Source organism: Henckelia pumila, chromosome 2 (assembly GCF_033568475.1).
Source record: "Henckelia pumila isolate YLH828 chromosome 2, ASM3356847v2, whole genome shotgun sequence".
NCBI lineage: Eukaryota > Viridiplantae > Streptophyta > Magnoliopsida > Lamiales > Gesneriaceae > Henckelia > Henckelia pumila.
Window position 1 is genome coordinate 133,563,967 of NC_133121.1, and position 144,179 is coordinate 133,708,145.

The 144,179-nt window shown below is 33.6% G+C and overlaps 5 protein-coding genes and 1 long non-coding RNA gene across 8 annotated transcripts; 4 read left to right on the top strand and 2 right to left on the bottom strand.

Moving 5' to 3' along the window:
- Positions 1-18,592: 18,592 nt before the first annotated feature.
- LOC140884383 (PLASMODESMATA CALLOSE-BINDING PROTEIN 2-like) lies at positions 18,593-21,476 on the top strand. The gene is made up of 4 exons (XM_073291124.1): positions 18,593-18,798; positions 19,072-19,311; positions 19,637-19,673; positions 20,963-21,476. The coding sequence occupies exons 1-4, from the start codon at positions 18,735-18,737 to the stop codon at positions 21,192-21,194; spliced, it is 573 nt and encodes a 190-aa protein (XP_073147225.1). The 5' UTR covers positions 18,593-18,734; the 3' UTR covers positions 21,195-21,476.
- Positions 21,477-34,223: 12,747 nt separating this feature from the next.
- On the top strand, positions 34,224-72,936 carry LOC140881907 (DExH-box ATP-dependent RNA helicase DExH14). Its single transcript, XM_073287580.1, has 49 exons — positions 34,224-34,504; positions 34,600-34,661; positions 34,973-35,147; positions 36,546-36,990; positions 37,101-37,166; positions 37,478-37,582; positions 38,201-38,500; positions 39,082-39,198; positions 39,288-39,347; positions 40,828-40,899; positions 40,997-41,113; positions 41,247-41,408; positions 41,918-41,983; positions 42,114-42,266; positions 42,347-42,430; positions 51,012-51,086; positions 51,173-51,304; positions 51,384-51,449; positions 52,648-52,713; positions 52,791-52,913; positions 53,487-53,636; positions 53,975-54,187; positions 55,905-56,057; positions 56,157-56,381; positions 56,468-56,569; positions 56,659-56,739; positions 56,840-56,920; positions 59,235-59,438; positions 59,528-59,644; positions 59,760-59,882; positions 61,138-61,227; positions 61,315-61,440; positions 61,765-61,827; positions 62,677-62,765; positions 64,463-64,553; positions 65,406-65,555; positions 65,631-65,822; positions 65,944-66,009; positions 67,534-67,689; positions 67,797-67,940; positions 68,742-68,809; positions 68,898-69,063; positions 69,150-69,212; positions 69,510-69,605; positions 69,772-69,939; positions 70,505-70,675; positions 71,667-71,813; positions 71,878-72,009; positions 72,644-72,936. Exons 1-49 carry the CDS (start codon positions 34,398-34,400, stop codon positions 72,716-72,718), a joined length of 6,255 nt encoding a protein of 2,084 aa, XP_073143681.1. The 5' UTR covers positions 34,224-34,397; the 3' UTR covers positions 72,719-72,936.
- A 3,493-nt stretch (positions 72,937-76,429) lies between these two features.
- LOC140882267 (uncharacterized) lies at positions 76,430-78,267 on the top strand. Its single transcript, XM_073288176.1, has 2 exons — positions 76,430-77,217; positions 77,340-78,267. Exons 1-2 carry the CDS (start codon positions 76,486-76,488, stop codon positions 77,493-77,495), a joined length of 888 nt encoding a protein of 295 aa, XP_073144277.1. The 5' UTR covers positions 76,430-76,485; the 3' UTR covers positions 77,496-78,267.
- Positions 77,446-82,005, top strand: LOC140882268 (transcription factor BHLH094-like). Its single transcript, XM_073288177.1, has 6 exons — positions 77,446-77,518; positions 80,096-80,284; positions 80,399-80,464; positions 80,615-80,683; positions 80,776-80,847; positions 81,599-82,005. Exons 2-6 carry the CDS (start codon positions 80,117-80,119, stop codon positions 81,728-81,730), a joined length of 507 nt encoding a protein of 168 aa, XP_073144278.1. The 5' UTR covers positions 77,446-77,518; positions 80,096-80,116; the 3' UTR covers positions 81,731-82,005.
- Positions 82,006-90,708: 8,703 nt separating this feature from the next.
- LOC140877508 (uncharacterized) lies at positions 90,709-101,746 on the bottom strand. Of its 3 annotated transcripts, XR_012149280.1 has the most exons (5): positions 101,674-101,746; positions 100,471-100,549; positions 100,346-100,387; positions 98,877-98,955; positions 98,716-98,793 (listed from the first exon to the last, which is right to left on the bottom strand). It is a non-coding gene; the product is annotated as an uncharacterized lncRNA (long non-coding RNA). The 3 variants fall into 3 exon arrangements; XR_012149279.1 differs by lacking the exons at positions 98,716-98,793; positions 98,877-98,955 and adding an exon at positions 90,709-90,762; XR_012149281.1 differs by lacking the exons at positions 98,716-98,793; positions 98,877-98,955 and adding an exon at positions 100,169-100,258.
- A 23,693-nt stretch (positions 101,747-125,439) lies between these two features.
- LOC140878452 (zinc finger BED domain-containing protein RICESLEEPER 2-like) lies at positions 125,440-125,918 on the bottom strand. Its single transcript, XM_073282054.1, has 2 exons — positions 125,591-125,918; positions 125,440-125,492 (listed from the first exon to the last, which is right to left on the bottom strand). Exons 1-2 carry the CDS (start codon positions 125,916-125,918, stop codon positions 125,440-125,442), a joined length of 381 nt encoding a protein of 126 aa, XP_073138155.1.
- Between the last annotated feature and the right edge of the window lie 18,261 nt (positions 125,919-144,179).

A 144,179-nucleotide genomic window follows, 5' to 3' on the forward strand; every position in this document is an offset into this window, starting at 1 on the left:
GTATTTCCCTTTCTAGAACTAGAAGTATGTTCTAGATTTACGATTTTGATTTGAAGATCCTTTATAGTTACAAGAATTTATTTTTGTTTCTTAAGGATTTTTCCAATCTGTCGAGGTATTTCGTACAGCTGATTACTGTAATATTGTACCGTCTTTTGAATTTCTCTAAGATCTCCGGAGAGTTTAGAGGAATCTTGTGTGATCTCTAGAAATTGAGAATTAGAAATCATATTTTTTAATCTCTTCAGAGAGTATATAAGACCTAAGTCTCTTTAAGTTTTGTAAAGAATCTATTTTAAATAGATTCACTTGTTGTTGGGATTTCATATAAATGAAATCCTTCTGGTTCAAACTCTTGTTTGAAACCATGGTTTGTTGAAAATCTCTTCCTCAACAAAGAAAAGTATAATTTAATGAATAATATAAAGTCTGAATAAAATTACCTAGGCTCTGATATCATTTTCAGCCATTGGGAAATAAACAGCCATTGGGAAATATTTATACAAAATATTAATATAAGGGTAGTATAGGAAATTTTTAGTTTGGAGGACATATCAGGGAAACTTTTTATAAAAAAAAGGGACGTAATTGGCCCCGAAAAAAGTGTTAGTATATTTTTGGGAAAGTTAGGAAACTTTAGGGACATAATCATTAATTATCCCATAAAAATCATATCATATCGTTATTCATATTTTAGAGATATAACAGAACATTGTATGGATCTATTTGCCTCATACATTAAAATTCTACATGGACTGAGACTCTCTTCATATAAATAAGAGGTCTCTAATCCTTAGTAAGGGGTTTTGTCTATGCTTCACTCGGGCACTGCCCGAATGAGGATCCAACAGCCCATTTTGTTTTGTATTTCAGATGTTCACATGAACATCTCAAATGCAAAAAAAAAAATGGACCGTTGGATGCAGCAAATGAGCCCTAGACTTTCCCTTATTAAGGTACATCTTTTACGCACTTTATCCGTTTTTACACGCTTTACCCGCTTTTACACGCCTTTTACCCACTTTGATACGCTCATTAAACTTTTTCTACACATTTGTCATATGCATGTATGTCATATGTTTTTACAGGCTTATATTTTCCTTCTATACGCGTTTACATGCTTTTACACGCTCTTTTATACACTTATATGTGCTTTCATGTGTCTTATATACAATCTCATATCTTTTTTCTATACAATTTTCATACATTTTCTATTGAATTTTGACTTGAGCGTCGAAGTGGCTTCGCCTTCGGGCGACGTCATCTCACATGTTTTATTTGATACACATAAATATTTCGATATCATTCAACTAGGTTTATTGAAGAAATTGGTTCGTTGATTATCGATTCGAGGTAATGATTTGATGCGAAATTTTTGAACGCATCAATTGACGTCGTCTATGGAAACGTAAACTAATCCCATGATTACTTTTTACGGTGGACTCAAGAACGGAAAAATGAGGAAAATATAGAGAGAAAAGAGAAGGAAGAATTTTCGTACTTTAGCATAGTCCTACACATCATCCAATGTGCGAAAATGACTGAGACTATTTGAACCGTTGGATAGAGTTCAAATTTGGTATAAACGTCTGCAGTTGTGTGATCTAAATTCTGGATGGTCAAGATCGTGATTGGTTGCTTGTAGGACCAGATTCTGACCGTTTAACACAAACTGCACATCTAGCATGGTTTCTACGCGTTTTGGTTGCACAAGCACTTACGGAAAATCTAATTGTTAGAATTATGCAAAATTTACACCGTATATTTGAAACATCATGTAGCAACTTCTGAATGGTGGGGATCTTTATTGATTGCTCGAAGACGTAGATATTTATTGTCAAACAAAATCTGTTGTTCTTCTCACATGATTTCTGTGCGGTTTTTTTTTAAAAATCGGTTGCGGAAAATATAACCGTTGGATTGATATATAAATTTGAATCAACATGACGTAAATTATGAGCGTTGAAGATCTATATTGGAATCTTCTAGACTCGGATATACACGGCCGAACATAATCTATTGTTCTTCTCGCATGATTACTGTGCAGGATTTTGAAAAGGCGATTACGGAAAATTAACCGTTGGATTGATTCGAAATTTATACCGTATGTTCATGATATCAGGGCTCTCACACTAAACGGTAGATATTGTGACAGATAACTGTTTTAACTTGTTTCTTTGGTAAAAGAACAAAATATGATAATTTGCCATATATCCACAGTTATGCATCGACAAAATGAGATATAAGTATTTCAATTACTCTTATCTTGACATTAAATTATCAAAATTTTTATTTTTAAAATTTATTATCTTTTCTAAAACCTCTCGTTGTATCAAAGTTCTACGTTTGTTTTCTTGTGGTTTGATTTGTTGGACTTCAATTGTTTTGTATTTTTGTTTGAGTTATTTTACAGATATCGGGTTTGCAATCTTGTAATAACACTCAATTCTATTATATCGGGCGTGCGATCTCGCTGTAAAGCCCTTTTTTACGTCATCGGGCGTGCGATCTCACTGTAAGATCATTTTTTTAACATCATTGGGCGTGCAATCTCGCAGTAAAGCTCTATGCTACTATATCGGAAATGCAATCTCGCAGTAAGGCTCTATTGTGCCACAACGGGCGTGCAATCTCACAGTAAGGTCATATTTTATTATATCATACATGCAATCTAGCAATAAGGCTCAATCTACGACTTGACACTTTATAATCCCAACACAGCTTGGAAAATTACAAAAGCCTAACTAGCTCGGCACCATATATGATATGAATCTTATGTATGAAAGGCAACACGACTACAACGAATCGCACCTCAATTCTATAACAAAAGAATTCAAAGATTTTGTCCCGACTAGTTGAACCTGTAACTAGCAACAGAGAATTCACGATGGAAACAATCAAAGATTCAATTAGACCTTCAAAGAAACATGTCTTTGACAACCCAATAGAAAATTGATTGACAAACGCCACAAAGCTATGAAACTTTGATAAGTTTGATTTTTGGGCAAATCAAAAGCTTTGATAAAATTCTAGAGAGAATTTTGTATTGAATAATCAATAATCACAAATCTTAATTCTATCTCAATAATGAATGTTTTTGTTGTATTTATAATACAAATACAAATAATAAAAGATATCGCGAAATAACTTAAAAATATATCTAAAGATATGATAATATCTTCCTAAAAGTTTCCTAGTAGGAATAAAAGACTCAAAATAAGAAAAATAATGCCAAAAATATCAAAAGTCTCGTACACACACAAACATGCCGAACTGTGTGTAAAAACACGAGGCGCGGGCGCAAAAGGACTATGCGCGGGCGCGCATAGCTCTCTGTCCGTCTGGCGCGGGCGCACGTCAGGAGGCGCGGCGCGCATGGGCTTCTGTCCGTCTGGCGCGGGCGCGCATGGGCTTCTGTCCATCCTCTTCAAAACTCACACAGATGCGCACGGGCGCGCATGTCTCTCGGGTCCTGTCACCTATTTTTGTGTTTTCTTTAATATTTTCTCCACTCTCTTGACTTCCTTGGACTTCAATAAGATTGTAACATTCCCCAAAGTATTCTTCAGACATTCCAATGCTTTCTTGACAATTCATCATCAACGATTGAAGTGCTTCCTTGAACTTCTTAACTCGACCTCTCGTAATTGGTCCTCGAGGCATCTCCATCGGGTCCTTAACCATGTGATCAACATGCGAGCTATCCGTAATCGCATCATCCTCCCCTTCTTGAAAAAGATTTGTCCTCAAATCTCGATCATCACCTACATCAAACAACGACAAGTCAGAAACATTAAAAGTAGTACTTACATTATACTCACCTGACAAGTCTAATTTATAGGCATTATCATTGATCCGCTCCAAGACTTGGAAAGGTCCATCGCCTCTAGGTAACAACTTAGAACACCGCTTCTCTGGAAAATGCTCTTTCCGCAAATGCAACCAACCCAATCACCCGGTTCAAATACAACCTTCTTTTTACCTTTATTTGCTTGCTTCGTGTATTGCAAATTCTTTTTCTCAATGTTTGTCTTTACCCTTTCATGCAAATTTCTCACAAAGTCCGCCTTTTTCTTACCATCCATGTTAACTCTTTCACTCATAGGCAAAGACATCAAATCCAATGGGGTTAAAGGATTAAAACCATACACAATTTCAAATGGTGAAAAATTTGTAGTAGAATGCACACTACGATTATATGCAAACTCAACAAATGGCAAACATTCTTCCCAACTCTTCAAATTCTTTTTAATGATAGCACGCAACAAAGTTCCTAACGTTCTATTAACAACTTCAGTTTGACCATCCGTTTGAGGATGACATGTAGTCGAAAACAGTAGTTTAGTACCAAGTTTGCACCATAATGTTTTTCAAAAGTAGCTCAAGAAACGAGTATCTCTATCAGACAGAATACTCCTAGGCATGCCATGCAATCTAACAACTTCATTAAAGAACAATTCAGCAATATGAGTAGCATCATCAGATTTATGACACGCAATGAAATGAGCCATCTTAGAAAATCTATCAACCACAACAAAAATTGAATTCCTCCCCTTCTTAGACCTCGGTAGTCCTAAAACAAAATCTAGGAACGGGAAGTGGAGTATACAAACCATGTGGATGTTGTCTAGACTTTGCTTTCTTACAAGTCACATATCTTTCACAAATTTTCTCAACATCATGCTTCATATGTGGCCAATAAAAATGTTCATGCAAAGTTTCATAAGTTTTAGTCACACCAAAATGTCCCATTAAGCCACCCCCATGTGATTCCCTAACAAGTAATTCACGAATAGACGACTTAGGAATACACAACTTATCCTCCTTAAACAAATACCCATCATGCTTGAAGAATTTATCTTTTGAACCATGCAAACATGACGCATATATCTCACCAAAATCAAGATCACTAGTATATAACTCTTTCACATACTCAAATCCTATGAATTTAGAATCTAGAGTAGATAAAAGTACATACCTTCGTGATAGAGCATCTGCTACCACATTTTCCTTCCCTTGCTTGTATTTGATAACGTAGGAAAAAGTTTCCACAAATGCCACCCACTTAGCATGCCTCTTGTTTAGCTTTTGTTGTCTTTTGAGATGCTTCAATGATTCATGATCCGTATGAATCACAAATTCCTTTGGCCTCAAATAGTGTTGCCATGTCTCAAGTACCCTTACCAACGCATAAAACTCCTTGTCGTAGGTAGGATAATTCAAGGATGCCCCACTAAGCTTCTCACTGAAGTATGCAATCGGTCGCCCCTCTTGCATCAAGACACCTCCAATTTCTACACCTGATGCATCACATTCAATTTCAAAAGTGTTAGTAAAATCAGGTAATACAAGTAAATGAGCATTAATTAATTTATTCTTGACAATATTAAAAGACTTCTCTTGCTCCTCGCCCCAATGGAATGGAACGTTCTTCTTGATTACTGCAGTCATAGGTGCCGCCAAAGTACTGAAATATTTCACAAATCTCCTATAGAAACTTGCAAGACCATGAAAACTCCGAACTTGACCAATAGAAGTAGGCGTTGGCCAATCTCGAATTGCACTTAACTTGTCCTCATCAACTTTGATACCTTGAGCACTCACAACAAAACAAAAAAAACACAAGTTCTTTTGTACAAAACACACACTTTTTCAAATTAGCATACAATTGTTCAACTTTTAGTGTGATTAGCACAATCCTCAAGTGTTCAACATGCTCATTCAAGTTCTTACTATACACCAAAATATCATCAAAATACACCACAACAAATTTTCCAATATAAGCACGCAAAACATGATTCATCAACCTCATAAAAGTACTCGGTGCATTAGTTAACCCAAATGGCATAACCAACCACTCATACAATCCGTACTTAGTTTTAAAAGCAGTTTTCCATTCATCGCCTTTTCTCATCCGAATTTGATGGTAACCACTCTTAAGATCAATTTTACTAAATATTCTAGAACCATGCAATTCATCCAACATATCATCTAGTCTAGGAATAGGATGCCTATACTTGATGGTAATATTGTTAATGACTCTACAATCCACACACATTCTCCATGAACCGTCTTTCTTAGGAACTAACAAAACAGGCACAGCACACGGTGACATGGACTCACGCACAAAACCTTTATCTAAAAGTTCACTTACCTATCTTTGCATCTCTTTTGTTTCCTCCGGGTTGCTCCTATACGCTGGACGGTTTGGCAACGCACTTCCGGGCACAAAATCAATTTAATGTTCAATCCCCCTCAAATGTGGTAATCCTTGAGGCAAATTCTCCGGAAATAAATCTTCAAATTCCTGCAAAAGAGAAACAACATTGCTCGGAAGATTTCCGGCTATATCACTTGTGTTAAGGAGAATCTCTTTATAAAAAATCAACACAAGTGAAGTATGCACGTGTAAAATCTCTCGCAACTCACTCTTTTGGGCAATAAATATTTTTTTTATCGGCCTCTTTCCTCCCAATTTATTTTTCATCTTTTTTTTTCAATCTTTTTTTCTAAGGCCATCTCACTTTTTTTTTCACTCTTTTTTTCGGCCTCCTCTTTCTTTTTCTTTTTCAAATGGTCCTCCAACACTTTCCTTGGAGTAATAGGTAACAATACAATAGGCTTCTTTTTCAAGGTAAAAGAATAACGATTTTTAAAACCGTCATGTATCACCTTTCTGTCAAATTGTCACGGCCTACCCAACAGAATATGACAAGCTTGCATAGGCACCACATCACACAACACTTCATCTACATACTTACCAATGGAAAATGGTACCACCACCTGCTTATGCACTCTCACCTCCGAACTATCATTAAACCAGTGCAATTTATAGGGTTGAGGATGCTTTATAACAGGCAAACTCAACTTTTCCATCAACTCATAACTCGCTACATTAGTGCAACTCCCACTATCAATAATAACACTACATACTTTGTTATTCACAAAGCATCTAGTATGGAATAAATTTTTCCTTTGAGTTTCTTCCTCCTCCTTTTGTTGTGCATTCAACACTCTCCTAGTCACTAACAATTCTCCAACCACCGCATCATATCCCTCTTCATCGGGATCCTCCAACGCAGGCATAACATCATAATTCTCCTCCTCACTCTCAGACTCAATATCACCACCAGCATTCATAATCATAATTTTTTTATTAGGACACTGACTAGCAATATGACCAAGTCCTTGACATCTAAAACATTTAATATCTCTAGAGCGAGTATTAGTAGTTTCAGGTGTACCTTTACCCACTTGTTTTGGTGCCTCCAATTTGGTGTCAAATTTTGGCTTGGATACCGACTTGTTGTCCTCCCGTTTTGCAACGTTTGGACGTCAAGGAGTCAACGATCCTTCACCGGTAGGAAGTCGACCAGCTCCTCTCCTCTTGAGCTGCTGCTCCACCTTCATGGTCGTCTGCACCATCTCATCCAAATCAAAACAGTGGTGAAGCTCCACTTGATCTTGGATTTCTCTATTCAAACCGCACAAAAATCTGGTCATTGTAGCTTCATTATCCTCCTCAATGTTGGCCCGGATCATCGTGGTTTCCAACTCCTTGTAGTAATCCTCCACGCTTCTTGGACCTTGCTTCAGAGTTTGTAATCGCCTGTACATGTCACGATAATAATAGTTAGGCACAAACCGCTTCTTCATGACACACTTCATCTCCTCCCATGTCTCAATGAGCGGCTCTCCACACCTCCTTCTAGTGGTCACTAATTGATCTCACCAGATTAACGCATAGTCTACAAACTCAACCACTACCAACCTCACTTTATTAAGGTCAGAATAGTGATGACAATCAAACACAAACTCCACACGCTTCTCCCATTCCAAATACGCCTCCGGATCAGACTTCCCATGAAACGCTGGAATTTTCATCTTAATACTACTAATATTTCCATCCTCCTTACTGCCCTCCGTATGTTTTCCTCGTACCGCTTCTCGCCTATGTCTACCCCCATGTACTCTTCTCTCTCCATCCCAATTCTCATCAAAACTCTCCTCATCTCCTTCAAAATACTCATCCGCTCATGAAGAGGTTCCAACTCCGACCTCATCACCCTAGTAAGTTGCCCCATCAATGCCTCCATTTGAACCTTGGAAATTCCTTGGTTCACACTTTCACTAGAATCTTTATTAGGATTCATGGTACCTGCAATAAAAATGTTAGTAGTAAAATTCCTCACACAAGTTCTCACAGTTCACTCCAAACGAATAACTCCAACACTCGTTTTCTTTTCACTCAATTTATGTAGGCTTTTGCTTTGTGTAAAAAAAAAAAAAGTGAATCAAACTCTCAAGTTCACAACTTTTAGACGCTTGAAGATCGACTCTCGAAGATTGACAAAAAAAAACAAGAAGAAGAAATTTATGGATGCTCGAATTTTGACTTGCACCCAAGGATGAACAAGAACGAAAATTGTCCACAAGTTATCTTGCTTCTTCTATATATATATATTATATTATTTTTGAAGCTTTTTCGGTCTCTATTTTTTTTTTTGACCGATTTCAAATCTCCTTTTTTTTTTTTTTTTTTTAGATAACTTGCAGCACACGACACAAACGAGAAATAGACTTAGACGAAGAATTAGAAGAAGGACGAAGAACGCGAAGAACACGAAGAATAGATAGTCACAAAGATGTGAAAACTTACTTGTTTCAAACCTTTGCTTTGATACCAACTGATATAAATCTTATTTATGAAAGGCAACACGACTACAATGAATCGCACCTCAATTCTATAACAAAAGAATTCAAAAATTTTGTCCCGACTTTGAAACAAGTAACAGATTTTGGAATATCCACCTCTAGTTGAACCTATAACTAGCAACAGAGAATTCACGATGGAAACAATCAAAGATTCAATTAGACCTTCAAAGGAACCTGTCTTTGACAACCCAATTGAAAATCGATTGACAAACGCCACTAAGCTATGAAACTTTGATAAGTTTGATTTTTGGGTAAAGCAAAAGCTTTGATAAAATTCTAGAGAGAATTTTGTATTGAATAATCAATAATCAGAAATCTTAATTCTATCTCAATAATGAATATTTTTGTTGTATTTATAATACAACTACAAATAATAAAAGATATCGCGAAATAACTTAAAAATATATCTAAAGATATGATAATATCTTCCTAAAAGTTTCCTAGTAGGAATAAAGACTCAAAATAAGAAAAATAATGCCAAGAATATCAAAAGTCTCGTACATACACAAACACGCCGAACTGTGTGTAAAAACACGAGGCGCGGGCACGCAAGGACTACGTGCGGGCGCGAATAGCTCTCTGTTCGTCTGGTGCGGGCGCACGTCAGGAGGCGCGGGCACGCATGGGCTTCTGTCCGTCTGGCGCGGGCGCACGTCAGGAAGGTGCGGGCGCGCATGGGCTTCTGTCCATCCTCTTCAAAACTCACACAGATGTGCGCGGGCGCGCATGCCTCTCGGGTCCTGTCACCTATTTTTGTGTTTTCTTTGATATTTTCTCCACTCTCTTGACTTCCTTGGAATTCAATAAGATTGTAACGTTCCCCAAAGTATTCTTCAGACATTCCAATGCTTTCTTGACAATTCATCATCAACGATTGAAGTTCTTCCTTGAACTTCTTAGCTCAACCTATCGTAATTGGTCCTCGAGGCATCTCCATCGGGTCCTTAACCATGTGATCAACATGCGAGCTATCCGTAATCGCATCAATATAAAACCACGCAAACGTGGCAGTCATATAAAAAAGCTCGACCATCTCGGCATTATGTAAGCCCATGCCAACGTGACAGTCATTCAAAATCCCGACCAGCTCGACACTATATAATTCCTTGATCACTCATGGCCACTCTAAAATCCCGTCAAGCTTGTCACAATGTAAGCCGACGCCACTCGTGGTGACACTAAAAGTCCGACCCGCTCGGCACTCTAAGCCCATTAACTTGGCATTCTCAAAAGTCAAACCAGCTCGGCACCTAAAGTCCATTAACTTGGCACATATATAAGATCAACCACACGCTCAACAATAACAATTATTATCTACAGCTCTTCATTTGAGCGCGGTTTCATCATATTATCGTCAATTGCTCTTTATTTGAGCTCGGTTCTAACCAGATCTTCATCTACATATATTTATTTGAGATAGGATTTCAAACAGTTCGGATCATCATTATATCAAACTATATTTCAGTTTGGATTGTTATTATAGATCTCTATGGACTTCTTGCGGCGATCAATATTTAATTGGACTTCGTCTTATGCTCAGTCTTATGTTGGTTTCGTTATTTTGGCCTTCTTATTTAGCCCTACATCATTTGACACATCTCAATAAGCTCACTCTTTCATGAACGCTCAAAGAAAATTGCAAACAACCAGAATATTGTCTTATATGCTCTAAAATATAAATTCAACTACTTCAAGGTTCCTCCATCATTTCACTCGTCGTCGCTTCTTTCCAGGAGGCAGTATTGACGATATGATAAAAATCATATCACATCTTTATTTATATTTTAGAAATATATCAGAATATTACATGAACGTGCATGGATCTAATTGCCTTATATATTAAAATTCTACATAGACTGAGACTATCTTTCTATAAATAAGAGACCTCTAACTCTTATTAAGGCACAACTTTTACCCGTTTTTACATGCTTTTACCCGCTTTTACCCGCCTTTTACCCACTTTGATACGCTCATAAGACTTTTTCTACACGTTTTGCATATGTTTTTACACGCTTATATTTTCCTTTTATACGCGTTTACACGCATTTTTATACACTTCTATGCGCTTTCATGCATCTCATATACAATCTCATATGTTTTTTCTATACGATTTTCATACATTTTATATTTAATTAATAATCCTATGCTGACTTGAGCGTCGGAGTGGCTTCACTTTCGGGCGACGTCATGTCACATGTTTTCTTTGATACACATAAATATTTCGAGATCATTCGGCTCGATTTATTGAAGAAATTGGTTCATTGATTATCGGTTCAAGATAATTTATTTGACGCAAAATTTTTGAACGCATTAAAATATAAATTTTAATATGTTGCACACAGTGTGTCCACCATTGAGGTGTCATTCAATATAAATTTTAATATGTTGCACACAAACTGTACCCACCATCGGGTGTCATTCAACTATATATATCTTCTCCTATATATAAAGAATCTACCCATTAGATACCATCTTTTTGTTTTCCAAAATTATCCTTATGTGATATATATATTACATTATTTTTTTCTTTTTAAAAAATAAAAATAAATTCGACATTTCAGATTGCAGTAGTTTAGTCCCTCGATAATTTAACAACTATGATATTACTCTTATTTGAATATAAATCAAATTAATTATAAAAATATTATACAAACACGCAACGCGTGCATCAATACACTAGTATATATAAAGAATATGTCTATTAGATAAAAGAGAACACCATTTTTTTTGCCAAAATTGTCCTTATATTATATAGATATTACACTTTTGTTTTTTTTTTATTTCTAAATTTCAAAATTGTATTTTAGTCTTTCGATAATTTTACAACTATGATATTACTCATATTTGAATATAAAAAAATTAATTAAAAAATTTATACAAGCACGCAACGCATGTACCGATACACTATTATTATATATATAAAGAATTTGTCTATTTGACAAAAGCAGACACCATATTTTTTTTGGGTTATTACGTTTACCCCCTTGAGATTTATCACAATTACAAAAAAACCCAAATAAATGTGAAAATTACAACTACTCCCTTAACATTTTTACATATCTTACTATTACCTCCTCTGTTAAAAAAATTAATAAAAAAGAGTTTTCTATTCCAGATATCTTTACAACATTCCAAATTTAACCTTTAATTAATATTACTTATACAAATTGTAATTTTTAATGTTTTTATGATTATTTTGTTGAAAAATTTCATATTTTAATATTCAAACAAATTTGATTCACTAAAAATATATATTTGGATTAATGATTCAGAGTTGGATAACATACACTTTCATTAATATTACTTATACATATAGTATTTTTTTATGATTTCAAATTTATTTTTTGAGAAGTATCAACCTCGATTATTTTTATCATTATAACATTTTTCTTTAGTATAAAATATGAAAATTTATTGGTTTTGTTATTAATTTTATTTTATTACTTGTATAATTTGATCATAATTATTTAGATAAATAAATTTTTTTATATTAGACAAATTTGATTTAAAATTATTATCAAATTTAAATTCATCTAAATGAATTTTATTTTATTAATTAATATTTTTAATTTTATTTTAAAATTTGAATTTTTTTATTATTTAATTTGATTATATATGATTTGATTAACACTATTGTCACCGAATAAAAATAATTAAGATGTAATGAAATTTGATAGTAATTTGAAATCAAATGTGTCGAATATTAATTAGAATTTATATTTAATCTAAAAAATTATGAAAAATTATTAAGAAAATAATAATGAAAACATTAAAAATACTAGTTTGTAGAAATAACATTGATAAAGGGTAGATTTGAAAGTTGTAAAGATTTTATTAATTTTTTAGCTGAGGGGGCCATGTGTTAGATATATAAAAATGTTAAGGGGATAATTGTTATTTTCACATTTAGTTGGGGTTTTTTGTGATTGTGATAAGCATCAAGGGAGGTAAACGTAATTAGCCTTTTTTTGGGTCAAAATTTCTTTTATATAATATAGATATTATACTTTTGTTATTTATTTATTTTAATCAATGTTCTAAAAAGCGCTAGACGGTAGGCGGGCGGCGACTCATCGCCTAGCCGCCTAGGCGGTTTTTTTTTTAACCTAAAAAATTAAAATCTCGGAATATTTATGAGTTATACTATGAAAAATTATTTTTATATCTTATGTTTTTTCAGTTTTTTGTATAAAATTCTTTTCAACTTTTAATAATATAGTAAAATATATATACTAATATAGTCAATACTCAATAGTTGGGGAAACCGCAATAAGGTTGGAGATTGAAGACAAGTTCACGGCGGTTTTTCTCTATTTTCTTCTACTTTTTTTTGTTTGGATTTGTTTCTTCTCTCTCTTAATTGTGGGTTTGTGGTCATTTCTCTTCTTTTTAAGTTTGCTTTATTATTTTAAAAAACTAAAAGTTTTTTTATTATTATTAATGGGTAAACCGTCTAGGCAGCAGGGGCCTAGGCGGCTGAGGCGCCGCCTAGGCGGCCATTTAATCGGGCGACGCCCCAGCTACTAATCGAGGCGGAGGGGGCTGCCCACCGCCTAGGCGCCGCCTAGACGGAGATTTTTAGAACACTGCTTTTAATTAATTTCAACATTTCAAATTTCAGTATAGTAACTCAATAATTTTTACAAATTATGATATTACTCATATTTAAATATAAATTAAATTAATTAAAAGAACATTATATAAGCGTTCACCAATAGTATATATAAATGTTGAGAACTTAGTAGTCTTACCTGTTTACCCAAATTATTTTTACAAAAATACCTCTATCCTTTTACAATAATATATTTTTAATAAATTTTTTTAGTAAATTTATTTTTTTAATTTTAAAATGAAATTTATTAATTTTTGAAACTGAAATTAAAATTTAGAAAAATAAATTTAAATAAAATTGGCATATATAATTATAGGGGTAGAGAGTATTTAGGAATTTTTTAAAAATTCATTACCATACAAAAGTTAATCAGTAAATATTGTTTAATTTTAATAAATAGTATAGATGCACACATAGCATTCAACTGATATTATAAAAATATTTTTACAAAATGCTTTTGGTTGAGAAAAGATATTCGATTTTTCAAATCATAGAAAGATGTAATATTTCAGATGTATTTTAAATGATATTCAATTTATCCTTTAAATATTAAATGATGTATCGCACATATATGAATTAAGAAACGAGAAAATCGTATTTCTACTTTTGGTAGGAAGGGATGAATTCCATGTCCGTGAATTCAATATATGAATTAAGAAACGAGAAAATCGTATTTCTACTTCTGGTAGGAAGAGATGAATTCCATGTCCGTGAATTCAATTTCTAGCCATTTATTTCAAACGCAAGCAAATCTAAAAATTAATTCAACAAGCTTTGAACAAACAAATCAAGGATCACATGATTGAAACGAACACGTCCGTGTGTGTATATATAAATATATATATATATATTAGGCGTGGTATATCATATTGTATCGTACCTCGTACCAAAAACCGAATATATAACGTATATCGTATCGAAAATTATGGTATAAGAAAATTTTATATTGATATAGTACCAAAACTTTCGACATACCGATTTTCGGTATATCAAATTTTTTAGTACATATAATTAGTATAACGATTATACTGAAATTTTACGGTATACCGAGATTTAGGTACGACGTCGGTTATATTTTATGAACCAAAAAAACCTTATATTTTTTTAAATTTATAAATGTATTGTTTAAAAAGTATTATATATTTTTAAATTTTTATATATTGTTTCAGTATTTCGGTATATACTAAAATTTTTGATATACCGACAATTCGGTAAATTCAATATTTTTTTTGGTACATTATGCTCGATATAACGGAAATTAGGTTTTTGTTCTTACCACTGAGATTAAATATATCTTTATGTTTTAATTAAAATTAAAATTTCATAATAACAACGAGATTTAGGTAGTGGTTGCAACCTTTAAAAATAAATGATTATGAATTTTTTCTTAACAAATTTGTGAAAAAAAAATTCATACTCACATATATTTAGAGATTACAAACACTATCTTATTATGAAATTTATATATGATTAAATTGATCAAAATGCTATGTAATCTCATTACATAGAAATACACACAGGCCAGGATATCGCTACATCAGGTTTTGATTCACACTAAAATTTTCTTAAAGTATAAATTAATGGCCACATATTTATTAATAAAAAAACCATACGCATCTCTTTTATTATATTAAGTGTGAGGCCACACCAAGTTGTTGGCTGGCCTCTTTGTTTTTAATTTTTTTTACAAATTCTTTTCAATGATTTAATATATTTTTATTTTCTAAAATTATTTAGTAAAAAAACGGACTGTACATGAACACAAACATGTACGTAAAAATACACTGTACGCAAACATGCATGCACATAAAAACGCACTGTATAAACACGCAACGCATGCAATTTGATACTAGTGTTAATAAATTGTTATCGTGTGTGTATATATATATATATAGTTTTATTATGCTCAGGGGCGGATGTATTATATGGGCAAAACCGGGCAATTGCCCGGCAGATTTTGCCCAAAATTTCTAATACCCATTGACCATTAGTTTAGACACCTTCTGTCTTTGAATTTGTTCTAATTTTTTGTATTAGTTGAGTTGACCGTGCAATTAGTTACAAGAAAATTTTTCATTTTTCATTAAATTTAATAACACAAAAATAAATGCAAATACAAATTAGAATTAAGTCGCAGCATTCGTGACATTTGAATTCAGTTGGGAAATAAATCGAGACAAAAGTTAAAAATTAATAATATATTGATAATATATACCAGATTAATACCAGTTACAACATATATTTTTTATGGATTAAAAAAACATACATTTTTTTATTTATTGCTAAACGTAAAGACAAACGAGTTTCAATAAATAATTAATTTAAAATTAAATTATAATTTTCTTCGTCCACTGTTTGTGTATTGGTATGAATAATTTTATTTATGATAATATAAATTTCACTTGTGATAAGATAGTTGTTTTTGGGTTTTTGTCAAACAAGTTCTTTTCGGAGTATTTAATATGAAAATTTTCTGTGTATGACATGTTGCTTTATATTTTTATCAAAATCTCAATCTAATAATTTTTCATCAACATCCTTGATAATTAATCTTTATTTACATATATATATATATATATATATATTTATATTTCGAAACAATTTTTTTGCCCATCAGATTAAACATTTCTGGCTCCGCCCCTGATTATGCTGCACAACAACCATGTCCAACTTCGTGCCCGCCATGTACAATAAGTGAATTGACTTGTATGTGGTGGACACGGAGTTGACCATAGTTATTGGGTAATCTAACAAAACTCATATATATATATATATATATATATATATATTGTGAGGCCAATGAAATTAAAAACGTATTTTTACGTTGTCGACAATGAAATTAAACTTATCATTACAGAGCCGAACCTATTGTGAGGCCAACGAGGCCATGGCCTCAGAGCCCGGCTCAATAAGGGGCCCAAAATTTTTTAAATGATATATATATATTTATTTGGTTGTTGGCTTAATTAAAAAATTTTATTAAAATAATTAAAGTAATCGGCTGCTTTTCAATTTTTTTGTTTGGTGAATTACAATATATTAGCAGTAAGAGTTTTTGTTTTCTGCTTTGGATTTTTTTTTCCTGCTTTTTTGATCTTTTAATGAATTACAATATATTTAGATAATTAAAGAGTGAATCTTTTAAATAGCTTGATGAAATCTTATATAGAGCTTCAACAATTTTGAGTTACGATGGACGTTCAGACATTAGTGATGATGAGTTTTGTTCAGAGCTGATGGTCGTGAGATGTTATTTAACAAATGAAAAAGAAAAATTGATATAATTCAGGTTTTGGCGAAACTGCATAGTTTATTCCCAAATAATATTTTCTATAAGATTTTGTTAACCATATCAGTAATAGTTGCATCTGCAAAAAAAATCTTCTCGAAGTTGAAGTTAATCAAAAATTATCTTTGATCAAGAATGTCACAGGACAAATTGAATGGGCTAGCTATGCTGTCAATTGAGAAAAAATGGTCCGACAATTGGATTATACAGATTTGATAAATATTTTAACCTCTAAACAGTTGACGAGCAGTATTTATGTAGTTATTCGAATATTTTTTGACTTTTCATTAATGTAATATATTGTTTATGGTATATTTATATATTGTTTAGTGTGTATGTCATTTGCGAATTAAATTTTACGGTTATTCGCCGCAACAAGAGGGCCCATTTTTTATATATCGCCTCAGTCCCGGTTGATCATAGGTACGGCTCTGCTTATCAAGGAGATTCGTTCTTCAACAAATTTTGACTTGTCCACAAATATTTAATTATCTGAATTACTCTATATATAGTAGTTTTTAATTAGACTAATGTCAGGATTTTGGCTTGTTGAATTTACGATACTCATCGGGAAAAAAAGGAAAAATAATAATAACTAGAAACTAGTAATTAACACGAACACAACACATATAAAAATTAAAATTAAAATTAAAACCATAATAATAATAATTTAAATAATCATTTCCGAAATTTTTATTCAAATTATTATTTAAGGATGTAAAATTTATAAGTAAATCTGTGGAGTAAAAATGTATTTCTCATCAAACTTATCATCATGTATTAATTAGTTTATAAAATATCGGGAAAATTGCATTTTTAGTCCTGTAAGAATTGCATTTTTAGTCCTGTAAGTTGGTTCGGTTTTGGTTTTAGTTATATAGTTTTTCAAATTTTGGTTTTAGTCCAATAACTAGGATTTTTGTTTGAATTTTGGTCATTTTTTCATCGAAAGTCACTAAATCAATCGAATATTACTTGTTTGACTTCGATGTTCTCCTATAAGACTCGTGTGATTTGAATTAAGTTTATATTACACATATTAAAAAATACCTAATAAAAAATAAACAAAATGACAAGTTTTTTCCCGATTTGTAAATATTGAGTGTCGTTTTTTCTTTTTTTTTCCCTTAATTTTGCGTAATAGATTTTAATTTGTGTACATAACATATGGTTAATTCTTGTCAAATGAGTCATATAGAAGAGTATCGATGTCAAATAAGTAATATTCAATTGATTTAGTGATTTTCAATGAAAAATGACCAAAACCTAAACAAAAATCCAAGTTATTGGACTAAAATCAAACTTTGAAAAGTTATTGGCTAAAACCAAAATCAGATCAATTTGCATGACTAAAATTACAATTTTTTTCTAAAATATCAAAGTGGAAATTATGACTTGGCATTATAATTCATGAATCAGACTACGAGGCTCCAATTAGAAAATATAATATTAAAATGAATTTCAATCACTTATACAATACTTATATAATCAAATAATTGAGATTAGATGCCCACAGGGGCATAGGCGAGTTGGTAAGGCCTGAGGTGACGTGGGAAGAAATTCCCTAGCGTTGCGGGTTCAATCCTCGTGTGGAGCATATTCTTCATTGAAATATTTGGGGGTATGCTCTGGGGGTTGGACCATGTTGTTTCCTCCCTCAGGCCCCTGCCTACTCGTGCACATCCCTCGATTTAACCCTCGCATAAGCCAATGAGCCTCTGACTCATGTGGGATGGAGTCCCCTTCGGGGTCAATCCTTTTTTAAAAAAAAATAATAATTGAGACTAGATGACATACAAAATAAAAATGCCTGAAAATTAGTGTGCTTTTGGCCTTGGGTACTACAGAGACGAGTATAGTGCACGTACACCTCCAAGCAACCATGCTATATTTATTTTAAATTTTAAATAAATAATTATATATGATGGTGGAACTGTGGAAGTAGTTCAAATTGCTAAGTTACTTTTCAACAAGTTTATATGTGTGAGAAAAAGAACCCTGATCACTGCTATCTGCTTACGTATAGTACTCAGCATTGGTACTTAATAATTTGGGGAGTAGCCTACTTGCTTGCTTTCTTCAAATAATCCCACAACCATTTGTTGTTCCTTTTTTCCCATGGCAGCAGCAGCAGCTCTGGTGTTTATAATTGCGCTCCTCTTCGGCATGGCTCACCATTCAAGTAAGCTCTTTCACCATCCCAAAACCAAAAAACTTTAAAATCTCTGATTGTATATATATATATTGTTAATTCATTTAAAAGTTCTTAATTTCCACCAGAGAAGAAAGATTTTTTATTTTATTTTTAAATTTCCCCACACAAATTACAAGATCTGTTTTTTAAGATTTGAGCTAAATGTACTGGGCGATCTCGATTATATATCAAGGCATGGCCTTTTTTGGGCTCGTACGATCGACCTTTTTCTTCACAGTACGTAGTTTGTGTGTTTTGTAGGTGCCATTTGGTGCGTTTGCAAGGAGGGGATGAGTGACACAGAGTTGCAAAAGACACTGGACTACGCATGCGGATCCGGGGCAGACTGCAACCCGACCCACCAAAACGGACCCTGCTTCAACCCGAATACCGTCAAAGCTCACTGCAGCTATGCTGTCAACAGTTACTTCCAGAAGAATCGGCAGTCCCCCGCCGCCTGTAATTTCACCGGAACCGCCACCGTCGTTTCTTCGGACCCTAGTCAGTATATATATCTTCTTCAAATGCTCGCACGCCATGTTTTCATATTTTTTTGCAGTAAAAATATTTCAGAAGAATGCCGTATGTATGTTTCGAGAAAATAAATTAATTAGCAATAATATGTTTTTTTAAGGACAAAAAAATTTGCGGTTTGTTTGGTCTTAATTATACGGGCTTTATTATTATTATTATTATTATTATTATTATTATTATTATTATTATTATTAATTTATTTATTTTTGGTTTAGGCTTGAGCAAAATAATTTGCGTTCATTCAAATATATGATATAATAATTGAAATTTCAAATTTTTGGTGGAGTTACAGGTGCAGCCGGTGGATGTGCTTATCCTGCTACTGCTAGGTATGTTTTTATTTATTTGTTTGACTGGATTTATTTTTTTATTATTGCTTATATATAGACTCATAGACATAAATACAAAATTTTTTAACCGTTAAACTGTGAAAGTGTTGGTGGCATCTTGTGAATAGGACACACTTGAGTAATCTTCACTTTTTGTTTCTTTTTCTTTGTCACGGATTTGAACGGTCAAGATCACCCTCATGCGATTCAAAATCGTTCATACCATTCTGCGGCAGCTTTTCAAAATATTTTGAAATAAAAAAAAATATTTTTTAAAAATATCTTTATTTATTTATTTTGCGAAAATGGTTCTGTAATCTGTATATGCTACACTGTACCCTCCAATGAGATGCATATCTCAATTATCCTCAAAGAATAATAATAATAACATCCGTATTTCAATAAAATTAAGCATAAATTAACCAAGAATCTAGATTTAAAAACATATAAAATTGATTTTTAAAACTATAAACCAAACATCACCCTTTAAATTAGTGGTTTCAAATTAACATTCTTTGGTTTCGTTAAAATGACTTGATTCACACGGACAAAAAAGTGAAGATATTAAAATAAATTCACTATAAATTAAAAGGAGTTTGCTTTCCCCAAAACAAAAGCTAGCTTTGGGTTTTAACACATTCAAAGTTTGTATAAAGAAATTATATGTCTTTACTCAAACCAAAAAAAAAAAAGAGAAGAAATTATGACTATATTTATAAAACCACAAGTCCTTAGTTCCTTTTGAAAAAAAATTGTGATGGCATGACATAATGTAAGATATTACAAAACCCTTTTTACACTTTCTATAAAGGTGCCAATCCATTTTTATTCCTTTTGCCACTTTATTTTCTTCCTTTTTTGCTTTAGGGTCAAAAAAAATTTCGGTGGATATTTCAACGTTCAAACGCCATTAATAATTGCACTTGTCCTCGTGACCGTATAATTGTGAAGTGGTTTATTTATTTATTTATTTTTTAATGTCCGCCTTTTTTTCTCGATTAAGTAGGTGAATATGATTTTTAAATGCAATAAATTTCTCGAGACTTGATCAATCATATATCTTTAAATTAGCAAAAATGGTTTAGAATGCTAATTAAATCATATTGGTCTAGCCCGTGCTGAACTTGCCTCGAGACTTGACTAGATAGATAAGCTATATGTGTCGAAGATGCAGAAATCTTGCATTTTGTTAATTTGAGGCATTTCTTATTTTCATTTATGATATGATGATGCTTATTGTGCTAAACCAATATGATCTTGTGATTCACTTCTTTTGTTGTTTTTTTTAGTTCCAGCTCTACCACCCCGGTGACGACGGTAAGCGGCACGCCAAGCACCACCAACACAAATGGCGGCTCCCCGCTCGTCACGACTCCTACTGGGGTATTAGGAGGGCCAAACAATGGATTAGGGCCGTCCGGAATCAACACCGACGTGAGCGGGGCAGAAATTCGACTACCACGAAGATTCATGTTTTGGTTCTCTGTTTTGCTCGTATTTGCGGGACTTCTTTTGGAGTAATTTTTGGAAATCATGCATGGTTGATTAATTTTTCAGGATATCAAATTATGATCAGATATTAACGATGGATTTTGCATGTGCGCTTTTCGGACTTTCAGAAGATAAGGCTTTTGTTTTGTCCTTAATTCCGTTTTACAATTCTACATATAGACGATAGTGTAAGCGTTGTGGCTTCTGTTTTCAGATATTAGACTTGGCAACTAAATTAGGGTATTTTTTCAACCAATTTTGATCTAGATATATCTTACTATCTAACTAATTAAGAGGTCCTCGTATTAGTTAACTTCTAATTGATCGATGAAAAATTATTTACAATAATAATCATATATTCATATCCTTGTTATATAATTTTGTTAATTAATGAAACTTTTTCTTATTTTCCAGCCTTTCTTTTGTAAAACTTCGTCCAATGAACGTATTCATTTAGGGTGCGCTTGTTACATATGATGAGATTATTAATGTATAAATAAAACATTGGATTATTATGTTTCATGTGAGGATTTTTTTTGCCTGGGATAAAAAAGATTCGTGTTTGCTTGGTTTTTTGTATTGAGGATAATAATGTGAATAATTTGTTGAATGACCTAAATACCCCTTTGTAACTTCATAAACTACAAGAAACACTTGTCCAAAGACCTGCATATTCTTCTTCCTCCACTTCAACTCTCGTCTTTCTCAAATGGTTCGTACTCCAAAAGCAAAAGTGAGGAGTTTTGCAGTATCTTTCCAGATTTGTTGGTTCCAACTCTATTTCGGCTGCGAACCATCTTTCCAGATCTGTGGACAATGAAGTTTCAAGGATCGGGCTTACCAAAAAAATATAAAGAAAAACAGTCATTCAAGAACAGTGAAGAATTCCAAAGGATGTCGGAAAATCAACGTTGCGGTAGAAACATGAACAGAGCTTTAATTTCAAAGCTGTTTAACCATCGCTCGCCCAAGTAATTAATCTGCACGATGATGATGATAAAGATGTGATGAGCAAAATCAAAAAAACCTCCGGATATTACAAAAGCTAACCTGTGAAGTGTTGATGTTAGACAATTATTTGACGAAAAAGATTCATTCCATCTTCTTCAGTGCTCGACGTGAATGGATTCCCCGATGCGGCGGACATTTATGTAGAGAGAAACACGATTGTATAAAAGCGAAGGGTAATTTAGGAATGGAAATTGACTTTCCCGTGCACTGTAGAGATGGTGACAATGAATACCTCCTCGAAAGATGGATTCTTTTCCGCCTAATTCAAGCTTGAACAGTGAATTTTTACCGGGCCCGAGATTATCATGTTTTTTGTTAAAATCCAGACAAACAAATGATTCTTTTGTAATCCTACTTTAATACCCCCTATCAAACGCAAAAATCAACTACCTTGCGTTTGAAACTATAAAATTTCACGGGATTTTTTAATTAAAAATCAAATAAAAATGTTTTATATTTTAAAAATTTTATCATAATTTCTTTAACTTTTTTAAAAATCGTTCTTTCTAATACTAAGAATTATTTTAACTAATTTTATCAGAATTTGCTGATTTTATTTCAATTTTTTGATAAACTTTATGTTAGGTATTGAATCAATCTCCTTCTTATCGATTCACCAATTCAAAGAAATATATCATAGCTTTCAGAAATCAATAGCATGCAATATATATAATCAAAGATCACAAACCACGAGCAAGAATCAAATCAACACATTATATACGTGGTTCGGCCAAAATGCCTACGTCCACGGGGTAGCCAATCTTATTGATAATCTGATGAATTCTTGTTTACAACTCACGCAATCATCAACCAACTCAAGAACTTCAGAATTTACAGAAGGAACTCAACTCAAGGAAAGGAATTTTCTCTCCTCACTGATCTTGATCGATCTTTTCTTTCTCAGTTCTTGTGTTCTCCCTCTGATCTTTTGCATGTGTCTCTTCCTTTTAAAAGGTCGGCATCTTCCTTATATATCCCCTCCCTGTAACTGGCTCTAACTGAAGTTAGGTAGAAGAGACTCCCACATCTAACTGCCGGCTTAGTCTTGGACCAAGGCCCCTTCCACATTTGTACCTGAGCTGAAGTTAGGGCCCATGAGTCTCTCAATTTCTTGGCCAGAGAAACAAGAGAACTTACGGCCCAAAGCCCAAACATCAATTATCATTGAGCCGGTTAAGAAGATTGATTTGAAGACACCTTGATCCAACACTTTATATATTTTCATTCCTTAATTTTTTTTTTAAATGAACACTAGTGCAATTTTTGTGACAAACTTCGAATATTCAACGAAGTAATAGATAGATAACTATCGAAGTAGACGCACGTGAAGTAAAAAAATATTGTTTTGCTTCGGATTAAAATCAAAGTCTAATTCAATAAAATAGCGAAATTTATGACGTCATAAACCGATCCAATGATGTAAACTGGTTCGATATTGGATCTATTTCAAAGCAGAAAAACGTCTTTTACTTCTTATATGTTTCATCGGATAACAAAATAATCGGTCATCTATAACTTCACGAATTACATTAATGATTGTCTAAGTAATATATTTGTACGACTTCACAGTTTTTTGTATTGTGATGAAGTAAAACATCTTCATCAAATAACAAAATACACGTTTTCTTCTACTTAGCCGCAATTTTAATTTATGTATTTTTGGTTGTATTACTCCATCATTTATTTGTAACGTAGTACTGTACATCATTATATAATTTAACGAAGTGATAATTTATTACCACCCCACTAATTTAATAACTTTTTTAAGTATTTGAATTTCCATTAAATTCATTTTTTTTCATAAAGTAGTTTCAGTAAAAAAATAAAATAAAAATAACTTCACCAAAATCAAACAACTATACAACAATATCACAATATATATCTACACCTGAAAATGCATTATATTTATATATCATTCATCCAAAATATGTTCCGAATGTGAAAAATTGACCCAAATATGGTTTACGACTACAAGTCATGAAATAATTGACCCAAAATCACTCATAAACTAATAAACATTTGTCAACTACTAAAACATTCATACAATGACCCAAAAAATATATCCACAAGTAGAAGAAAAATTTTGTATCCACAAATACAATAAAAAAAAAATAGTCACAACGTATACAACCAATTAGACACCCACATAAGATAATAGAAGTAGACAAAGTTACTTCTTATATCATCATGTTGATCGACCTCCAAACTATAAGTTAAAAAAATACAATATTTAATTATCAAATCAAATTCCAAATCAAATTTTAAACTATTCTCAAACACTAAAGTAGATTTCAGTTTCATGGATTTAAATCTAAATCCACATTTAATTATATATCATTTATTAGAAATCTAAACCCATATTTAATATTTATTAGACGGTTTCACGAATATTTATCCATTGACGGGTGAACTCTATTAATATTTATAATAAAAACAATAATTTATTGTGGGTGATGAAAATAAAAAGTCCCTTTCATAAAATTGACCCGTGACAACATGAGTTTTTGTGTTACTAAATTGATTGAAAATTAAGCCTAGTTTTTTAATTAAATTGTAAAATAAATCCGACGGTTTATCGTAGACTATTGATTTCACCGGTGGCTTATTATGACGCAGGCCCAACGTCACCCATTGGCCCCAAGGTGAATAGTCGGATTCTACTTGTAAAAATACAATCTGCATTGACATACATTTAACGGTTGACATGTATCAATACATGTGACTTCTACTATTTTTTAGTTGACAAATGCTAGATGTACACCTTGATTTACACCCTTACTTAAAATTTTCAACATTTCCTTCATTAATTGCAAAAATACCCATGATAAGAAATAAATATCTAGTTGATCAATGAAGTTTTATAATTAATAAGAAACGTGTTCACCAAGGTGTACATCTAGTATTACTCTTTTTAGTATATCCCCCATGTAACAGTGAATGATTACTCTTAGATTTATCATGAGATAGTGATCTTATAATTAGCACGAAATATTTCGTCCCGAGCCCTCTAGGGTTGCCTCGGACGCGTGCAGGGCCAGAAGTGGTCGGGGCAGAAATTCGACTACCACGAAGATTCATGTTTTGGTTCTCTGTTTTGCTCGTATTTGCGGGACTTCTTTTGGAGTAATTTTTGGAAATCATGCATGGTTGATTAATTTTTCAGGATATCAAATTATGATCAGATATTAACGATGGATTTTGCATGTGCGCTTTTCGGACTTTCAGAAGATAAGGCTTTTGTTTTGTCCTTAATTCCGTTTTACAATTCTATATATAGACGATAGTGTAAGCGTTGTGGCTTCTGTTTTCAGATATTAGACTTGGAAACTAAATTAGGGTATTTTTTCAACCAATTTTGATCTAGATATATCTTACTATCTAACTAATTAAGAGGTCCTCGTATTAGTTAACTTCTAATTGATCGATGAAAAATTATTTACAATAATAATCATATATTCATATCCTTGTTATATAATTTTGTTAATTAATGAAACTTTTTCTTATTTTCCAGCCTTTCTTTTGTAAAACTTCGTCCAATGAACGTATTCATTTAGGGTGCGCTTGTTACATATGATGAGATTATTAATGTATGAATAAAACATTGGATTATTATGTTTCATGTGAGGATTTTTTTTGCCTCGGATAAAAAAGATTCGTGTTTGCTTGGTTTTTTGTATTGAGGATAATAATGTGAATAATTTGTTGAATGACCTAAATACCCCTTTGTAACTTCATAAACTACAAGAAACACTTGTCCAAAGACCTGCATATTCTTCTTCCTCCACTTCACCTCTCGTCTTTCTCAAATGGTTCGTACTCCAAAAGCAAAAGTGAGGAGTTTTGCAGTATCTTTCCAGATTTGTTGGTTCCAACTCTATTTCGGCTGCGAACCATCTTTCCAAATCTGTGGACAATGAAGTTTCAAGGATCGGGCTTACCAAAAAAATATAAAGAAAAACAGTCATTCAAGAACAGTGAAGAATTCCAAAGGATGTCGAAAAATCAACGTTGCGGTAGAAACACGAACAGAGCTTTAATTTCAAAGCTGTTTAACCATCGCTCGCCCAAGTAATTAATGTGCACGATGATGATGATAAAGATGTGATGAGCAAAATCAAAAAAACCTCCGGATATTACAAAAGCTAACCTGTGAAGTGTTGATGTTAGACAATTATTTGACGAAAAAGATTCATTTCATCTTCTTCAGCGTTCGACGTGAATGGAACCCCCGACGCGGCGAACATTTATGTAGAGAGAAACACGATTGTATAAAAGCGAAGGGTAATTTAGGAATGGAAATTGACTGTCCCGTGCACTGTAGATATGGTGACAATGAATACCTCCTCGAAAGATGGATTCTTTTTCGCCTAATTCAAGCTTGAACAGTGACTTTTTGATAAGTGCATTTTGTGCACTTAATTTGTATTGATATTATTGGATAATTGCTTGGTTTCGAGCGGAATTACGTGAAAATTGTTGTTGTTATTGTTGGATGTCAAGAAATACAGAAAGTATTGAAATTATGATATATGAAATCAAAGGAGTCAAGAAAAGAGCGAATCAAGTGAAGATGATTCGTATTTTAAAGAGTAAATGAAGATGGGACAGCAAGCTATGCGCGCCCGCGCCTGGAGTAGGCGCGCCCGCGCGTCAACTGATGAGAAGTGCTGGAAGAACCTGGAGAGAAAGTTCGTGAGAATTTCGATCGAGATTTGAAGTTGCTTGGAACGAAGACGAAGACTTTTCGATCGGACACGGAAGAAAGACTACGGCTTTGTTATTCCTTCTTTATTTATTTCTTTTGATTGTTGAATTATATTTGAATTCTTAAGCATGATTTGGGTTGTTATGAATTTTGCTATGAACTAAACTTTTTAAGTCTAGAGGTTGATGTAGCCTAGTCAAGACATATTTATGAATTATTGATTTTAATGATTTGAGTTCTTCTAAATTAATTGTGATTCTAGTTTTGAAAGTCTTTTCAATTTACTGGCCATAAATTGATTCGTCATATTTATTCAAAATCCGGCACTCGGGAGAGGGGATTTAGAATAGGATCAATAGAATTCACACTATTAATTGTTTATATGACTCGGGAGAGCTTATAGCTTTAATAGAGTCTAAAAAGAACATTGCTTTAGACATATCATTACAAGTAGATTTTTAATAGGGATATTGAAATCAATCTGTAATTGATACATTCTATTTGATACTCGGGAGAGAGAAATAGTATAATGTGTTCTTGGTTATTAATTGAAATGAACTCATGAAAATAGATTGATTAGGAATGGATATTGTCGAGACCAGGTGAAATCAAACCTCTAGATTATTTTTCTCTGATTGATAATCTCTCAAGGATTGTGTGTGTGCGTGCTGTTCAACCTTCTTTATTTATTTAATTTGCACTACAAGAAAAACGGCCAAAGACAACGCTTTTTCCGCGTTGTTAATGTCCCCGAAAAAGCGTTGTCGTAGCCAGTGTTGTAAAAGACCACGCTCAAAGACAACGCGGAAAAAACGTTGTCGTTTCTGGAAAAGACAACGCTTTTTTAAGCGTTGTCGTATCTAAATACGACAACTCTTTTTCCGCGTTGTCTTTGTCACAAAAAAACGTTGTCGTAGCCAGTGTTGGAAAAGGCCGCGGTCAAAGACAACGCTTAAAAAGCGTTGTCGTTTTGAGCAAAGACAACGCATAAAAAGCGTTGTGATATTTGAAAAAGACAACGCTTTTTAAGCGTTGTTTTTTTTAGTAACGACAACGCTTTTTCCACCTACGACAACGTTTAAAAAGCGTTGTCTTTTCTCAAATAAAAAACAAAAAAAATAAAATTTAATTCACAAATTTTCAATATTATCACTCAATATTAAAAATTTTTGAAAATTAAATCTAATATACAATATTTCAATATTATAAATCATTCAAATATAACAAATAATCGAATTCTTCAGGTTCATCTCGGCCATGTCAAAGTTCTTATCTTATCACTGCAAATGGTAGTTGCTGATCCCATAGTTTCACAAGCTGAAATCCTACGCACCTGTAGATCAATTTGTATCAGCAATTTCTTGAAGAATACATCAAATTAGAAATTAAGGTAGAGTCTTCCCTCCCAAGACTGCGACAGTGGTACACATAACTTTTCATATGACAAGAACTGCAAAAATAAAGAGTGTTCATGTTGCATCATGCAAATTGGTCACTGACATAAACGTACAGTGGTGCCATGAACAATGTTAAGGAAACCATAGGGAAAACCAGCCTCCATGGACAATTCTGCAAGGATAATAGAAGCCCCTGAAAAAGTAAAAAAAGAAAATATTTGATCAATTATAAACAAAAAACATTCAAAATACTCTTATCTTAATTTAATATCGGAGATGTGACGTCTTGAAGTTGCGTATAGGCTGCGATCCCATGACAGGAGCGCATCACCTACATATACCCTCATGCAGTAGCCTCTCGCCACCACCATGCCCCAGTCCACCTCGAAAAGCCACACTCGAACCCTCCAGCTCCTGCACCCGACGATCACAACCACCACACTTTCATGTATGCTGCCCCCATCCAAATACCAATATATTTAACTTCACCACGTGAAAACCCAAGGTCTAAATATATATAGATATTCAATCATACAACTCTAGATAGCCTACAAGCTACAATCTTACTTACCCACATATGCAGCTGTGCAAAACCCAGGTACATTAAACAAGACAACAACTTTCTTGTTGTCCACCTTAATCTGCAGCTTTTTCCACATCTCTGAAGCCCTGAATTTTACACCACCAGACATCTAAATTATTAGATCTTGATGCTGGTACAAATTAATTAAATACTCAATCGAGAAAAAAAGGATCAAATTAATCATCAGTACGTAGTTAATTCTTAATTAAGGTTAAATTTAATTATATTAATTTCTGGTAAGGGTGTGTATATATATGTTCATGCATGGTAGTTACTTACCAGCTTTAGCAGGAAGGATGCGCCAGCTGCCATGGCCATGCTGAGCAATATAAGCCAGCAGCTTCTGGTCTTCTTCCCGAGTCCATGGCCCTTTCTTCAACTTCATCTTCAATCTTTGAGCTATATGCATCTTATAAGTGTTTTAGATTAATTTGTGGAATGACTTGGATCGGTGAAGCGTGTATATATATATAATATACAAGGACTTTAATTATGAACAATTCTACCCCAACATTACTATAAATAGAGCTACTGCATGCATCCAGCCTCTCTGAACTCATTTAAAATTTTTTACTTGCAGATAAAATTAATATATATATATAAGCTTTTTATTATTATAGGCGTGTACATTTAAGGCAGTGTGTGTGTGTGTATATATATATATAGTGTTCCACATGAAATCCACATATTAGAATTGTCACTAGATAGGACGAGGATACAAGGTATTGGAATTAGAAAACCTAAATAACTTCGGTTCAAATTCCAAATTCATTCTCTGTTTATTAAACGCCTCTATGGAAACAATATACCGGACAAAATTCGTCATCCAATATTAACTACTCACAGGGCAATGATGGAGGAGAACGAGAAACTAGTGAGCCAAACAAAAACTAAAATGTTTGTGTTTTCCATACAAACATAGATCACACCCAAAGAACTCAAAACTTACACTATAGGGCCTTTGGCAGCAGGACAAAGATCGGTATTATTACTGTAATCTTATTTAGATGAAACTGATTCATCATTCAATTCAATAAAATTCATTTCATACTCTGTAATAAATTTCAAGCTTAGGGGCTCCCAAAACAGGCTATAATGGAGATTTAAAGTCTTTCAAATCAAACTAAAAACAAGATGCACCTAAACAATCAATTGGAATTTCAATAACAAATATACCTTGAACTCGTCCAGAGATTGAACCTACAACAATCAAATAATTAATATTGCTAGATAAAATTTTAAAATTTTAAATTTCGGACTTTCGAATCAAACTCCAGAGATTCAATTTGACTTGGTTAGTTTATGATGACCATATGGAAAGAAAATTAAATTTCTTGCTTCTCATTCATTTCAATATAGATTAAGAGACTTTCCTGCTTTCGACATATATTTATCATTGATGACATTTCAACCTTACATATTTAGATTGCTACTACCATAACCAAAAAAAGAAAAAGTCCAACAGGGCTGTAAATTTGTAGTAGTAGTTGCAGTAACATTGTTGCAAAATTATCTAAGACCAAGTACTGTCTAAGTCCAACCCCCCAAAAACATATCTCCCTATACAAACAAGAAAGCCACATGAGAACGAATATATAGGCTTAAAGCTTTGAATTTTCAGTGGCAATCCCATGAATAATTGACAACTTCTGAAGGAATAGATCAAATTCTTCATCCCTAGCCAGCATGCTTATTCTAACATACTCTTGATCACTCCGAAATCGCCTCCCGATTCTCGCAAAATCTTGTGCTCTGTTAACAGTTTTTCACCGTCAAGGCCCTCCTTGCATTTCAACCATGCAAAAGCTTTGGAATAACCAGACATAACTTAGCAGTACATGTAACATGTTTCGTGTTTTAGTAATTCAGTTTTCGAATATGCTAAAAGGAGTAATTTACAAAATGATTCTTTTGTTTACATTGAGATTGTAGAATACCTTCAGTATTTTCTCGGTGGTGATCTTAGTTGATGGAAATGACGTCGTGACTGGAAACATCGAACTTGGTGGCTGCATCTCTACACCTTTAATTTCCTGCTCAATTAAAACCACAAACCTTAATTGTTCTGATTAAAGCAAGAAAAATAAAAAAATAAAACAATGTACAGTATGAAACCTTAAAGAATTTAGAAGAAATCAGATTTCATCTAATGACAATATACAAGAGAGGCAAATGAACAATCTTACCCAGCGTCAAACCAACTACGCAATCGGTAGTTTTCGGCGGCTAATTTCAGAGAGAAAAACGCGGAGTAGAGGAGAAGATCGATTGAGTTAAGGGGAGAGACGATCGATTGAGCGAAGCAGGAAAACCAAGAAATGACCAGAAATAGCTCAAAGTCGCGAAAGAACAAGAAGACGCGCAGCTCCAAGCGCGAATGGGGCTAGACCATTTTGAGCCTAGGTCCGAGATTCCTCAATATTTTGGTATTAAATTGAAGACAAGTACGACCTATTACCTTTTATAGCTTCAATCGGTAGATTCCCGACGGCTAGGGTGAAGAATCGACGACATGGAGTTGCTGCTAGGGTTTGGGGAGAAAAGGGATCGCGTGAATGGCTTTTGGAACAAGAGAGAAGGAAACTTACGTGTATGTATCTATTCAATGTATATGTTTTTTTTTTTTGAAAAAAAAAAATAAAAAATAAAAAATATTCAATTTATAAGTTTGTCTATCTATCTCTTAAAAAACACGCTTATTAACAACGCTTCTGATAAGCGTTGTCGTTGAGCTAAAAATAGCGCTCATAGACAACGTTTTTATTAAAAGCGTTGTTAAAAGTCAACAAACGACATTTAACAACACTTTCACGATCAAAGCGTTGTTGTATCTATGTTGTTGTTTCCATATTTTCTTGTAGTGTTGTCATCAAACCTCTAAAGTTAATTTTCTAAATAAAATTAAGACTATTTTAATTACAAATATTGAATATTTTCAAATTACTCCCTGTGGGATCGACACTCTCTCTTTCACTATACTAAAACTTGACACTCGTACGTTTGCAAGTATTTTTCACAACACTTTTTACCGAGCCCGAGTTATCATGTTTTTTGTTAAAATCCAGACAAACAAATGATTTTTTTGTAATCCTACTTTAATACCCCCTATCAAACGCAGAAATCAACTACCGTGCGTTTGAAACTATAAAATTTGACGGGATTTTTTAATTAAAAATCAAATAAAAATGTTTTATATTTTAAAAATTTTATCATAATTTCTTTAACTTTTTTAAAAATCGTTCTTTTTAATACTAAGAATTAATTTAACTAATTTTATCAAAATTTGGTGATTTTATTTCAATTTTTTGATAAACTTTATGTTAGGTATTGAATCAATCTCCTTCTTATCGATTCACTAATTCAAAGAAATATATCACAGCTTTCAGAAATCAATAACATGCAATATATATAATCAAAGATCACAAACCACGAGCAAGAATCAAATCAACACATTATATACGTGGTTCGGCCATAATCCCTACGTCCATGGGGTAGCCAATCTTATTGATAATCTGATGGATTCTTGTTTACAACTCACGCAATCATCAACCAACTCAAGAACTTCAGAATTTACAGAAGGAACTCAACTCAAGGAATTTTCTCTCCTCACTGATCTTGATCGATATTTTCTTTCTCAGTTCTTGTGTTCTCCCTCTGATCTTTTGCATGTGTATCTTCCTTTTAAAAGGTCGGCATCTTACTTATATATCCCCTCCCTGTAACTGGCTCTAACTGAAGTTAGGTAGAAGAGACTCCCACATCCAACTGCCGTCTTAGTCTTGGACCGAGGCCCCTTCCACATTTGTACCTTGCCTGAAGTTAGGGCCCATGAGTCTCTCAATTTCTTGGCCAGAGAAACAAGAGAACTTACGGCCCAAAGCCCAAACATCAATTATCATTGAGCCGGTTAAGAAGACTGATTTGAAGACATCTTGATCCAACACTTTATATATTCTCATTCCTTAATTTTTTTTAAATGAACACTAGTGCAATTTTTGTGACAAACTTCGAATATTCAACGAAGTAATAGATAGATAACTATCGAAGTAGACGCACGTGAAGTAAAAAAATATTGTTTTGCTTCGGATTAAAATCAAAGTCTAATTCAATAAAATAACGAAATTTATGACGTCATAAACCGATCCAATGATGTAAACTGGTTCGATATTGGATCTATTTCAAAGCAGAAAAACGTCTTTTACTTCTTATATGTTTCGTCGGATAACAAAATAATCGGTCATCTATGACTTCACGAATTACATTAATGATTGTCTAAGTAATATATTTGTACGACTTCACAGTTTTTGTATTGTGGTGAAGTAAAACATCTTCATCAAATAACAAAATACATGTTTTCTTCTACTTAGCCGCAATTTTAATTTATGTATTTTTGGTTGTATTACTCCATCATTTATTTGTAGTGTAGTACTCATGTACATCATTATATAATTTAACGAAGTGATAATTTATGGTACACCCCACTAATTTAATAAATTTTTTAAGTATTTGAATTTCCATTAAATTCATTTTTTTTTTCATAAAGTAGTTTAAGTAAAAAAATAAAATAAAAATAACTTCACCAAAATCAAACAACTATACAACAATATCACAATATATATCTACACCTGAAAATGCATTATATTTATATATCATTCATCCAAAATATGTTCCGAAGGTGAAAAATTGACCCAAAGATGGTTTACGACTACAAGTCATGAAATAATTGACCCAAAATCACTCATAAACTAATAAACATTTGTCAACTACTAAAACATTCATACAATGACCCAAAAAATATATCCACAAGTAGAAGAAAAATTTTGTATCCACAAATACAATAAAAAAAAAATAGTCACAACGTATACTACGACCAATTAGACACCCACATAAGATAATAGAAGTAGACAAAGTTACTTCTTATATCATCATGTTGATCGACCTCCAAACTATAAATTAAAAAAATACAATATTTAATTATCAAATCAAATTCCAAATCAAAATTTAAACTATTCTCAAACACTAAAGTAGATTTCAGTTTCATGGGTTTAAATCTAAATCCACATTTAATTATATATCATTTATTAGAAATCTAAACCCATATTTAATATTTATTAGACGGTTTCAAGAATATTTATCCATAGACGAGTGAACTCTATTCATATTTATAATAAAAACAATAATTTATTGTGGATTATGAAAATAAAAAGTCCCTTTCATAAAATTGAACCGTGACAAGATGAGTTTCTGTGTTACTAAATTGATTGAAAATTAAGCCTAGTTTTTTAATTAAATTGTAAAATAAATCCGACGGTTTATCGTAGACTGTTGATTTCACCGGTGGCTTATTATGCGCAAATTTTCCGCGCAGGATCCCTTGTACGTATAAATGCCCTAAACCCATCAGTTTCTGATTCTCAGTGTCTTTTCCCATTCATCATCTATTTGCACATCTCTAACATCCGGAGTCCACAAGTAAACTTCCATTCAAAACCAATCCGATACACTCTCCATATCACCGCTTGAAGTTGAAAGAGAAGATGTTGGCCGAGCTCCCGCGCTTAACCAATTCACTTCGACTGCCTTTTGATGTCGATCAAGCTTATCTCAATCGAAAATCCCTTCTCAGAACCCTCAAGACCTCTAGGTTCGTATTCATTTATTGTATTTGATTTTCCAAACTATGGGATCGTCGGTTATGTTTCTGGGATGACATTTGATTTTCCTTTGATGATGTACTAGTTCCGCGGCTTTGCATGGAGAGTGGGAGCTTGCTCGTAAGATTGTGTATCAATGGGACGAAGGTAAGGTCTCACGCTGCACACTCACTGATTTCGTACTGATATTTTACGCATCAAGCGTGCCAATGGTCACATTTATTTGCTAGTTGCCAATGTGATAATTTTAAAATGCCATGTATGACTATGACTAATCCTCTATTTTTTACGGTGGATTGTTGCCATGTTTTGCAATTGATACTGACTGTTTGGAGTGTGACAGTTAAGTTATGAGTTTGGGGAATATATGAAATTTTATTTGTTTTCTTTGAATATGATTATATGGTGATGATATATATATTTTTTATGTGGCTCTATTACATTTTATATGTTTGCAGCATCTGCTGAGGTACGGCAAGCATACAAACAATATATTGCTGCAGTCGTGGAGTTGATGGGTGGTGAGGTCGTGTCAGAGGAATTTCATGAAGTGGCATTGTATATTTATCATCTATTTGACTTTACCTCTGACAACAAAGATGGTGAGAGCGGCAATAGGGTTTCTGATAAAAAGTAAGGATTTTATCGTTATTATTCGTGGAGGAGTTCTAATGGCTTTGAGTAGTGATGGTTTTTCCCGGTTATATAAAGTCGAAGAGCTCAGAATTGTATTGCTCATGGTTTTTGAAACTTTACCTCGTTGAATACTCTATATTTTAGACAATGTTTTATGCCATAAGCATGTGAATGATCCTTTGTTGCACAATAGATGATAACTTGGATGACCAAAAAGATCAAGAGTATCTGGAGTGGTGAATCAATTGCTCATTATTGAACTAAGTGGATGAGATAGAGGAAACTTGGTTTGAATTGTCAATAACTGGGGGAAATTTTGTCTTCATTTTGCACTTGTGTGTTTTTTGTGAAGGGTGGCTGTGCATCAATGATCTGGCATCTAAACAGTCTCTCTCTCTGTTTAAAAATTAAAGATATTATTGGGACTCAAATATGCTCAATCAGTTTCCTGAATGCTTAAGCATGAACACGGGCATAAAATAGTTCTTGGTCAATTGCATGAAGCTTTTTAGAAAGCATTCATGTGTCTAAATCCACTTGACGAAGAATTAGAGCTCCAACATTCATTGTGATAATAATTACTACGTGTTTTTTTGTTATTTTAGAAATTTTTGTTTATTTCTTTCCTAGATACCAGTTTGACGACTTTATTGTTGAAACTCGAAATGATTCTTTCACGGAGTAAACTTGCTTAGCCCCGAATCTGTTTACTCCATGTTGTTGGTATTGATTTCCCTGTGTCAATTTTCCATTAACAACATCCGATCTTCATTTTTCCCAATAACACCTTCCCACACATTTGAGTATCTGAGGTTCTGAATCTAAGACGTCGCTTTCAATCAATTCCCAATGAAAAAGCCTTTAGAGGGTCCTCTGCTTTCTTCTGAGTAACTGTTATTGTCTGTGTCTTGGTCAAAGGTTGGGATTAGGTTTCTGTTTAATCAGTCCATTTGATTTTCATTTATCAGCTTGCGTCTGAACCTTTCAAGTGATATTTCAGATTTTGAGTCCACTTTATTGTCTATGACCTGAGACATTAACTATCTGTAGCACCTACACTGTGCATTAAAGCGTTCCATATAATGTCGGCAATCCATTAGCAGTCCCAACAAAAACATAGGCTTTCAAGGCATGAAAATGTACTTATACTAGTTCAGGTAGAAGTAGTAGGATGGAGAGAGAGAAATGCGTCAACAGAGAAGGGCATGAAATGTACTTGTACTATTTCACAGTCTCTTTGATTTTTGATTTCCATGTTACCCATATTCAGTGTATGTCTGTCAAAACTAGTTACATGCTTAACTGATTGCCAGTAGTGCACAATTTATGGGTTTGTTAGTAAATAGTTTACAAATCTTTCTCAGACTACTTTTTTGTGTGCTTTTCACTATTCAGGTTTGAGTTGGAAAAATTTATTGGCCATGCTGTTCTGGATGCAAATATACAAAAAGTTGCATCTCTGGTAGATAGACTTTCTGGTTTACAGAAGAAGGAGCAGAGGGCCATGAATATTCCTGAATTGACGAGTGTAGATGGCGAGGAGTTGGAATTTGGTTCAGACCTTGTTTTCCAACCTCCTGCCCGGTTTCTAGTTGATTTTGCCTTGGAGCATGGAGAAATCCCAGTGGATGAAACTAGCACATCTTTTTCTCAACCTGAGGGATGGCCTGATTATGGTGGTCCAGCAATCGTTCGTTCTCTTAATGAAGGCAACTTTGGTCTAGAATGGTTGCGGGATGCATGTGAGAAAATTGTTAGTGAAAGCACTTCACATTTCCCTCGAGATGAACTGGCAATGACCATTTGCCAGGTTCTTGACTCAGAGAAACCGGGTGATGAGGTACCCTGATGATACTGCCATATTGGTAGTGTGCTTATGTGCTCTGATTGTACTTTTTGAGCAAGCTTCTGGATGACCATGTTCTTACTTCATCATGATTTAAAATGAAGATAGCTGGTGATTTGCTGGATCTTGTCGGTGATGGCTCGTTTGAAATTGTTCAAGACCTTATCATGGTATTAACAACCATAACTCAATCTTTTGTATTGTATTAGTTTAGCTGGTCGAGCATGTGCTGTTTCTCTCTTGCCCAATTATTATTTTAAAGCTGTAAAAAAGGGTTTTTTAATGTGTAATTGGATATTTTTCTTCCAAATATACTTGATATCTCCTTCAAGATGACAGTCCCGACCATGAATGTCACATCCAATGAGTCACGACGATCATTCTTCATTAAGCAATTTGTTCCATTCATTTTAACAATTCACGAAACTTGTTTGGAAGAATAGTATTACTTTAATCCTGTGAACCTTTTCTCCCTTCTCAGCATAGAAAAGAACTTGTTGAAAGTATTCACCGTGGACTTCTTGTACTCAAATCCGACAAATCAGTCTCAAGCATGCAACCAAGGATGCCTAGTTACGCTACTCAGGTAACAAAGTGAAATTCTGTTTCTTTCGGTATGTTTAAAGCTTCTCAGGTTTATTTATTTAATTATTTTTTGATAGGAAACAATATTATATTAAAAAGATATAACAATATTAATTTCAAAAAGTGGACCAGAGGTCCACGCAAAATGAGGTAAAAGCTGGAGTCATTTATCACAAAATAAGACTCCTATCCCTGTACAAATTTGTAACCGAGAAGTTTTTGAACTCTGCATTCTTCGAGATCCAAAACGGAGCTGAAAATTTTATTTTGTCTTAGCAATCACCTGCCGAGTCTTCTGCATTGTCAAAAATCCTTCTATTTTTCTCATACCAAACCAACCAACATATACAATGAACTATTAACCCCCAAAAAATTCTGCCCTCATACCTAGGTTACGACTGCTGCGAATAAATCCCTAGTTGATCTCGGGGATACCCGAACCAGGCCCAACTCTGCGAAGCTTTGAACCAAAGAAAACTCAAAAAAGGACAATGAATGAGCAAATGGTCTTGGGTCTCTGCCTCTTGCCTGCACAACACACACCAACTTGGGCATAGTGAACAGTCAGAAATCAGAATACTGAATATGACACCTGGAAACTTATTTTTCATGTTTACAGGTAACTGTACAAACAGAGTCTGAACGACAAATTGATAAGTTTCGTCGCAAGGAGGAAAAAAGAAATAGGCGTGGGACTGACCATGCCACGGAGAATGATTTTTCGTCTCTGGCATTTAGTTCCTTGCTTCAAGCAAGTGAGAAGAAAAACCTTTTTGATGATCTTGTTGGATATGGTGATGGGCCTCAGCTTGCTGCAACTGCCCTTCCTCAGGGCACGGTTAGAAAGCATTATAAGGGATATGAAGAAGTCACTGTTCCTGCCACACCTACTGCACCGATGAAACCTGGGGAGAAGCTGGTGAGTGTAAAAACTTAGTTTTCTGCTTAAAATCTATATTTGCGGGGTGAATGGTGCGCTTTAGTGATTGCACTTGAAAACTGGACAGTTCTTCTGTTACTTGTTTTAGCATGCCTTTTGGGTCAAATTGACGCTGTTTTGTACTTAACTTTCTATACTTTAAATAATAGGGTAAGAGTCACTGTGATTTGTTTTGACTTTAAATTTTAATATTAGGGTGAAGACAAAATTAATTCACATCGAATGAGTGAGACAACACTAATTTGGCATATTAAATAGGCTAAATATAATATTCTAACATGTATTCTTGCATTAAGGTTTAAGGCCTTAGTTGGGCACAATGAACAATTAAACAGAAATTGAATGGATTTAGATTTCGGTAATCCACCCGATTACAAAAATTACACATAGCCTTAATGCCATCAATGACTTAAGTATTACTTAATTTTTTAATTCTCATTCCCCCAGAATCGTGCATTATTACTTCTTTTTTTAGTTCTCATCCCTGAAGAACCGTGGCTGAATTTGTTATTTAGGTTGTGGAAATTTCATTTTATCTTTCAGCTTTTGTTTACTGGCAGATTGAAATAAAGGAGTTAGATGATTTTGCACAAGCTGCTTTCCGTGGATACAAATCTTTGAATCGCATCCAGAGCAGAATATACCAAAAAACTTACTTCAGTAACGAAAATATACTGGTGAAAAATTTTCCTTGTGGTGTTGCTTAATTGTAGTTATTCCAGGAAATAAGCCTTTACCATCACCGATATTGTATGTTTTCTTACAGGTCTGTGCTCCAACTGGAGCTGGAAAAACAAATATAGCCATGATATCTATTCTGCATGAGGTATGCTACTCCTTTCTTTCTTTGATACGATAGATTGCTGTTTTATATCTGTTATCTCATTTGGGCTGATTTGGAACCAGGAAAATGGGTGATGACAAACGGTAAAAGGGTATTTGGCAGAGCTTATAAGCTCTTAAAATTTGTTTTGCAACAATTTTTGCAAACTACTGACAATTTTTAAAATTTTTTTTTGAAAAGATCTTATCTTAACATTTTACTTTTTTAAAATATCCTTGCATATTTTATTAAATCTCCACTACGTCCTCCATAAATTCAGATTCTTAACTTAATTTTTTTTAGTCAAAGTTACATGAACAAATTAGAGATAATATTAAATAATTTTTTTTAAAAATTTTTCCAAAAAAAATCCACTTTTCTGAGTTATATTATAAATATAAAATAGTTTTATTATTTTTAATGTAGGTCTAACATTTATGATCAAATTCTAAAACTATTTTCACACTAGTCATGCTAGATGTACACTCCGGGTTACATTCAAGAATGGTATAATGGAGAACCATTCTTTTTTTTTTTGATAAGAAACTATAATATTATTGATAATATGAAATTACTTAGAATACAAACAGTGGACCAGTGGTCCACAAAAGTAAACTAGTTTCCAAAGCAAACAAAGGCAGCTATCAATCTAATGGATTTTGTTATGTTACCTGCGGGAGGGATTTCTGACTATTAGGAAATGCGTTCTGTCATTAAATCCTTCGATAGGAAAGTCTTCTAAGTCAGTAAAAGTAAAAATAATCTTAAGTTTGATTCCATTATAGATCATCTATGTCAGGGGTTCTGAATGCCATGCCGCTATCTTCATGGAATTCATATTCTTGGTATAGATCCTCTTTTCATAGTCATTGGGAATTTAGTAATGATTTGATAGCTGGATAGTTCCATCTATAGTCAAAATCGAATTAAAATCTGTCACTTTGGCCTTAATTTTTTCATGCCCTAACCTCATTGAGTCAGTTAGCATAGTGCTGATTGCGTTGAGTATTGGACACACATCTTGGAGATTAAGAGAAGCTGGGTGAATTGAGACAAGATGTTCTCTGTCATGTATTTCAGGGGTGAAAAGTGAATTCTTAAAAGTAAACTTTAATTAATTTATTTTTTGATGATACAATAGGGATGTGCATTGGTTAAACAATCTGTGAATGTTCTTTCCATTGATATGATTATGATAAGTCAATAAGTCATTATCTTAAACAAGCATTTCTTTAAAAATTGAAAAGGAGTTGAATTTACCATTAGGTTGTTTGGTCAAAACCTGTGAACTTAATATGCCTTCAGAAAGTTCACATCTTCTTTTCAAGTTTCTTGGTGTGTTCATCTTCATTTTATTCCACTCCGTTAAGACACATATATTTGAATGGTTTGTGCCATGGAGGTGCTTGTTTGAATTTATTAACGACGGTAACATTTCTAATTATTACACTTTTTTCATTAATCTCACCTATCATTTTGATAGATAGGACAACACTTAAGAGATGGCTATTTACACAAGGATGAATTTAAGATTGTTTATGTTGCTCCTATGAAGGTAAAATTCCATAATTATTTAATTGACCATACTATTTTTACAATAATTGAAGATCATGTATTTATATATAAAAAAGATCATGTATCTGTTTTCTTAGGCATTAGCTGCAGAGGTTACGTCAACGTTTAGTCATCGCTTGTCTCCACTAAACATAATCGTGAGAGAACTTACTGGTGACATGCAACTTTCTAAAAATGAACTTGAAGAAACTCAGGTGATTTGTTGTTCATATGACCTTCAGTTTTGATTCTTGTTACTTTTGCCATTTGCTATGTTGTTTTGCTTAGAGAGGTTGTGCATTATGTGCTTCTTTAACTTTTCTTAGTGTTCTTTTATGTGTGATTCAGATGATTGTGACAACGCCTGAAAAGTGGGATGTTATCACTCGTAAAAGTAGTGACATGTCTCTATCTATGCTAGTGAAGCTCCTAATCATTGATGAAGTACATCTCTTGAATGATGATAGGGGTCCTGTAATAGAGGCATTAGTAGCTCGCACTCTTCGTCAGGTATATCATACTTGCTATGTCTATTAGGAACAATAATTGCTAACGACTCAAACACAAATAAAACTCAAAATTCAATATAAAAATCTTAGTATTGCTACTCATCCAAGGGTTTAATCCCTTCACAAGAGGAAGACTCTTGCCCCTAGCACAAGCTAGTCTAATTCAACAAAAATAAACGTGAATGCCCCTCCCTAACAATCTCCCCTCTGTTTATTCCCTCCCCTGATCTAGATCCTTCTGATTACTCTTAGAATAAGGGCTTGGGCTTTCTTTTGGGCCTGCTTGGTCTATTGGGCCTAACAATATCAGTTGGATTACATTCATATTTCTCCTTTTATATTTTGCTATTTGTTTTTGAAGATTTTATATGTGCTATAATTCTGTGCACTTTCTATGAATTTATTCCTTCAAGCTAATAAATGGAGATGCTCCATAAGTTTGCTTAGGGGCTTATGCCACACACACACACACCAACCTTGTGCGGTTTGACGATGGTATTTATTTAACAGGTCGAGTCAACACAAAGTATGATTCGTATAGTTGGACTCTCTGCCACTCTACCGAATTATTTGGAGGTTTCTTCTTTATCTTTACTTTAATCATTGTAACACGTTGTTTTTTGACAATACATTTATTTGAGCTAATTTGCATCACGGATATTGGCTAAAGTGATCATTTTCAATGGCAATTCTTTGCAAATACCAGGTTGCACAATTTTTGAGGGTAAATCCAGATACAGGTCTATTCTTTTTTGATTCAAGCTACCGCCCAGTTCCTTTGGAGCAGCAATATATTGGTATTTCTGAACCGAATTTTGTAGCTCGCAAGGAATTGATGAATGAGATATGCTACAAGAAGGTTCGATTATATCATGAGCACTGAAATTCTATGTAATCAGGAGAAATTAAGTATGTAATATTTATTTCTTTTTTTATCAGGTTGTTGATTCAATAAGGCAAGGGCATCAGGTTATGGTTTTTGTTCATTCACGGAAAGATACCGGAAAAACGGCTGAAAACCTGGTAACATCGTTTCACATATAAAATAAGCTTTTTGAAAACGATTATGTTTACTTGTACTTGTTACAGTAGAACTCTGTCATGGTCCCAGGGTTTTGATAACATTATGGGGCGATTTAAGGACTGATCATAATTCATGATGTTTGAGGCTCGTTAGAGAGAACCTCGCGATCTCTTGGTTTAAAGGCTCGTTAGGAGAGAATCTTAGATCTCGTAACACAATATTGTGATTAATTTTCCTGATAAATTTTATTAATAAAATCACACTCTATTTATAATAGAGTACAATGATTCAATTAGAGAAAATAATATCCTAACATAAATAAAAGATCACTCTAGCTATGGAATGATCCTATTATTTAAAACTAAATAATAGACAAGATAACAATGAATCCTACAAAAGATTATGACAGAATAATCTTTTGGGCTTAAGAATTTTCCATATTGGTGCAATGGAGGCTCATGACATTACACCCCCTTAGAGATCATGGTTGTCCTCAACCATGTGAAAAGTGCAGACTGCTGTAGGAGTATGTCAAAGATTAGGTATAGGTGGCGGTGATTTTTAAATTCCTCCCACTGGAACCATGGACGACCTTGTTCCAACTCTAAGAAACGAAGTTGGGCATTGCTCTCAAGATAAAAAGAAGCCAATCCACCCTTTTCTTTTTCCGTTGTTTGTGGATGACAAGAGAATTGTTGGCATTGGTTTAGCCCTCTTAGTAGATCGGACATCCATGTGTTGCCATATGCTGATCCGCTCCCAGGTAGCTCCGTGTTTTGCTGGTGATCCAAACCTTCCGTACAGCTACCATCATCCTTGTTGGACCATGCTAATGTGCTGCCATTTGTGGCTTCGTCGCCACTCAGCTCCTTCGTACTTCTGCCCTTGTCCTTACCCCCTACTGCTTCGGTTCTGGTTGCAGAGATAGCCAAGGATAATGCTTCCAGCTGGGCATGGAGTTCTTGCTGCCGACGCTTGTTTGCAGCCCTATCTTTCATGTACATCTAGATCAATGCTTCGAATTGCTGCTGCAAGGTGTGAAAATCCCCCATAACAGTTGGCTTTGATACCAATTTGTCATGGTCCAGGGTTTTGATAACATTATGGGGCGATTTAAGGACTGATCATAATTCATGATGTTTGAGGCTCGTTAGAGTGAACCTCGCGATCTCTTGGTTTAAAGGCTCGTTAGGAGAGAACCTTAGATCTCGTAACACAATATTGTGATTAATTTTCCTGATAAATTTTATTAATAAAATTACACTTTATTTATAATAGAGTACAATGATTCAATTAGAGAAAATAATATCCTAACATAAATAAAAGATCACTCTAGCTATGGAATGATCCTATTATTTAAAACTAAATAAAAGACAAGATAACAATGAATCCTACAAAAGATTATGATAGAATAATCTTTTGGGCTTAAGAATTTTCCATATTGGTGCAATGGAGGCTCATGACAAACTCTTTATTACACTTGCAGCAAAGTTAGATAATAAACTGGGAATTCTTTTACATAACGAAATTTTTTCTCTCTCTAGGAAAAAACCCTCCCGTCGCGATGACTTCGCCTCGCACCTCCCTTTTCCTCTTTCCTTCAGATTTCCGGCCATAGATCCGACCGATCCCAGCCTTTACCTCATCTCTCTTTCTTGACTTCTCTTTCTCTTTCTCTCTCCTCTTCAGTCCTTTCCCTTCTGAACCCGCATTCTCTCGATTCCTTTCTAGACTCTTTCTTCTATCCTCTTTCCTAGCTTTTCCTTTGACTTCGAGCCGTCGAAATTTTTCTAGTAGGATGCCGAGGTGGGCGGAAAGTGGGCAATACAGATTGGGGCCTTTCGAGAGAAGGCCACCACAAGCGACGAAGGACGTCAAAATTGAGCAGAAGGTATTCATAATCAGAATGGGTCAGGGAGGGGCTTCGATTTGCTTGACAGAAAGAACGAGGAGAGCTAGCTTCTTGCTGGAGTTGGATTTGAACTGTGCGAGGTGGCTTTGGACGAAACTTTGGGGGTTTATCAAACACCCTAAATCGAGTTCCGTCTTCAGTAAATTCCGAGGACAGGAAGCTGCTGTATCTACGCACAATTATCTCAATAGCAGAGGCAGATTTCTGGAAGTGCTTAAAATAGCGCCGGGGGGTTTCAAGCAACGTATAATCGTTCCCAGTGGGCGTGCAGAGGGCGGCTGGATCAAGCTGGCTAATCATTTGCGATTTTTTATACAAAGGGAGAATGTCAATGCTTGGGCTCATGTCAAAAAGAAAAAAGGGGTCGAAACACCTAAGCAACGGGATACCAAGAATCCGGACAAATTGGCATCGCGAGATCTATTGGCTAATGAGAATATTCGCCCTTGCTCAGTCAAGGATTGGCAGAAAGCAATCATTATTACTAAGGCACGGGTCAACATATCTTGGGTGGAGGTGGTTTCTGCTTTAAGCACGGCCGTGAAGAGAAGGATAGAAATATTCCCATTTAAGGCCAACAAGGCAGCTTGGTGGCCCTACAATACAGAAGAGGCTTCATATTTTGTGGGACTGAAGAAAGGCTATTTCGACAATAGGGTGACATTGTTCTTTGAAGGATGGAGAACGGAAGTCAACAGGGAAGTAGAGATGTTTGCTTGTTGCAATAGCTGGGTGAGGATATTCGGATTGCCTTGGGACTTATGGTCAAGTGAACTATTTAGGAGCGTGGGGGAGCAATGCGGGGGCTTACTGGATATTAGCCAAGACTAAAATAAAGGTGGTAGGCCCAGAAGGAGGCTTCATCAACGGGTTTGTACAAATATCGACATCTCGAGGCTTAATGATTGTGCGACTTGAAGTGGTATCGGTCAACCCAGAAGCTTATGATTACTACGAAAAGCGCTCATTCGCTCAAGTAGTGATGAACGGACCTAGAGGGACAGTAGGACGAGGAGCAGGGAAGGCAGCAGTGGAAAGAGAAAAGGATTTTTTCTCGGGTTTTGGGGGTGAGAAAGGATCGAAGAGGAATGAACCTGTGCATCCAGTAGATAAGTTAAAGGGGCAGGCTTTAGTTAACAATCAAAACAGTGAAGAGGAGGAGATAGCTGAGAATAATTCAGACAAGGGGAGTCTTCACCTAATCTCAAAAGAAGCAGGAGGCAGCGGCGATAGATCGTGGGGATCAGAATCTATTTTAGGAGGGCGCCAAGTTAAAATACTCAAAAGATTATGTCCAAAAGTGGTGGGCGAGTTCCAGAGAAGAATAATACAACCTTTGAGGGAGTTTGAAGAGGATAAGACTGAGACAACTCCCAAAGAGACTGGCAAAGTGTTGGAGAGATCCTATCCTCCACGTTTTGAGATTGTATATTCAAGAAGAAAAGGCCGAGACGCGGTCTTCAGAAACACCGGGAATGGAGATAGCAGCTGGTATTTAGACCCGCTGGGAAATGGCTTACAAGGCAATACCAGCATGTGCAATGGGATATTAGAGGATGAATTTTTTCAAGATTCAGGGGATGATCTGTCATCGGAGGATTCTGACTCGTTCCAAACTAGTAGTTCAGTGGTGGGCGACTCTCTTGTCAATTCCCCGACAAATTCTTGTCTTGAGGACATCAGGGGCATCTTCGCATCTTATCCAGGTTCGTATTCTAATCCTTCACAGGGACACGTGCGATACTGAGCCCAAGTCGAAATCGACGGCTATTCCAGTCAATCCCAATCCTCTTTACCTTCCAAACCGTTTTTCCCTTTTTGATGGGAGGGGGGTGGGTGGGGGGGGGGGGGAGGGGTAGAACCTCATCCTAGGGTGAATGATAAGCCAGTACTCCAGATGTCGGAGAAGAGGGAGGGTTTGGAGGAGGATGTGGTGGCAGCGGCTGTGAAGGAGGGCTTAATGAACAATTGTCTTGCTAAACTGGAGGTGAAAAGAGTTAGCTTTGGAGATCCAGTGGCTGTGGTATTACATTAAAAACCTCAAGGAGTGGTTTATTTAGGGCTATACAGTTCGTTTATGCGGATTTTCTCATGGAACATTAGAGGGGGTGGATCAAGTAGTAGGAGAGGTTTGATCAGAACAATTCTCCGAAGAGAGAAACCGGATATAGTGGTTCTTTTGGAAACTAAAAGGCAGCGGGTGGATAGGAGGTTTGTAGCGAGCCTTTGGAAATCCAGATTCATAGAATGGGTGGAGCTACCAGCGTGGGGCAGATCTGGAGGAATTTTGGTAGCTTGGGACCCGCGGACGGTGGTAGTGAAGGATAACCTGATTGGGGAGTTCTCGGTATTGAAATAGAAAAGGATCCTAACTCAGCGTGGTGGTTCTCAGCAGTCTACAGTCCGTGTGGACCAAGAGCTCGTCAGAATTTCTGGGATGAACTAGCATGTTTGAAGGTGATTTGCGGCCCCTTATGGTGTGTAGGCGGAGACTTCAATGTGGTCAGATCTTTGAGTGAGAAATTGAATAGCAGCACCTTAACCAGTAGCATGAGATGCTTTGATGCTTTGATTAATGAGCTAGAGCTGTACGATCCTCCCTTGTTGAATGCAAAATTCACGTGGTCAAATATGCGGGCTTCACCCATTTGGTGCAGGTGCAGGCTGGACAGATTCTTGTTCTCGGGAGGATGGAAGGAGGAGTTCGGGTTCTGCAGACAATCAGTGCTATCGAGAATTACTTCTGATCATTTTCCTTTGATTTTGAATACATCTAAGGAGGAGTGGGGGCCTACTCCTTTTAGATTTGAAAATGTTTGGCTTAAACATAAGAACTTCAAGGAGGAATTCTTCAATTGGTGGTCGAGTCAAAATCCTCAAGGCTGGGAAGGCTATAAATTTATGAACAAATTGAAGGGAATGAAAGCGGAGATTAAGAGATGGAATGTACAGATTTTTGGGAACTTAGATACGAGGAGATATGAGCTAGAGACCAAGATTCAAGCGTTGGACGTTCAAGAGTGGGAAGGTACGGGATCAGATAGTTTGGTGGAGGACAGAAGAGTTCTCAGATCTGAGTTAGAGGAGTTAGTATGTAGGAAATTGCAAATGGAAGCTCAGAAGGCTAGGGTTAAATGGTTAAAGGAAGGGGACTGTAATTCAAAATTCTTCCATTCGTTACTTAGCCAAAGGAGAAGCAGGAATTGTATAGAAAGTATGGAACTGGAAGATGGAACTGTAAGCACTAATAAAGACGTCATCAGATCAGCAATTATAGATTTCTTCACAAAGCTTTATAGCAAACCAGAGGGAGGGGGTTGGGGTGTTGAAGGGGTGGAATGGAGTGCAATTGACAGAGATTCTATGGAGCAGCTTGAGCTACCCTTTTCCGAGGATGAAATTAAACAAGTAGTGTTTGAGTGTGAAGGATCGAAAGCCCCGGGACCGGATGGTTTCACAATGGAAGTCTACAAGGAGTGTTGGCATACGATCAAAGAGGATTTGATGAGGGTGTTCAAGGAATTTTATGAGGGAGGTATTGTGAACGGTGTAACGAATGAGACTTATATTTGCTTGGTTCCAAAAAAGAAAGATTCGCGGCGCATTAAGGACTTTAGACCCATCAGCCTAATCACTAGTCTTTACAAGATAATCGCTAAGGTGCTAGCATCGCGTCTTAAGAAGGTGCTAGAGATCACTATTTCACATTCACAGAATGCGTTCATTGAAGGTCGTCAAATTTTGGATTGTTGCTTGATAGCGAATGAGGCGGGGGAAGAATTCAGATTGAAGAAGAAGAGAGGTTGGGTATTCAAGGCGGACTTTGAGAAAGCCTATGATAACGTAAATTGACGTTTTTTGGATTTTGTTCTCTTCAAGAAAGGCTTTGGGAATAGATGGAGGAAATGGATTAAAGGATGCCTCAGCAACGTAAATTATTCAGTTATTGTTAACGGAAGACCAAATGGTAAATTCAAGGGGGAGAAAGGATTACGACAAGAAGACCCCTTATCTCCGTTCCTGTTCAACTTGGTGGCGGATGTTTTGGGAAGATTGATTGACAAGGCTAAGTCTGCAGGTATCTTTAGAGGTTGGGAGATAGGGCGGGATAGAGTTGAGGTCTCTCACATTCAATTTGCCGATGACACCCTGTTTTTTGCGCTTAGTGAGAATCATGTGAGAATGTTAATGGACATCCTGCTCGTCTTTTGTGATATGTCTGGGTTGAAGATCAACAAGGAGAAAAGTGCACTCTTGAGCTGTAACTGTGAAAAAGAATTGGAGGATGGGTTGGCTAGGGAGATAGGCTGTGGGGTGGAATCTTGGCCCATTCAATACCTCGGAGTACCCTTGGGAGGAACCCATTAAGGGTTTCATTTTGGGAACCAGTGATCTTTAAGATGTCTAAAAGGTTAGCAAGCTGGAAGAAAGCATTTCTCTCTCGAGGTGGCAGACTCACGTTAATTTCGGCGGTAATGAGTGCCCTTCCACTGTACTTTATGTCGTTGTTCAGGATACCACGTGGCGTTGCTAAGGAGATGGAGAAAATTATGCGGAATTTTTTGTGGGATGGATCGGACGTGGAGACCCATTGTCATTTGGTTGGATGGGATAAAATTTGTAGACCTAAAGATAGAGGAGGCTTGGGAATAGGTAATCTTTGCCTTCGGAACATGGCTTTGCTAGGTAAGTGGTGGTGGAGATTTTCGACGGAGGGGGACACTTTTTGGGAGAAAATTATAGCGAGTAAATACGGAGTTCAAGATAACGGTTGGGATGCGGGATTGGCTAGACACAACACTTTTAGAAGTCCGTGGAAATTTATATCGAGGATGTATCTGACTTTCAGTCACTCTGTGAGGGCGGTGGTTCTAGGGGGGGATAGATTTAGATTTTGGGAAGATTGTTGGGTGGGGAATTCTAGTTTTAAGGATTTATTTCCCATCTATTTCTGATTTTCAGGGAGCATAATAGACAGATCTCTTTTTTCCTTTGTCAAGATCCATATCCTTCTTCCAATTCTTTATCTTGGAACCTGCACTTTAGACGCGATCTGAGGGATGATGAATTGGGCCAACTAGGTAATCTGTTGGAACTTTTGAGGGGGGTCAACCTAATAGAGGGCGCTGAGGATGTGAGGAAATGGTTGTGGGACAGCTCAGGTGTATTTTCAGTTAAGTCCTTCTTTGAGTCTTTCTTCCCGGTCGAGCGATTCCCTACTTTCCCTCTCTTCTACCCAATCTGGAAAGCCCCGATTCCGACAAAGGTTCAGTTTTTCTCATGGACAGCTGCGTTGGGGAGGCTGCCTACCTGTGATTTGATTCAAAAGAGGCTCCCGAACATCTCCCTTAGCCCGAACTGGTGCGTACTATGCAAACAGGGGGGAGACTCAGGACCATTTGGTTATTCACTGTGCGTTTTCTGGTTTCTTGTGGAATCTTGCTCTCAAGGAATTGGGACTGTCTTGGGTAATCCCGAACTCAACAAAAGATCTTTTTGCTATGGATCTAGGAGGTCGACTTGGACAAAAAGGGAGAGTGTTTTGGTTGATAGTGGTTCATTGCGTGTGTTGGTCGCTTTGGCTGGAGAGGAATAGAAGAATTTTTGATGATAGTGAAGAAACAGTAAAGGAAGTTTGGGACAAAGTCAAACTGAGAGTTTTCATGTGGGCTCACAAGGGTTCTAGCTTCCATTCTTTGGCTTTATTAGACTTGTATAGGATTGGAAATTGGCTTTGATTTAGATGATAATTGCCTTTGTTTGCAAAGGACCATAGTTAGCTTTTGTGGACCGCTGGTTCACTTTTTGTATCTACTTATTTCATTATATATATAAAGTTTTAGTTTCCTATAAAAAAAAAAAGATAATAAACTGGCATCGGCAAAAAAAGAAAATGGGACAAGGGTTTATGTTGTTTGTTCAATGTCATATGCTGAGAAAATGTGGTGATTTGTAACTGGATTTGTTGCCTGGTGCAAATTTTTGTGAGCGGCTAATGCACTGATCGATCAAGTAATATAGTAGAACATGGATCCTTGGTCTCCTATCAGATGCTAAACGTGATTTCAAAATATTGAAATAAAGAATCGTTCTTATAAAAAAAAAATGAAATAAAGATTAGCTTGAAGAGTTAACCAAATTAAATAAAGATAACTGTGAAACTTATTCGAGTTATCTCACTCTAGAGTTTAGAGTTTACTGTTTCCAAATGTAATGTGAAGATGAAAAAGATTCGATTGAAGTTACTTGGGACAAGATAAAGTTGAGCGGATCAACTTGGCTACACAATATAAAAAAATTTCAACCTTTTGCGATTTCAGATTTGTATAGGGATTGGAGCTTAGCATTGAGCTAGATTTACTTGAACCTCTTTTGAGGATTAGTGGATCACTGGTCCACAATTTGTACTTTAATTATCTTAATTATTAATAATATTTATGTTTCTGATAAAAAAAAAAAAAATAGATTGGCTTTCAAGAATTGATTATTGTTCTCTGTATATTGTCTTACAAATATTGGCTTCATCGGGATGCTATTTAAAAGAAGTTGATGAAAGGATTATAAAGGTGTTCGTATGCATGTGGCCATGTGCTATTAAGAAAATGGCTATAGGTAGTTTATAATTATCTTCCGGATACCATACATTTTTGACATGAAACAATTTACAGGTTGAAATGGCCAAGAGATACGAGGATTTCGAGCTTTTTTCAAATACTTCTCATCCACAGTCGGGACTTATTAAGGCAAGGAACTATTGCTGATTACTTATTTTTTTACATTCATTCCATATAAAGTTTCATGTTTCTTCTAACTTATCTGTGCAATTTAGAAAGAAGTTCTGAAGTCCAGGAACAGGGAGCTGGTCCAACTCTTTGACTATGCTATTGGCATCCATCATGCTGGGATGTTGCGTGTTGACAGAGGACTGACTGAGCGACTTTTCTCTGATGGACTTTTAAGGGTACTTTAGCAAACTATTCTACTGACTGCTCTTAGATTTTCATTGGCATCTTTCTCTGAAAGTTTTTCCTGTATTTTAGGTCCTTGTTTGCACAGCGACTTTGGCATGGGGAGTAAATCTGCCAGCTCACACGGTGGTGATTAAGGTTGTCCCACGACCAATCATGTTGATGAGTGTGTTATCTTTATGATTTGTCATGTAACCATCATCTATGCTCTCTTTTTCTTTTGTGCCTATTCTTGTATAAGAGTCACTACTGTTACTCGACAGTATGCTCAGCCAATCTCCTGCAAAAAAATCTTCATTGAAACCGTCCAGTTCGAAGTTTAATGTCACTGTTACAAAATCCTATATCTCTCTCTCCCCCAACCTTTTCTTCTAGGTTGGTAACTCATCAGTTCCCTAATACCAATTCAAATGTACTTTAATGGATTGGTAAAAACTTATGAAATGTTAAAATCAGCATTCAGCAAGGTATCTGATTGTTGTCTGTTCTGTGCCAAATATTCCATTCGACTGTTGGACTTATTGTAACAGCCAATAGTCTTTTGTATCATCCTGATAGCTCATGCAGCAATGCGGACAATTCTGCTGTGACCTGTGAATTGAAGAAATTTAGTGTGGCACAACCATGTCTGAAGTTGTGTTGGTCAAAGTTTTAATGGATAATACATATACATCTCTTGGAATTGCTTAGTGAAAAGAAGATAAATTGGAGAGTTCGTATCACAGGCTAATGTTAAAGCTATTCCAATTAAGACAACTAGCAGTCCCAATGGCTAACTACCAACCAAAATGGGTACTGCATGAATTAATTTTTGTGCTTCGTCATTATTATTCTCTGGTAGTGAACCAAAAGAATCTTATTCAACACAGTGAAGTTTGTAAGTTTGTACTTATTGTCTAGCTGGAATAATGCCCCGCAAAAAACATGCGATGGATTTCTGACAACCGTTTCCTGATTAAATGTGACCTTTGGTGCTGTGTTCTATGTTAATTAGAGTAGTCGTGGAGAGAATTGGTGAAGCTTGCAGCAGGACAATTTAAGCAAGCCTATTTAACTGCAACGATGCACGTCTTTTCCTACTTGTTTCAAGATTGATGTGCTATTAAATAAACATAAACTATTTTTGAGAGTTGATTAAGTTTGAAGGTTTTATGTTTCTTCATATATTTCCGAATTTCACATTGGTTGCCCAACTTTTCAATATTGAATTTCATCACATCGATCAATAATTTCTGCAAAACTTGAGTAGTTAAGTATTTGATTTCATTTATAATGTGTTATACATAGATTATTTTTGGTTGGTTTCTTGTGATGTTAATGCATGTAAGATCTCCAGGGAACTCAAATATATGATCCAAAGGCTGGTGGGTGGAGAGATCTGGGCATGCTTGATGTTATGCAGGTTAGCGGGCTTGATAATTTTTTCCCCTAATTTTATTTTGCATTGGCCGGCCCTTGTGAGATCAAAATTCTTCGTAGATATTTGGGCGTGCTGGGAGACCGCAGTTCGATAAAAGTGGCGAAGGAATTATAATCACAAGCCATGACAAACTAGCTCACTATTTGCGACTTTTGACCAGTCAACTTCCCATCGAGAGTCAGGTATATTTTTATGTGGCTTCATTTTTACTCCGTCCTTACTTTATGGCAAGTAATTTCTTTTGTGATGTAATGGCAAGTAATATTTAATTATTGTATTGCACGAAAATTTAGTGGATAAAAAATGCTTAGTTATTTGGATTTGAACCAAGTCCCGCATGGTTCTTTCTTTCTGGACAAGGGTGAAATTTTTTTCAAAACAATGTTATGCATCATGGAGGATTTCGTCTCTGGACTTCAGAAAATAGGAAGAGACGATCTACGCTCATGCAGGTTGTTTTGGAAGAGGATTTGGGATTACTTTTTGTTACCAGTTTGCCCCGCGTGACATATAAAGTAGTAGACCTTGGATCTGAAATGATTTTGCTTTGTCATTCATACCATCCCTTCTACATAAAATTTAAATGTTTGAATAAGAGTGTGGACATTTAAGAGGCTTACTTATTATTTTGTAATTTTGTCTTATCATTTATGCCCATAATTGCATACAGGAGTCAGTACCTTTTGCTATGTTCAACTTATACTTGATAATCACTATCCTCAGATTATTCCCTTGTTCTTATTCCTTCATTGCAGTTTATTAATTCCTTAAAAGATAATTTGAATGCGGAGGTGGCACTAGGCACTGTAACAAATGTTAAAGAAGCCTGTGCCTGGCTTGGGTATACATATCTTTTCATAAGGATGAAAATGAATCCTTTGGCATATGGCATTGGATGGGATGAGGTATCTTCTAGCCTTTTTTTAGTAACTTATTAATTTCTATTTTTTTACTGTTATTATGAGCAAAGTTGCTGTGTTGCCCTTGTGGTTAAAAAATCATGAAAATTTTATCTCATGTCTACCCTTCTTGAAGTTAGGAAAATGAAGTAGAGATGGCTCCTACATTACCCGTCATATATAGATGGAAGATTGTTTAAAACATGTAATGCATGTTGATTTTTATTTGAAGGAGATATTTTTTGTTATAATGTGATATAATATTGTACTTGTGCATATGTGTTGGTATAGATATGTATATTTGTGTGCTAGGATTAATTAAAATCATGGAATACAACTGACAGGTGATTGCTGATCCTTCACTGAGTTTAAAGCAAAGGTCTCTGGTCTCTGATTCTGCACGTGCTCTTGACAAGGCGAAAATGATGCGCTTTGATGAGAAGAGCGGAAATTTTTATTGTACCGAACTTGGTCGTATCGCAAGCCACTTTTATATCCAATACTCCAGTGTTGAAACTTATAATGAAATGTTGAAACGCCACATGAATGACAGCGAGGTAATTGATCACGAATTCACATTTTTGGTGTCTATGGTCAGTTTGATTATTCAGTGCCTTCTTTTGTTATGTATGTATTCATCGTTGTTTCTCACGTAAATATATGTTTCATGTGCAACACATGCACAAATATGTATTTTTTCAGCTTTCTTTTAAGTTTTGAATTATATAGTGAGGAAAGTTCATGAAGGGCTCAATACGACTATCTTTCAACACTACAAGGGACTGTTTTATCTTTTTTACTCAGACTCCGTAGCTACTGAGTAATTAACTGAGGGAGAAATGTGTAAGCAGTTGTGAAGATAACCAATTAACTGGTAGTGAAGCTGTATAATGCAGTATTCTTTCTATACATGCCTATACACACACCTTACAAATATATTTGGTCACCCATGTAACAATCGAAATAATCAGAGTGAAGTAGGAATGTCTTCTTTCTTTTGACAATGTTTTACTTTGATGTTCGAGATCGGATCAATTGTATAACATTCTGAAAGTGATTCTATCGCTGTGGCTTTTACATAATATTGAATTTCACGTGTTGATTTTGAGATAAAGCTTAGACTAGTATGCGGTAATTGTCGGTAGTTGGAACGATGCTCATTTTCTTAGAGGGTGTTTGGGAGAGCTTATAAGCTCTTGAAAACAGCTTATAAGCTGTTTCAGAGCTTATAAGCTTTTTAAGTTTGTTTGGCAAATTTTTTGTTAAACAACTTAAAAGCTGTCAAAATAAGCTGTTTGACAGCTTATAAGCTGTTTTTAAAAAAGTAAGGGGATGATATTTTTTTCAAAAAGATCTTATTTTGATATTTTACTTCACCATATTATCCTAATATATTTTATTAAATTCTCACAACGTCCTCTATCTATTTTTATACATAATTTATCAATTTTTTTTCTAAATTAAAATTAAAAATAGTTTTATTTTTTTAATATATGTTTAATATTTATAATAAATTTAAAACTATTTTTAAATGTATGTTACTATTTAAATTATTTTTATAGTATGTTACCTTTTTTGGTAATTTCAACAATAAAAAGATCTTATAATACCAAACACATCAATATCTTTAAGTTGTTTAAAATAAGTTCATCCAAACAACTTAACAACTTATTTTAAAAATAAAACCTGACAGCTTATAAGCTCTCAAAATAACTTATAAGCTCTTAGAGCTTATAAGATGTTTTTAATAAGTTTAGCCAAACACCCTCTTAGTTTCAGAAGGTGACATTGTTGATTGTTTCTGGCAGTGATAAGTGAATGCTTGAAGTCTGACCTTTTCCAGTAGTTTAATCTGAAGGTGTACGTAAGGATGATGGGATTTTTTTTGGCTTTTAAGTTTACCATTGGGTTTTTGGTTGTGATCTGATCCTCTAGAATTTCACCACTCTAAATAATCTTTATTGATGACTGAATGAAAAGGTTTTCAAGGTTTTAGAGTAGATCTGTCAATATTGATCTTGTGATGGGAAAATGTGGAGCTCATTCAATTTATAACATTTTTACTCACTCTGTGCCTCGAGTTGTATCTTTAAAAATTGCACTAGTTGTATGTGACTGCAGTTCATGTATTCAGAGTTGTAGACACCATTCTGATGCGCCTTTTACAAATATTAAATTATGTGGCAGCCCTGTCGTTTCTGATAGTAAACATATCATGTTTCAGAAAAATGTATGTCAATCGACAACTTACTATTTTATTTCATCTTCTTACAGGTGATCGACATGGTTGCCCATTCTACTGAATTTGAAAACATTGTTGTTCGAGAGGAGGAACAAAATGAGCTTGAAATGATGACTCGCAAATGTCCTTTAGAAGTTAAGGGTGGTCCATCAAATAAACATGGGAAAATTTCGATTCTTATTCAGGTTTGATGCTGATCTTTGACTGGTAATAAATGTAGTTTTTGCTGAATTAGACATTGTTATGATGTTATCTGACAATATCGACTTGCTTTTGTTGAGCAGATGTACATATCCAGGGGTTCAATTGATACTTTCTCACTAGTTTCTGATGCAGCATATATTAGTTCAAGCTTGGCTCGTGTTATGCGGGCCTTATTTGAGATTTGTTTGCGTAGAGGGTGGAGTGAGATGTCTTCTTTCATGTTAGAGTACTGCAAGGCCGTGGATCGTCAAATTTGGCCCTACCAACATCCTCTTAGACAATTTGATAAAGATATTTCTGCGGAAGTATGTTGCAACTGATTTTTTGGCTTATATTTTTTTTGTAAAATTAATCAGTTTGTAAATCATTGTTGTTTTACATTCTTTGCCAGATTCTAAGGAAGCTCGAGGAAAGAGAAGTGGACCTAGATCGCCTATATGAGATGCAGGAGAAAGACATAGGAGCTTTGATTCGCTATGCTCCTGGAGGGAAGGTATTTCTTCAGTAGTTGTTTTAGAGGGATTCAATTATTTAGGCGGTTTCCTGATGATAAAATTTTGTTTGTTTTCTTTCCAATTCAAGTTGGTGAAACAATACTTGGGATATTTCCCAATGGTTCAGTTATTAGCCACAGTCAGTCCAATCACTAGAACTGTTTTGAAGGTAATGACTAGTTAGTTGGACCTTCTTTTTCTTGTTTCTCCTGCAATTGAATTTTTTTGTAGCTCTTGAATTGTCTTAAGAAACAATTTATTTCTGCTAGGTTGATTTGATTGTTACCCCTGAGTTTGTCTGGAAGGATCGGTTTCATGGTACTGTCCAGCGCTGGTGGATTTTAGTGGAGGTACGCTTTTGCTAATTTATCCCTAGGTTTTAAGGAGTTAACATTCTTTTCTCTTTAGATGGTAAATTGCATGATGAAATCTGACAACTATGACATATGAAAGCAAATAATGAGTGACAAGGACAACTTGTCTTGACAAAATTTCGATCGAACTTAACTTGATTGCTTAGAGAAGTTAGTTTTTGATAGGAGAAGAATTTTCTACACTGCAATTTGTTTCTGTCTCTATTTCTTTTCAAGTTTATATTTTACTTAAATGAGAACAGATAAGATAAGCATTTGCCTTGTACATGCACGAGTGTCATTAGTAGTGTTAATGGTCTTGGAACTGAGAACAAGTATATGTGTAAGTCAGCATATTTTTATCAATGTTTATATCTTTCATTAGATATGCTGTTCTTTAATTCTTGCTGTACCATGCAGCAGGCATGCATGAAAACAGTATTGGCACAAATAGTAATCTTAAACAAGTGTGGCAGTACCTAAATTTCTATGAACTTCATGCTAGCTAATTGTCTTTATTTTTAGTATATTTAAATAATTAATGGAGCACCAACCTCTTCAAGTTGTGTTCTTGAATCCGCTTAGCCTATTGATTTCTATCACCCTTTTGAGAACACTCGAGATATGTTCACAATTAAATGAAATGAGAATCTAATATATTTATCTCGGTTTGTGTGAAACCAAATGGTTGGTAACTATGAGGAGATCAAACTGTGTAGAAACATTTTGTTTGTACCACATCAAGTGAAAACTTCATAGATAGTGGTTCTTTTGCATGCAGATAGTGATTCATGAATAACATTTTGAGTGATATCTAATCTGGTAGTTTGGTCTGTGTTGTTTAATGAATGTTCATGCTGTACAGCTTGCTTGATTCACTCAATCACTTGCAACTTGTAGTTTTGCATCTACTTAAATTCTCTTTTGGAAGAAGATTTGTGTTTCCATATCTGTTGCATGTGCACGGACACAACAAATATCTGCTGGATAATCTTAGGAGGTAATAAAGTCATTTGCAACTGTTGCATTAGAATAAAAAAAAAAAAAGTAAAGTGTTTGTTGAATTTCTGTCAGAAAGCTGTTTAATTAGATCTGTAATAATTTGATAAAATGTGAATCTACCAAATACAAGACGAGCGAATACAACAAGATCCGGTTGTGTTTCATCAATTATAATTCTGGTTGTATTGTTAGTGTTAATTTGATGTATTCAGTGTGTAAGTTGAATCCTTGTATTATCCTGGAATTTGCATTTTCGACGCGATTTGAGGGATGATGAGTTGGGCCAGCTAGGTAATCTGCTGGAAGTTTTGAGGGGGTTAACTTAATAGAGGGAGTGGAGGATGTGAGGAAATGGGTGTGGGACAGCTAAGGCGTATTTTCAGTAAAGTCTTTCTACGAGTCCTTCTTTCCAGAGGAGCGATTCCATAGCTTCTCTCTTTTTCACCCTATCTGGAAAGCCCCTATTCCGACAAAGGTTCAGGTTTTCTCATGGACAGCTGCGTTGGGAAGATTACCTACCTGTGATTTGATTCAAAAGAGGCTCCCGAATATCTCCCTTAGCCCGAACTGGTGTGTGCTATGCAAACAGGGGGGAGAGACTCAGGATCACATGGTTATTCATTGCCCGTTCTCTGGCTCCTTGTGGAACCTTGTTCTCAAGGAATTGGGATTTTCTTGGGTAGTCCCGAACTCAACAAAAGACCTTTATGCAACTGATTTAGGAGCTCGACTTGGAGAGAAAGGGAAAGTCTTTGGTTAATAGTGGTTCATTGCATGTGTTGGTCGTTATGGCTGGAGAGGAACATAAGAATTTTTGAAGATAGTGAAGAACCAGTGAAGGAAATTTGGGACAAGATCAAATTGAGAGTATCCATGTAGGCCCACAAGGGTTCTAAATTTCAATCTTTGGCTATTTTAGAGTTGTATAGGGATTGGAAATTGGCTTTGATTTAGTTTGATAACTGTGGTTGTTTGCATTGGATAATAGTTAGCTTCTGTGGACCACTAGTCCACATTTTGTAAATCTTCTAATCTAATTTTATATATAACATTATAGTTTCCTATCAAAAAAAAAGTTGAATCCTTGTATCAATGCTTGCAATTTAATTTTTCTAATTGAAATGTAGATGGTTAGCGCCCAGTGATGGAACTGTTGTCTCTCATGGCTCGTTTATGTTTCAAGTTAAAGTGGTTCTGTGAAAGTGGATAAAAAAGAGTACTTCGAAAAATTGGAACACAATACATTGTTTGCCAGTATGTTCTAGGCTTCCTGCAGAATTGAATTAATAACCATTCATTTGTTTTCTAGGATTCTGAGAATGATCATATATATCACTCGGAGCTCTTTTCATTAACAAAGCGCATGGCCAAAGGGGATCCTCAGAAACTATCTTTCACAGTTCCTATCTTTGAGCCACACCCTCCTCAGTACATCATTCGAGCAATTTCAGATTCGTGGTTGCATGCAGAGGCTTTCTACATCATATCAATTCAGAACCTTGCACTGCCTGAGGTGGACTAACTGAATTCTGTCATGTTCTCTTTTGTGGTGGAATTAACCATTTTTGACTTCTGTAGAACTAAACATTATACTGTCCTCAGGCACATACTACTCATACCGAACTCCTTGATCTGAAACCCCTTCCTGTGACTGCGCTTAGCAATAGAACCTATGAAGCGTTGTATAACTTCTCACACTTTAACCCCATACAGACACAGGTTTAGATTAATCCTTATTTTGTTGCTTTCTCCTTTTCTTGATGTTTCCAAGTTCGCTTTGGTATGCTTTTACAAGTTTTTTGCTTCTGAGACAGTGTTTTGGTTATCTTGACAGGCTTTCCATGTGCTGTATCACACTGATCAAAATGTTCTTTTGGGAGCTCCGACAGGAAGTGGTAAAACCATATCAGCCGAGCTTGCAATGCTTCATCTGTTTAATACTCAACCTGATATGAAGGTACTTTTGTTTGTTTCCTCTTGCTAATTTTGTTTCATGTTTCGCCTTTTTCACTTTATGCAATTTCTGCAAATTGTTCTTGACATATTAATGGGTCTTGGCCTCGAGGATACATTGTTTCTACTAAAAAATGGAGTTTCCTCAGACCTCAATGACTGTCCAAGAGGATACATATCACATCTACATTAGCTTCAGCGATCATGACTTTTGCATGGTGTGTTGTGATGACATTAATTTTGTCAGTAAGTTGTTAGATACAGCGACATAAGTATGAATGTGTGAAATGGTATTTTAATATGCTGGGAGACTATGCATATGGAAATATGGAATCAATTTGAAAATTTTCGACATCAAAGTTGCAAACTAGCAAGGGCTGTTGTTTGTAATTATTGATGTGATCATGTTCCACCATAGAAATTTTATGAACAGTAAACCAACATATTGAGAATGGCGAAAATTTCCAAAGATCTTATGTTTGTTTACAAGCACGCACACAAGACAAGCTTCAGTCATTGGTTTGTCATGACACATAGTTATTACAGATCACAAGACACACTTAGACACACATGAGCTCTGTAGCCTAAATTGAATGCATGAGTCAATTCATTCAGGAACAATATTAGTTATAATGATTTGTGCAGAAAATCATGTAATAGCACATCTAATATGAATAGCATAGAGCAGTATACAATAATAAACCACATATCGTTACTGAACATGCACGTTTGGATGAATGTTTCATTGGGTTACACTCTTAAGTATACGAGCCTTGCATTTGAGGCTTGTTTAAAACGTATTTATTTCAATTCTTCTAGGCGCCTAGATGCTATATGATAGTAAACCAAATATTCATTACTGAACATGTACATGTGGATGAATGTTACGTTGGATTACCGTAAGTAGTGAATCCTTGTATTTGAGGCTTGTTTAAAACATATTTTACTTCTTCACAGCGCACCTAGATGTATGCGTTATGGTCAAGGTTTGTGCCTCACTGTAAGACTAAGCGTCAGCATGCCTTGAGATGTAAGGTCTGCACATCACTATCACCTTAGCAGCTCTTAATAACTCTTTTTGAGGCATCTGCAGAGTCTTCCCTTGGGGACTGTTCTTGGTCATGAATTTTTTTTCCCCTATTATGGAACCCTAGTGTTTGGTTTATTTAGCTACGAGTATTGTGCATATTTTTGTAAACTGTCACAGTTCAGACAATTGTTTTGATATTATAGATGATTCATTTGTTGTGTGAATGCAGGTCATCTATATAGCACCTTTGAAGGCTCTTGTTCGAGAAAGAATGAATGATTGGAGGAAGCGTCTTGTTTCAAAACTTGGAAAACAGATGGTTCGATTTTTATTTTTCAATTTTTCCGTTTCATCTCTGTGCAGTTATGCTAAACATGAGTAGCCTAATGTGATTTTTTTTAATCAGGTTGAAATGACTGGTGATTATACCCCAGACATGACAGCTCTTTTATCGACGGACATTATAATATCTACTCCTGAAAAGTGGGATGGCATTAGTCGCAATTGGCACAGTCGAGGTTATGTCAAGAAGGTGGACCATTAGTTTTTCTTTTGGCGGTTGTTGTGTCTACAAAATATTCTCTTTAATCTTCGGAGGAACTATTTCTTGAATAGAAACTCGAGGTTTAATAATTAAATTGTATTTCTTGAATAGAAACTCGAGGTTTAATAATTAAATTGTGTATCTGAGTTCTGAACTGAACTATTGGCCCGTGTTATCTCTCACTAATGCTTCAGTTGACCAGACATTTTTGTCGTTAAAGATATATAATGCAGTGAATTTAGTTTGAAGTTTTCACATTCTGGCAAGAATCTGAAGTTTCCGTCGATTAAGTATAGAAAAATCTGTGTTCAGGTCGGGCTTATGATATTGGACGAGATTCACTTGCTTGGTGCTGATCGTGGACCCATATTGGAGGTATGCGCCATGTCATTAACTTCATTATAATCCCTATATTCGTAAAGATAACAATCAAAGTCGAGTTAATAACACATGGGCTTTAGTTTGCATGTTTGATTCTGAACATAAGCTGTCTTGTAAGTTTCTCTCAAGTGCAAGATTATGACTCCGCGAACATCCAGTGCACTAGTTTTTTGTATAGATTGTACATGAACATGGGATATGTGGTAACATGGCTTACAATTTGCGCAAATTGCAGTTTTATTTGATTGTTTAGGGGTTTGGGACTGGAGAAATTTGCTCCACTGTATCACCAGTATTTGTGGGAGTTGAAATAGTGACGTTAAATTCAGTCGATCTACCTTTTTTTAAAAAAAAAAAAAAATCTCTGTATTGATTATTGAGGTTGTGGAACATGACCACGACTAAGCGTAAGGGTTTCAACTATGTTTGTAAAACTGAAAATTGTTTATGTAGAGATACAAAAATCTACCAATAATGGGATATGTATTTGTTAATGAAAGAGCTAGTTCTGTAGCCAAGTCTACTCGGCTTATCACCCCTTGTCTATAGGTGATGTGGACACAAAATTGGATTTTTTCGCAAAAACCTTTAGCAATGTTCAAAAGATCTGTTCCGAAAATTATGTGCGGTCTTATAATCCTAGTTATAATCTTTTTGCTATTGTTTTACTAGTTTTATATGTAGACAAAAGCAAATCACAGCTGGTGCCTTTGTATTATAGTGTATGTATAGGTTTCCAAGGTGATCTTTGTCTCTATATTTGAATTTATCGATTTACCTGGCTTTTTAAGATGTTCACTCTAAATTTCGCCGAATCCATGTGACCAGTATTTTTTCTGACAGGTTATTGTCTCCAGGATGAGATACATATCATCTCAGACAGATCGTCCAGTTCGATTTGTTGGCCTTTCAACAGCATTGGCAAATGCACAGTATGATTTTCATGCTCTTGATTTCCTTTTCGTTTGTGTGTGATTTTACTAATCAATCATTTTATTTCCATTATGTTTTTTTGTTTGGTGGTGTTCCTTGGGCATGTATATGCATATTTAATATTTGTTAAGAGACTATGCAAATTCAGTGGCATGCATCTCTATCATCCCTTGCTTTTATTTTATCCATTGTGATCTAATAATTTTTCTGTCAATACCTTTGCACCTGGCTGATTCTTTTCCATGTGATCCACAACTGTAGTTTCTCGTGGAACTCTGACCACTTTTATTGTTCAGTTTCTATCTCAAAATGGTCTACTCTATTTTAATAATTCATCTGTTCCTCTCTCTTAAACTCAGATTTCTGTATTCATTTGTCCTCTTTAATCATTCAAGCTGTCATGTGTTGCTACCACTTTAGGAATTTTCTCGTTGTCTGTAATGCTTTGTGAACATCTGTTGTTATGGTGTCATGTATCCTCTTTCTTCATAGTCCGGCACACCATTGTTCTCATCATGTCATCTTCTCTGCTTCGTAGAAGACCAATTTTATTGCCATTCAGTCGCACCATCTTGTTGGCTGAGTGTATAATAAAAATTGCAGCGTAATATGAGATTAGCAACTGTCTGGCTGTCAGTGGACCAGTTTACTGTTGATTAATTATGTTTTAGTCAGCCTCTTCACCTTTTATGGTGTGACCAATTAAGTTCCAACTTACAGAAGGAAATGAGAAAGAAAAAAAGAAGTTTAAATGGAACAAATTCAACCTTTGTTACTAAATATGAATGAAAATTGGTTAATAACTATTGACCTGTTTTTTTATGATGTCACAAATATAATCATGGATTTCTTGGCTATTGAAACTGATATGTCACTGCTTTTGCAGGTGTTGTTTGGATATTGATAATGTTTATGCACCATCTTCATTGTGACATTGTTTTTAGTTGATAGATTGGTGTCAATTGTTGTGGCCCTCGGGCATTGCTGTTTGCTCTCTTCTGGTTGAGGCCCTTTGATTATGGATTGATTAGTTATGTTGGCTCTCACTTTCCAGTTTGATTCAGGGTGATTTAAGTTGTTGAGTTGGTGTATCTGCTGATCCTTTGTTGCTGCCATTCAATTTTTGTCCAATTGTGCTATTAAGGCTTTGACATATCTGTATTATGCTCGGATCATATATTTCCCATGCTCCAGCCTGGATTAAGTTAATGTTATAATTTACAGTTCAGTTTAGGGTTTCAAAGACTAAGGAGTTCATAGACTTTTCGGTTACAGATTTGTAGCGGGATTGGAGTCTTATTTTTGCTGGACTAAAATAGGGTTATAATGGCAAAGTTATTATCCGTGAAATTTTTTTAGCCACCAAGTGAAGGTTGGATATACCAATATAACTTCTTTCTCGTGACACTACTTTTACCAAACAAAAGTTTGTGCTGGTTCAGTAGTGTAATTATGTGCAATGAAGAAATTATAGTAGATTGGCTTCTGTCATTCTTTTGGGGATTTGCTAGAGTGAACATGCTTTTTCTTAAGTATTTGGTTGCATCACAAATGGCATTCTCAGCGAGTTCTACTAAATATAAGTTGAACTTAACCTATAGTCTTCAAACATGGTTTTGTAACATTCATTTAGATGCTCTGCTTCCTGTTCTGTCATTTTATTTTTTTCTTCTTTTACCTTTTATTCTTGATTCAGTGATTTAGCTGATTGGCTTGGTGTTGAAGAAAATGGTCTTTTCAATTTTAAGCCTAGTGTTAGACCTGTTCCTCTTGAAGTTCATATACAGGTAATGTCTCACCTCTCCCGTCACTTTCTTAATATAATTGTTGGAAACTTCTGTCTGAGGTTTCTGAAAGGATTTACAATCTTAATGTTTGTTGTGCTTGAGTGTGTGTGTGTGTGTGTATTTTTTTTTTTTTTTTTTTTTTTTGAAAATAACCCCATTATATTAAGCACCAAACATTTCCGCTGTTTGTTGTGTTGTATTTAAGTTGGCATAGACTTGCTTATCTGCAACCATTAGTGCTTCATATACTGTATTTCTCCTTACTGTGAGCCTACAAATCATTTATAGAATTTTATTGAGGACCATGAGCCCATCTATTTTATGTTATCAATCCCTTAGATTGTACACTCCATCTGAATTGGCAGTTATTTTTAATTAAGAGTTAGCAAGTCCGTATAACTAGGAAGATAAGTTTTTAAAAGAATGTGTTTGAGCCATGTGAAGATTCTCCTGCTTTTGTAATTTACTACTACTCACATAAAACATACCTAAGTTGATGCATTTCAATTTGAAAAGTCGTGTAGTGGCAACAACTTAATACGATAAGTTGATTCCTAATTCACATATAGTACAGATAAATCTCAAGTTAGCCAAGAGGTCATTACTATTGATTGAGAAGATTAATTTCCAACAATTGACGGGGGTGTGGACACAGAAATGGTCCCTCCTTAATCTCAAATGCGGGTTGAGTTAAATTAAATAATTTTTGCGCTCATATTTCAATTCTAGGTATTAGTTTGATCCAATACTTGGAGTTTATTTACTTATTATTCATTACTTGCACAATGGATAAGTCACGGGATGATTGGATTGATTTCAGTAATTATGGTATGCTTCGACTTTTGTCATCAGGGATATCCTGGGAAGTATTACTGCCCAAGAATGAATAGCATGAACAAGCCAACATATGCTGCCATATGTACCCATTCACCCTTAAAACCAGTTCTTATATTTGTTTCATCACGTCGCCAGACAAGACTGACTGCACTTGACCTTATTCAGGTTAGGATTATTGTTATGTTGAAATTATGTATTCACTGCGGCAACTTAATTTATTGTGCTTTTCTGTAATTGAAGTTTGCAGCTTCAGATGAGCGCCCAAGACAATTCCTGGCAATGCCCGAAGAAGCACTTCAGATGCTACTTTCTCAAGTTGCTGATCAGAATCTCAGGCATACTCTGCAGTTTGGCATTGGGTTGCACCATGCTGGGCTGAATGATAAGGACAGATCTCTTGTTGAGGAACTTTTTGCGAACAACAAAATCCAGGCAATTATTTCTCACCTACACTTAGCTTTTAGTGTATGGGAGAAAACAATGATTTGATGATCTACTACAATTATTTGACCTAACTATATCATGCAATCGTCTCATCTCCAATATTCTTCAGGTATTGGTTTGCACCAGTACATTAGCATGGGGTGTGAACCTTCCAGCCCATTTAGTTATTATAAAGGTCAGTTGAAGTTTCTGTACAGTTTACTCTACCTTTTATTTGCAATCTATTGCTTATATAATTTTTTTATCGACTTTACCTCTTGTTAGTCATGCACTTTGCTTTTATATTTACTAGGATTTTTTTACTGAAGAGCTTATGATTTATCATTTAATTTATAAGATAGATGGAATATTTATCGGTGTAAGTGGGCAAAGTGGAAATTAGATATTTACAAGAGCTTTTGTTCGATTTGCTGTAATAGAATTCTCTGCAGCCTATGTAGCATGGACACTTGTAAGAAATTATCTTCTGAAATATTGGATATGGGTACGGTACGTTGTCATGTGTGTCGGGTATGGCAAAATCCTTATCTTTGGCTTTCTGTAGATTTGAGCAGTCAAATACACCTTGGACACGAAAGGGATACGTTTTGGTGGAATTGCAAAAATTAAGAGTTTCAGGAGTCAAATGGAAAAAGATTGAACTTTCGGGGGCTAATTTAAAAATAGCTGAAAATTAATTGGGCTTATTAGCGTTAAATAGACAGAAAATTAATTGGTCTTCTTCATCGACATCTTCGCTCTCCCTCCTCATCTCGTGGCCGCCCTCATCTCTATCGCCAATAGGAAGCTCGTCAGCCGCCGCCGCAGCCTATACCCCACAAATACTCTGAATAAACTTTAAGTTGATATATCCAGTTCCAAATCCCTCAACTCTTCTCAATTCCAAGTCACTCTCCTAATTTGTAGTGTAAAATTTTCAAAATGAGAGTGTACAGGAGGATGTTACTAAGATTGAAAAGGGAATCAAGGGAGGAAATGTTACTTGGTCGTGTAATATCTGTACTTATGTGTGCAAGGAAAGTCCTCTTGTTATTGGCGGTTTTCACAGACGAATGATGTGTTAAACTTGGACATAATGCATACAAACTAATTACACTTGGGGTAGAATGTGACCTAGAAGTGACGCGTGATGGTCCCACTTCAGCAAAATTCACTATAGCCAAAATTCTTGAGTTGCCATAGTTGAATTGATACTTCTATGTCTGGGAACGCAGATTCAGCAATCTATGCTGTTGCCTTCTTCTTTCATTTGCTCTTTGACATGCGCAACAAAATCTGCTTGTGTTTTTTGTAAATATGAAGAGAATTTTTGTTTCACCAAGAAATGACATTAAGATTTTTACCTTTCGATGAAAGAGAGATCTCCAGATTGAAGATTGAATGTCCCACATTTTTCTGGTTGAAGCTAACCGGTTCAAAAACGAAATTGTGAAAAAAAAACCAATCTCAATTGAAGCTCTCGATAACAAGCTTAGTTCCAAGCAAAAAAAATTAAGGTGTTTGAGTTTGAAGATTAATATTTTTCCAGTATTCTAGTTTGAAGGTATTTGAATTTGAATGGAGCTCGAACGTTAGAATTTTGTGATTTTCTGTTTGTTCATCCCCGGCCAACAATAACATACCTACTCCTGCCATTTTATTAGTCCAACATGGTTTCAACTAATTCAATTTTTGTTAACTTGTTGTTTTCGAAATTTAGGGAACGGAATATTTTGATGCAAAAGCAAAGAGATATGTCGATTTTCCAATAACAGATATTTTACAAATGATGGGTCGAGCAGGTCGGCCTCAGTATGATCAACATGGGAAGGCAGTTATTCTGGTTCATGAACCAAAAAAGAGCTTCTACAAAAAGGTGTGCATAAATAGGATTATTTTATGTATATTGTTAGATGGATTATTTTCATGTTAAAAAAGAATTATAAATGTCCGCTCCTCCCATCCCCCCAAAAATTGTTCCAGTTTCTCTACGAACCATTTCCAGTTGAAAGCAGCCTGAAAGAGCAGTTGCATGATCACATCAATGCTGAGATAGTTTCTGGAACAATTTGTCACAAAGAGGATGCAGTACATTATCTTACATGGACCTATTTGTTCCGCAGACTGGTATGATTAATCAACTTGCCACACCACACTGGATATTTAGTTTTAACTCTGAGGGCTGTCTTTTCTTATTGGTTTTCAGCCATCATTTGTGCTTTTACATAAAAGATGTTATCGCATAAATCAAAAGATATATTTTACGCAAATGGGATTTATGATAGAAGCAATAGAACAACAAACCATGGTGAACTCACTGATACCTTAAATACGGGTGTTATATTATTTAAATTAGTTAATCAATTGATGAGATGGCACAGATTGTTGACTGAAAAATTTCCGAGGCAAATTTACTTTATAGTACTAAGGATGCTCAATATAAGATATATGCAAATTTCATGAGTATCTAATTTGTAGCTTCTATTTTTATAAATGTATGTGGTCTTCATATATGAAAAATAAGCTTTAACATACAGTTATATTTTCAGCACTGTTAACAGTAATGACCTTTTTGGCAAGGGAAAAAGTTTATCCTAGATGCATGACTCCAAATTGTACTAAATTTTATATATTGTGCGAGAAAAAAATTCTACCTTAATCACTATTTGCATTGACTTTAATCAGTTGAATGCTCTATTCTGATTTACATTGTCTGATGCACATCTAAGATGTAATGGCGAGTAAAGTACATCATAGAATGAATTTATAATTTGTTAACATTACCTTCTAAAATTTTAATTGAACTGCAGGTTTTCTTTTTGCTAATGATTGTATTCCTCTTTCAACAGGAGGTTACCTTATCAGAATTTGAATTGAGCTTATTGCACAGATTTTCTTTTTGCTAATATTTTTTTCCTCTTTCAACAGGGGGTTAATCCAGCTTATTATGGATTAGAGGATACAGATTCTGGAACTTTAAGTTCTTACTTGTCAAGGTAGAACAGCAGTGATTTAGAATTGTTTATGTGAGAATCTGTTTGTCCATGGTGGTAATGCCATCTCTGATCAATATACCTGTAACAGGTTAGTGCTGAACACGTTCGAGGATCTTGAAGACAGTGGTTGCATCAAGATTGATGAAGACAAGGTTGAGTCAATGATGTTGGGGTCAATAGCATCTCAGTATTATCTGAAATACACGACTGTGTCAATGTTTACTTCAAATATAGGAGCAGACACATCGCTTGAAGTAAGTTTGATTTCCTAGAGAGAATTGATGCATTTTTACTCCTTCTACATTACATGTGATGCTATACTAAACATTATTACTTTTAGGTTTTCCTACATATATTAGCTGGTGCTTCTGAATATGATGAGCTTCCTGTGCGGCATAATGAAGTAAGTTTTAATTTTTTAATATAGTCGGAATGATGCTGTAATGATTTTGAATGTTCACAAAAATTTTCATTATCAGTGTTTGAGCTGCTTGTTGAAATTCGTTCCAATTTTTTGTTTTGTTTTTATCTTTGTTATATGCGCTATTTATGTGTTAATTTGAGCATACTTGATTGATTAGGCTTTTGATACTAGTTTAATTCGTGATATTGCAAATAACTTTTGAATGAAGGAGGCTGCAGAAAAACTTTTGATATTTAATCTGCAATCTTGTTTGTAAAATTGTGTTTGTTTCTGTAGGAAAATCATAATGCCGACTTATCCAACAAAGTTCGATTCATGGTCGATCAAAGTCTTCTTGATGATCCACATGTTAAAGCAAATCTTCTTTTCCAGGTTAGCACGATCCTTGTCACCATGGACACTATTTTTCCTGTTGGATTTGAAAATGACAGGTTTTCTGCTTGTCGGTCCATCAGAGAATAATGAGATTTTTTTACTTTATGAATGTTAGTTTGAAATTTTATTCAATTGACATTTTTTTTTAAAAAATGGGGTATAGGCTCATTTTTCCCGAGTTGAACTACCCATCACCGACTATGTAACAGACTTGAAGTCAGTGCTAGATCAGAGTATTCGTATCATTCAGGCGATGATAGATCTTTGTGCTAACAGTGGATGGTTCTCTAGTACCATGACTTGTATGCGTCTTTTACAAATGGTCATGCAGGTAATATATATTTCTATCACAAATATTTAGCCGTTCACCTGAAATGTCCCTAGTTTAACTTTCTTGTCTGCATCTACATCTTATACTCGTAACAGTTTGATGTGTAGGAATGTACGGACAGTATTTAACACGTGTTTCAGGATAATTATGTGTTGCTGTCTGGTACTGGTTCTTTTGTTATTTTAATCTCAAGTTGATAGTATGGTCTTCAGCCCTCTTTTCACCACCAAGGTATTGGTGAATTTTAGTTTGATATCATGGTGTCTTAACTGCATGTATTCTATTTGATTGGTATGTGAGTAATTGGCTATGAATATATCCGTTTGTTAAACTTTCACCATCTGTGCCTCAATTTCCATAGATGATTGATTATTCTTTAAGCACGCTGATCAGAAAATGTTAGTATGGACCAATATTGAGAGATTCTATGTTATTTGTCTCGACTTTATCCAGTTTTTGGGTGTGTGGAATGTTATCTAAGCTTGGTGGATTGATGATAAGTAAACTTACTTTCTAATTTTTACATTTTTTCGGTGGATGAAGTTCTGATGTGCTATATCTTCAGGGACTATGGTTTGACAGAGATTCTCCCTTCTGGATGTTACCATGCATGACGGATGATCTTATTACTACATTGAACCAGAGAGGATTCTTAAATGTCCAGCAATTGTTGCATCTTCCCAAAGCAAATTTTCAAGCTCTCACTGGAATTGCAACTGCCTCAAGGTTACATGAGGTGAAAGCACACTGTAGTAGTTTTAATGTCAATTTTGTGTTACACAGCTTTTCCAAATTTCCTGTTTTTATTTCTCGTGGAAAGATTGTGCTATTTTAAAAATCTATGATGCACAATAAATTTTGATTTGTGGAAACAAAAGTCGTTTAGTTGATCATAATTCATACATAATACAGTGAGTTGTAAAGCCTTGTCAATCATCTATTTGATTTGAGGAAGTAAGCTAACTCCTTAAGTGGCTACTTCTTAAGTGGTCCAAATCTTTAGTGTCTCGTGTATTTTGATGGTTGTTATGGGCTGGAAGGTTCGAACTCTATGAAACCCGCTGCATAGACCCACTACTGAAATGAATAGATATTAATGATCAACAGAGGTAGATAACAAACGTCAAATTGCATAGATATAAGATTTTTGGTTTCAATTCATCGCTTTACTTTTAATTTTTTTTTTTCTAGAAGACAATGAAACACAAAGTTCCAAAGCTGATATTAAGCATATTATAAAGTTTGATCTTTGTTGTACTCTACTACCAAACTGCATTGTAGGATGAGGCATGACAATATATAAACATTCCAACCATTCCTATATACTATTTAGATCATTCATTTGCTTATGCAGTAATAGTTATCTGCTTTTATTGAAGCACAATGATTTATATATGATTCACACCCAAATTTGAATCTTTTTTAAGGATCATTCAAGTTTGTTGCTTTAAAATATGGACTGAAAGTGTTAGCTATTGAGTGTACTGAGCCAGTTCTACATATTAGGACGGCCATGAATAATGTTATCATTTTTTGCATTGTCGCTTGGTATATTTCAAAACTTGCGCATCGTATTTGATGAGAGTAAAGATGCTAAAATTTGAATTTACTTGATAAACAACAGAATGCAATATAATTGGCCCCACACTGACGGTCGACTCTCAAATTGTATTTTCCCTGTACTTTTTATCTATATTTCAAGCCTGATTTCTCTCTTGTATTCGCAGGAAGTGCAGCATTTTCCTCGTATTCAAGCTCGGATAAAAGTTCAGAGAGGGCATTCTGACGATTCTCGTGTTAGTCTGAACATAAGATTGGAGAAAACACACTCCCAAAGGAAAACAGCAAGGGCTTTTACTCCTCGCTTCCCAAAGGTTGGTTTATCTTTGGCTAGTCTTGCGCTTCCTAGGGCAAAGATAGCTGACATCTCCTTTACAGGTAAAAGACGAAGCATGGTGGTTGGTCCTGGGAAATACTTCTACTTCTGAATTATATGCGTTGAAGAGAGTTTCTTTCAATGATGTTTTACAGATACGGATGGATGTTCCTTCTAATGTTAATGACTTCCAGGTTAGATTTCGGCAGCTTCATTTCATGTTTCAACTCTTCCTTTGAAGGAAAAAGATTGCAAACTAAAATAATGCATCCATGCCTAGGGGTGTGCATTTTGACTGGACCGAACCGAAAATTCGGTTAAACGAATTTCTGGTCATCCGAAATCCGAATCCGAAATCCGAATTGTTTCGGATTTAACGGTTCTGTTAAAACTGAATTTTTTTTTTTTGGTTTGGTTTAACCGAAATTTAACTTTTTTATTATTATTTTTTATTTTTTCTATTTATTATTGTTTATTTTATTCATACAGAAATAAAAATATGATTTAAAAAATGAAAAATGATTTTAAATAAAAAGAAAAAAAGAACGGTTCTCAGTTCGGTTAACCAAGTACAAAAACAGAACCGAAAATCCAGAAAACCAAAAACCAAACCGAATTAATGGTTCGGTTTTTGGTTCAAACCGATTTTTCGGTTTCGGTTCGAGCGGTTAACCTATCCGTGACTCGAGGATTACAATACACAAACACGAGGATTACAATGCACAAACTTGTGATAGTATCGGTCTCTAGTTTCGTCAAGACCACCTACAAGTATTACCCTTTGGCTTTTGCTTACAGGATAATCTAGTTGTGAATTTGTTGTCTCAGGGTATGAAGTTGGTTATAGTTTCAGACTGTTATATTGGTTTCGAACACGAGTACTCTGTTGAAGCACTGGTATGAAAGCAGCATGGAGTTGCAGGCCACAATTCAGAAATGAATCATTTGTAGTAAGTTAGTTGTTTATCACAAAGAGCCATGACGTTTTTTGCCTGGGTGATTTTTGTTGTCTAGCGCCTCAGATTGTATATTTTAAACGAGTTAAAACCATTTCAACACATAAACTATTGTAATTGTTTTAATTTGGTATATTAATATTATAGCTACATTGTCGATTTTAATTGAGTCCATTTATTGGTATTATTATTAAATTCAAATAGATATACATTTAGGTTTTTAACATTAGATTAAGATTTGTTTGATTGATTAAACAAGTAAAAATAAATCTTTTATTTATTTAAAAATTATGTTATAATAAATAAATATCATATTTTTTGTGTTAAAACATTAGATTTATTAATTAATATCAATGTTCTAAAAAGCGATAGGCGGTAGAAGAATGGTCATCCACCGTCTGTTTAGGCGCCCGTCTAAGTGTTTTTTTTAGCTTAAATATCTAATTATTTTAGTTCGAATCATTTCAATATTTTCTGATAATTTTTCTTTATCGAATTAACCTACTTAAGTGGTATTTTTAAGTTGAATATATAATTATTCTTGTTTATCTTAATATTTATCCAAGAATTCATGTTTATCGAATTAAAACTCGAAATACATGATATATTTCTCGTCTCATCCGATACAAATTGATTTGCAATATATGTCAAATAATCTTTTTTTTTTAAAAAAAGTAAAAAAAAAATTAAAAAATATTATATGTTAATAACGACGGTCGTCTTGGAGGATTTTGAGGCGTCTAGGCGGCGGTTAAGCGGTTTAGACAAACAATTAATATAATAACTCCCACAAGCTTCAACTCTCTAAAAATTGAGCAGGTAGTTTAGCGCCTAGCCGCCGTCTTTTAGAATATTGAGAATATAAATATATCTCAATTGATTAATTGTATATTTAAATATAATATATTTAAAATTATAAATGATATATTTTTTGCATCTATATTATAGTATTATAATAATAAATTACAATTTAATAAATAGATTATAGACACAATTACACATATTTTAATATACTAATTAATAAAAATATATAATAAGTAAAAATATAAGTTTTATTCTCATAGTAATAGTAATTGTTGTTTTCTATCTTTGTTACTTTTTATTATTTTTAATTATAATTATAATTTCATAGAATATATTAATTTTGTTATGAAATAATAGAATAAATTAAGTGCTATTGTCTTCTTTTATGTCTCACTAGCAACAACTGTTCTAACTCTATAGCTCAACTCAGTGCAACAACAGTCATTAATAGGCGTCGCACCATTAGGGATTTTCCAAAATTAATTAAACATTCAAAACATTTCATAATTCGTGATTATAAATCGATCACAAATATAGAGTAATACGTCTGAAAAACAAAATAAGAAAACCAAACATTCAGCTGCCATGAATTATGAGAAACAGCTGGGTTGGTCAATAAGTACCAATTAAGCATCTACCCACGAAATGTTGTCCCCATTCTCTGAATCCTAAAAATTATTGAGCCACATTATATTATTAAGAATGATTAGCTTGAGTTAATTTAAACTCATTATTGACCAAACATCTAGGACAAGTAGGCCAACCGCCCCATGTCAATTTTTTTTTTTTTTTTTTGTTTCAATATTTATAAATAACATCTTATATATAATCCTTTGATTTTTTTTCACTAAACAAAAAATTATACATTACAATTATTATAGCAAATCTTTATAGGTATCTATAGAATGATCCTAATTATTATTTATACGATTAGTTAGGGGTTTTTCAAGGCCTACCACATGCAGCTTAGCAATCGAGAGGCACCATTATTGCTTTGCTCGTTCATAAAACTAATCTTGTAGCTTAAGTTGATTGAAGAACAAAATATTAGGTTGAATGAAATAATTATAATTAGTTAAAAATGGCCGCCTCAAATATTAGCACCTTCCCTTTATATTTTTATTATTCTCTTTCTTTGATGTGTCTCTATGTAATTTCTATTTTGTTTTAGTTTTAGTTTTAGTTTTTGATTTTGTTTTTGTTTTTGAAATAACAGGTATTTTCATCTTCAATTCATGTCATCAAATTGTAATGAGATTTTTTTTATAGAAAATATTATAATAAATTTAAGGAGGATAAGTTTATAGACCCGCCTGATGGGCCCCTTCCACTCTTAAAAAAAGGATTAATTTTTAAAGAAATGACTAATTTTACAGACTCTCAAAATAAATGAAATTGCCTCCTGCAAATGCTTTCGCCCCCACATTGCAATTCTAGGGTCTCCTACGGTGTGATATGCCTTTAGTTATTCATGCAATCCATGCCCACTTTAGATATTTTGGTTTTTTTAAATATTATTTCCGGTTATAATTAAATAAATAATGTACCATCACCATTTATAGTACTGGAAATATTATATTAAATTGTGCAAGGGATTTTCGAGTTATTAGAGTAGTTAAGTGTTTGATAATGACAAATGCTCATAATTTTTTTCATACTAACATTTTTTCAAGCAAGATTTTTAATTTAACTAATTAACGTAGTTTATAAACTATTGTATTGATCCGGAGATTTACTCAATACATATCAAAATGATATTATTAGTGTGGGTTCTCACATAAAATAAAAATATAATGAACATTAAATTTAAATATAATTAGGTACGTAATATAATAATATTCGTTGATAATTGGGCAATATAAAACTATTGTTATTTATGACATGAAAATCAAGGTACTGACATTATTGCTGACAGTACCACATGGCTTGCAGAGAGGCGTATACTATGGTCAACAAATTGACTGGCTATTCCAACACTACATGCGCATTTTAGAACACCTCCTAGTTTGGTTTGGTCTATCTATAAAGTAGAAAAGAGTGCAATACTAGAAATTTGATTATGTAAGATATTCCATTATTGTCATCAATTAGGTCCTCAAATTCGATCCATAATAACTATTTATAAAAATACAAGTAAAATATTTTACGACAACTTTACACATCTCTAATATTTTTCTCCAGAAAATGTATATGTGTCAACCAAGATAAGGTGCAAAATAGTTTTTAAAAAAGTAACCATGTTTCCTAGTCAAACTTGCTAGATTCACCACTATTTTCTCATAAAAGACAAATCACACAAATATCAAGTCATCCCTTTTTGAAAGTAACACGACTGCATTATTTCTTTTTACTGTCAAAAAATAATAAAAAACTCATTTTTATTCAAATATTAAGTTTGAGAATAAAATGTCATGATTATGTATGAATTTTTTTTAAAATTCTTAACGAGACTATCTCGGATTTTCGATTGTTAAGACTATTTCATCATATAATTTATGAGATAAATCTCCTATTATACTCAATCGATCCATGAAAAATATTAATTTTTATGTCAAATGTATTACTTTAAACTATAAATATGATTCTTTCTATCCGTAATACCGTTTTACTGAAGATATATATTGTCTAACATTTTGAAGAAGGGAACAACTTAGGGGGTTAGAAGAATAATGTAATAATAAATTAAAGATGATTCCATTAATATTAAGGATGACAAAATGAAATCCCAAAAATAAAAATAAAAATAACAATAATAAAGAAAAACATAGACAAAGACACAATTACCCTTGGCAAGACCTGACTTCCCTTCCCTTGCCATTCCCCCTCTTATCTCACTTGTATTGTATCCTTGAAATGGCACAACACACCTCCACTAGACGCATCTTAGCATCTCTAGACCCCCCAACAACCATGGATCCCACCCACAAAATCCATCCCAAACCCACCCCCTTCGCCGCCGCCGCTTCTCCACTACATCAGCTCCAGCCCAAGCGCCACCCCACGACCACCTACCCAACTCCGGAACCGGCCGCCACCACTCCATCCACCCTCCAGAACATATCCCACCGCTTCTCCAGACTCTATTCAAGCCACAGGAAACTTGCTCCCAATCACACAAAACCCTCCAATGTAGGCTCACTTCCTCAACCTGACACACATTATCAAGATAAAGTACTCACCGTTTCCCCCGTTTCGAATACATCTTGTACCACTTTGACCAAGTCAAAATCCCATCGTGAGAGTTATGATTTTGCAAAAGTTGCGGTGAATGAGAGTGATATATTGATGAAACCATCGAGGAGACACGCCAAGAAGTCGTCTTTGAAAGAGCTTGATGTGAAAAAGGCATCCCAATTGATGGTTAGAAGTCTAGAGAGTGACCAAGTTAAGAAATTGCAAGAAGGGTTTGAAGGGAGGAGATCTTCTGTGTCATCATTCCCAAGAATCAGTGATGGAGGGAGAAGGAAGTCATTCTGCAGCTCTCAGAGTGAGTTAGCCGATTTCTTCTCTTGCAATGGTGTGAAAGTCGTGGCAGTCGATATGCCTCCGTTTATGCAAATCCATGCCGTGAATAGTGCAAGAAAGTCTCATGATAGCTTAGAAAAGTTCACCTCCAAGACTCTAGCTTTCACCCTTAAAAAGGTAATTACATCATCACTTTCATCATTATATTTCGTGGGATTTTGATAATTACCAATTTTGAAGAGATAAATTATTGGGATTTTTTTTATATAAAAATATCTTGATTAGATAGTTATCTCCAGGAGTTTGATGCGGCATATGGACCTGCTTGGCACTGTATTGTAGGGACAAGTTTTGGGTCATTTGTGACTCATTCAGTGGGTGGATTTATGTATTTTTCTATGGATCACAAGATGTATATCCTCTTATTCAAGACAACTGTACAGAAAGCAGATTGATATTGAAGTCTTTATTGAATGAGGTGAAAGTTATTGTTTTCTTTTTAGCATAGACGTAACTTTGGAAAGATGTTCTTGTCTTTATCGTATTAGTTTGTAAATTGTAAATCTGGCCTAGAAAAGATTGAGAGACGTTCTTCTTGTTTGATGCATTTTAACATGATGATGAAAAGACATTTATCAGATAAGTTGTATTTGGTACCTCAAGATAGCTGCCTTTCCTTACACTTGTATAATGTTTCTGCATCTCTTTTACCATACACTATAATTAATTCGATGAACGGAAGATGTAATGAGTTGTATGACATCTTTATAGTCGATTGATATTTATATGGTTGTGTTAGCTTCTTGGTACAACTAGGTTATTCCCATGCTCTGTAATGCCTCAAATATCAGCTAGTTATTTATATATCGATTGTATTGGTGTTGAACTTGGTGGCAAAGATATGCAAATTGTATTAGGAACAGTTCAGAATGGTAAACATATCAAATTTGGATGAAACCAGAAGTTGATCATTGTCTGGATAGCGAATTGCTCGTGTAGTCTGGCGAAGCCTGGTAGAAATATTGATCTTCGAGTCTGGAATTTAGATCCCATCGGTTAAGTTTAGTCTCGAATGGTCGGTGATGTTATGATCGAACATTGAATGTCATGTCTTGCATTGACCCTGAGCTGTACCTCGAGTGGTTTGAGGTCTAACGACGTAATTTGCTGTCCGAGGTATGTGTGCTTGAGAGACACGAGGAGGAGGGAGGGCAGTTTGTTTTGGATTTAAAGGTTAGTGATGTGGTCTTTGTGAATCTGTGTTACGTTACAGCAGTTTATATATGACAGTTAAAAGATTTAAATTGTGTTGTTACCACCAGATATATTTTTTTCCCAATTTATATTTGTTGTCAACTGATACTTTCTCAAAATAAAATGGTACGATAACATCTTGTTCGGTGTTTTATTTTAAAGTATGTTCCGGTTTATTCCTATATTTTTAGTATATAAAAATATCGTTTCTTGAATGGTTAAAAACGGTTTTAATAAAAATCTATTATTTGATTTGAAATTCACAATAATAATCCCTCGTAAAAACAGATGATTTTATTTTCCTTTTCCCCAAAATCATTTCCTACGATCACCACAATAAAATTTCAGGATTTAGAGATTCAATTGGAACAAATCGTTTATTGCAAAACATAAAAAGTAAAAAATAAAAAATAAAAAAATAGTTTTCATATAGTATCAAACATGGCCTCTGATAGGTCTATCATCAGGTCGAGCGCTGAAGAATGAGAGAATTTTATTCATTACCCACGTTGTACGTATTCCTCCGCGACCTTTCTGGGCATTAATTAATTTTGGTTTTATTTAAAACTTGGAACTTCGAATATAAATTCTAAAACTAATCCAAATATTATTATCAAGTTAGAGGTGTTGAATTTTATGTGGCCTAGAACTTTTGCAGCTAAACCCCAATATATTTATGAATAAAAAAATTACATCATTCAGTCAGAAAATCAACTATGTAATATCTTTGACTACTTAATTAAGACTTGCAAGAGGGTAAAAAGGAATTCATCATTATATCTTTATCACAAATCCTCTTATCTCACAATTTTGTCAGAGATATATCATATTCGACTCTGAAAAATATTATTTTTATTATTTTGATTTGATCTGTCTCACATATATATAGATATGTGATATCGTAGAAGATTTGGTCCCTTTTTATTTGGATGAAATTTGTCATAACCAAACCTAAAGGTTTAGAACATGTGCCAAATACTGAAGAAAGCCTGAACCTTAAAAAGGGAAGAGATGGTCACCCTCAATATGTGGTCATCAGTCCCTTTATTAACAAAGGATACACTACTCGAACCGTGATTTAGTTACTTGTCTTCATATTAAGTATCGTCAAATTCTTATGCATAAGACTCGTCTCTATCGTGGTAAGTATAAATATAGATCAAAATTAATATATAGAATGATAATAATTTTTTATGTGATTTTTTTTTATTGGATATGTGGGCATATGAAACCTCACCTGTAGGACATTGATGACACATGGATTCTTTATATGTCAAAACAACGTGCAACATCATCCATATCAGGCATTGCTGAGCATATACTTTCCTAGTAACTGAATTTGCTTGCTGCAAAGGACAATGATATTAAAGAAAATTAGGCATTTGGTGAAAGCTGAAATTTTGATTTCTCGTCGACTGTTATGTTTTACTACCCAAATTTTTACTTGCAAATTAACTTCCTAAATTGTATTGATATTAAAAAAAATACCTATGAACAATTATTTCAAATTATCGAGAAAATAGTAACTATCTTATGGTATTAAATTTGGTTCCACTTATTTTTTACTGGCGGGGAACCGTAGTCACTATTTTTTGGAGGCGTAAAGACAAATATAAGATAAACCCACAGAAGGCTGCAACATATAAGACTTTGGTGGGATTCAAACTTAAGACCTTAGCCCGAAGTTTCATGCACTCAACCAACTGTCCAACTCAGCTAGCATCAGGGTTAAATTTGAGTAACTTTACTCGAGGGTTGCTGGCTATATATTAACTGATCACTATTATTTTCTCATTGACAGAATAAGTTGAAAGGCAAACAAATGTTAGCATCAGGATCTAAAGATGGAAATGGGGTCTCGAGGAACCGAAATTCAGGTACCGGCGTAAAACTAGCTGAAAAGAAGAGTAAGCCTGAACCACCTAAAGGTTACATACATGTTAGAGCAAGAAGGGGTCAAGCTACTGACAGCCACAGTCTAGCTGAAAGGGTATATATATATATATATATATATATATATATATATATATGCGTCGAATGTTTCGAAATATATGCACTCATATTATCAAGAATGTTGTTTGTAATGGACACTTTTCATTTTTAGGCCCGGAGAGAAAAGATCAGTGAGAGGATGAAGATCCTGCAAGGCTTGGTTCCTGGATCTAACAAGGTTTTTCCACTTTCTACATGCTTTTTTAGGAGAAATGTGTACTGCTCTTATCACAAAAACCGGATCATGCTGGTTTTTATATGGTGTCCATTTTTTATTTTTCGATCATCCAGTGTTTGATGTGTGTGATTAAATTTTTCATCTATTCAGGTTATTGGAAAAGCTCTTGTTCTTGATGAGATAATTAACTACATTCAGTCATTACAGCAACAAGTTGAGGTATCTTTCTTATCTTGCATATATCCTGTGTAGTTTATCCAATTGACTTGTTCTTACACGTTTTTCCGCTCGTCGTAATGGGGTTGCTCTAGTTTCTGTCCACGAAGCTTGAAGCAGTTAATTCGAGACTGAACCCCACAGTAGAAGGACTGCCTTCAAAAGATGTGAGTCATACAACATTTTTTTCACTTTTCTCATGTTTCCTCTGTCTGGATGAGAATGCAAATTGCCTATGATAAATGAAGTAGGATAAGAAGATGTTGCCTGTTCCATTGCAGTAACATCTATTCTGTCATGAATTTTTGTGCTTCCAAGAAGTAAAGAAACGTGTGTATTCTTCCTATTCGAACACAATACTTGGTTAAATTAGAATGGAACATTTGTTTGTTCAAAACAAGAGACTCTAGAGCCTTTAAAATTCTTCTCTTTGGAGGTTGGATTTCAAGTTCAGTAGATTTCTTTTCATCCTTAGCCTCAATCATGTCACACTTCTACTGAACAGAGAAATTTGTATCCAATGGGCTCTAACTCATGTGGGATGGGTCCCCTTCGGGGTCAACTTTTTTTTTTTTGAGAAATCTGTATCCACATTCTCTATGTATTAATTCAAAATGTTATTGCTTATCATCATCCTATCTGTTCAAATTTGGAATATTTTCGATAAGTCCAGTGATTTAGCGTGATTTAGCTTTATGAAAGCTGATTCACATCAGATTTTCACACTATCTGTGAGTCTCATTTCGACCCAATTGGTTACATGCAGCAAGAAATTAACCATGGCACACTCATTTGCATATTCTGATATGTCATCTGCAATTATTTTTATATTCTTTTGTGAACATACATCGATTTGTTTTGGTTACTTTTGCGTTATTTGGAATGTTGTTGAAACTCGGTGGTGATGATGAATTGCAGCTGATAGAAGCGCCAGCATTCGATGCCAATGTAATGTTGTATGGATTGCAACCGCCAACAGAATACGCTCAAGGAACACGACATGAATGGCTTCTCATGCATGTAGGTAGTGGATTCCAAAGGGAACACTGAGCAGTTAGCAATTGTAACAAGGTGGCATGTTGGACCTTTAGCTTAGCATCCTACTCGAAGTTTAAGTTTCATCGTGGGGTTGTGTATTGGCGTAATGGTCATATTGGAAGAAGTCTCTTTGTATTGTTACAAACTGATTTAAGCACTCATATGAATACCAAGTAGATGTTTGACTTCACATGCTTCAATACACTTTATCATATATCGTACATACACTTTGTCATCTTATTATATTGAGCGAAATTCATGGCTTGCCAGCCTTAAGGCTTGGTCCAATGTCCCCAAGTGATTTGAGGCCATGGAGGTGCATGTGTATATGTAATATGTGAACCCAGCGATCCTAAATCAACTGGGGTCGATATATTGACATTATAATACTAGTTCAATTTGAAATAGGCTAGGTCTTTTGTAAAGAGGGTCTCATATTTGTTTATGTGTTTGAAATAATGCTTGAATTTGCTATGAGATGATTGACATCACAACTTTCCTTTTAAGGCCTTTTTTTATTTATTTTAATTTTAACATTTTGAATATAATTATCTCATTATTTGATAAGAAGATATCGAATTTCTCACGTGAGATTTATTTCTTTTTTTTTTTTACCTAAAATAAACAAACATGCATATTCACAAAAATTTAAATATGGAGACATCAAGCATGCACAATAATATTTTCCTTTCTGCAATTTTGTTAATCTAATCAAAACCTCTACGCATATGACATATGTGATATATATTATCGTCCCTTCTCACGCAAAGTACATATATATTAAATTTGTTTGCATAAAATAATGTTTATATGAAATATTTAGAGGTTGTGTAAAAATATTAAAATATTTTTTACAATAATATTTCATGCTAGTGATATATGATTATTATTAAAAAAAAAAATCTAAGTAGAGATAAAGTGAAAAGAAAATGTCATGTATTATTTATATTATTTCATTATCTTTACTATTATACATCAAGTGACTAACCATGGGCGGAGCTAGTATAGGCCCAGTGTGGGCTCCAGTGTGGACTGCTGTCCACACTGGGCCCAAAAAACCAATATTATATTTATATATATGACCCAATTTTATTTTTTTTTATTTTTTATTTGTTAGAGGTCTATTTGCTTATTTTGATTAGGCCCAAACAATAATATTTTTTTCTTTTATAATTTTTATACCAAAAAATTAGGCTCAAAATTTATTTTTTTTGTGTTATTACTATCTAGATAGATTTGTACAATGTTTTTTTTTTTTTCCCAAGCGTCATATCATAGGCTATATACAATTCAATTAAAAATTATTTCAATTCATATAATATATTATTTGATTTTCTATTCTCAGCACAATCCAAAATGTCACAAAATTTTATATTCATTTTTTTCATTAATGTTTGTCGATTATTCTCATAGACTAACAAGTGTTTCTTGTCGAGTGTATCTTGTATTCGAATCTTATGACACATTATTTCTACATATCGATTAACCAATATTTTTTTTTGCTTTATTAATAAATATTCCATATTATAGACTACACTCATCCGAGATCCTAGCTCCGCCCCTGATCTAACCATTTTTTGTGTCTTTCGTGTAACATTTTTAAGTATAAAAAATTCCCATATCAAAATTACAAAAATAATAAATTACTATTTAATTAAATATATCATATAAATATATTTTAGTAAATTCATAACTTAATCTAACATATATCTATCTACATTCAAAAATATTTTTAATTTATAAACAAAATTGTTTATTTATATTTATCTATCTATATTATTACTTTTTAAAACATCACTCTTATTTTTTTTAAGAAGGATAAAATCATTAATTTATAATTAAAACATCACAAGTATAGAATTATTCCAAACATGTAAGCACACAACCTAGTTATCTATACTATTATATAATAGTTCCATTGACCACATCAATACCCATCAGGTTTCTCGCGCCTTCAGTTGTCTTGAAGGAACGCTCATCCAGATTAAATGATTAAGTTTCCAGAGGTACATCCTTTAGGAATAATTCAATCAAAGAATTCCATTGGACCAACTTTTGAAAGACTTCGTATTGTGCAAAAAGCTGCTTCTGTAGCGCATTAATTTGTGAACTTCTTAATCTACAAAACTATCACAAATTTATTAAACAAACACCGTCCAATCGTTAATTCAACCTTAATTGTGAAGGTCCCGACCTGAGATTTACTCCATCCTTAATCTACAAAACTATCACAACTTTATTACTCCAATCTTTGATCCGTCGGCAACAATGTTTTGTCCAATCAGGGACACGCGTTCAGTGAATGAGTTTGGAAAAATGATCGGAAACTCCGAACTTGGGATCGGACATTCCGATCGTTGCCTATAAATAAAGGGCCGAGGTCTTCGCTTTCATTTGGCAATTCACAAATCTCTATCTCGTTTATTGCTGATTTGGAGGGTTTCCAGGCATTGTCTTGAGGGTCAGACGATAGCGAGACGTTACCGAGATCGTAACGAAGTTGTGCTTACCGGATAATGAAGACAAAACCGAGGTGTAACACCGGGCACCTCCTATAGTAACAACATCCTATGATAAAGAAGTTGAAGAAGTACTGGCAAAACGTATCGTGCGACATCGAGTGCAACCTAGCACTCAATACCTAATCAAGTGGAAATGATTGCCAAAAACTAAAGCAACCTGTGAAACCAAAAATAACTTGTGGCGATTCAAATAATTACTCCACCAATTTGAGGTGACGAGGGCGTCTGCTGAATAGGTGGGGGAGAATGTCACGAACCGGCACCTTCATGCGCATTCCGAAAATCTCTAAAGTATGGTGAATGGTAGAGGTTGCATATATTCTATAACATTCTAGATTATAGTTCTCTAGAATTCAATTGTAAATATAAGACTTGTATAGAATCATGTTGTGTAGGTGCAAGAAGCTTTTAGAGAGTTAATTTCCACCGTCGATCAAAGCGATCTTAGTCATTCATGATAGGAAGCCACTGATATAAAAGGGTGAAGTTCTCATTTGTAAATCACCAACTTGAAAGAAATACAAAAGCATTATCAAAGCTCTATAGTGTTCTCACTTAAACACTTGCACACACACTTGATCTACAAAGACTGTTTTGCTAGTACTCGCAAAGGGCGAAGGGTTCTCTTGAGAAAAAGAGCTTCTAAACTTGCTTGATCCAAAATAGGTGCAAAAGACAGAAAAACACGTAAACAATTTGGAGAGTTGAGAGATCAACCACTCAATCGCCCTATAATTAGATCCTTTACCAAGGACCATAACATTAATAATTACCAAAACTCTTAAGAAACCAATATCTGTGAACTATTAAAAGTAACATGCAAAGTAGTTATAGAGCCATACACTCTTCGAAAGGAAAAGAACACAACAAAAGTCATCAGCAGTCTATAGGTAGACAACTACTGAAAAATATGCTGTAATCAGATGTCACATATACCGATCGAATGCAAAGACTCAAAAAATGCTATTGATATGCATTGATTTACCTCTCTGTTATCCGGATTGTTCATACCTTCAACTTGGTTTTCCTGAAGAAGTAAAACAATCCATTTAATTTCTTGGACACAATATTTTGTTTCCAAAATAATATAAAATTGTTTTAGAAACATACTAGAGTTCTTTTTTGTGCATGCAAAGCCTTCAACTCCGTCTTGAGTTCAATTAGTTGATCGATAAGTGTTAGCCTTGCACTAATGGAAGAAAAATTGAATTATAGTTCATTTTATAGATTAAACTCAAAAAATTTAACCAAGATATCACTTACTCGTTTTCTCTATTGAAAATATAAAATACTTGTTCAGAGGGAAAAAAATTCAATTCTTGAAATTCTTGCTAAACAATTGTGAGAAGATCGTGCCAAGATCCTGGATCATTCTCAATGACCACTAGGGATGGGGAAGACAACCCCGTCACAGCATTCAAACCCCCCCGTCCCCGTCCCCATCCCGCCCCGATCCCAATAATTTCTTATCGAGGATTCCCCATCCCCATCCCCATCCCCGCATGGACTAAATCCCCATCCCATACCTCTGAATATATATATATATATATATATATATATATATATATATATATATATATATATATATATATATATATATATATATATATAGAGTTCTTTTATGGTGCCCAACACTATATTCCCACTTCATGCCCATCATGTACAATAGATGAGTTGACCGATACAATAGATGAGTTGACTTGTACATGATGGGCATGAAGTTGGGCATATAGTGTTGGACACCATAAAAGAACTCATATATATATATCTCGTTATATGAAAAAAATTTGATACATAAAAAAATATATAAATAAAGAATAGTAATACTTTAAATTTTAATATTTATAAAAATTTTTATTTAATAAAATTTGATAAATAAAATATTTTTACACTTCATTATCATTATTATTATCGGGACGGGTTCGGGGATAGAGATTACATCCCCATACCCATTCCAATATGTTGCGGAGATTTCAGATTTTTTTAAAATTTCCAAACCCGAATTTGAACTCATACTCGAATATTCTCCCCCGATCCCGCACCATTTTGAGTTTTTCCCACAAAAATTCGAACTCGCGGGAAAAATTATCATCTCTAATGACCACATCAATACTCAACAGGTTTCTCGCGCCTTCAGATATCATGAAGGAATGCTCATCCAGATTAAATGGTTCAGTTTCCAGAGTTACATCCTTTAGGAATAATTCAATCAAAGGATCTCATTGGGCCAACTTTTGAAAGCCTTCGCATTGTGCAAAAAGCTGATTTTATAGCGCATTAATTTGTGAACTTCTTAATCTACAAAACTATCACAACTTTATTAAACAAACACCGTCCAATCGTTGATTCAACCTTAATTGTGAATGTCCCGACCTCAGATTTACTCCATCCTTAATCTACAAAACTATCACAACTTTATTACTCCAATCTTTGATCCGTCGGCAGCAGTGTTTTGTCCAATCAGGGACACGCGTTCAGTGAATGAGTTCGGAAGGACGATCGAAAGCTCCAAACTTGGGATTGGACATTCCGATCGTTGTCTAAAAATATGGGGTCGAGGACTTCACTTTCATTTGGCAATTCACAAATCTCTATCTCGTTTATTGCTGATTTGGAGGGTTTTCAGTCGTTGTCTTGAGAGCCAAACAATAACAAGATTCTATCAAGATTGTAACGGAGTTGTGCTTACCGTATAAGAAAGACAAAAACCGAGGTGGCTAACACCAGGCACGTCCTATAGTTACAACATCTTATGATAAAGAAGTTGAAGAAGTACTGGAAAAACGTATCGAGCGGCGACGTGGAGTGAAACCTAGCACTCAATACCTAATCAAGTGGAAATGATTGCCAGAGACTAAAGCATCCTGGGAAACCAAAAATAACTTGTGGAAATTCAAAGAATTACTCCACCAATTTGAGGCGACGAGGGCGTCTGTTGAATAGGTGGGGGAGAATGTCATGAACCGGCATTCTGGAAAGCTCAAAAGTATGGTGCATTGAAAAGGTTGCATATATTCTATAACATTCTTAGATTAGAGCTCTCTAGAATTTACTTGTAAATATAATAATTGTAGAAAATCATGTTGTGTAGGTGCAAGAAGCTTCTAGAGAGTTAATTTTCACCTTCGTATCAAAGCGATCTTAGTCATTAATGGTAGGAAGCCACTAATATAAAAGGGTGAAGTTCTTATTTGTAAATCACCAACTTGAAATAAATACAAAAGCATTATCAAAGTTCTCTAGTGTTCTCACTTAAACACTTGCACACACACTTGATATACAAAGACTGTTTTGCTAGTACTCGCAAAGGGCGAAGGGTTCTCTTGAGAATAAGAGCTTTTAAACTTACTTGATCCAAAATAGGTGCAAAAGACGGAAAAACCCATAAACAATTCGGCAAGTTGAGAGATCAACCACTCAATCGCCCTATAATTAGATCCTTTACCAAGGACCATAACATTAATAGTGACCAAAACTCTTAAGAAACCAATATTTGTGAACCATTAAAAGTAGCATGCAAAGTAGTTATGGAACCATACGCTCTCCAAACGGAAAAGAACACATCAGAAGTCATCAGCAGTCTTTAGGTAGACAACTACAGAAAAATATACTATTATCAGATGTCACATATACCGATCGAATGAAAAGACTCAAAAAATGCTATTGATGTGCATTGATTTACCTCTCCGTTATCCGGGTTGTTCATACCTTCAACTTGGTTTTTCTGAAGAAGTAAAAAAAATCCATTTAATTTCTGGGACACAATATTTTGTTTCCAAAATAATATAAAATTGTTTTAGAAACATACCACAGTTTCTTTTTGTGCATGCAAAGCCTTCAACTCCGTCCTGAGTTCAATTAGTTGGTCGATAAGTGTTAGCCTTGCACTAATTGAAAAAAAATTGAATTATAGTTCATTATATAGATTAAACTCAAAAAATTTAACCAAGATATCGCTTACTCGTTTTCTCTATTAGAAATAAAAAATATTTGGTCAGTGGAAAAAAAAAAATTCAATTCTTGAAATCCTTACTTAAAAACTGTGAGAAGATCGTGTCAAGATCCTGGATCATTCTCAATGACCACTAGGGATTGGATTGGGGCGGAGAAGGGGATCCCGAATTCAAACCCCGTCCCCATCCCCGCCCCAATCCCCATAATATATATATTAGTAAATATTATTATATAAGAATAAAAAAAATTATTATTCAATTTTATTATAAAATACATAAAATATTTTTGGTAAAATTTTTATTGTAACATTAACTTTCAAATTTAATCAAAATATTTTAAATAAAATACTATATATCAAAAATTTATTTAGAATATATATATTTTTTAAAAGTTATCAAAATAAATAACAAAATATACATTTATGAATATTATCAGTTTATATGTCTCGTTACATGAAAAAAATTTGTTACATAAAAATATATAAATAAAAAATAGTAATACTTTTAATATTTATAAAATATTGTATTTAATAAATTTGATAAATAAAATATTTTTACACTTCATTATTATTATTATTATTATCGGGACGGGTTTGGGGATGGAGATAACATCCTCATACCCACTTCAATATGTTGCGGGGATTTTTTAAAATCGCCGAACCCGAACTTGAACCCATACTCGAATATTCTCCTCCATCCCACACCGTTTTGGGTTTTCCCCAAAGAAATTCGAACTCGCGAGAAATATTATCATCTCTAATGACCACATCAATACCCAACATGTTTCTCGCGCCTTCAGATATCATGAAGGAATTCTCATCCAGATTAAATGGTTCAGTTTCCAGAGGTACATCCTTTAGGAATAATTCAATCAAAGAATCCCATTGGGCCAACTTTTGAAAGCCTTCGCATTGTGCAAAAAGCTGATTTTGTAGCGCATTAATTTGTGAACTTCTTAATCTAAAAAACTAACACAACTTTAGTAAACAAACGCCATCCAATCGTTGATTCAACCTTAATTGTAAATGTCCCGACCTCAGATTTACTCCATCCTTAATCTACAAAACTATCACAACTTTATTACTCCAATATTTGATCTGTCGGCAGCAGTGTTTTGTTCAATCAGGGACACGCGTTCACTGAATGAATTTGGAAGGACGATCGAAAGCTTCGAACTTGGGATCGGACATTCCGATCGTTGCATAAAATAAGGGGTCGAGGGCTTCAATTTCATTTGGCAATTCACAAATCTCTATCTCATTTATTGCTGATTTGGAGGGTTTCCAGGCGTTTTCTTGAGCGCCAGACGATAGCGAGACGCTATTGAGATCGTAACGGAGTTGTACTTATCGGATAAGGAAGACATAAACCGAGGTGACTAACACAAGTCACGTCCTATAGTAACAACATCTTATGATAAAGAAGATGAAGAAGTACTGGAAAACGTATCGAGCGACGACGTGGAGTGTAACCTAGCACTCAATACCTAATCAAGTGGAGATGATTGCCAGAGACTAATGCATCCTAGAAAACAAAAAATAACTTGTGGCAATTCAAAGAATTACTCCACCAATTTGAGGCGATGATGGCGTCTGCTGAATAGGTGGGGGAGAATGTCACGAACCGGCATTCCGAAAGGCTCTAAATTATGGTGCATTGTAGAGGTTGCATATATTCTATAACATTCTAGATTAGAGTTCTCTAGAATTCACTTGTAAACATAATACTTGTATAAAATCATGTTGTGTAGGTGCAAGAAGCTTCTAGAGAGTTAATTTTTACCGTCGGATCAAAGCGATCCTAGTCATTCATGGTAGGAAGCTACTAATATAAAAGGGTGAAATTCTCATTTGTAAATCACCAACTTGAGATAAATACAAAAGCATTGTCAAAGCTCTCTAGTGTTCTCAATTAAACACTTGCACACACACTTGATATACAAAGACCGTTTTTCTAGTACTCGCAAAGGGCGAAGGGTTCTCTTAAGAAAAAGAGCTTCTAAACTTACTTGATCCAAAATAGGTGCAAAAGAAAGAAAAACCCATAAAAAATTCGGCAAGTTGAGGGATCAACCACTCAATCGCTCTATAATTAGATCATTTACCAAGGGCCATAACATTAATAGTGACCAAAACTCTTAAAAAACAAGTATTTGTGAACCATTAAAAGTAGCATGCAAAGTAGTTATGAAACCATATGCTCTCCAAAAGGAAAAAAACACAGCAGAAGTCATCAGCAGGCTTTAGGTAGACAACTACAGAAAAATATACAGTTATCAAATGTCAAAAATATACTGTTATCAGATGTCACATATACCGATCGAATGCAAAGACTCAAAAAATGCTATTGATGTGCATTGATTTACCTCTCTGTTATCCGGGTTGTTCATACCTTCAACTTAGTTTTCCTGAAGAAGTAAAACAATCCATTTAATTTCTTGGACACAATATTTTGTTTCCAAAATAATATAAAATTGTTTTAGAAACATACCAGAGTTCCTTTTTGTGCATGCAAAGCCTTCAACTTCGTCCTAAGTTCAATTAGTTGGTCGATAAGTGTTAGCCTTGCACTAATAGAAGAAAAATTGAATTATAGTTCATTTTATAGATTAAACTCAAAAAATTTAGCCAAGATATCATTTACTCGTTTTATCTATTAGAAATATAAAATATTTGGTCAGTGGAAAAAAAAATTCAATTCTTGAAATCTTTATTTAACAACTGTGAGAAGATCGTGTCAAGATCCTGGATCATTCTCAATGACCACTAGGATGGAATTGGGGCGGGGAAGAAGATCTCGAATTCAAACCTCGTCCCCATCCCCGCTCCAATCCCCATAATATATATATATATATATATATATATATATATATATATATATATATATATATATATATATATATATATATAGTTTTGCTATGCTGCCCACCTCCTGTGCCCACCTTCATGCCCACCTATGAGGTGACACTCATCCAATGGATGAGATGAATCATATACAAATGGTTCATCAAATGGATGAGTGCCACCTCATATGAAAGGGCCCGTGTCCTGATTTAATATTTAATGATCAAACAACCAGAATTAATTAATGTAAACAGCGAAAACGAGTTAAACATTTGCGTTTGGGCCTACAGAAATTTCGGCATGACCTATTCGTAAATAGGACATTCCAAAAACCTGTACAACACAACCAGCAATATATATTCGAAAATAGAGTCACAACTCCAATTTACAAACCTATAGCCGCACTGGCCAGGACTAAACACATGAAGAGCCGGCAAGGCTCGATCACACAAATACCAATTCAAAACAAGGTCCAAAACTATTTATACAGATACACAGGGCATCACCCCGGCAAATATAAAACTCGCTAAACTGATATATATACATATATCTGGGAACTCGACTCCACGCTCGCCTCACTGGGTACCACTAGATGACGCTCCACCAGATGCGTCAAATCCCCCTGGATAACCTGCTATGGAATCACAAACAACCACAACATAAAAAGAAAATAGGGGTCGGACCCCAGTACGACGAACTATAAAAATTACGACAAATATAACTGACATGAATAAAATCAAGTACAATGCAATGAAATGCAATGTAATGCATGACAGGTATCAATGAAATAAGGGATACCAAAAGGAGTCCAAATAATCGTATCACAATAAACTCAATGGCCACCCGTGCCAGGAACGCAGCAGACCTCGAATCATCACTGCTAATCCATACACGTAGCATTGGAGGGTGACATGAGCAACCCGTCCAGCCTCATGCTATCATCAGGAGTGTCGTACGTAGCATCGGAGGGCAACAGGAGCTACCTGTCCGTGCCTCATGCTATCTCATGAGTGCACTAAAACAATGTCACTCGCTCCATGATGACTCAATACATCTCAAGAGATCAATATCAATAGCAATCAAAGGAGTCAAGGCTCAACGTGCTATGTAAACTTGTAAATGAGTGAATGAAATCATATAATCCACGTAAGCACATAAAACACATTATCACTCATTACAAAATACTTAATATCATTACATGCCATTATAGGTGTCGTAATATAAACAGCTCATACGTACCTCAACCGACACTTAATTACCACAGAAATATCTCAAGTATTTCTCGGATATTCCAATCCCAAATTTTCAGAATCTGTAATTCCAGAAAAATTGCTCATAAATCCTAAAATTCATATTTAATATTAAAACATCCTATCAATGACCAAATATCGAATATACGACTCTAAAAGTCAAAATACCCCAAGTAGAACAATCTGAATTTTCCGAAAATTCCTACAAATTTCGAAAATTCGCATTTATATTTTCTAGAGCATCTAAACACTCAATTAATGAATAATCAACACTTAAATTCAAAAATTCCCAATATAAAAAATCTGGAAATTCGAAATAAATCCCAAATAAATTCTGAAAAATATCGAATACCTTCAATCGACTTCGATATAATACCTACAACCAATAATACATCAAATATCAATTATCGGATGTCAATTGAATCGAAATACCCAAAATTCGAAACCCTAAATTCAAAATTATACCTCAAAGCTTGGAATTAAAGGGTTAAACAACTAACACAACCTACCCCTAAACTCCGGCGACGATCGGCGGCGGCGAACGGCGGCGGCTGGTGCGACGGGTTTTCGGAAATTTCAATAAATATGAAATATGGGTACCGAAAGATAGCTCTCGTCGCGAGGATTCCGGAACTATAATTACTTTTGAAATCCAGCCAAAAACGAAGGAGATACGGACAATTGAAGAAATGAAGAAATTTGAAAAATAAAGAAACAGAAGAAACAGAAGAAACGAAGAAGAGAGAGACGGTGGAGAGAGAGATATTATGATATATATATATTATATATGTATATATAGATATGTATTAGTTTAATGTGTGTCTTATTTTATTCATTCGGGGTTCAAACTGGACCCGGTTCGAGTTATTTCAACTCCTGTGTGCTCTATAAATAACATATTCATTTAATATCGTCTATAAACCGATATTTATAAATACATATTTTTAACACACAAATTAATTAATATATTAATATCGGGTCCTTACATCATAGGTGGGCATGGAGGTGGGCAGCATACCAAAACTCTATATATATGAAGGAATGCTCATCCAGATTAAATGGTTCAGTTTCCAGAGGTACATCCTTTATGAATTTTTCAATCAAAGAATCCTATTGGGCCAACTTTTGAAAGCCTTCGCATTGTGCAAAAAGCTGATTTTGTAGCGCATTAATTTGTGAACTTCTTAATCTACAAAATTATCACAACTTTATTAAACAAACACCATCCAATCGTTGATTCAACCTTAATTGTGAATGTCCCGACCTCAGATTTACTCCATTCTTAATCTACAAAACTATCACAACTTTATTACTCCAATATTTGATCCGTCAACAACATTGTTTTGTCCAAGAAGGGACACACGTTCACTGAATGAGTTTGGAAGGATGATCGAAAGCTCCGAACTTGGGATACGACATTCCGATCGCTGCCTAAAAATAAGGGGTCGAGGGCTTTAGGTAGACAACTACAGAAAAATATACTGTTACCAGAAGTCACATATACCGATCGAATGCAAAGACTCATATATATGTATTTGTAAATTTTATTATATAAGAATAAAAAAATTATTATTCAATTTTATTATAAAATACATAAAATATTTTTGGTGAAATTTTGAATATAACATTAACTTTCACAAAATATTTTAAATAAAATACTATATATAAAAAATTTATTAAGAATATATTTTTTAAAAATAATTATCAAAATAAATAACAAAATATACGTAGATATATATTATTAGTTTATATGTCACGTTACATGAAAAAAAATTGATGGATAAAAAATATATAAATAAAAAATAGAAATAATTTTTATTTTAATACTTGTAAAAATTTTTATTTAATAAAATTTGATAAATAAAATATTTTTATACTTCATTATTATTATTATTCTTATCGGGACGGGTTCGGGGATGGAGATAGCATCCCCATACCCACTCCAATATGTTGCCGAGATTTTTTAAAATCGCCAAACCCGAATTTGAACCTATAATCGAATATTCTCCCCCAATCCCGCACCGTTTTGGGGTTTTCCCGCAGAAAATCGAACTCGCGGGAAAAATTATCATCTCTAATGACCACATCTGTAACACCCAGAATTATTTTATTTTAATCCGAGAATATTTAATTTGGGAATATTTAGAGTTTTGATTTAAATTCTAATATTCTTAAATTATTTAGGATTGAAATTGAATGGAATGATAAATTGAGGATTGAATTGCAAATTTTGAAGATTTGAGGGACCAAAGTGCAAAATCCTTAACTTAGTGGGACACTTGTTTGATACATGCATATTCACGTGTGATACAACACATTTCTATCAGAAAACCAGAGAAGGAACCGAGAGTGCAAGAACAAGAACCCTCAAGTCTATCTTTCATTTTCCAATTGCCGTATTTTGAGTTCCGGTTATCCGATTTCGATTCTGAAAGGTGTTCTGGACTCCTTGCAACGAGACCTTCAATTTGATGTAATTTTATTTTAGTTCATCATGGTTGGAGAATTCAAAAATGTAAGTCATCAGATTTGGTTTTGAATTGAGATTGTTGAGCTTCTATGTTTTGTTATAATGAAGTTAGGTTGAAGAATGGATGTTGTATCAGTTTCTTATGAATTTCCAGCCAATAATCGAGTTATATGCTTGCTGATATGCTGGGTTTTGATTGATATACAGCTGATATATGGTGTATTTGATTGTTAGTGTTGATAGCTTTGAGTTTCGGTTGCCGAGTTTATACCGTTACGCCACCGAATTTATGATTTGAAGCTGTTTTGCTATTGTATATTGGTCTGAGATGTTGCTGAGTTTTAGCTGATATTTTCCTTGGTATATATGCTGTGATTTCAGTTCATAAACAGGGGATATCAACTCGAGAATCTTGTTTTTGAAACCGTTAGAAGAAAGAACAAGGTTTGGAGCTTATTTTGTTAATAGATTTGGATTGAACTTGAGGGCAGCTTTTGATAGAGGTTTGGTTATGTTGTTGAACAAGATTTGGATAGCTTCGAAGACACCTTGAAACCTCACAATCGAAAGGTAAAAGTGGACTATTGTTTGAATGGGATTATAACTCGAGATGGTTTGTATCGAGTTTCCTAAATCACATACTTATTTGCTTGTTTGCTTTTATGTGCTCTTCTATGAATTGTTGAATGAGTCTATGATGTTAATGAATGCTATTATGATGATATATGTTGCATTCATCTTGTGAGACTTATTATTTGATTTTGAAATGAACGGAAACGTTCGATTAGACGATTTGAGGAACTATATATGTATGACCTGGGTGGTTGAGTTAGCCTAGCGTCTGATTTGCATGTATGGTGGCTTCAAAGTCTAGAGAAGTAAGATAAGTAGCCCCACCTCGATTGGGAGTGTCGGCGGTTTAGCTACGATATCTTCTTCTCGGGATCCCAACCGATGAAATGCGAGATGGTTTGAGAGAATCTGTTTTTAAAGCAGGCATTGTTTTTTATTTTATATTATGAGCTTGATTGATATAACTTGAAATGAATGTTAGTTGCTTTTACTGGGAAATATATTTCTCATCGGAGTTATTCGGCTGTTGTCGTGTTTGTATGTGTGCATGACAACAGGTGGTTCAGGAATAGGGCAAAGACAGGCTTGATGAATCGAGACTTGAGAGATTAGAGTGATGATCCGGTTAGAGGTCAAGTTTGCTGTCAACTTCATGTTAGGATCAAGAGTAATGGTTGTATAGTTGTTAGACTTGAACCTTGTCTACTTAACTATATTAGGTTGGAACTTATGTTTAAAGTTTGAGTTGTTTGATTTGTAGACTTGAACATTAGTTTAGAGTGTTGCTACTTGAACTTGTGAGCACACTTGAATTGAATATGTTACTCTTGTTTTAAGATTTGAGTTTGATCTTGTTAATGACTTCCTATATCTTGGTTCATGCTTTTTTGAACTTGTATGATGTTTATAGCATGTGATTGAGCTTGTATAATGGATCAAGAACAACTTTGACAGCAGCTGTTGGTTCTGTTATTTTTCTGGGCAACAACCTGGTGAATTCGGGTGCGCTCGATCGCACGAGTTCATGCGATCGAGCGCAGCCCTTGTAACTCCCGGACAAAAACTTGGCACATTGGCATGCGCTCGATCGCACGAGTTCGTGCGATCGAGCGCGGCACTGTTCGGTATAAAATTTTTTTTTTCTTTCTTTGAGGCTTTGATTCTTGGCCTTAATGTATATTTCATAGATTATTATTTGATTGAGAGATTTGGAACCGGGTCGTCACAACATCAATACCCAACAGGTTTCTCGCGCCTTCAGATATCATGAAGGAATGCTCATCCAAATTAAATGGTTCAGTTTCCAGAGGTACATCCTTTATTAATTTTTCAATCAAAGAATCCCATTGGGCCAACTTTTGAAAGCCTTCGCATTGTGCAAAAAGCTGATTTTGTAGCGCATTAATTTGTGAACTTCTTAATCTACAAAACTATCACAACTTTATTAAACAAACACCATCCAATCGTTGATTCAACCTTAATTGTGAATGTCCCGACCTCAGATTTACTCCATTATTAATCTACAAAACTATCACAACTTTATTACACCAATCTTTGATCCGTCGACAACATTGTTTTGTCCAAGAAGGGACACGCGTTTACTGAATGAGTTTGGAAGAACGATCGAAAGCTCCAAACTTGGGATCGGACATTCCGATCGCTGCCTAAAAATAAGGGGTCGAGGGCTTTAGAAAGACAACTACAGAAAAATATTCTGTTACCAGATGTCACATATACCGATCTAATGCAAAGAATAAAAAAATGCTATTGATGTGCATTGATTTACCTCTACGTTATCTGGGTTGTTCATACCTTCAACTTTGTTTTCCTGAAGAAGTAAAACAATCCATTTAATTTCTTGGACACAATATTTTGTTTCCAAAATAATATAAAATTGTTTTAGAAACATACCAGAGTTTCTTTTTCTGCATGCAAAGCCTTCAACTCCGTCTTGAGTTCAATTAGTTGGTCGATAAGTGCTATCCTTGCACTAATGGAAGAAAAATTGAATTATAGTTCATTTTATAGATTAAACTCAAAAAATTTAACCAAGATATTACTTACTCATTTTCTCCATTAGAAATATAAAATATTTGGTCAATGGGAAAAAAAAAATCCAATTCTTGAAATCCTTACTTAACAACTGTGAGAAAATCGTGTCAAGATTCAGGACCATTCCCAATGACCACTAGGGATGGAATTGAGGCGGGGACGGGGATCCCGAATTCAAATCCCGTCCCCATCCCCATCCCCGCCACGATCCCCGTAATATATATATATATATATATATATATATATATATATATATATTAGTAAATTTTATTATATAAGAATAATAAAATTATTATTCAATTTTATTATAAAATAAATAAAATATTTTTGGTAAAATTTTGAATATAACATTAACTTTAAAATTTAATCAAAATATTTTAAATAAAATACTATATATCAAAAATTTATTAAGAATATATTTTTTAAAAAAATTTATCAAAATAAATAAAAAAATATACATAGATATATATTATTAGTTTATATGTCTCGTTACATGAAAAAAATTTGATAGATAAAAAATATATAAATAAAAAATAGAAATAATTTTTATTTTAATATTTGTAAAAAAATTTATTTAATAAAATTTTATAAGTAAAATATTTTTATACTCATTATTATTATTATTATCGAGACGGGTTCGGAGATGGAGATAGCATCCCCATACCAACTCCAATATGTTGCCGAGATTTTTTTAAATCGCCGAACCCGAATTTGATCCCATACTCGAATATTCTCCCCCGATCCCGCACCGTTTTGGGTTTTTCCCGCATAAATTCAAACTCGCGGGAAAAATTATCATCTCTAATGACCACATCAATACCCAACAGGTTTCTCGCGCCTTCAGATATTATGCAGGAATGCTCATCCAGATTAAATGGTTTAGTTTCCAGAGGTACATCCTTTATGAATTTTTCAATCAAAGAATCCCATTGGGCCAACTTTGGAAAGCCTTCGCATTGTGCAAAAAGCTAATTTTGTAGCGCATTAATTTGTCAACTTCTTAATCTACAAAACTATCACAACTTTATTAAACAAACACCATCCAATCGTTGATTCAACCTTAATTGTGAATGTCCTGACCTCAGATTTACTCCATTCTTAATCTACAAAACTATCACAACTTTATTACTCCAATATTTGATCTGTCAACAGCATTGTTTTGTCCAAGAAGAGACACGCGATCATTGAATGAGTTTGGAAGGATGATCGAAAGCTCCGAACTTGGGATCCGACATTCCGATCGCTGCCTAAATATAAGGGGTCGAGGGCTTTAGGTAGACAACTACTGAAAAATATACTGTTACCAGATGTCACATATACCGATCGAATGCAAAGACTCAAAAAAATGCTATTGATGTGCATTGATTTACCTCTTCGTTATCCGGGTTGTTCATACCTTCAACTTCGTTTTCCTGAAGAAGTAAAACAATCCATTTAATTTCTTGGACACAATATTTTGTTTCCAAAATAATATAAAATTGTTTTAGAAACATACCAGAGTTTCTTTTTGTGCATGCAAAGCCTTCAACTCCGTCTTGAGTTCAATTAGTTGGTCGATAAGTGTTAGTCTTGCACTAATGGAAGAAAAATTGAATTATAGTTCATTTTATAGATTAAACTCAAAAAATTTAACCAAGATATTACTTACCCATTTTCTCTATTAGAAATATAAAATATTTGGTCAATGGAAAAAAAATTAAATTCTTGAAATCCTTACTTAACAACTGTGAGAAAATCGTGTCAAGATCCTGGACCATTCTCAATGACCACTAGGGATGGAATTGGGGCGGGGACGGGGATCCCGAATTCAAATCTCGTCCCCATCCCCATCCCCGCCCCGATCTCCATAATATATATATATTTGTAAATTTTATTATATAAGAATTATTCAATTTTATTATAAAATACATAAAATATTTTTGGTAAAATTTTGAATATAACATTAACTTTCAAATTTAATCAACATATTTTAAATAAAATACTATATATCAAAAATTTATTAAGAATATATTTTAAAAAAAAATTTATCCAAATAAATAACAAAATATACGTAGATATATATTATTAGTTTATATGTCTCGTTAAATGAAAAAAAGTTGATAGATAAAAAATATATAAATAAAAAATAGAAATAATTTTTATTTTAATATTTGTAAAAAATTTTATTTAATAAAATTTGATAAATAAAATATTTTTATACTTCATTATTATTATTATTCTTATCGGGACAGGTTCGAGGATGGAGATATCATCCTCATACCCACTCCAATATCTTGCCGAGATTTTTTAAAATCCCCAACCCGAATTTGAACCTATACTCGAATATTCTCCCCCGATCCCGCACCGTTTTGGGTTTTTCCCGCAGAAATTCGAACTCGCGGGAAAAATTATAATCTCTAATGACCACATCAATACCCAACAGGTTTCTCGCTCCTTCAGATATCATGAAGGAATGCTCATCCAGATTAAATGGTTCAGTTTCCAGAGGTACATCCTTTATTAATTTTTCAATCAAAGAATCCCATTGGGCCAACTTTTGAAAGCCTTCGCATTGTGCAAAAAGCTGATTTTGTAGCGCATTAATTTGTGAACTTCTTAATTTGCAAAACTATCACAACTTTATTGAACAAATACCATACAATCGTTGATTCAACCTTAATTGTGAATGTCCCGACCTCAGATTTACTCCATTCTTAATCTACAAAACTATCACAACTTTATTACTCCAATATTTGATCCGTCAACAGCATTGTTTTGTCCAAGAAGGGACATGCGTTCACTGAATGAGTTTGGAAGGACGATCGAAAGCTCCGAACTTGGGATCGGACATTCCAATCGCTGCCTAAAAATAAGGGGTCGAGGGCTTTAGGTAGACAACTACAAAAAAATATACTGTTACCAGATGTCGCATATACCGATCGAATGCAAAGACTCAAAAAATGCTATTGATGTGCATTGATTTACCTCTCTGTTATCCGGGTTGTTCATACCTTGAACTTGGTTTTCCTGAAGAAGTAAAACAATCCATTTAATTTCTTGGACACAATATTTTGTTTCCAAAATAATATAAAATTGTTTTAGAAACATACTAGAGTTCCTTTTTGTGCATGCAAATCCTTCAACTCCGTCCCGAGTTCAATTAGTTGGTCGATAATTTTTAGCCTTGCACTAATGGAAGAAAAATTGAATTATAGTTCATTTTATAGATTAAACTCAAAAAATTTAACCAAGATATCACTTACTCGTTTTCTCTATTAGAAATATAAAATATTTGGTCAGTGGAAAAAAAAATTCAATTCTTGAAATCTTTATTTAACAACTGTGAGAAGATCGTGTCAAGATCCTGGATCATTCTCAATGACCAGTAGGGATGGAATTGGGGCGGGGAAGGGGATCCCAAATTCAGACCCCGTCCCCATCCCCATAATATATATATATATATATATATATATATATATATATATATATATATATTTTATTATATAAGAATAAAAAAATTATTATTCAATTTTATTATAAAATACATAAAATATTTTTGGTAAAATTTTGATTATAACATTAACTTTTAAATTTAATCAAAATATTTTAAATAAAAAATTATATATCAAAAATTTATTAAGAATATATTTTTTAAAAACATTTATTAAAATAAATAACAAAATATGCATAGATCAATATTATTAGTTTATATGTCTCGTTACATGAAAAAAATTTGATACATAAAAAATATATAAATAATAAATAGAAATAATTTTTATTTTAATATTTGTAAAAATTTTTATTTAATAAAATTTGATAAATAAAATATTTTTACACTTCATTATTATTATTATTATTATTATTATTATTATTATTATTATTATTATTATTATTATTATAGCATTCTGTAATCAGAAAAACGTAGAGATCGCATTATCATGGGATATTACAAAACAATATAGGATATTAAAAAATCATACATAGGATATTACCAAATAATTTGATTATCAGTTCTAAAAAAAATCGCTCGGAAACGCCTAAACGCCAACACACGGCTAAAACGGCTAAAGAGCTGAAATAGAACTTTTAATCAAATATTTGAACCTGTGATTTAACCTATTGATTTAACCCATAATAACTTGATTTATGTTTTATGAATTCATAAACAACAAAAGAACCAAGTTATAAATAATTATATTGTCAAATCATGATTTAGTACAAAATAGCTTAGCCTGTCATTCAGGCTAGATTCACAAAATTTATAAAAATGAAATAACAGAACAAAATTTTTTAAAGGGAACAAGAAAACTTACAAAGGAAACCAGTAGTAATATTATTTCTTTAAGAACACTTTTTTACAAAAAAAGAAAGGAAAACGTAGCTAGAAACTTATTCAAGTCCTGCAATTGCTAACAAGACTCAACCTATAAATAGAAAAAAAAAGTCCGGACATAAAACCCTGGACTTCAAAGCCAAAAATACATAGTGCAAAACGACTTTATTAAAGTGGAGACATAATAATACTACTTTATCAAAGTAGACATAGACATTTTTGGAATGCTTGGAGAATTTCCGTGACCACCAAAGCAAAAAACTTTAACTTGTAGTGGAATTATGACAAGGAGCTTTTGGCATCTTCTTCCTTGATTTTTACATCATATCTTTGGGAAGATTTTGCTGAATGAAAATTGGTGTATTTGGATATTTCCTCATACAAAGCTGGAATTTAGCATTGTGTTGTCGAAGCAATTTTTTGGTGTCTTTAACAATCCTCTTCCTTTGTAAATATGAGTAGTTTTCTTCAAAACTTTTTTGTCGCTTATTGTGACCTTCAATAACAATTTGATCAAATTTCTTTTTCCACTGAATATAGCAGAAACATCTGGGACAAATCTTCTCATGTTGTTCTTCCATCAACCTTTTTTAATATTGTCCTTCAAAGATTCTTTTAAAGTATTGAATACTTTTTCGATAGAAAATTCCGTAATATCCTCTTGAGGATCTTGAGCATCTTGCATCATTTGTTTATGATTTGATATCACTAGAGTCTGATGCCATTGAAGTGTCAGATTTTGAATCTGAATAAGAGAAATTTTTACATATGTCTTTCTTCATTTCTTCTATATATAACTCAATCATTTCTTCCTGAGAATATATTTCAGAATATTTTTTGGTAATGATTTTGAAAGGACTAGGAGTCTCTTTTTCTTTTCTGTCTTGCTTATAAGCTTTGATTTTGTCCTCTATAGACTTTATGGTTTCATCACCATATATTTTACCAGTTTTTGGGTCATTTCTCATCATTTTTTCCCAAAATTTTGTTAGGCTGATGCGCCATAAGCAAGGAATACCTCTATTGGTATAACTAGATTGCGGTTTCCATTTACAAATCCAAGGGATTCCAAATTCAATAAAAAATAAACAAAAAATTTTTCCCTCTATGACATGAACAGAGGATTTTTGAACTTGAGGAGAACAATTTATCCATTCTTCCATTAATCCTTTAAGGATATCAGACAAAATTTTTGCAGAGGTACCAAACATAAAACCAATTAGGAATTGGATAATGAAAAGCATTTTCACAAACTTTTTAAAACCAGGAATGTTTTCTCTTTTTATTTTCATAAAATAAAGTTTTTTGAAAACTTTCAATATAATCCCAATAGTTATATTTGAAATTTGTTTTATGATTTGGAGAATAAAATTCTTTTTTAACTAATGGAGAAATTCCCCATTCTTCGATAGATATAATCTTTTTGATAATAAATTTAGAGAAATTATAAATCCCTTGTGTCTGGGTATTACCTGAAAAATGAGTGATTTCCACAGTTTGTGTAGAAAGAAGTAGATTTTCATAAAATCCTCTTGGCTTATAAGATCCAGTCACATATGATGTGTTAGATAAATACCTTTCCATAATATTCCAAGGATTTTCCATCCATTGAATATCTTTTTCTTCTATAAGAAGAATTATCTCTTGATATTCATTCTCAGTATATTGAGAATCATTCTCATCTTCTTTCATAACATTGGCATATGATGCCGAAGATTCCGGAATATTTCCTTCTTTTTCTTTTTTCTGCTTCAAAAATTCTTGAAATTCATCATATAATGGATTACTTTTATCTGGAGTATTGCTTCCAGATGAACTTACAATATTTTGAGCTATTAGCTTTTTATTACCATGCTGAGCAATTATCTGAGGTGATAATCCTCTTCCACCTCTTCCTCTATAAGAGGAATAAGTTCCTCTACCCTGATTACTCATATCTGCAAACATGATAAATATTCTCTAGTTAAAAAATCAGGAAGACTATTTTCTTCACCTTTTTTATATATAATTTCAAAATCAAAAGGAGCTAAATGAGCTTGCCATCTTGCAAACATTTGTTTAGAGACATCATGTTTAAAATCTTTTTGAAACATAAATTTAGCAGATCTACAATCAGTTTTAATTATAAATCTTTGATTATATAAATCATCTTGAAATTTTAAAACACAACGAACTATGGCAATAATTTCTTTAGCTATAGTAGCATAATTTTTCTGGGCACCATTCCATTTTCCAGAATAAAATCTAACAAGATATTCTTGTTTTGTATCAGGGTTAACCTGTTTAAGAATTTTCCCAAAACCTATATCAGAGGCATCTGTTTCAATAATTTTTTCCCATTGGGGATTAGCCAGCATCAAACAAGGAAGGTTTTTAACCTTTTCTTTAATTTTTCTAACAGCCTCATTATGTTCTATAGTCCAAGGAGAGGAATTCTTTTTAAGTCTATCATATAAAATAGCAGAATCATTAGTAAGATTTTTAATATAGGAAGATATATAATTAAGGCTTCTTAAAAATCTTTGTAACTGAGTTTTATCTGTTATTTCATCAGGAAATTTAGAACCGAATTCTGTACTTCTTTGTATGGGAATAATTCTACCTTTTTCTATCATATGACCAAGAAATCTAATATTGGTTTGAAATAAAGACATTTGGTTTGGATATAACCAGACCATTTTGAATAACCACTTTTCTAAATATTTCTAAATGTTTAAAATGGGATTCAATATCTTTAAAAAAGACTAAAATATCATCAATATAAACAATAATAAAATTGCTAAAAGGATAAAAAATATCATTCATAATTTGTTGAAATTCTGAAGGGGCATTTTTCAGGCCAAATGACATTGCTGTTCATTCATAATGTCCTATTGGAACATTAAAAGCAGTTTTATATCTATCAGATTCTTTTATTTGAATCTGCCAATATCCTGATTTTAAATCAAATTTTGAAAATATTAAAGCACTAAAAAGTCTATCTAATAAATCTTTTTTGTTAGGAATATGATGCCTAATCCATTTCAAAATTTTATTAAGAGGTTTATAATTTATTACTAACCTGGGAACTCCTCTTTCCTTCTCTGAATGCTTATTAACATAAAAAGCAGTACAAGACCAAGGAGACTGAGAGGGAGTTATTAAATTTTTATCTAATAAAGACTTTATTTCATTTTTACATAATTCCAAATATTCAGAATTCATTTGACAAGGACGAGCCTTTGTAGGAATACTTTTTTCATCAAAAGTTTTCTCATAAGGAAGAGAAACAATATGTTTCTTTCTATCCCAAAAAGCATTGGGATGATCATTACAGATCTCTAAAGAAAATTTATTATGAACAAATTGAATTTTTTCCTGTAATTTAGAATTCTTCAGTTTTTCTTCAATAGTTAAGGAATTGACTTCCTCTTTTAAAGAATTTATATGAAAAATTTTTCTATCAATTTTATCCTATATTTCATTTAACACCCTATTAATAGGTTTTGTAATAAACGGGAAAGAAATAGGTTTTCCTTCAAAGGTACCTGTAATTCCTTTGTCATCTATATGAGTTAAAGGATAAATTTTATAAATAAAAGAAAGACCAAGTATAAGTTGGCTAGAAATATTTTTAGCAAGTAAAAAACTTGTAGCGATACACTTTTTGTCCTTACAAATATAAGCTTTAGGTAATTTATAATTTATATCAAGAGGTTCTTCACCTGCATGAGATAAAGAATGAGTGGTCTTATGAAAATATTTGGTGGGTATAAGACCTTCTTGTATAACATTTAAATCCGCACCACTATCAATCATGGCAATAAAATTTTTCTTATAAGAATTATCAATTAAAAGAGTAATATTAGTATACCATTTTTGAGATATAATCATACTTAAAACAGAAAGGTAATTATCCTCAAAGAAAGATAATTTTTTAAAATAGTCTTCTTGATCATAATCATTTTCAGTATCCTGAAAATTTCCTTGATCATAAACTTTTTCTTTACCTTTCTCAATTTTATTAATTCTTTTATGAAGAACTAAATTTTCATTTTGTAAAATTTTTACCTCTTTTTTGAGATTATTAATCTCATGAACTAAATCCTGAATAGTCACAGGATTTTGATTTTCATACTTCTGTTTGAGAAGTTTTTTGACTTCTGTCATAGTATAAGTAGGATTAATAAGACTTTCTGTCTTATTACTAGCAGATGGATTACTATCCATTTTATCAATGATACTAAAAATTAAACTAGGATCCTTAATCATTTTAAGGAATTCTAAAATATTATTATTATCAAGAACATTAATATTAATATCCTTAAATTGAGACATAAGTTTATAAAACTCATCATTGTTATTATCTTTCTTAGTGCATACTTGACCTTGAATACAAGCATCACAATTCTCAGTATCAGAATCTGAGATAATCGAATCATTCTCTAAAGCATTAATATCTTCATAACTATAAGATTCATATTCCGAAGTTTTATCAGATTCAGAAGTTAGAAAGATATTAAATAATTTTTCTTTAATATTATCATCTATGTCAAGATTTTTAATCTTTTCTTTGGTCCAACACTTATTAGCGTAATGACCCTCTTTGCCACATTTATGACAAATAACTTTATATTTTTTCTTAGGATATGTCCTTTTCTTCCTACGTATCTCTTTTTTTTTCTTTCTTTTCTTTTTGTTTTTCAGATAAGGGACGACGTTTTCTATAAAATCTGTTAGATCTATTGGATCTACCTATATCAGGTACTATTTTCTTATCTTTAGGCATATCAATACCAAATTGGTCACAAAATTTACCAAGTTGTCTTTTTTCTAACAAATTTTGTCTTTTTATTTGTTTATCTAGTTTTAATTCATTACAAAGAGCTAGACCTTCTTGAACACAAGTAATAATAAGCTTTCCATAAGTATAACTATCATAAGGAATCGATAAATTATCTTTTCTTAGAATTTTTCTAATTCTTTCAGCAAATAAACCTGGAAGACCATCAATAAATTTTGCTTTCCATTGACTAGTATTACAGTCAGGTAATTCATAAATTCTAGATAGAAAAGTATCTTTATACCATCTAAAATCAGTGAGAGTTTTGCAACGTAAATTACTAAGAAAAATACGAATATTCTCACTATTATCAGTAAATCTTCCTGTAAAATGCTCAATCATAGTCATAATTAAAGTATAAACTGCATGCTCAGTAGGAATATTATTCTCAATTTTAATATTTCCTAAAATTTCATCTCTTTGAGTTTGAGCTAAATAATTATCCCACCAACCTTTAAGTTGGCCAGTAAAACCTGCTGTAAGCATCTTAGCAATATTCTTGTCAGTATTACCATTATTCTTACAAACAGTACTATACATAAGCATACGATGAGCAATATTATAAATATGCTTGTCTGCAAAACCATCAATATTCCATTCATAAATGCTTTTACCATTATAATTATTAGAAATAATATAATCTTGTTCTTCATTAAGAACATCCATAGGAGTAGGTCTACTATAATAATATTTATTATGAGTAGGTCTATCAGCCCATTTCAATTTATTAATCTCATTATTAGAATCATTTTCAATTTTACCATCTAGAGTAGAAACATTGAACTTTTTTAATTTTTCTTCTATAAATTTTTCTAATTCAGACATGGAAGATTTTAATTTGAAATCTTTGATTTCAGGAGGTGGCTGAATAGAAGAAGAAGCTATGGAGACAATATTGGTCTCTTCCTTCTGCTGTATATGAACATCTGGTTTAATTTGATTAATAGCAGAAATAATCATTTCGACTCTATTATGTAAAAAAGTAATTTCTTCTCCTAAAATATTCAAATATAAATTAGGGTAATTTTTTTTTTCCAAAATTTGGTTAATATGTTTAATAGTAACCTGTAAAGTGTCATTCTCAAATAATTTAGAGAAAGAAACAAAACTTAAGATTTTATTATTCTTTTCAATTTGAAAAGGTAGTTGAGGAGGGTACAAATATTTTTGTATAGAACCAGAAGAAAGTTTATAAGTTCTTTCAATAACATTGATATAATCAATCACGTAAGTTCTAATAAACCAAGGGACAAAAGGAATCAATTTATTGTGTTTTTCACAAAAGGAATAAAATTCATATCTTATTATATCATATTCTTTTTCAGAAAAACTTTGAAAATACCATTTTCTGAAAAGATTCCATTTTGCAAGATAAAATTCATAATTAATCTTTTGCCTAGCAAAAGATCCTTTAGAAAAATCAAGTTTGGGCGTACTATCCATAAAAATCATATAAAATTCATTTCTGATATCGTATCAGTTTCTTTAATGTTTTGAACATTATAAATACCATGAACAATAGTATTCTTGTTGATAATTAATTCATCAACTACATCCTCTTTAGAGGATTGAGATCCACTGTCTTCTCTTATTTGAGAAGTAGATGCTCTTGATGATTGAGGTATATCAATCATATAATCTATAGGAGAAATATGAGAATACATAGATCTAGATCTAGCAAGAGATCTAGCAGAAGAAGGTAATAATCTTCTTTGTTCTTTATGAAACTGTATTTCTACAGATCCTTCATTATTCTGAACAATATTTTGTAAATCACTATTTATAATAGGATTTCTAAGAATAGCTTGTTCAATTATCCAATTTTCAGGAAATATAATTTCTTCCCATTTGATAGATCTACGTGTAGTAATTTTAGATCTACTAAAATTGGTTTCTATTAGAATTGTTTCATTCAAATATTTATCTACTCTTTTACACATGAGATTTAAAGTAAATAAAGGTTTAAAATAGATTCTATAACATATACATATAACTTCTGTTCCAGGAATATAATTATAACCATGGGTTTTAATATTTAAAGTTAAAGCATCAAGAATATTTATATCAGATAAAGATAAAGAAAGATTTGAATAAATATCAAAGTAAACTGGTCCATGAGCCAGACAAGACTGAATAATTCCCATAAGGGATTGTTTCCAATTCAAATTTCTACCATCAAGTAAAGCTACTAAAAAGCTTTCTGGTAGACCTTCTAAAGTAAGAGGTTTAAAAGCAATTTGCACTAAACCAATATGTAAAAATTTATGAGTTTTTTGAAAAGGTAAAATATCCTTTTTGTTTAATAAACCGATTACCATCTCATTTCTGTGAAGAGGAATAGACTCTTCAGTAGTTTTTACTACTTGTTTCAATCCTAATCTCTCAAAAGTTCCTAATTTGTAAACCAGTTTAGGTTCTACTTTAGGAATAGTCCATTTATTTAATAAATCCAAATTATTAGGAATATCATATTCTTCAATAATACTGTTTTGAACAGTATCATTATTGATCTTAGAAAGATTCATTTTTATACAATTTTTGTACTAAATCAATCACTTAACAATACATTATCTACCACCATGGCTATCGGGACGGGTTTGGGGATGGAGTTAGCTTCCCCATACCCACTCCAATATGTTGCGGAGATTTTTAAAAATCGCCAAACCCGAACTTGAATCCATACTCAAATATTCTCCCCCGATCCCGCACCGTTTTGGATTTTTCCCGCAGAAATTCAAACTCGTGGGAAAAGTTATCATCTCTAATGACCACATCAATACCCAATAGGTTTCTCGCGCCTTCAAATATAATGAAGGAATGCTCATCCAGATTAAATGGTTCAGTTTCCAGAGGTACATCCTTTTTGAATATTTCAATCAAAGAATCACATTGGGCCAACTTTGGAAAGCCTTCGCATTGTGCAAAAAGCTGATTTTGTAGCGCATTAATTTGTGAACTTCTTAATCTACAAAACTATCACAACTTTATTAAACAAACACTATCCAATCGTTGATTCAACCTTAATTGTGAATGTCCCGACCTCATATTTACTCCATTCTTAATCTACAAAACTATCACAACTTTATTACTCCAATCTTTGATCCGTCGACAACATTGTTTTGTCCAAGAAGGGACACACGTTCACTTTATGAGTTTGGAAGGACGATCGAAAGCTCCAAACTTGGGATCGGACATTCCGATCGCTGCCTAAAAATAAGGGGTCGAGGGCTTTAGGTAGACAACTACAAAAAAATATTCTGTTACCAGATGTCACATATACCGATCGAATGCAAAGACTCAAAAAAATGCTATTGATGTGCATTGATTTACCTCTCCGTTATCCGGATTGTTCATACCTTCAACTTCGTTTTCCTGAAGAAGTAAACAATCCATTTAATTTCTTGGACACAATATTTTGTTTCCAAAATAATATAAAATTGTTTTAGAAACATACCAGAGTTTCTTTTTGTGCATGCAAAGCCTTCAACTCCGTCCTGAGTTCAATTAGTTGGTCGATAAGTGTTAGCCTTGCACTAATGGAAGAAAAATTGAATTATAGTTCATTTTATAGAGTAAACTCAAAAAATTTAACCAAGATATTTGTTGGAGATCAAACTCTAGAGTTTCGGTGATAACAAAGTCAAAACAAAACCAAGTAAATAAACTAATCGGACTCGTCAAAGATTAACGGTTAAAGATTTCAATATACGAAAGTTACCAGATCAAAGTTCCGTAATGAAATCAAGATATGGATCAAACTCCACAGACATATATCTTATTACACCGGATCGATTGAAAAAAGGTCAGATACTCATCAACCAGATCGAAGCCTCACTCTGAAGTAACCGTTGCTAAGATCGTTGGAGAAAACGACAAAATCATTTAATAAGATTTTGAACGTTGATCGGCCTACGTTTTAAATTCAAGATTTATGAGCTATTTATTGAGATATGCTGGCGGCCCAATATCAGAAATTGTTGGCGGCTCACCGGCTACTTTTGAAGACTATAAATACTCAAGCATTTCAAAGATTCAAGATACGAGACCAAGAGTGAAAAATTACAAGCAATCAAAATCAAAGTCTCGATACTCTGAGTTAGAACACACTACAGATCGATCAAGCTCAAAGAAACACTTCAAATCGATCCAGATCAAAGCTACAACTCTTCAGATCAAACTACCGAAGCATACTTTGTTGCTTCACTTTGTAAAATCTAAGTAGAAAAGTTGTTCTGCTTCAAGTAAGAGTATTGCGAGGAGTTCCTATCAAAGGATTGATTGGATTGGATTTGTACAAAGGGATTGTATAAGTCAAAGTCTTCTAGTGAAATCCTTCTGGAAACAGAAGAAGGGGTGATGTAGGAGAATTCATCTCCGAACATCCAGAAACAACTCTATCTCTTTACTGCACTTATTTCATTTCATCTGCATTAGTATTATTAAACATTCAATCTGTGAGGAAGATTACTTTCGCCTGACTTGCTCAGATCTTTCAAGCAGATCAAAAGTTTTAAGCAACAAAACTTCTATCTGATTCTTACAAATCTGATTGAAGAACCCGCAAATTTTTTAATTGTGTATTTCCCCCCCCCCCCCCCCTCTACACATATTTCGATCCTAACAAGTGGTATCAGAGAGGTTCTTGCTTATCACCTGAATCGTCTCTTAAACTATGGCATCTTTAGCTATGACATCGTTTAGTAAAATCCCTATGTTCTCAAAAGAAGATTATGATGATTGGAAATTTCTTATGCAGGCACATCTATCAGCACTGGATGATGATATGTGGTTCGTTGTAACAGATGGACCAATGAAGATTATGAAAGTCAACACTGCTGTTGCTATTACTGAAGGTGCTCCTCAGATGATAGAAAAGTCTCGATCTGAATGGACTTCTGAAGATAAAAGGAAAGCCAATCTTGACAATGTATCCAGAGACATTCTATACAAAACTCTGGACAAAAACATGTTTAGCAAGATCAAAAGCTGCACTACTGCCAAAGAAATATGGGAAAAGCTCACTCAATTATGTGAAGGAAATGATCAAACAAAGGAAAACAAACTCATGGTGGCCATTCAAAAGTTTGACAATATCAAGATGAAACCAAGAGAAACTATGAATGAATTTGACGAAAGATTCAGTAGTATCATGATCGAGCTGAATGCACTTGGAAAGAGTTACAGCAATCGTGAAGTAGCACTCAAAGTCATGAGAGCTCTACCACGAGAATGGGATGTAAATACAATCGCTATGAGGGAATCCAAAGATCTCAATAAGATCGAACTACATGATCTATTTGCAGATCTTAAAGCTTATGAATTTGAGCTGGGAGTTCGAACTGAGGAATACACATCAACATCACAAGTTACCAAAGCTCTTACTGTAGTAGATGAAACTCCTGTAACCAAGACTGGAGAACAAATCAGTAGCGATGCAATGTCACTATTTGTCAAAAAGTTTGGAAGATTCATGAGGAATAATCACAATAACTTCCAAAGAGCAAACAGATCAAGCTTCAAATCAAAAGAACCAGGTGAAGAAAATCGAGCTTGTTACAACTGTGGAAAAGAAGGATACTTTATAGCCGATTGTACCAAACCTAAGAAGGATGAAAAGAGAAAATTATACAAAAAGAACTCAAGGGAAGAAAGAAAGAGATTTAGCAAAAAGAAAGAACAAAAAGCTCTGTTAGCATATGAAAGCAATAGCAAATGGACAGAATCAGACTCCACTTCATCTGACTCAGAGACATCGTCAAGTGAAAGTGAAGAAGAAGCTGTCAAATGCCTTATGGCTAATAACTCTGACATTCCAGACGATGGAGAGGTACTTGACTTTACTTCTGATGAATTTAGTAAGGAAGATCTTATTAATGCATTAAATGAGATGGTTATTGAATATCGCACACTATCTCACAAGTTCGATGAAGTCAGAACAAATGGAAAGGGCACAACAGATAAGTCAGATCAAAGTAACTCAAATGAGTATACTAGATCAGACAGTCTAAAGGCTCAGATAAATTTGTTAATAACTGAGAACAATGATATGAGAAGTAAGCTGCAAGAAACTTTATCTGAAAATCAGAGATTAACAGATCTAGTAAACTCTTGGAATAAAGCATCGATATCCTTAGATAAACTTACAGAAATGCAAAAGAAAGCTGGTGATAAATCCAGCTTAGGCTACATCACAAATAAAGGAAGTTCATCTACTTCAACCACTCAATCGTGTCTGGAAAATAACAACTCCAAGTATCTGAAGTTTGTGAGATCCAGCACGATATATGAACCAGAGATTCCTATGACATATTCAACACCTCATCAGAGCAAACTCTTACACAGAGGGCTGGGATATGTTGAGTCAGACAGATCTAAGTCATGATGGACTAGATCTAGATCAAATTGGTCTAGAAATTGTTTTGAAAGACAAAGAACTTCACCAACTCAACATAAACCACATTCTAACAGCTCTTATAGAAAGTATTGGAAGTCAAATAGGAATAATCGATCTGATCACAACACTTGGCACACACAGCACAATGCACAAAAATCATCAGATAAATTTATAATTCCCAAAGGACAACATCATGGAAAGACTGTGAGGATAATCCAAGTATGGATTCCAAAGGGATTAATCCAGCGTGGACCCAAGTAGGAATGAAGACCAAAGTTATTTTATTTTATTTTTGCAGGAAAACAAGGGCAAATTTATCAAGCAAACAGTCTGGTACCTGGATAGTGGATGCTCAAGGCATATGATAGGAGACATAAGAATGCTATCTGAATATACACCAGGACCAGGACCTAAGATTACACTTGGAGATAATTCTAAAGGTACAACCATGAGTAAGGGTAAGCTTATTCATGGAAATATCCACATTAAAGATGTATTACTTGTAGAAAATTTAAAATATAATCTGATTAGTATTAGTCAGTTGTGTGACTATGATTATTTTTGTGGAATTTCAAAAGCACACCTGCACTGTAAAAGATCAATCTGGACTAATCATTATGACAGGAGAAAGAAATGGAAACACCTATAAAGTTAATTGGTTGGATCAATCAATCACTTCAGTCTGCCTGATAGCATCAAAGATGAACCAACATTGGTTATGGCACAAAAGACTAAATCACTTGAACTTTAAAGCTTTAGCCAATCTGAGTAAACATGAATTGGTTACAGGTCTGCCTAAAATCAAGTTTTCAAAAGATAAAATTTGTTCTGCCTTCCAACTAGGTAAGCAGATCAGATCAACTTTTAAAAACAAAGGATGTAAATCATCTTCCAAAAGCTTAGAACTATTGCACATGGATCTTTTTGGTCCTATTCCAGTAATGAGCTTAGAGGGAATGAAATACACCCTGGTTATTGTTGATTATTTCTCAAGATTTACTTGGGTGATATTTTTAAAATCTAAAGATCAAACTGCCACCCAATTGATTAAACTTATTTTAAGACTTCAAAATGAGAAATCACAAACGATTGATAAAATTAGAAGTGACAGAGGAACCGAGTTTACAAATCAAACTCTGTCTACTTATCTTGAAAATCATGGAATCAAGCATGAGTACTCTGCAGCTAGAACACCACAACAAAATGGTGTTGTAGAAAGGAGAAATAAAACTAAAGGGAGCTGCTAGAACAATGATTGCTGATTCAGGTATTTCACAAAATTTTGGGCAGAAGCTGTAAATACAGCTTGTTATACTTAGAACAGATCAATGATTAATAAGAAAGTTGGAAAAACATCTTATGAGATCTGGTATGGTAAAGTTCCAGTGATATCATACTTCAAGGTATTTGGTTGCAAATGTTTCATTCACAACAATGGTAAGACTCATCTGACTGCACTCGATGTCAGATCAGATGCTGGTTTGTTTCTTGGATACTCATCTGTTAGTAAAGCTTATAGAGTATTTAATATTAAAACTCTAACAGTTGAAGAATCAGTACACGTTGTTTTTGATGAAAGATCTGTTACTAATGAATCTTCAAGCTTAAATGATCTCAGTAACAGAATAGAAGATACAAAGCTTGACTCAGAAGATGAAGAAGAGATTCAGATCATAATTCCTTTTGAACCAGTTCAAATTGAGGAACAGATACCAGAAGAACCACCAATTAACAATGAGATTCCGCAAACACAGAACATCACAATGATCAAGATCAACAAGGGAACATAGATCAACTTGGTCCAAATTACAAATGGTCCAAGACTCATCCACCAAACTTAATAATAGGTAATCCATCTACACCTTTGAGAACCAGAGGTCAGATGATTAATGATTTCATGCATGCTACTTTTATTTCTCATATAGAACCTAAGAAAGTAGAAGAAGCTCTTCTTGACAGTAATTGGATAGAAGCCATGCAAGATGAATTGAATCAATTCGAAAGAAATTCTGTCTGGCATTTAGTTCCTAGACCTTCAGATAAATCTATAATAGGAACTAGATGGGTATTTAAAAATAAACTCAATGAAAGTGGTAATGTAGTAAGAAATAAGGCACGATTAGTAGCACAGGTTTACAGACAAGAAGAGGGCATTGATTTTGATGAAACCTTTGCTCCTGTAGCTAGACTTGAAGCTATTCGAATTTTTCTTGCTTATGCTGCTTTCAAGGATTTTAAGGTATTTCAGATGGATGTTAAAAGTGCATTTCTCAATGGTCTTCTCCAAGAAGAAGTGTTTGTAGAACAACCCCCAGGATTCGAAAGTCAAACTTATCCAGATCATGTATTCAAACTGGATAAAGCTCTTTATGGGTTAAAACAAGCTCCACGAGCTTGGTATGATACTCTCTCACTTTTTTTTTAATGATCATGGTTTTACTATTGGCTCTGTAGATAAAACTCTTTTTAAGTTTGTCAAAGACGATCATACTTTATTAGTACAAATATATGTTGATGATATCATATTTGGGTCATCTAACCCCAATTTATGCAAAAAAGTTTTCTAAGATGATGCAGGACAAATTCGAGATGAGTATGATGGGAGAACTAACATTCTTTCTGGGATTGCAAGTCAGACAAATGGAAAAGGGAATAATCATTAACCAGGTCAAATACACAAAAGAACTTCTGAAGAAATTCGGAATGGAGAATTGCTCTACTGCTAGTACCCCAATGAGTGCTTCAATCAAAATGGACAAAGATGAAGCTGGGCCTTCAGTAGATCAAACTCTATTCAGAGGACTTATAGGATCTTTACTCTATCTAACAGCAAGCAGACCAGATATAATGTTCTCAGTCGGTCTATGTGCAAGATTTCAATCTGATCCGAAGCAATCTCACTATATTGCCGCAAAGAGAATCCTAAAATATCTTAAGGGAACTCAGAATGTTTGATTATGGTATCCAAAAGATTCTAGTTTTAATCTTATTGGTTACTCAGATGCAGACTATGCAGGTTGCTGAATTGATCGTAAAAGCACAAGTGGGACTTGTCAATTTCTTGGTGACAGACTTATTTCTTTGTTCAGTAAGAAACAAACATCTATTGCTACATCTACAGCAGAATCAGAATACTTAGCTGCTGGAAGTTGTTGTGCACAATTGCTCTGGATTCAACAGCAACTAAGAGATTATGGTGTTAATTCATCTGAATCACCAATCTTCTGTGATAATGTAAAGTGCAATAGTTATCACATACAATCCAGTTCTACATTCCAGAACAAAGCACATTGATATTCGTCACCATTTCATCCGAGATCATGTTCAAAAGAAAGATGTTCGTCTGGAACATGTTTCAACCGATTTGCAAGTTGCCGATATTTTCACCAAACCATTACCCGACGCTAAGTTTTCTTATTTTCGAAATGTTCTTGGTTTAATTGATATTGATTAAATTAAGCACATGTTTAGGGGGAATATCTGCTTAATTCTTAATATCTGCTCATTTCAGTACATTTAACAGATGAAAAATATAAAACTTATTACATTTCACTCATCTGCCTCATAAGCTACTCGAGAAAGATCTATTCTACTACGCATCTCTCGGCTCCAGTTGATCATCCAAGCACTTAGGGAGCCTTGACCATTGCAGACGTCATCCTCAAAGCAAATGTTCTACATTTCATCTCGCTCTGTGAGGAGAATGACAAGCCGAACTCCAGAGGACTTCAAGACATTTCTAGTATTTTGAGTACCCAGCATGAACTTACACCACTGCATCCTAGCACAATTTTGACGACGCATTGCAGGAGTCAACGGAGGAAGATTGGGAAGACGAGGACATCAAAGGGAATCAAGGAAATGCCACATTCTCATTCCTTGCTCAAACACCCTCCTCCTGTATAAATCCTTCCGGATCTCATCCTCTTGTTCAACAGATAGAACAACGGTGTTATTATTCTCACTTGCCATTTACTTTTACTGTTTTGAACTATATGTTGTTAGTGCTTTGTAACTTTGCTTTTTATAGGGATAGATCAATAGATGACAGGACATCAGCTGCTTCAGCTTCTTTAAACGTCCAATCAACTTCTACTCATTTATTACGGGAAATTCAATTTGATCTGCCTAGATCGTGATAATCCTTCTTGAGATTCTCACACCTATTAACTTTATTTAAATGCCTTTAATTTTTCTATGCAAGAAAATGAACAGTCATTCTTTTCATTTCAAACACATTATGTCCAATCACTGTTTGTCACGATATTCTATGCATATTTTCTTTTCAGATAGAATCCTGATTGAATCATTACTTTCTGACCATGCTTTAAAAAATCTTGATTTTATTCGGAAATAATTTTTCATCCGACTAAAGATGAAAATTTTATCTAAACTTTCATCTGGATAATTTTTTTTTATCGATACTAGTTACGATTCCTTAAGTATTGTGTTTACATTAACTAGTTTCAATTGCACTCAAAACACAAAAATAGGAGATAATCATAATACTTCATTGCAGAATACAAAGGTGTTACATTACTTTCATCATACTAACTTAATCTCCTAGATTTTTCCTCATTGGCCCCCAGACCCTCTTTCTCACATTAGCATCCAAACGCCACAATTCAACCACTCCAGCACGACCGGATCAAAGCGTCTATCATTGTACTCACCTGCATTAATCAGATGAGTAAGGACCTTCACTTCCTTCATGTACATCAGAAAGGAAACACCCAGATTCGAGAGGATCTCCTCAACGCTTATGGCACCCAGCAACTCCATGTACTTGTCCTTGCGATCCTCAAGCTCGCAAACATCCTCATGCTTGCGTGGAGGAAACGGCGCCTGCTGATACATCCAGATTTCTTCCAATTTGAACCAGAGTCGCATCACCCACTTCAGGATGAATTCCTGAAGTTCTTCCTTGAACTCCTCAACAGACAGATGAGAACTCATTTTCTCTATCTTATTTTATGGTTTGATTATGAAACAGGATACTCGGAAGTTACATCCGAGTGGTCTTCTTATAAGGGATTTCTGCGTTCTACACGCTCTGCACGGCCAAGACAGTGAATATTTTCTTCTTCTTTTTCTCTTCATAATTTCTAGGTTTAATCTTTTATTTTTTTAGAGAATTATGAAGCCAACTATGCTTGGCTAAGTTTTTATTTCTGATTCAAGGATATTTTCCGATATTTCGATTATCACTGTGAGGTTATGTGTTTAAATTGATGTTTTTGTATGTTTCTAGTATTTGTTAATTTATGATTTGTTTCATGAAAGTTGTGGGTCGATTAATCTGACAAATTAATTTGATTTATGATTTTCTATTGCTAACCATGAGTTCAGTGATCCGTAATTGTCAGGAATGATTGGTACTTGAGTAGCGATAGATTAGGTGTGTTGTTCTATCATAGCATGTTTGATCTAAATAAATTAACGGAACTAGATTTAACAGTTGCAGCTATCTCGATTGTTAGATTTTAGGATTAACTGTTTTCACAAATCGAAAAGCTATTTTTAATCAATATGGAACGCTATCGTGCCCAGTTGGTTATTGATAAGTTTTGACTGGATGCTGAGTTTGGTCAATAAAAATAGGAGAACACAAAAATCTTAGTGGCTATCCCTTTGATTTTAAGGTTAATTGCTAGAAACTGCATGAATAAATTATTTGTTAGCCGATGACCAGTGATATAATTGAAATACGGAAATTCCTTGAATCAGAGTTTGGTAAATTATTGAAGTTCATATCTATTTTATTGTTCATCTCATTTATTTAATTCTTGCTTATTATTATTTTTTTTCCTATTGCATACCAAAAACCCCCTTTTTAGTTACATTCACTTGAAAGAAATAAATACTCGTTCCCTGTGGATTCGACCCTGCTCATTACTATACTCGTTTTGTTAGGGAGTAGGAATTTTAAGTTTGTTGGCTGACGACAAGGCCCATCAAATTTTGGCGCCGTTGCCGGGGAACGGTGTTTATAATCGAGTTCTTGTTATTTAATTATTTTGGATACAGAGAAAATTTTCAAAGTGAATGGACATCGACTGAAGGTGTTCTATGAAGATGAAAGTGTGTCGTAGATGGAGATCGAGTTAACAAATCCTGATTATTCCACAACTTGAGGGGATTGGTAACGTCAAGCATAACGACGCTAAAAAATTGCGCTTTTGGGAGGCAACCCAACATTTTTTTTATTAATCTTATTTATCATTTTTTATGCTTGATTTTGGAAAAAAAAATTAGAAAATATTTTTCAACAAGGCGTGCCCACGCCCTATGAAAAATCCTTTTTTGTACAAAAAAAAATCAATTTTTCTTCTTTAAAAGTTTAAAATTTTCAGAAAATAGTTTTATGTACAAAAAAAATCAATTTTTCTTCTTTAAAAGTTTAAAATTTTCAGAAAATAGTTTTATACAAGGCGTGCCCACGCCTTATTAAAATTCATTTTATGTTTTTTTTTAAAAAAAAATTCTCGATTTGCTTAAGTTTTATTTAATTAATAATTATAATTATCATACTAATATTTAAGTGTGGGGGGTGTATTCATATTGTTGCATTTTTTTTGTTGTGTTATTGCATTTAATTTGTGATTTGTTGTGTCGTTGTTTGTGTTGTTCGAATGCATGAGTTGGGGATGAGATTTTAGCCTATGATGAGGTAGTTGAAAAATGATGAATTTTTGAAAATTTTTGGCTCTTGATCAGATTTGAAAAACCGTAGGTTGTTTGTTGAATATTTTTAAGCACGCATGTTTAACCCGTTGAATTGTAGCGATGTAGTAGATACTGTGGATGTCTGTTGGACCATTGCACGACAATAGGTGTTTGGGGAACTTTATAGTGCTTGAATCTTGATGATCTATTTGATATGACATATACACTCTTGGGCGCACCTTTTAAACAATTTTTATGATATGTTTACAAAAAATGCAATTGACTCCATCCGGGTTGCAAGCGAGATGTTTGAAATCCGATTCGTCTTGTTTTGTGGCTATGTATGCGGATAAAATGGGGTCAAACTTTTGAAATTTTTTTGAAATAAAAATTCCATCCGGGCTTGGAGTGTGAATGAAATTCTATTCACTATTTCCTAGCTAAGTTTGCGGTTTCCATGAGATTGTAGTTCCATCCGAGCTATAGACGAGGGGATTGAAATTTGAATCCTATCTAGTTATAGCTAAGTCTGCGGGTAATTATTGGGACTTTTAAAATGTCGGGTGCAAAATCCGACGGTGCGTAATTATTTCTCAAGGGAGTTGTGTTGTGTTGATAGATTGTTGAGAGGAGAGTTCTTGATTGTGAGACTTGCACTAAATTGTTTTAGGTCGGCGAACAGTCTTGAAGCTTTGTCTTTTGAAGTTTCATGTAGCTGGGGTAACATGTCACACACGCACGTTCGCATTCGACTGAAGGTGTATCATTAATAATCGAGAGTCATTGTGAGTTTGTTTTTTTTGCGGGAAAACTTCTCTGAGGCTATGATGTCATGATTCATCCTTGCTTATGTGTTTGTTCTGTTTCATATTGTATTTGCATAACTTGCTCGAGGGCGAGCAAGGATTAGGTGTGGGAGATTTTGATAGGTTCATAATATTTATATTTTTAGTGTCATATTTCTCGGGTTTTTATCTTTTGCATATGCTAATTGGTGCATTTTTGTTGTGTTTTGTAGTTGGAGGAATTTTGATGATCTTAGACAAAATTTGGGCTAAAAGAGTTGAATTCTATCACATTTGGAGTTGCCAAGAGAAATTTTGAGGAATTGAGCAAACTAGAAGAGGATCTGGAGCAAGGCGTGAGCGCGCTGTGTTACTACGTTTTTACTGTCTGGTGGGAGATTGAAGATTTCAGAATTTGAGAAGAAAATACCATATTTTAGGAATTCTAAATATGGTATTTAATTTATGGAAGACTTTTGAAGAAAAGATTTTCTTCTAGATAAATAAAGATAGTTGGAGATTTTCTATTTAAAAACAATATCTCTACATTATCTTTTTAGTTAAACTTTATCTCTTTTTGAATTTTTGGGATTTTATTTTATTTTTCCTTTTTTCTTAGTTTTACACGTTAGTTTAGGGATAAAGAGAATTCCATATTTATGTTTCTGCGTTCTACACGCTCTGCACGGCCAAGACAATGAATATTTTCTTCTTCTTTTTCTCTTCATAATTTCTAGGTTTAATCTTTTATTTTTTTAGAGAATTATGAAGCCAACTATTCTTGGCTAAGTTTTTATTTCTGATTCAAGGATATTTTCCGGTATTTCGATTATCACTGTGAGGTTATGTGTTTAAATTGATGTTTTTGTATGTTTCTAGTATTTGTTAATTTATGATTTGTTTCATGAAAGTTGTGGGTCGATTAATCTGACAAATTAATTTGATTTATGATTTTCTATTGCTAACCATGAGTTCAGTGATCTGTAATTGTCATGAATGATTGGTACTTGAGTAGCGATAGATTAGGTGTGTTGTGCTATCATAGCATGTTTGATCTAAATAAATTAACGGAACTATATTTAACAGTTGCAGCTATCTCGATTGTTAGATTTTAGGATTAACTGTTTTCACAAATCGAAAAGCTATTTTTAATCAATATGGAACGCTATCGTGCCCAGTTGGTTATTGATAAGTTTTGACTGGATGCTGGGTTTGGTCAATAAAAATAGGAGAACACAAAAATCTTAGTGGCTATCCGTTTGATTTTAAGGTTAATTGCTAGAAACTGCATGAATAAATTATTTGTTAGCCGATGACCAGTGATATAATTGAAATACGGAAATTCCTTGAATCAGAGTTTGGTAAATTATTGAAGTTCATATCTATTTAATTGTTCATCTCATTTATTTAATTCTCGCTTATTATTATTTTTTTTCCTACTGCATACCAAAAACCCTCCTTTTAGTTACATTCACTTGAAAGAAATAAATACTCGTTCCCTGTGGATTCGACCCTGCTCATTACTATACTCGTTTTGTTAGGGAGTAGGAATTTTAAGTTTGTTGGCTGACGACAAGGCCCATCAATTCCCGATAAATTATTAAAATATTATTTTATCTGCCGCGTGCATAAAACTCTCTACCACATCTCTTTTTGAATTTGAATTAATGATTACGTCATCTGCCACGTGCTCAGTTTCTTAAAACTTATCGGAAAATTTGCCTTTTCAACACTTCGCATTCTCTGAGCCCTAATCTGCTCCTTCTTCGCAAAGAACAGACTACTCGCATTTATTCTTCGATTTTGCAGGAAAGAGATGACGCCCATTACCCAAAATGTTCTTCTCATCGATTTTCACACCATATTCGATCTAAACGATCAAGGAATGGTAGATATGTTCAGAACAATTGAAGCATCTGGGCTATGGAAATTTCTCGAAGGCGGAAAATTGCTTTACAAGCAAGCCCTACCCAAGTTCTTCCAGACGGCCAAATTTGAAGAGGACTCCATCTCGGCAACTCTTGGTGGTGAATCTGTCCGCATTACATCTACCCTCTTCACTTCTTCATTTGATTTGCCAAGACAGGGAATCACTGATTTTTCAACAATCTCTGCTGAAACAAAGAAGCAGATGAAAAGCATGTACTCCTTGACAAACAAACCAGTCTGCATTCCTTGCAAGAAGAAGGAATTGAAGATGGAATTCAGGATTCTGCACGATATTGTATCCAAATCCCTTCTGGCCAAAGCAGGTTCTTTCGATGCAATTACATCTGAAAAATTTGATGTTATGGTTGCTATCTCTGCTGGTATTACCGTAAATTGGTCAGTTGTTCTGTTCAATATTCTATCTGCTATGATAACTGCACCTACAGAACAATCTCAAGGATTTGCAGTTCAGATCGGAGATATCTTGAATGATCTGAATGTCCATCTGGGACCCTCGTCTGCACTTCATCCGCACAAGACTTTAAATGCAAGAGTCATATATGTATACAAAGCTAAGCAGCTGATTATTTTCAAGCGTGGTTCATCTCACTCGGATGAGATTGAATATTTAACGCTCCAGGATGAATCCAAGTCCTTGGCCATCACAACAACCAAGGAAGCTTTGCCTCGAAGAAGATCAGTTCCCAGAAGAAAGACTACAACAAAGAGAAAAGTTTTGATCAATTCATTTGAGTCTGAAACTTCTGAATCAGATCAAATTACTCCAGCTATTATTATCACATCTCATCCGCAGAAAAGAAGAAGAATAGTCAGGCTTCCTCCTCGGACTCCACTGCCTATCCCACCTGCACCAATTCCAGCTATTCCCCTCTCTTTGGTGGAAAATGTTGTTCCGCCGGTGACTCAGCTCAATATTTCCATGCTTCAGTCTAGATTCTTCAAACAGCCTGATGATGTACCAAATCTACTGTCAAACATTCAAAGGATTATTGATCTGACTGCTGAACACATTATCAAAAATGTGGATTTAAAAATGAAGTCGTTTGATAAATGGGTCTTTCATCGGAATGAGGATCATTTCTCCAACATCAAGGAATTGAACACACTGGACAAGATTGCAGAACTTGAAAATAAAATCCTTGAATGGGCTGAAACTAAATTTGTGTCTCGAGCCTTGAACAGAAGAGAGTTTGTTCAACTTAGGCTGCGGGAAAGCACTCTTCGAAACCACATTCGAACACAGAGAGCCAAGTTCAATCCAACCAGTCTGGATATCTTTGATAAGACCGCCGCATTTAACCAATTGGAGAACGATGCTAATATGATGACAGCAAATGATCAACTTATGAGACAAGAATTTCCATCAGAAGCACCAGTCAGAGCTCAACCTTCATCTTCGGCTCCTCCGTCTGATACAGATGAACAATCCCTGATGGATGAACTTTTTCTCTCTGCCGAACCAATCAATTCAAACATTTCATCAGCTACGGATACTTTTGTTCCAGAAGAATCAATGATCATTGAAGTTGTCCCTGCAGAACAATCAGATGTGGTCCTCTTTTCTCAAGAACCATTAACCACATCTCACATTGAAAATTCTTCAAGAGATCAACTCTTGCGAGCACAACAGACTGAGCAATCTAGCTCTCAGGCACCTCTTTCTCATGAAGATGAAATGGAGATACCGCAACATGCGTCTGTTCCTCTTGATGCACAACTTATTGAGAATCTCACTTCATCCACCGAACATGTTCCCCAGGAACCATCGCTCAAGACCTCTGCTTCAGATAAATCTCTTACTGAAGAGGTATCCATGACTGAAGATGTCCCTTTGACACTCAGTCAGCAGTTTCTGACCTTGCTCTGGATAGAACTCTTGTTCCATTTGTTCCTAGAGAGGAACAGTGTCTTGACTTGTCTGTCATCTCTGAGAAGGATAGCTCATCTGAACATTTGGTCATGGATTTTCCACCTATATTTAAGATAGTTCGGGATGATCTTATTCACAGTATCTTCAAACCAATTACCATTATGTTCAAGGACAAGTTGGATCTTCCATCTGCTACTCTCTCCGTAATATCTATCTCTCAATCAGATAAGTCATCTGCCTTAATGAAAGATGTTGCTGTAAAGCCTGCTACTGCTCCTGCCTCACTGCTTCAAATTTGTGCTTCTACTTCTTCTGACGCCACTGAGCCTTCTTCCTCTCATCCAATTAATTTCAGACCGGATCAACACTTGACTAATTCACTCACTCAGCTATCTACTATAGTCGGTGAATTGCAAGCTAATCAGATGCAAACTTCAATTGAACTTCGTGATTTCAAGTCATATGTGCTGACAATGGTGAATAACATCAGTGAATCTGTCTTGAACATTCAAAAGCAACACATTAACGAATATATCAATATTCTTGGGAAGCTTGAAAGTCTTACTGCCTCCACTGAAGCTCACAACAAGCAGATTCATGACACCTTTGGTACCCAACTCACGGTTATTCTCGACCTTTTATCTGAGGGTGGTGATAGGGGTGTTCATCGGTCGGTTCGGTTTTATTTTGTGTAATTCTGGTTCGGTTTTTCGGTTTTCGGTTTTTGAGATATGTAATCCGAAAACCGAATCGTTTTAATTCGGTCCGGTCCGGTTTTTCGCTATAATGGACCGGTTTTCCGGTTCGGTTTAATCGGTTTAATAGATATATAAAACAATTAAAAAAATTGAAACAACATAAATTTCATCAAATATTTAATAGTATAGTAATAAAGTCACGAAACAATAAAATAGAAGACAAATAATAATAAAACCAATCTTGGGCACTGGGCACATTTTTATTGCACAAAACCGTGAATTCATTTCTATCCATATCCACGAGATGTTTGAAGAGGTCATCCCTACTAACAGATAATCGATTTTCCAATATCTTGTTGAGCACCACACTTGTCAATTATCCAGCACATATCTCTCAAGCTTCTCGAACAGAGTCCTCTTGTGAAGATTTTAATTGGTACTTGCCAAATAATCTGTCAACAAATGACTACATATATATAAAAAAAATGCCAAACTTTGAAAACAGTAGGATCTAAAAGTTAATATAAATAAATTTTTATCATACCTGATTGCAAGATGCAATTACAAGTCTGTTATGCTAGAACTATCTCTTCCTAATCCCAAGCTATCCAAATCTGAAAATGTGTGTGTATATATATATGTGTGTGTGCATTGTATCCATTAAAAAGTAAATTATTTGTAAAATTAATACAAAAAAACATGTAAGTTTTACCGTCTTCAAACTTCTCGAGCTTATCCAAGTCTTCTTCTACGGTAAGAGGTAAAGATTCACCACGAAGCCAGTCTTGTGCACAAACAAGAGCTTGCACCAATTTAGGAGTTAATGAACTCCTAAATGGATCGAGCACACGTCCTCCAGTACTAAATGCACTTTCTGATGCGACGGTAGAAATAGGAATTGCTAACACATCACGGGCCATCTTAGCAAGAATGGGAAACCTAGGTGAGTTAACTTTCCACCAAAGAAATATGTCAAAATTTTCATTTCCAGGCTCTGTTTCTTCACCAAGATATTTTTCCAACTCTGATTTAGAATCCATAATTCCACTCGTGGCTCTATGCTTCAAGTATTCTTGTTGAATTAAGGTTTTTTTTGTGTGATTCCAGAACTTGACACATCCATTGTGTTTCTAACTGAAGCAAGTGATTTAGATTGAGATTCTTTTGAAGTCCTCTGATATTCATTATATAAGGATATCACATAAAGCTTAAGATCATTTCTCATTTTCTCCCCTTTCTCTTCTCCATACATACTCAAAAGAACAAAAGCAACATACTCAAATTTGAAGCGAGGATCTAACACACAAGCAACGAAAATCATCTTATTCATCTTTTCTGGAACACCCCAATACTTGTCAAATTTAGCTTTCATCCTCTCCGCCATAAAACTCAAATCAATATCATCACTATCCACCAACATTTTCAAAATGCAAGCAACTTCACCAATTTCATGAAAGTGAACATTTGACGTAACATATAATGAACCAGAGACTCTTAAGGTAAGGTCGTAAAATGTTTCAAGAAACTTTACCATGTGTCTTATTTTCATCCAATCATCATTATTAAAAGCACCTGCAATTTTTCCATCTTCACAAGTATGATTAAGAAGGTTATCCAACAATCCAGGATCAAGAAAAGCATATCTTACAAAGGCATTCTCAAATTCTTGTGCTGTGTTCAACATCAAATATGTCGAATTCCACCTAGTAGGAACATCTAGACCCAATGATTTTTTACTTTCTATTTTTTCAATTTCACAGCAATCTTTGAATCTTTTTATTCTCGCAGGCGATTGTCTGATATATCTCAAAGCTTGTCTCACACGTTTCACAGAATCACCAACTTCTTTCAATCCATCTTGAACAATAAGATTGATTATATGAGCAACACATCTTACATGAAGGTGACTACCATCCATCAAATTGGTTCCCCATTTACTAAACTGTTTTGAAAGCTCTTTCACAGTCGTATCATTAGAACTAGCATTATCAACTGTAATTGTGAAAACTTTATCCACACCCCAATCAATCAAGCACTTAGTGATTGCAATTGCCATATCATCACCTTTATGACTACTAATTGGACAAAAATTCAGAATCTTTTTGTGCAATTTCCAATCTTTATCAATAAAATGAGATGTGAGACACATATAATTGATTCTCTGGATTGAAGTCCATGTATCTGTTGTGATACAAATTCTTTGATGCGATTCTTTCAAAAACGATTTTAGTTTTTTCTTTTCTTCCAAGAAAAGTTCAAAGCAATCTCTTGTGGTTGTAGCACGAGAAGGAATTCGAAATATAGGCTGAATTATATTGATGAAGTGCTTGAACCCTTCCCTTTCAACAAGACTAAAAGGCTGCTCATCTACAATTACCATCCGAGCTAATGCTTTTCTACATGATTCTTGATCAAATCTCCAAATATTAAGGGAATTTTCACTTATTTGATCTTTTGAAGTTGGCTGAAATCTCAATTTAGCTTGTTTATTTTCAAAATTGTGGGGATTTTTCACACACTTTCTAATATGATTACCCAAAGAAGATGTTCCATTTGCGTTTGAATCAGCCGCATAGGTTGAACTACAATAACGACACCTTGCTCGTTGATTCCCATCACAATCATCGTACCTGTCAAAATGTTCCCAGACAGTTGATCTAAGCTTTACAGATTTTCTTTTCTTCACACCATCAGCAGGATTTGTGGAAGATGTAATTGGTGGCTCGTCATTTGAATTTCTACTTTCATCAAGTTTACTATCATTTTCAGGTTCAGCCATCTACGTAAGAAAAATAACAATTTGAAATTAGATTATTTGTGGTAACTCAGTGAATTTTTTTGAAGAAATCAACAATCTTCAATTGATTACTTTAATAAGAACAAAGGGAAAAAATTGACAAATGGAAAAGAATAATAATAATTAATAATGCCTAAACAGATATCAATAAAAAAACTAACTAAAACAAAGACACAAAAATAAATTAACTATTAAGTTTGTAACAGATTCAAAAGGAAAAAAATACCGAGATTCAAGCCACAAAATCAAAAATATTAATTGAAGTATTGAACGAATAAACTAAGAATAAATAAAAATACAACATAATAAATTAATCAGATTACAAAAAATATAATTACATAAACATACAAACAAAAATATTGAGAATACAACCGAAAAAATATTGAGAATACAACCGAAAAAAATGCATGATTTGCTCAAAGATAAGCGCATATTAGTGATTATTACTGGAAATTATTGAATGATTATATGTCATTTTCAAGTGTAGTTGTGTAGATACTTTTATATTTATAGCAAAAATTTAACATCAATACTTTAGATTTCTCGATATTTTAAATAGAAAAGTCATTGAGATTTAAGTCAAGAACAAACCTATGGGAATTTTTCTTCGAGTGACAGTGAGAAAGAAGAGAGACGAGCAAGCAGAAAAAGCGACGATAGATATGGTCTTTGGCACTCGGCAGATGTCTAGAGGCGAGAGTCGAGCACTCGAGAAGGCAGGCAGAGTGGCCGTGGATCTGGTGTTCGGCGGATATGATAAGGCTAAAGGCAGAGTCGAGCAAGACGGTAGAGCACGACAGCTATGGTGGTGGGCAGATATGCTAGGGCTAGCCGCCAGAGCCCAGGGATGTGAATCGTGAGAAAGAGAAATTGATAATAAAAGATTATAATTTTAGGAACTCTAACTACTAGCTAGGACTAAAATGTAAAATTATAAACCCTAAGGATTATATTATAATTTAACTTAATTTTGGCCGGTTCGGTTATTTCGGTGTTTTTTCATGGTAAACCGAAACCGAACCGAAAAACCGGAAAGTTCAAAAACTATATCCAAAACCGGACCGAAAAACCGAAAAACCGGTCCAAAAAAACCGAAAATTTTATTCCGGTCGGTTTGTTCGGTTATATCCGAATAATGAACACCCCTAGGTGGTGATGCCAAAAAGGGGGAAAATGTTACCTCGTCAAGAGCCAAAGGCAAGGGAAAGAAGTAAAAATTTTCAGATCAGAAGAAAAGCAAAGTCAAGCAGATCAAGTCAAGGAATCCTCTGAGAAATTAATTTTCGACATTTATTTTGTCTAAAATTATTATTTGATCTATGACAGAGACTTTTGGAAAAGATTTTTGATCTATCGTCTTCATCATATTTTTGATCCAAATATTAACTTGGTTTTGACATCACCAAAAAGGAGGAAATTGTTGGAGATCAAACTCTAGAGTTTCGGTGATAACAAAGTCAAAACAAAACCAAGTAAATAAACTAATCGGACTCGTCAAAGATTAAAGGTTAAAGATTTCAATATACGAAAGTTACCAGATCAAAGTTCCGTAATGAAATCAAGATATGGATCAAACTCCACAGACATATATCTTATTGCACCGGATCGATTGAAACAAGGTCAGATAGTCATCAACCAGATCGAAGCCTCACTCTGAAGTAACCGTTGCTAAGATCATTGGAGAAAACGACAAAATCATTTAATAAGATTTTGAACGTTGATCGGCCTACGTTTTAAAGTCAAGATTTGTGAGCTATTTATTGAGATATGCTGGCGGCCCAATATCAAAAATTGTTCGCGGCTCACTGGCTACTTTTGAAGACTATAAATACTCAAGAGTTTCGAAGATTCAAGATACGAGACCAAGAGTGAAAAATTACAAGCAATCAAAATCAAAGTCTCGATACTCCGAGTTAGAACACACTACAGATCGATCAAGCTCAAAGAAACACTTCAAATCGATCCAGATCAAAGCTACAGCTCTTCAGATCAAACTACCGAAGCATACTTTGTTGCTTCACTTTGTAAACTCTAAGTAGAAAAGTTGTTCTGCTTCGAGTAAGAGTATTGCTAGGAGTTCCGATCAAAGGATTGATTGGATTGGACTTGTACAAAGGGATTGTATAAGTCAAAGTCTTCTAGTGGAATCCTTTTGGAAACAGAAGAAGGGGTGACGTAGAAGAATTCATCTTCGAACATCCAGAAACAACTCTATCTCTTTACTGCACTTATTTCATTTCATCTGCATTAGTATTATTAAACATTCAATCTGTGAGAAAGATTACTTCCGCCTGACTTGCTCAGATCTTTCAAGCAGATCAAAAGTTTTAAGCAACAAAACTTCTGTCTGATTCTTACAAATTAGATTGAAGAACCCGCAAATTTTTTAATTGTGTATTCACCCCCCCTCTACACATATTTCGATCCTAACAATATTACTTACTCATTTTCTCTATTAGAAATATAAAATATTTGGTCAATGGAAAAAAAAATTAAATTCTTGAAATCCTTACTTAAGAACTGTGAGAAAATCGTGTCAAGATCCTGGACCATTCTCAATGACCACTAGTGATGGAATTGGGGCGGGGACGGGGACGGGGATCCCGAATTCAAATCTCGTCCCCATTCCCATCCCCGCCCCCGCCCCGATCTCCATAATATATATATATATATATATATTTGTAAATTTTATTATATAAGAATAAAAAAAATTATTATTCAATTTTATTATAAAATACATAAAATATTTTTGGTAAAATTTTGAATATAACATTAACTTTCAAATTTAATCTAAATATTTTAAATAAAATACTATATATCAAAAATTTATTAAGAATATATTTTTTAGTTTATATGTCTCGTTAAATGAAAAAAAAATTTATAGATAAAAAATATATAAATAAAAAATAGAAATAATTTTTATTTTAATATTTGTAAAAAATTTTATTTAATAAAATTTGATAAATAAAATATTTTTATACTTCATTATTATTATTATTATTCTTATCGGGACGGGTTCGGGGATGGAGATAGCATCCTCATACCCACTCCAATATGTTGCCGAGATTTTTTAAAATCTCCGAACCCGAATTTGAACCCATACTCGAATATTCTCCCCCGATCCCGCACCTTTTTGGATTTTTCCCGCAGAAATTCGAACTCGCGGGAAAAATTATCATCTCTAATGACCACATCAATACCCAACAGGTTTCTCGCGCCTTCAGATATCATGAAGGAATGCTTATCCAGATTAAATGGTTCAGTTTCCAGAGGTACATCCTTTATTAATTTTTCAATCAAAGAATCTCATTGGGCCAACTTTTGAAAGCCTTCGCATTGTGCAAAAAGCTGATTTTGAAGCGCATTAATTTGTGAACTTCTTAATCTACAAAACTATCACAACTTTATTAAACAAACACCATCCAATCGTTGATTCAACCTTAATTGTGAATGTCCCGACCTCAGATTTACTCCATTCTTAATCTACAAAACTATCACAATTTTATTACTCCAATATTTGATCCGTCAACAGCATTGTTTTGTCCAAGAAGGGACACGCGTTCACTGAATGAGTTTGGAAGGACGATCGAAAGCTCTGAACTTGGGATCGGACATTCCAATCGCTGCCTAAAAATAAGGGGTCGAGGGCTTTAGGTAGACAACTACAGAAAAATATATTGTTACCAGATGTCACATATACCGATCGAATGCAAAGACTCAAAAAATGCTATTGATGTGCATTGATTTACCTCTCCGTTATCCGGGTTGTTCATACCTTAAACTTGGTTTTCATGAAGAAGTAAAACAATCCATTTAATTTCTTGGACACGATATTTTGTTTCCAAAATAATATAAAATTGTTTTAGAAACATACTAGAGTTCCTTTTTGTGCATGCAAATCCTTCAACTCCGTCCTGAGTTCAATTATTTGGTCGATAATTTTTAGCCTTGCACTAATGGAAGAAAAATTGAATTTTAGTTCATTTTATAGATTAAACTCAAAAAATTTAACCAAGATATCACTTACTGGTTTTCTCTATTAGAAATATAAAATATTTGGTCAGTGGAAAAAAAAATTCAATTCTTGAAATCTTTATTTAACAACTGTGAGAAGATCGTGTCAAGATCCTGGATCATTCTCAATGACCAGTAGGGATGGAATTGGGGCGGGGAAGGGGATCCCAAATTCAGACCCCGTCCCCATCCCCATAATATATATAGATATATATATATATATATATATATATATATATATATATATATATATATAAATTTTATTATATAAGAATAAAAAAATTATTATTCAATTTTATTATAAAATACATAAAATATTTTTGGTAAAATTTTGATTATAACATTAACTTTCAAATTTAATCAAAATATTTTAAATAAAAAATTATACATCAAAAATTTATTAAGAATATATTTTTTAAAAACATTTATCAAAATAAATAATAAAATATGCATAGATCAATATTATTACTTTATATGTCTCGTTACATGAAAAAAAATTTGATACATAAAAAAATATATAAATAATAAATAGAAATAATTTTTATTTTAATATTTGTAAAAAATTTTATTTAATAAAATTTAATAAATAAAATATTTTTACACTTCATTATTATTATTATTATTATTATTATTATTATTATTATTATTATTATTATTATTATTATTATTATTATTATTATTATTATTATCGGGACGGTTTTGGGGATGGAGTTAGCATCCCCATACCCACTCCAATATGTTGCGGAGATTTTTAAAAATCGCCAAACCCGAACTTGAACCCATACTCAAATATTTTCCCCGATCCCGCACCATTTTGGATTTTTCCCGCAGAAATTCGAACTCGTGGGAAAAATTATCATCTCTAATGACCACATCAATACCCAACAGGTTTCTCGCGCCTTCAAATATAATGAAGGAATGCTCATCCAGATTAAATGGTTCAGTTTCCAGAGGTACATCCTTTTTGAATATTTCAATCAAAGAATCCCATTGGGCCAACTTTTGAAAGCCTTCGCATTGTGCACAAAGCTGATTTTGTAGCGCATTAATTTGTGAACTTCTTAATCTACAAAACTATCACAACTTTATTAAACAAACACTATCCAATCGTTGATTCAACCTTAATTGTGAATGTCCCAACCTCATATTTACTCCATTCTTAATCTACAAAACTATCACAACTTTATTACTCCAATCTTTGATCCGTCGACAACATTATTTATATATATATATATATAAATTTTATTATATAAGAATAAAAAAATTATTATTCAATTTTATTATAAAATACATAAAATATTTTTGGTAAAATTTTGATTATAACATTAACTTTCAAATTTAATCAAAATATTTTAAATAAAAAATTATATTTCAAAAATTTATTAAGAATATATTTTTTAAAAAAAATTATCAAAATAAATAACAAAATATGCATAGATCAATATTATTAGTTTATATGTCTCATTACATGAAAAAAATTTGATACATAAAAAAATATATAAATAATAAATAGAAATAATTTTTATTTTAATATTTGTAAAAAATTTTATTTAATAAAATTTGATAAATAAAATATTTTTACACTTCATTATTATTATTATTATTATTATTATTGTTATTATTATTATTATTATTATTATTATTATTATTATTATTATTATTATTATTATTATTATTATTATTATTATTATTATTATTATTATTATTATCGGGACGGGTTTGAGGATGGAGTTAGCATCCCCATACCCACTCCAATATGTTGCGGAGATTTTTAAAAATCGCCAAACCCGAACTTGAACTCATACTCAAATATTTTCCCCGATCCAGCACCGTTTTGGATTTTTCCCGCAGAAATTCGAACTCGTGGGAAAAATTATCATCTCTAATGACCACATCAATACTCAACAGGTTTCTCGCGCCTTCAAATATAATGAAGGAATGCTCATCCAGATTAAATGGTTCAGTTTCCAGAGGTACATCCTTTTTGAATATTTCAATCAAAGAATCACATTGGGCCAACTTTTGAAAGCCTTCGCATTGTGCACAAAGCTGATTTTGTAGCGCATTAATTTGTGAACTTCTTAATCTACAAAACTATCACAACTATATTAAACAAACACTATCCAATCGTTGATTCAACCTTAATTGTGAATGTCCCGACCTCATATTTACTCCATTCTTAATCTACAAAACTATCACAACTTTATTGTTCCAATCTTTGATCCGTCGACAACATTGTTTTGTCCAAGAAGGGACACGCGTTCACTGAATGAGTTTGGAAGGACGATCGAAAGCTCCAACCTTGGGATCGGACATTCCGATCGCTGCCTAAAAATAAGGGGTCGAGGGCTTTAGGTAGACAACTACAGAAAAATATTTTGTTACCAGATGTCACATATACCGATCGAATGCAAAGACTCAAAAAAATGCTATTGATGTGCATTGATTTACCTCTCCGTTATCCGGGTTGTTCATACCTTCAACTTCGTTTACAGAATTATAACAATCCATTTAGTTTCTTGGACACAATATTTTGTTTCAAAAAATAATATAAAATTGTTTTAGAAACATACTAGAGTTCCTTTTTGTGAATGAAAAGCCTTCAACTCCATCCTGAGTTCAATTAGTTGGTCGATAAGTGTTAGCCTTATACTAATTGAAAAAAATTGAATTATAGTTCATTTTATAGATTAAACTCAAAAAATTTAACCACGATATTACTTACTCATTTTCTCTATTAGAAATATAAAATATTTGGTCAATGGAAAAAAAATTCAATTCTTGAAATCCTTACTTAACTACTGTGAGAAAATCGTGTCAAGATCCTGGACCATTCTCAATGACCAACTAGGGATGGAATTGGGGCGTGGACGGGGATCCCGAATTCAAACCCCATCCCCATCCCCATTATATATATATATATATATAGAGTTTCTTTCAAGTGCCCACCTACCATGCCCACCACCATTCCCACCAATGATGTGGCACTATTCTATTGGACCTACAGTTTATCACATCTTTATCACATCCAATAGAATAGTGTCACATCATTGGTGGGCATGATGGTGGGCATAGTAGGTGGGCACTTGAAAGAAACTCTATATATATATATATTAGTAAATTTGATTATATAAGAATAAAAAATTTATTATTCAATTTTATTATAAAATACATAAAATATTTTTGTTAAAATTTTGAATAGAACACTAACTTTCAAATTTAATCAAAATATTTTAAATAAAATATTATATATCAAAAATTTATTAAGAATATATTTTTTAAAAACATTTATCAAATAAATAACAAAATATGCATAGATCAATATTATTAGTTTATATGTCTCGTTACATGAAAAAAATTTGATACATAAAAAATATATAAATAAAAAATAGAAATAATTTTTATTTTAATATTTGTAAAAATATTTATTTAATAAAATTTTATAAATAAAATATTTTTACACTTCATTATTATTATTATCGGGACGGGTTTGGGGATGGAGATAGCTTCACCATACCCACTCCAATATGTTGCCGAGATTTTTTAAAATCGTCGAACCCAAATTTGAACCCGTATTCGAATATTCTCCCCCGATCCCGCACCGTTTTGGGTTTTTTCTCGCAGAAATTCGAACTCGCGGGAAAAATTATCATTTCTAATGACCACATCAATACCCAACAGGTTTCTCGCGCCTTCAGATATCTTGATGGAATGCTCATCCAGATTAAATGGTTCAGTTTCCAGAGGTACATTCTTTACGAATATTTCAATCAAAAATCCCATTGAGCCAACTTTTGAAAGCCTTTGCATTGTGCAAAAAGCTGATTTTGTAGCGCATTAATTTGTGAACTTCTTAATCTACAAAACTATCACAACTTTACAGGGACGGACCAACAGTAGGGGCTGGACTGGGTTTCAGCCCAGTCTATCCCCCACCCTTAGCCCATATATTAATATATATGTGTATATTTTTAAGGTCCAATATAATGTTTTTTTTCCCTTTTTGGGCTCTTTCAAAAAAAATTTATTTTGGGCTCTTTCATTGTTTGATATAGACTAAAAAATATTTTTTTGTTTTGGGTTCTATCAAACATATTTTTTTATGTTTTGGGCTATTTTAACTTTGATTTGGACCAACTAAATTTTCAAATTGAGTTTGAGAAATTTCAATTATATTATACTAATAGTAGATTATATTATAAAGATAATTAATTAAAAAATTAAACAAGTATCGATCTGTATATTAGATTTCAAATGGAAAATGTTTTATTTTTTTCAAAAAAAAAATCGTGTAATGATATAATATAATATTCTCTATTAAGTTTAGGGGAGCTAATATAATAAAAGTTAGATTTTTATATCATTATTATGATATTGATATTTAATAAAATTAAAAACTTATGAAAAACTAAATGATATATAAATTTAGAGAGTTAATTAGATTATATAAACATGTATATATATATATATATGTATGTATGATAGATTAGAATATCCAATGTCTATAATTTTTTTGTACCTAAAATTTAGCCTCCCTTGAAAAAAAATTCTAGTTACGTCCCTGCAACTTTATTAAACAAACACTATCCAATCGTTGATTCAACCTTAATTGTGAATGTCCCAACCTCAGATTTACTCCATTCTTAATCTACAAAACTATCACAACTTTATTACTCCAATCTTTTATCCGTCGACAACATTGTTTTGTCCAAGAAGGAACACACGTTCACTGAATGAGTTTGGAAGGACGATCGAAAGCTCCGAACTTGGGATCGGACATTCCGATCGCTGCCTAAAAATAAGGGGTCGAGGGCTTTAGGTAGACAACTACAGAAAAATATACTATTACCAGATGTCACATATACCGATCGAATGCAAAGACTCAAAAAAATGTTATTGATGTGCATTGATTTACCTCTCCGTTATTCGGGTTATTCATACCTTCAACTTCGTTTTCCTGAAGAATTAAAACAACCCATTTAATTTCTTGGACACAATATTTTGTTTCCAAAATAATATAAAATTGTTTTAGAAAAATACTAGAGTTCATTTTTGTGCATGCAAAGCCTTCAACTCCGTCCTGAGTTCAATTAGTTGGTCGATAAGTGTTAGCCTTGCACTAATGGAAGAAAAATTGAATTATAGTTCATTTTATAGATTAAACTCAAAAAATTTAACCACGATATTACTTACTCATTTTCTCTATTAGAAATATAAAATATTTGGTCAATAGAAAAAAAATTCAATTCTTGAAATCCTTACTTAACAACTGTGAGAAAATCGTGTCAAGATCTTGGACCATTCTCAATGACCACTAAGGATGGAATTGGGGCGGGGACGGGGATCCCGAATTCAAACCCCGTCCCCATCCCCATCCCCATTATATATATAAATATATATATATATATATATATATATATTAGCAAATTTTATTATATAAGAATAAAAAAATTATTATTTAATTTTATTATAAAATACATAAAATATTTTTGGTAAAATTTTGAATATAACATTAACTTTCAAATTTAATAAAAATATTTTAAATAAAATAATATATATCAAAAATTTATTAAGAATATATTTTTTAAAAAAATTATCAAACTAAATAACAAAATGTACATAGATATATATTATTAGTTTATATGTCTCGTTACATGAAAAAAATTTGAAACATAAAAAATATATAAATAAATAATATAAATAATTTTTATTTTAATATTTGTAAGAATTTTTATTTATTAAAATTTGATAAATAAAATATTTTTACACTTCATTATTATTATTATTATCGGGACGGGTTAAGGGATGGAGATAGCATCCCCGTATCCACTCCAATATGTTGCGGAGATTTTTTAAAATTGCCGAACCCGAATTTGAACCCATACTCGAATATTCCCCCCGACCCCGCACCGTTTTGGGTTTTTCTCGCAAAAATTCAAACTCGCGGGAAAAATTATCATCTCTAATGACCATATCAATACCCAACAGGTTTCTCGCGCCTTCAGATATCATGAAGGAATGCTCATCCAAATTAAATGGTTCAGTTTCCAAAAGTACATCCTTTATGAATTTTTTCAATCAAAGAATCCCATTGGGCCAACTTTTGAAAGCCTTCGGATTGTGCAAAAAGCTGATTTTGTAGCGCATTAATTCGTGAACTTCTTAATCTACAAAACTATCACAACTTTATTAAACAAACACCATCCAATCGTTGATTCAACCTTAATTGTGAATGTCCCGACTCGACAACATTGTTTTGTCCAAGCAGGGACACGCGTTCACTGAATGAGTTCGGAAGGACGGTCGAAAGCTTCGAACTTGGGATCGGACATTCCGATCGTTGCCTAAAAATAAGGGGTCGAGGGCTTTAAGTAGACAACTACAGAAAAATATACTATTACCAGATGTCACATATACCGATCGAATGCAAAGACTCAAAAAATGCTATTGATGTGCATTGATTTACCTCTCCGTTATCTGGGTTGTTCATACCTTCAACTTGGTTTTCCTAAAGAAGTAAAACAATCCATTTAATTTCTTGGAGACAATATTTTGTTTCCAAAATAATATAAAATTGTTTTAGAAACATACTACAGTTCTTTTTTGTGCATGCAAAGCCTTCAACTCCGTCTTGAGTTCAAATAGTTGGTCGATAAATGTTAGCCTTGCACTAATGGAAGAAAAATTGAATTATAGTTCATTTTATAGATTAAACTCAAAAAATTTAACCAAGATATCACTTACTCGTTTTCTCTATTAGAAATATAAAAAATTTGGTCAATGGAAAAAATTTTAATTCTTGAAATCCTTATTTAACAACTCTGAGAAGATCGTGTCAAGATCCTGTATCATTCTCAATGATCACTAGGGATGGAATTGGGGCGGAGACGGGGATCCTGAATTCAAACCCCATCACCATCCCCGCCCCGATCCCCATAATATATATATAAAGATTATTATTCAATTTTATTATAAAATAAATAAAATATTTTTGTTAAAATTTTGATTATAACATGAATTCGCAATAAAAATAATAAGATTGATTAAAATTTAGGATAACAAAAAATTTAACTAGTTATAATAAAATATGAGAACTATGTAGTTATGGATATCGAATTTTCAATTTGACATTAAAATTTCTCACAATATAAATTTTGGGGAAAAATCTCCACACATCAAGTTTCAGTTTCTTTCGAAGTATTACAACAGAGCATCAATTAGATTATTATAATTCGAACATATGAAAAACAAAAATCAACAAAGATGTAAAACAAACAAAAATCGTCAAGCAACTTGTCATTAACTTCTTTCAGTGAATATTTTCATCTTCCCTATCGTCGTAAAACTTATTTTCTCGATCAAAGTCTAACCTACGGGCTATGATCGGAGATGTAAGCTAGCTAAGATTGTTTTTCGAGATAGTATTTATTTTTGTCTATTATGCGTGCACAATCTAATATCAAATAAAAACATCATTCATGCATTCATCTACTTAAAATTTTTGTTCTTAGTCATACTAACGTACTTCAATATCTATTATCTATTATATCTATAAAAGTGACACTTTAGTTGTGAATTTACATTTTTATCCTCTTTACAATTCATTTAATGATTAATTTTTTTGTCATTTTCAAGACTTTTTGAGGTTTTTTATGTCATTCTATAGATTTATTCAATGCATATTTAATTTGTCACTATTTATTTATTCTAGGTAAAATTAATTGTTAATATTTAATTAATGTCCTAAAATTAAAGTTTAGTTGTTAATTTACATTTTTATCATCATTTTAATTCATTTAATAGTTATTTTTTTGTCATTTCCAAGAATTTTTTAGGTTTTTGAGGTCATTATATAAATTTATTCAATGCGTATTTAATTTGCATGTCACTATTTATTTATTCTAATTCATGTCCTAAAATTAAAGTTTTATTTTTATTCTCAATTTATTTCATTTAGTGGTTATTTTTTGTCATTCCAAATACTTTTTGAATTTTTTTATGTCATTTTGTAGTTTTATTCAATGAGTATTTAATTATAACTATTTATTTATTATAGGTAAAATTAATTGCTAATATTTAATTCATATCCTAAAATTATTTTTTATTTATATCCTCAATTTTATTTCATTTAATGGTTAATTTTTTGAAATTTTCAAGGTGTTTAGAGGTTTTTTTTTGTAATTTTGAAGTTTTATTTAGTGAGTATTTAATTTGTATCTATTTATTTATTCTAAGTAAACATAATTGCTAATGTTTAACCTATGTCCTAAAATTAAAGTTTTATTAATTAAAAGCTATATTAAAATTTTTTTTCTCTACATCAAAGAAATTTATTAATTTTGTGAAATTATTTTCAACATTTATCTTCAACGCTATGCTTTTAGTCTTCATTCTTATAACATAATATTTTGATTATTAAACTTTTAAACAAATAACAAATTAAATCAAATCATTAATTTTAATCATCTGATTCAAAACAAGTAGAATCATATCATAATCATAAATCGATATTGTATTCTTACTTATATAGGAAACGTATCTCATACTTTATTCAATCAATTCATTTATTTTTTGGAATTTGGTAATTTAACTAAAATTTCTTGTATTCCTGTTTTTAGGAAGAATAACTATAAAATTAACAATGATGCCTAACTAAGTAATATCTTAGAAAACTTTAGGGACCAAAAATATTTCAATGATAAACTAAAAGTGTAATCAACAACATTTATACTTTTTTATCGAATTGAAGGTAAACAAATAATCATGTTGATGTTTGAACTATAGTATAATACTTATTATTATTAATAATATATATATATATATATATATATATATAACTGAAAATTTATCTATATCTATATCTATATCTATATCTATATCTATATATATATATATCTATATCTATATAAAAGTAGCACTTTATTTATGAATTTAATAATTATTTTTGTCATTTTTAAGGTTTTTGAAGTTTTTTATTCATTGTATAGTTTTGTTCAATGAGTATTTTATTTGTATATATCTATGTATTTATTGTAGATAAAATTAATTGCTAATATTTAATTCATGTTCGAAACGAAAGTTTTATCAATTGAAAGCTATATTTTTTATTTGTCTATAAATCTAAAAAATTTAATAATTTTTTTACCTTACTTTCAAGTTTTATCTTCATCGCTATGTGATAGGATCGGATACGGTGTGTAGAGGGGGGGTGAATACACACTTCTAAAACATTTTGAGCTACAATAGCTCGGTTCTTGAAATATTGAGCACCGATGAATTAAATCGAGTTTGGTTTTCAAACCAAGCGGAAGACACTCAAAATAATCCTTCGTAGAAACTAATTTAACATTTTGTAAATCAATTTAAAAGGATGCAAGTTGAAGTATTGAAAACGGTTTAGTTGAAGCATTTTATCAAACACTTTGAATGCAACATTTGGGTATTTTATCAAACACATAAAATGTTTCAACAATGTAATCCAAAACAGTAGCAATGAATAAATGCAAGAAATAAAGAGACAAGGATTTGTTTATGGATGTTCGGAGATTTCAACAACTCCTACGTCACCCCTTCTTCCTCCTCGGAAGGATTCACTAGAAGACTTTGATTTATACAAGTCATTTGTACAAACCCAATCCGGTTTAGGACTTACCCACTGCCTAAACAAGAACTCCTAGCCACCACTCAATTGTAGGCCGCAACCTCACAATCCGCATAATGTTTTACGTCTTTATACCAAGACTACAAACACAATCTTTAACGTCTTTGTGTAAAGACTTTCAATCAACTAATCTATGAATGCATCTCTCTTTTATATGTGAGTGAGTTGGGTGTGAAGAACTTGACTTTTCACGCTCAAGAATTTTGATGTGTTCTTCACACCTTGGGCTTTGCTCTCAACTAGCTGATTTCTTCAAGTAGGCTGCCCATAATTTTAATCTCCTTCAAAAGCTTGTGTTTGAACTCCAAGATGTTGTATTTATAGGCTCCAAGAGTGATATAGCCGTTAGACACAGAAACAGAGCCGTTAAAATACTTTTGTACTGTTTATGTACCTTTTCTAGAGCTAAACTGAATTTCACTAAACTGGTCTTAAGCGAAACTGATCTTGCTAAACTGAACATTGGTGCGAAACTGGACTTGGAGTAGTTTGGGTGCTGTGGCAGTTGAGCGATCTTCAGTTTGGGTGGGTAAACTACTCTTGGTCAACTTCAGTTTAGGTAGTAGTTTAGCAACTTCCGAGACATGTGATCAGTCTAGCTCTGTATCTCTTGATTCGTTGATTGCTGGGCAAAGTGATGAATACAAAAGTTGTAGCCCTTGATCTTAGATTTCCAACGCCACCAGAATCAATCAATTTGGAGTTCATATGCAAAAGTTATGCTCGAAATATCAGAGCTGCACAAAATTTTGGTTGAGCACAAAATCAGTTTAGGAGCTAAACTGATTTTGGAGCAGTTTAGTAACCATACGATCAGTTTAGTATCATATCTCTTGATTCGTTGATTTTTGGGCAAAGTAATAAACATGAAAGTTGTAGACCTTTCTCTTATATTTCCACGGAATCAAGAATCACTCAATTCGGAGTTCAAATGCGAAAGTTATGCTTAATAAACCAGACTATTCTAGAAATTCTGCTCTGCAGAATTTCACTTCCAAACTAGTAACTTCAACGCAGTTTATCATCTCCTTAGAATTCGATTTAGTCTTTGACTTGTGAATATAATTTGTAGATCATTCTCTTATCTTTCCAACGCATGGTGAATCGTTCCATTAGGATAATTGAGCTGCACGATATGGCCAATATACCAGAACTGCTTGAGGTAAACTGCTTCTGTATTTCTGCTAAACTGATCCGATTCAGTTTGGTATTGCGACATCAGTTTGATCTAGATAACATCCGTTTTGGCTCAACTGACGTGAAATAAGATATGTTCCAAATTAAGATTTATTTGCATTTTCTTTGGCGGCTAGTCATTTGGATTACTGAGATGTAAGATATCATTGAAACACTGGAGCTCGCAAGAAATTCAGTTTAACTAATTTTGAGTTTTGGCTTCCATCTTGAGTTGACAACTTCACACTAGAGTAAATATGTTAGAAACACAATAACAAGTTTTGTTATCATCAAAATCAAGATTGCTTGTATTCCAAAAACCCAACAATCTCCCCCTTTTTGATGATCACAAAACTTGGATAAAAATATGAACATTTAAACTCAAGTAATGCAAAAATCATATTTTTAACTAACATATTCCCCCCCCCCCCCCCCCCCCCAACCCTTTTGTGTGAATCAAAAAACACAAATTAAACAAAACAAAAAAAAAAAAAATTCTCCCCCTTAAAATTATAATTAGCTCTCCCCCTATATTTTATAAAGGTAGAGGGGTGACTAACTCATGAAAACAAGTTCAATGAAATATGTATGAAAAAAAAAATTTCATCTCCACTTGATTATTTTGGTAAAAGAGATCGCATTTCCGAACAACAATGCCGAAACAAAAATAATCGAGGGAAGTGCTTGAAAATGTCACATGCTATGAATTTTAGTCACTCACAAAGATCAAGAGATAATTAAAAATTGACTTGATCAAATCATCTTCCATATTTCTCTACTTTTGCCACCATATATAGTCAACAAGTATAAGTAGATCAAAAAGTTGTAAAATATCATTGTGATCCCAAAACAAGTAAGCTTATGATGTGTCCCTTTAATGAATGATTCTAAAAAGATTTAAGCATGTAGGGGGTATTCACATAGAAAAATAATGATCTCACAATGATATTATTTCTCCTCTTTTTTCACAAACACTAGTGATTACTTATGCAAGTAGAGAAAATACATTGGAATCAAATCATTTTTCGAATAAACGGATTTGATATTTGAAATTATAAAGCGCTAGTATGTGGAAGATACGATTGCAAGTCAAAAATCATTACTCTTCCTATCTTTATAATATGATCATAAAATAATTTTAAAGAGCAAACAAAAAGTGTTGTAGCATATGACATTTCATAAATTTTAAATTTTCCAAAAATATGAAATGCACAAAAATATCTAACACAAATAATCAAGTTGAGCAATTAGCAAGCTTCATAAAAAATTGACAAAATTAACTCGAACCGCCAAGTAATACAAAGTCAAGATTGACATGCCAACTGAAATATTCATAAATCATTTAAGTGTCCCTTTTTTATATTTAAGCACAACTAGTTATGTAAGGGAATTGACTAGACATGCTTGATTCAACAACATGCTAGCACAAATAGAACATCATATTGACAGTCAAACTCAAGTGCTCTCTAGAAGAAAATTTTAAAATAAGTGTACCGAGGTTTTCTTGAAGATGTATGGCTGTTATTCGAGGCAATAAGTGTCTTCAATCGATGAGTGCAACATCCTTGAGCTTTTTGACAAAAACACCAACTCATGTCCTCTGCTCTGTTTTTGCGGCAGCACACTGGTTCAATCTTTACAGAATAAACTGCT

Bases quoted from the DNA above. Each gene is read 5' to 3' on its own strand.
- LOC140884383 (XM_073291124.1), top strand. From the start codon at position 18,735: ATGGCAGCAGCAGCAGCTCTGGTGTTTATAATTGCGCTCCTCTTCGGC. The intron at 18,799-19,071 runs GTAAGCTCTTTC...TGTGTTTTGTAG, and splicing joins CGGCATGGCTCACCATTCAA to GTGCCATTTGGTGCGTTTGC. The intron at 19,312-19,636 runs GTCAGTATATAT...GTGGAGTTACAG, and splicing joins CGTCGTTTCTTCGGACCCTA to GTGCAGCCGGTGGATGTGCT.
- LOC140881907 (XM_073287580.1), top strand. From the start codon at position 34,398: ATGTTGGCCGAGCTCCCGCGCTTAACCAATTCACTTCGACTGCCTTTT. The intron at 56,740-56,839 runs GTAATGACTAGT...TATTTCTGCTAG, and splicing joins TCACTAGAACTGTTTTGAAG to GTTGATTTGATTGTTACCCC. The intron at 62,766-64,462 runs GTATGATTTTCA...TTCTTGATTCAG, and splicing joins ACAGCATTGGCAAATGCACA to TGATTTAGCTGATTGGCTTG.
- LOC140882267 (XM_073288176.1), top strand. From the start codon at position 76,486: ATGGATCCCACCCACAAAATCCATCCCAAACCCACCCCCTTCGCCGCC. The intron at 77,218-77,339 runs GTAATTACATCA...AGTTATCTCCAG, and splicing joins TAGCTTTCACCCTTAAAAAG to GAGTTTGATGCGGCATATGG.
- LOC140882268 (XM_073288177.1), top strand. From the start codon at position 80,117: ATGTTAGCATCAGGATCTAAAGATGGAAATGGGGTCTCGAGGAACCGA. The intron at 80,285-80,398 runs GTATATATATAT...TTTCATTTTTAG, and splicing joins GCCACAGTCTAGCTGAAAGG to GCCCGGAGAGAAAAGATCAG. The intron at 80,684-80,775 runs GTATCTTTCTTA...GGGTTGCTCTAG, and splicing joins CATTACAGCAACAAGTTGAG to TTTCTGTCCACGAAGCTTGA.
- LOC140878452 (XM_073282054.1), bottom strand. From the start codon at position 125,918: ATGGATTCTAAATCAGAGTTGGAAAAATATCTTGGTGAAGAAACAGAG. The intron at 125,493-125,590 runs GTAAAACTTACA...ACACATTTTCAG, and splicing joins GCTCGAGAAGTTTGAAGACG to ATTTGGATAGCTTGGGATTA.